This window comes from Castor canadensis, chromosome 1 (assembly GCF_047511655.1).
Source record: "Castor canadensis chromosome 1, mCasCan1.hap1v2, whole genome shotgun sequence".
Lineage (NCBI taxonomy): Eukaryota > Metazoa > Chordata > Mammalia > Rodentia > Castoridae > Castor > Castor canadensis.
The window spans coordinates 84,004,067-84,144,676 of NC_133386.1; positions in this window are offsets into that span (position 1 = coordinate 84,004,067).

Here is a 140,610-nt window from a genome sequence, read left to right on the forward strand (position 1 = left end):
TTCAGTACGTATTTCAATGTGTGTGAGTTATGTGTGGGTGTGTGTGACTGATGGGTCTTAGTGGGTTGGCTTATGGGTCAGAGTATGAATTCAAGGGTGTGTGTGTGTTTGTGTGTGTGAGTGTGAAAGCATGTGAATGCGTTTGGTGTGAGGGTGGGTGTGTGAGTGTTGGTGTTCATGGGTTTGTATGGGTGTGCATGAGTGTGTGTTGTCATCTGTGCATGTGGGCATTTGTGTTTGTATGTGTATATGCTTGTGAGTGGGTATTTGTGTGTGTGTAGGTGTTTGAATCTATTTTTGAGTGTGAGTGAGTATAAATGTTTGAGTGACTGAAAGGGGGTACATATGTGATGTTGTATGTACCTGTTTGTGAGTGTGTATTTTTGTGTGTGTATAGATGTGAGTCTACTTTTGAGTAAGTGGGTATGAGTGTGTGAGTCGGAGTAAGAGTGGGGACATAGGTGTGACTGTATGTGCGTATATTTGTGAGTATGTATTTCTGTGTGTGGGTGTGGGTGTGTGAGTCTGTTTTTGAGTGTGAGTGAGTATGGATGTGTGAGTGAATGACGGGGTACATAGGTGTGATTGTACGGGCCTATGTTTGTGAGTCCGTATTTCTGTGTGTGTGGGTGTGTAAGAGGGTGCATAAATGTGTGTTTCAGTGAATGCGAGAGCGTATTCCCGTGTGTGTTTGTGTTTCTGTGTGTGTGTGATTGCATGTGGTGTTGAGTGTGTGAGTGTGAGTGACAGAGTCAATGTGAGAATTTTGTTTTTGTGAGTTGGCTTGTGTGTTTGTGTGTGTTTGAAAGTGTATGTGAGCGGTGAGTGTGTGTATTTGTGTGATGTGTCTTAGTGGGTTGGCATGTGTGTCTGAGTATGGATTCAAATGCTTTGGAGGGTGTTTGTGTGTGAGTGCGAGACAGAGTAAATGTGTAAACGTGTAGGTGTATGAGCGTGTGAGTTTTGAATGTGTGTGTAAGTGACTGTGCGGGAGTGTAAATGTGAGTGTGCGAGCGTCTGGAATTTTTTCTCTGTAGGTGTGCATGTGATTGCAAGGGAGTCATGTGTGGGTGAGTGTGAGTTTTGGGGTGTTGGTGGGTGTATGTGAGTGAATGTGTGACTGCATCTGTGTGTACATGTGTATTTGAACATGAATTTCTTTGTACATGGGTGCGAGAGTTAGTGTGAATGAGTTAGTGTGTGACATTGTGTTTTGGTGTGGGGAGGTGTGTGAGAATGTGCAGGCGTTTGCAAGTGAGTGTGTCAGTGAGTTTGGGATTGAGTGTGCATTGGTGCTTGGGTGCGGGAGTGTGAATGATTGTGTGAGGTTGGTTCTTGTGTGCATTGGTGTGAGTGTGTGCGTGTGTGTGTATGTGTGTGAGTGCATGCAGTGGGAGATATGTGGGTGAGTATGAGAGTCAGTGAATGAGTGCATTTGTATGTTACTGTGTTGGCTTGGGTGTATTCACATGTCTGCGTATGCACGTGTGTTTTTTAAGTGTGATTGTGTTTTTCTGTGAGTGTGTGAATGTGAGGGTAGGGGTGTGTGTGTTGTCTCCTGTGTGTGTTCGCATGTGTGTTAGTGTTTGTTTATATCTGTGTGTGTTTCTGTGTTTGTACGTGTCTGATTACATTTGAGTGTGAATTTGTAAATATGTGCCTGAATGAGCGTGTGCATCTATGTTTGTGATTGTGGACGTTTGGGTGTGTGTCCGTGTACATATCTGAGTGTGTATGGCTGTGAGTGTTTGTGAATGAGTCAGTGTGTGTGTGTATGGGTGTGTACGTGTGTGTGTGTGAGATGGGAACGGGTGTGCATTTGTGATGTGTGTCAGTGTGTTGGCTCGGGTTTGAGTATCGATTCAATATTGTGGGTGAGTTTGTGGGTGAGTGTGTGTGTGAGAGAGTGTGAATGTCTGCATGTGTATGTTCATATGTGTGTAAGTGTGTGTGAGGGTGAGTGTGTGACTTGTGTGGTTATAAGTGTGTAAGGGTGTGTGTGACTGTGTGTTGGCATCTGTGTATGTGTGTTTGTGTTTTCATGTGTATATGCTTGTGAGTGTGTAATTTTGTGTGTGTATAGGTGCGAGTCCATTTTTGAGTACGTATGAATATGTGAGTGAGAGCGAGAGTAGGTACATATGTGTGATTGTATGTGCGTATAGTGTTGAGTGTGTATTTCTGTGTGTGTGTAGGTGTGTGAGCCTATTTTTGAGTGTGAGTGTTTGTGACTTACTGTGTAAGTGTGTATGTTGGTGTGTGAGTGCTTGTGTCCAAGGGTGTATGTATATGAATGTTTTTGTGTAAGGGTTTTTGTGTGTGCTGGTGTGTGATGTGTACAATATTGTGTTTTGCGTTATGTGTCTGTGTGTTGTGTTTGTGTTTGTACTCGTGCATTTGTGTGTACGTGTAGGTTCATATGTGTGTGAGGGTGAATGTGTGTGTGCTTTTGAGTGTGTGTATGGGTGTGTGCAGGTGTGTTGGCATCTGTGTATGTGTGTGTTTACGTTTGTATGTTGTGCATAGGCTTGTGAGTGCGTATTTGTGTGTGTAGGTGTTTGAGATTATTTTTGAGTGTGAGTGAGTATAAATGTGTGAGTGACTGAAAGGGGGTACATATGTGATATGGCATGTACATAGGTTTGTGAGGTGAGTGTGTGACTTCTGTGTTTCTAAGTGTGTAAAGGTGTGTGTGACTGTTGGCATCGGTGCATGTGTGTTTGTGTTTGCATGTGTATATGCCTGGGAGTGTATATTCTTGTGTGTGTGTAGGTGTGAGTCTATGTTTGAGTGAGTGAGTATGACTGTGTGAGTCAGAGTTAGAGTGGGTAAATTGTGTGATTGTATGTGTGTATATTTGTGAGTGTGTATTTCTGTGTGTGTGTAGGTGTGTGAGTCTATTTTTGAGTGTGAGTGAGTACGAATGTGTGAGTGAGTGACAGGTGTGCATAATGTGTGATTGTAGGAGCGTATATATGTGAGTGTGTATTTCTATACGTGTGTAATGTGTGACTGTGTGTTGGCATGTGTGTTTGTGTTTTGACGTGTATATGCTTGTGAGTGTGCCTTTTTGTGTGTGTATAGGTGTGAGTCTATTTTTAAGTAAGTGAGTATGACTGTGTGAGTGAGAGTGAGAGTGGGTACCTATGTGTGATTGTATGTGTGTTTACTTGTGAGTGTGTACTTCTGTGTGTGTGAGTGTGTAAGTGTGGGTGTTTGTATCTGAGTTTGAGGGAATGTGTGAGAGTGTGTGTGTTTGTGTGTGTACGTTTGATAGCATGTGTCGGTGAGTGTGTGTCACTGACAGTCTGCGTGAGAGTTTTATTCGTGGGAGTTGGCTTCTGTGTTTCAGTACGTATTTCAATGTGTGTGAGTTTTGTGTGGGTGTGTGTGACTGATGGGTCTTAGTGGGTTGGCTTATGGGTCAGAGTATGAATTCAAGGGTGTGTGTGTGTGAGTGTGAAAGCATGTGAATGCGTTTGGTGTGAGGGTGGGTGTGTGAGTGTTTGTGTTCATGGGTTTGTATGGGTGTGCGTGAGTGTGTGTTGTCATCTGTGCATGTGGGCATTTGTGTTTGTAGGTGTATATGCTTGTGAGTGGGTATTTGTGTGTGGGTAGGTGTTTGAATCTCTTTTTGAGTGTGAGTGAGTATAAATGTTTGAGTGATTGAAAGGGGGTACATATGTGATATTGTATGTACCTGTTTGTGAGTGTGTATTTTTGTGTGTGTAGAGGTGTGAGTCTATTTTTGAGTAAGGGGGTATGAGTGTGTGAGTCGGAGTAAGAGTGGGGACATAGGTGTGACTGTATGTGCGTATATTTGTGAGTATGTATTTCTGTGTGTGTGTGTGTGTGAGTCTGTTTTTGAGTGTGAGTGAGTATGAATGTGTGAGTGAATGACGGGGTGCATATGTGTGATTGTATGGGCACATGTTTGTGAGTCTGTATTTCTGTGTGTGTGGGTGTGTAAGAGGGTGTATAAATGTGTGTTTCAGTGAATGCGAGAGAGCGTATTCCCGTGTGTGTTTGTGTTTCTGTGTGTGTGTGATTGCATGTGGTGTTGAGTGTGTGAGTGTGAGTGACAGAGTCAATGTGAGAATTTTGTTTTTGTGAGTTGGCTTGTGTGTCTATGTGTGTTTGAATGTGTATGTGAGGGGTGAGTGTGTGTATTTGTGTGATGTGTCTTAGTGGGTTGGCATGTGTGTCTGAGTATGGATTCAAATGCTTTGGAGGGTGTTTGTGTGTGAGTGCGAGACAGAGTAAATGTGTAAACGTGTAGGTGTATGAGCGTGTGAGTTTTGAATGTGTGTGTAAGTGACTGTGCGGGAGTGTAAATGTGAGTGTGCGAGCGTCTGGAATTTTTTTCTCTGTAGGTGTGCATGTGATTGCAAGGGAGTCATGTGTGGGTGAGTGTGAGTGTGAGTTTTGGGGTGTTGGTGGGTGTATGTGAGTGAATGTGTGACTGCATCTGTGTGTACATGTGTATTTGAACATGAATTACTTTGTTCATGGGTGCGAGAGTTAGTGTGAATGAGTTAGTGTGTGACATTGTGTTTTGGTGTGGGGAGGTGTGTGAGAATGGGCAGGCGTTTGCAAGTGAGTGTGTCAGTGAGTTTGGGATTGAGTGTGCATTGGTGCTTGGGTGCGGGAGTGTGAATGATTGTGTGAGGTTGGTTCTTGTGTGCGTTGGTGTGAGTGTGTGCGTGTGTGTGTGTATGTGTGTGAGTGCATGCAGTGGGAGATATGTGGGTGAGTATGAGAGTCAGTGAATGAGTGCATTTGTATGTTACTGTGTTGGCTTGGGTGTATTCACATGTCTGCGTATGCACGTGTGTTTTTTAAGTGTGATTGTGTTTTTCTGTGAGTGTGTGAATGTGAGGGTAGGGGTGTGTGTGTTGTCTCCTGTGTGTGTTCACATGTGTGTTAGTGTTTGTTTATATCTGTGTGTGTTTCTGTGTTTGTACGTGTCTGATTACATTTGATTGTGAATTTGTAAATATGTGCATGAATGAGCGTGTGCATCTATGTTTGTGATTGTGGACGTTTGGGTGTGTGTACGTGTACATATCTGAGTGTGTATGGCAGTGAGTGTTTGTGAATGAGTCAGTGTGTGTGTGTATGGGTGTGTACGTGTGTGTGTGTGAGATGGGAACGGGTGTGCGTTTGTGATGTGTGTCAGTGTGTTGCCTCGGGTTTGAGTATCGATTCAATATTGTGGGTGAGTTTGTGGGTGAGTGTGTGTGTGAGAGAGTGTGAATGTCTGCATGTGTATGTTCATATGTGTGTAAGTGTGTGTGAGGGTGAGTGTGTGACTTGTGTGGTTATAAGTGTGTAAGGGTGTGTGTGACTGTGTGTTGGCATCTGTGTATGTGTGTTTGTGTTTTCATGTGTATATGCTTGTGAGTGTGTAATTTTGTGTGTGTATAGGTGCGAGTCCATTTTTGAGTACGTATGAATATGTGAGTGAGAGCGAGAGTAGGTACATATGTGTGATTGTATGTGCGTATAGTGTTGAGTGTGTATTTCTGTGTGTGTGTAGGTGTGTGAGCCTATTTTTGAGTGTGAGTGTTTGTGACTTACTGTGTAAGTGTGTATGTTGGTGTGTGAGTGTTTGTGTCCAAGGGTGTATGTATATGAATGTTTTTGTGTAAGGGTTTTTGTGTGTGCTGGTGTGTGATGTGTACAATACTGTGTTTTGCGTTATGTGTCTGTGTGTTGTGTTTGTGTTTGTACTCGTGCATTTGTGTGTACGTGTAGGTTCATATGTGTGTGAGGGTGAATGTGTGTGTGCTTTTGAGTGTGTGTATGGGTGTGTGCAGGTGTGTTGGCATCTGTGTATGTGTGTGTTTACGTTTGTATGTTGTGCATAGGCTTGTGAGTGCGTATTTGTGTGTGTAGGTGTTTGAGATTATTTTTGAGTGTGAGTGAGTATAAATGTGTGAGTGACTGAAAGGGGGTACATATGTGATATGGCATGTACATATGTTTGTGAGGTGAGTGTGTGACTTCTGTGTTTCTAAGTGTGTAAAGGTGTGTGTGACTGTGGGCATCGGTGCATGTGTGTTTGTGTTTTCATGTGTATATGCCTGGGAGTGTATATTCTTGTGTGTGTGTATAGGTGTGAGTCTATCTTTGAGTGAGTATGACTGTGTGAGTCAGAGTTAGAGTGGGTAAATTGTGTGATTGTATGTGTGTATATTTGTGAGTGTGTATTTCTGTGTGTGTGTGTAGGTGTGTGAGTCTACTTTTGAGTGCGAGTGAGTACGAAGGTGTGAGTGAGTGACAGGTGTGCATAATGTGTGATTGTATGTGCGTATATATGTGAGTGTGTATTTCTGTACGTGTGTAATGTGTGACTGTGTGTTGGCATGTGTGCTTGTGTTTTTACGTGTATATGCTTGTGAGTGTGCCTTTTTGTGTGTGTATAGGTGTGAGTCAATTTTTAAGTAAGTGCGTATGACTGTGTGAGTGAGAGTGAGAGTGGGTACCTATGTGTGATTGTATGTGTGTTTACTTGTGAGTGCGTATTTCTGCGTGTGTGAGTGTGTAAGTGTGGGTGTTTGTATCTGAGTTTGAGGGAATGTGAGAGAGTGTGTCTGTGTTTGTGTGTGTACGTTTGATAGCATGTGTCGGTGAGTGTGTGTCAGTGACAGTCTGCGTGAGAGTTTTATTCGTGGGAGTTGGCTTCTGTGTTTCAGTACGTATTTCAATGTGTGTGAGTTATGTGTGGGTGTGTGTGACTGATGGGTCTTAGTGGGTTGGCTTATGGGTCAGAGTATGAATTCAAGGGTGTGTGTGTGTTTGTGTGTGTGAGTGTGAAAGCATGTGAATGCGTTTGGTGTGAGGGTGGGTGTGTGAGTGTTGGTGTTCATGGGTTTGTATGGGTGTGCATGAGTGTGTGTTGTCATCTGTGCATGTGGGCATTTGTGTTTGTATGTGTATATGCTTGTGAGTGGGTATTTGTGTGTGTGTAGGTGTTTGAATCTATTTTTGAGTGTGAGTGAGTATAAATGTTTGAGTGACTGAAAGGGGGTACATATGTGATGTTGTATGTACCTGTTTGTGAGTGTGTATTTTTGTGTGTGTATAGGTGTGAGTCTACTTTTGAGTAAGTGGGTATGAGTGTGTGAGTCGGAGTAAGAGTGGGGACATAGGTGTGACTGTATGTGCGTATATTTGTGAGTATGTATTTCTGTGTGTGGGTGTGGGTGTGTGAGTCTGTTTTTGAGTGTGAGTGAGTATGGATGTGTGAGTGAATGACGGGGTACATAGGTGTGATTGTACGGGCCTGGTTTGTGAGTCCGTATTTCTGTGTGTGTGGGTGTGTAAGAGGGTGCATAAATGTGTGTTTCAGTGAATGCGAGAGCGTATTCCCGTGTGTGTTTGTGTTTCTGTGTGTGTGTGATTGCATGTGGTGTTGAGTGTGTGAGTGTGAGTGACAGAGTCAATGTGAGAATTTTGTTTTTGTGAGTTGGCTTGTGTGTTTGTGTGTGTTTGAAAGTGTATGTGAGCGGTGAGTGTGTGTATTTGTGTGATGTGTCTTAGTGGGTTGGCATGTGTGTCTGAGTATGGATTCAAATGCTTTGGAGGGTGTTTGTGTGTGAGTGCGAGACAGAGTAAATGTGTAAACGTGTAGGTGTATGAGCGTGTGAGTTTTGAATGTGTGTGTAAGTGACTGTGCGGGAGTGTAAATGTGAGTGTGCGAGCGTCTGGAATTTTTTCTCTGTAGGTGTGCATGTGATTGCAAGGGAGTCTTGTGTGGGTGAGTGTGAGTTTTGGGGTGTTGGTGGGTGTATGTGAGTGAATGTGTGACTGCATCTGTGTGTACATGTGTATTTGAACATGAATTTCTTTGTTCATGGGTGCGAGAGTTAGTGTGAATGAGTTAGTGTGTGACATTGTGTTTTGGTGTGGGGAGGTGTGTGAGAATGTGCAGGCGTTTGCAAGTGAGCGTGTCAGTGAGTTTGGGATTGAGTGTGCATTGGTACTTGGGTGCGGGAGTGTGAATGATTGTGTGAGGTTGGTTATTGTGTGCGTTGGTGTGAGTGTGTGCGTGTGTGTGTATGTGTGTGAGTGCATGCAGTGGGAGATATGTGGGTGAGTATGAGAGTCAGTGAATGAGTGCATTTGTATGTTACTGTGTTGGCTTGGGTGTATTCACATGTCTCCGTATGCACGTGTGTTTTTTAAGTGTGATTGTGTTTTTCTGTGAGTGTGTGAATGTGAGGGTAGGGGTGTGTGTGTTGTCTCCTGTGTGTGTTCGCATGTGTGTTAGTGTTTGTTTATATCTGTGTGTGTTTCTGTGTTTGTACGTGTCTGATTACATTTGAGTGTGAATTTGTAAATATGTGCCTGAATGAGCGTGTGCATCTATGTTTGTGATTGTGGACGTTTGGGTGTGTGTACGTGTACATATCTGAGTGTGTATGGCTGTGAGTGTTTGTGAATGAGTCAGTGTGTGTGTGTATGGGTGTGTACGTGTGTGTGTGTGAGATGGGAACGGGTGTGCGTTTGTGATGTGTGTCAGTGTGTTGGCTCGGGTTTGAGTATCGATTCAATATTGTGGGTGAGTTTGTGGGTGAGTGTGTGTGTGAGAGAGTGTGAATGTCTGCATGTGTATGTTCATATGTGTGTAAGTGTGTGTGAGGGTGAGTGTGTGACTTGTGTGGTTATAAGTGTGTAAGGGTGTGTGTGACTGTGTGTTGGCATCTGTGTATGTGTGTTTGTGTTTTCATGTGTATATGCTTGTGAGTGTGTAATTTTGTGTGTGTATAGGTGCGAGTCCATTTTTGAGTACGTATGAATATGTGAGTGAGAGCGAGAGTAGGTACATATGTGTGATTGTATGTGCGTATAGTGTTGAGTGTGTATTTCTGTGTGTGTGTAGGTGTGTGAGCCTATTTTTGAGTGTGAGTGTTTGTGACTTACTGTGTAAGTGTGTATGTTGGTGTGTGAGTGCTTGTGTCCAAGGGTGTATGTATATGAATGTTTTTGTGTAAGGGTTTTTGTGTGTGCTGGTGTGTGATGTGTACAATATTGTGTTTTGCGTTATGTGTCTGTGTGTTGTGTTTGTGTTTGTACTCGTGCATTTGTGTGTACGTGTAGGTTCATATGTGTGTGAGGGTGAATGTGTGTGTGCTTTTGAGTGTGTGTATGGGTGTGTGCAGGTGTGTTGGCATCTGTGTATGTGTGTGTTTACGTTTGTATGTTGTGCATAGGCTTGTGAGTGCGTATTTGTGTGTGTAGGTGTTTGAGATTAATTTTGAGTGTGAGTGAGTATAAATGTGTGAGTGACTGAAAGGGGGTACATATGTGATATGGCATGTACATATGTTTGTGAGGTGAGTGTGTGACTTCTGTGTTTCTAAGTGTGTAAAGGTGTGTGTGACTGTGGGCATCGGTGCATGTGTGTTTGTGTTTTCATGTGTATATGCCTGGGAGTGTATATTCTTGTGTGTGTGTATAGGTGTGAGTCTATCTTTGAGTGAGTATGACTGTGTGAGTCAGAGTTAGAGTGGGTAAATTGTGTGATTGTATGTGTGTATATTTGTGAGTGTGTATTTCTGTGTGTGTGTAGGTGTGTGAGTCTACTTTTGAGTGCGAGTGAGTACGAAGGTGTGAGTGAGTGACAGGTGTGCATAATGTGTGATTGTATGTGCGTATATATGTGAGTGTGTATTTCTGTACGTGTGTAATGTGTGACTGTGTGTTGGCATGTGTGCTTGTGTTTTTACGTGTATATGCTTGTGAGTGTGCCTTTTTGTGTGTGTATAGGTGTGAGTCAATTTTTAAGTAAGTGCGTATGACTGTGTGAGTGAGAGTGAGAGTGGGTACCTATGTGTGATTGTATGTGTGTTTACTTGTGAGTGCGTATTTCTGCGTGTGTGAGTGTGTAAGTGTGGGTGTTTGTATCTGAGTTTGAGGGAATGTGAGAGAGTGTGTCTGTGTTTGTGTGTGTACGTTTGATAGCATGTGTCGGTGAGTGTGTGTCAGTGACAGTCTGTGTGAGAGTTTTATTCGTGGGAGTTGGCTTCTGTGTTTCAGTACGTATTTCAATGTGTGTGAGTTATGTGTGGGTGTGTGTGACTGATGGGTCTTAGTGGGTTGGCTTATGGGTCAGAGTATGAATTCAAGAGTGTGTGTGTGTTTGTGTGTGTGAGTGTGAAAGCATGTGAATGCGTTTGGTGTGAGGGTGGGTGTGTGAGTGTTGGTGTTCATGGGTTTGTATGGGTGTGCATGAGTGTGTGTTGTCATCTGTGCATGTGGGCATTTGTGTTTGTATGTGTATATGCTTGTGAGTGGGTATTTGTGTGTGTGTAGGTGTTTGAATCTATTTTTGAGTGTGAGTGAGTATAAATGTTTGAGTGACTGAAAGGGGGTACATATGTGATGTTGTATGTACCTGTTTGTGAGTGTGTATTTTTGTGTGTGTATAGGTGTGAGTCTACTTTTGAGTAAGTGGGTATGAGTGTGTGAGTCGGAGTAAGAGTGGGGACATAGGTGTGACTGTATGTGCGTATATTTGTGAGTATGTATTTCTGTGTGTGGGTGTGGGTGTGTGAGTCTGTTTTTGAGTGTGAGTGAGTATGGATGTGTGAGTGAATGACGGGGTACATAGGTGTGATTGTACGGGCCTGGTTTGTGAGTCCGTATTTCTGTGTGTGTGGGTGTGTAAGAGGGTGCATAAATGTGTGTTTCAGTGAATGCGAGGGAGCGTATTCCCGTGTGTGTTTGTGTTTCTGTGTGTGTGTGATTGCATGTGGTGTTGAGTGTGTGAGTGTGAGTGACAGAGTCAATGTGAGAATTTTGTTTTTGTGAGTTGGCTTGTGTGTTTGTGTGTGTTTGAAAGTGTATGTGAGCGGTGAGTGTGTGTATTTGTGTGATGTGTCTTAGTGGGTTGGCATGTGTGTCTGAGTATGGATTCAAATGCTTTGGAGGGTGTTTGTGTGTGAGTGCGAGACAGAGTAAATGTGTAAACGTGTAGGTGTATGAGCGTGTGAGTTTTGAATGTGTGTGTAAGTGACTGTGCGGGAGTGTAAATGTGAGTGTGCGAGCGTCTGGAATTTTTTCTCTGTAGGTGTGCATGTGATTGCAAGGGAGTCTTGTGTGGGTGAGTGTGAGTTTTGGGGTGTTGGTGGGTGTATGTGAGTGAATGTGTGACTGCATCTGTGTGTACATGTGTATTTGAACATGAATTTCTTTGTTCATGGGTGCGAGAGTTAGTGTGAATGAGTTAGTGTGTGACATTGTGTTTTGGTGTGGGGAGGTGTGTGAGAATGTGCAGGCGTTTGCAAGTGAGTGTGTCAGTGAGTTTGGGATTGAGTGTGCATTGGTACTTGGGTGCGGGAGTGTGAATGATTGTGTGAGGTTGGTTATTGTGTGCGTTGGTGTGAGTGTGTGCGTGTGTGTGTATGTGTGTGAGTGCATGCAGTGGGAGATATGTGGGTGAGTATGAGAGTCAGTGAATGAGTGCATTTGTATGTTACTGTGTTGGCTTGGGTGTATTCACATGTCTCCGTATGCACGTGTGTTTTTTAAGTGTGATTGTGTTTTTCTGTGAGTGTGTGAATGTGAGGGTAGGGGTGTGTGTGTTGTCTCCTGTGTGTGTTCGCATGTGTGTTAGTGTTTGTTTATATCTGTGTGTGTTTCTGTGTTTGTACGTGTCTGATTACATTTGAGTGTGAATTTGTAAATATGTGCCTGAATGAGCGTGTGCATCTATGTTTGTGATTGTGGACGTTTGGGTGTGTGTACGTGTACATATCTGAGTGTGTATGGCTGTGAGTGTTTGTGAATGAGTCAGTGTGTGTGTGTATGGGTGTGTACGTGTGTGTGTGTGAGATGGGAACGGGTGTGCGTTTGTGATGTGTGTCAGTGTGTTGGCTCGGGTTTGAGTATCGATTCAATATTGTGGGTGAGTTTGTGGGTGAGTGTGTGTGTGAGAGAGTGTGAATGTCTGCATGTGTATGTTCATATGTGTGTAAGTGTGTGTGAGGGTGAGTGTGTGACTTGTGTGGTTATAAGTGTGTAAGGGTGTGTGTGACTGTGTGTTGGCATCTGTGTATGTGTGTTTGTGTTTTCATGTGTATATGCTTGTGAGTGTGTAATTTTGTGTGTGTATAGGTGCGAGTCCATTTTTGAGTACGTATGAATATGTGAGTGAGAGCGAGAGTAGGTACATATGTGTGATTGTATGTGCGTATAGTGTTGAGTGTGTATTTCTGTGTGTGTGTAGGTGTGTGAGCCTATTTTTGAGTGTGAGTGTTTGTGACTTACTGTGTAAGTGTGTATGTTGGTGTGTGAGTGCTTGTGTCCAAGGGTGTATGTATATGAATGTTTTTGTGTAAGGGTTTTTGTGTGTGCTGGTGTGTGATGTGTACAATATTGTGTTTTGCGTTATGTGTCTGTGTGTTGTGTTTGTGTTTGTACTCGTGCATTTGTGTGTACGTGTAGGTTCATATGTGTGTGAGGGTGAATGTGTGTGTGCTTTTGAGTGTGTGTATGGGTGTGTGCAGGTGTGTTGGCATCTGTGTATGTGTGTGTTTACGTTTGTATGTTGTGCATAGGCTTGTGAGTGCGTATTTGTGTGTGTAGGTGTTTGAGATTATTTTTGAGTGTGAGTGAGTATAAATGTGTGAGTGACTGAAAGGGGGTACATATGTGATATGGCATGTACATATGTTTGTGAGGTGAGTGTGTGACTTCTGTGTTTATAAGTGTGTAAAGGTGTGTGTGACTGTGGGCATCGGTGCATGTGTGTTTGTATTTTCATGTGTATATGCCTGGGAGTGTATATTCTTGTGTGTGTATAGGTGTGAGTCTATCTTTGAGTGAGTATGACTGTGTGAGTCAGAGTTAGAGTGGGTAAATTGTGTGATTGTATGTGTGTATATTTGTGAGTGTGTATTTCTGTGTGTGTGTAGGTGTGTGAGTCTACTTTTGAGTGCGAGTGAGTACGAAGGTGTGAGTGAGTGACAGGTGTGCATAATGTGTGATTGTATGTGCGTATATATGTGAGTGTGTATTTCTGTACGTGTGTAATGTGTGACTGTGTGTTGGCATGTGTGCTTGTGTTTTTACGTGTATATGCTTGTGAGTGTGCCTTTTTGTGTGTGTATAGGTGTGAGTCAATTTTTAAGTAAGTGCGTATGACTGTGTGAGTGAGAGTGAGAGTGGGTACCTATGTGTGATTGTATGTGTGTTTACTTGTGAGTGCGTATTTCTGCGTGTGTGAGTGTGTAAGTGTGGGTGTTTGTATCTGAGTTTGAGGGAATGTGAGAGAGTGTGTCTGTGTTTGTGTGTGTACGTTTGATAGCATGTGTCGGTGAGTGTGTGTCAGTGACAGTCTGCGTGAGAGTTTTATTCGTGGGAGTTGGCTTCTGTGTTTCAGTACGTATTTCAATGTGTGTGAGTTATGTGTGGGTGTGTGTGACTGATGGGTCTTAGTGGGTTGGCTTATGGGTCAGAGTATGAATTCAAGGGTGTGTGTGTGTTTGTGTGTGTGAGTGTGAAAGCATGTGAATGCGTTTGGTGTGAGGGTGGGTGTGTGAGTGTTGGTGTTCATGGGTTTGTATGGGTGTGCATGAGTGTGTGTTGTCATCTGTGCATGTGGGCATTTGTGTTTGTATGTGTATATGCTTGTGAGTGGGTATTTGTGTGTGTGTAGGTGTTTGAATCTATTTTTGAGTGTGAGTGAGTATAAATGTTTGAGTGACTGAAAGGGGGTACATATGTGATGTTGTATGTACCTGTTTGTGAGTGTGTATTTTTGTGTGTGTATAGGTGTGAGTCTACTTTTGAGTAAGTGGGTATGAGTGTGTGAGTCGGAGTAAGAGTGGGGACATAGGTGTGACTGTATGTGCGTATATTTGTGAGTATGTATTTCTGTGTGTGGGTGTGGGTGTGTGAGTCTGTTTTTGAGTGTGAGTGAGTATGGATGTGTGAGTGAATGACGGGGTACATAGGTGTGATTGTACGGGCCTATGTTTGTGAGTCCGTATTTCTGTGTGTGTGGGTGTGTAAGAGGGTGCATAAATGTGTGTTTCAGTGAATGCGAGAGAGCGTATTCCCGTGTGTGTTTGTGTTTCTGTGTGTGTGTGATTGCATGTGGTGTTGAGTGTGTGAGTGTGAGTGACAGAGTCAATGTGAGAATTTTGTTTTTGTGAGTTGGCTTGTGTGTTTGTGTGTGTTTGAAAGTGTATGTGAGCGGTGAGTGTGTGTATTTGTGTGATGTGTCTTAGTGGGTTGGCATGTGTGTCTGAGTATGGATTCAAATGCTTTGGAGGGTGTTTGTGTGTGAGTGCGAGACAGAGTAAATGTGTAAACGTGTAGGTGTATGAGCGTGTGAGTTTTGAATGTGTGTGTAAGTGACTGTGCGGGAGTGTAAATGTGAGTGTGCGAGCGTCTGGAATTTTTTCTCTATAGGTGTGCATGTGATTGCAAGGGAGTCATGTGTGGGTGAGTGTGAGTTTTTGGGTGTTGGTGGGTGTATGTGAGTGAATGTGTGACTGCATCTGTGTGTACATGTGTATTTGAACATGAATTTCTTTGTTCATGGGTGCGAGAGTTAGTGTGAATGAGTTAGTGTGTGACATTGTGTTTTGGTGTGGGGAGGTGTGTGAGAATGTGCAGGCGTTTGCAAGTGAGTGTGTCAGTGAGTTTGGGATTGAGTGGGCGTTGGTGCTTGGGTGCGGGAGTGTGAATGATTGTGTGAGGTTGGTTCTTGTGTGCGTTGGTGTGAGTGTGTGCGTGTGTGTGTGTATGAGTGTGAGTGCATGCAGTGGGAGATATGTGGGTGAGTATGAGAGTCAGTGAATGAGTGCATTTGTATGTTACTGTGTTGGCTTGGGTGTATTCACATGTCTGCGTATGCACGTGTGTTTTCTAAGTGTGATTGTGTTTTTCTGTGAGTGTGTGAATGTGAGGGTAGGGTTTGTGTGTGTTGTCTCCTTTGTGTGTTCACATGTGTGTTAGTGTTTGTTTATATCTGTGTGTGTTTCTGTGTTTGTATGTGTCTGATTACATTTGAGCGTGAATTTGTAAATATGTGCATGAATGAGCGTGTGCATATATGTTTGTGATTGTGGACGTTTGGGTGTGTGTCCGTGTACATATCTGAGTGTGTATGGCTGTGAGTGTTTGTGAATGAGTCAGTGTGTGTGTGTATGGGTGTGTACGTGTGTGTGTGTGAGATGGGAACGGGTGTGCGTTTGTGATGTGTGTCAGTGTGTTGGCTCGGGTTTGAGTATCGATTCAATATTGTGGGTGAGTTTGTGGGTGAGTGTGTGTGTGAGAGAGTGTGAATGTCTGCATTTGTATGTTCATAGGTGTGGAAGTGTGTGTGAGGGTGAGTGTGTGACTTGTGTGGTTATAAGTGTGTAAGGGTGTGTGTGACTGTGTGTTGGCATCTGTGTATGTGTGTTTGTGTTTTCATGTGTATATGCTTGTGAGTGTGTATTTTTGTGTGTGTATAGGTGTGAGTCCACTTTTGAGTACGTATGAGTATGTGAGTGAGAGCGAGAGTAGGTACATATGTGTGATTGTATGTGCGTATAGTGTTGAGTGTGTATTTCTGTGTGTGTAGGTGTGTGAGCCTATTTATGAGTGTGAGTGTTTGTGACTTACTGTGTAAGTGTGTATGCAGGTGTGTGAGTGCTTGTGTCCAAGGGTGTATGTATATGAATGATTTTGTGTAAGGGTTTTTGTGTGTGCTGGTGTGTGATGTGTACAATACTGTGTTTTGCGTTATGTGTCGGTGTGTTGTGTTTGTACGCGTGCATTTGTGTGTACGTGTATGTTCATATGTGTGTGAGGGTGAATGTGTGTGTGCTTTTGAGTGTGTGCATGGGTGTGTGCAGGTGTGTTGGCATCTGCGTATGTGTGTGTTTATGTTTGTATGTGTATAGGCTTGTGAGTGCGTATTTGTGTGTGTAGGTGTTTGAGATTATTTTTGAGTGTGAGTGAGTATAAATGTGTGAGTGACTGAAAGGGGGTACATATGTGATATGGCATGTACATAGGTTTGTGAGGTGAGTGTGTGACTTCTGTGTTTCTAAGTGTGTAAAGGTGTGTGTGACTGTTGGCATCGGTGCATGTGTGTTTGTGTTTGCATGTGTATATGCCTGGGAGTGTATATTCTTGTGTGTGTGTAGGTGTGAGTCTATGTTTGAGTGAGTGAGTATGACTGTGTGAGTCAGAGTTAGAGTGGGTAAATTGTGTGATTGTATGTGTGTATATTTGTGAGTGTGTATTTCTGTGTGTGTGTAGGTGTGTGAGTCTATTTTTGAGTGTGAGTGAGTACGAATGTGTGAGTGAGTGACAGGTGTGCATAATGTGTGATTGTAGGAGCGTATATATGTGAGTGTGTATTTCTATACGTGTGTAATGTGTGACTGTGTGTTGGCATGTGTGTTTGTGTTTTGACGTGTATATGCTTGTGAGTGTGCCTTTTTGTGTGTGTATAGGTGTGAGTCTATTTTTAAGTAAGTGAGTATGACTGTGTGAGTGAGAGTGAGAGTGGGTACCTATGTGTGATTGTATGTGTGTTTACTTGTGAGTGTGTACTTCTGTGTGTGTGAGTGTGTAAGTGTGGGTGTTTGTATCTGAGTTTGAGGGAATGTGTGAGAGTGTGTGTGTTTGTGTGTGTACGTTTGATAGCATGTGTCGGTGAGTGTGTGTCACTGACAGTCTGCGTGAGAGTTTTATTCGTGGGAGTTGGCTTCTGTGTTTCAGTACGTATTTCAATGTGTGTGAGTTTTGTGTGGGTGTGTGTGACTGATGGGTCTTAGTGGGTTGGCTTATGGGTCAGAGTATGAATTCAAGGGTGTGTGTGTGTGAGTGTGAAAGCATGTGAATGCGTTTGGTGTGAGGGTGGGTGTGTGAGTGTTTGTGTTCATGGGTTTGTATGGGTGTGCGTGAGTGTGTGTTGTCATCTGTGCATGTGGGCATTTGTGTTTGTAGGTGTATATGCTTGTGAGTGGGTATTTGTGTGTGGGTAGGTGTTTGAATCTCTTTTTGAGTGTGAGTGAGTATAAATGTTTGAGTGATTGAAAGGGGGTACATATGTGATATTGTATGTACCTGTTTGTGAGTGTGTATTTTTGTGTGTGTAGAGGTGTGAGTCTATTTTTGAGTAAGGGGGTATGAGTGTGTGAGTCGGAGTAAGAGTGGGGACATAGGTGTGACTGTATGTGCGTATATTTGTGAGTATGTATTTCTGTGTGTGTGTGTGTGTGTGTGAGTCTGTTTTTGAGTGTGAGTGAGTATGAATGTGTGAGTGAATGACGGGGTGCATATGTGTGATTGTATGGGCACATGTTTGTGAGTCTGTATTTCTGTGTGTGTGGGTGTGTAAGAGGGTGTATAAATGTGTGTTTCAGTGAATGCGAGAGAGCGTATTCCCGTGTGTGTTTGTGTTTCTGTGTGTGTGTGATTGCATGTGGTGTTGAGTGTGTGAGTGTGAGTGACAGAGTCAATGTGAGAATTTTGTTTTTGTGAGTTGGCTTGTGTGTCTATGTGTGTTTGAATGTGTATGTGAGGGGTGAGTGTGTGTATTTGTGTGATGTGTCTTAGTGGGTTGGCATGTGTGTCTGAGTATGGATTCAAATGCTTTGGAGGGTGTTTGTGTGTGAGTGCGAGACAGAGTAAATGTGTAAACGTGTAGGTGTATGAGCGTGTGAGTTTTGAATGTGTGTGTAAGTGACTGTGCGGGAGTGTAAATGTGAGTGTGCGAGCGTCTGGAATTTTTTTCTCTGTAGGTGTGCATGTGATTGCAAGGGAGTCATGTGTGGGTGAGTGTGAGTGTGAGTTTTGGGGTGTTGGTGGGTGTATGTGAGTGAATGTGTGACGGCATCTGTGTGTACATGTGTATTTGAACATGAATTACTTTGTTCATGGGTGCGAGAGTTAGTGTGAATGAGTTAGTGTGTGACATTGTGTTTTGGTGTGGGGAGGTGTGTGAGAATGGGCAGGCGTTTGCAAGTGAGTGTGTCAGTGAGTTTGGGATTGAGTGGGCGTTGGTGCTTGGGTGCGGGAGTGTGAATGATTGTGTGAGGTTGGTTCTTGTGTGCGTTGGTGTGAGTGTGTGCGTGTGTGTGTGTATGTGTGTGAGTGCATGCAGTGGGAGATATGTGGGTGAGTATGAGAGTCAGTGAATGAGTGCATTTGTATGTTACTGTGTTGGCTTGGGTGTATTCACATGTCTGCGTATGCACGTGTGTTTTTTAAGTGTGATTGTGTTTTTCTGTGAGTGTGTGAATGTGAGGGTAGGGGTGTGTGTGTTGTCTCCTGTGTGTGTTCACATGTGTGTTAGTGTTTGTTTATATCTGTGTGTGTTTCTGTGTTTGTACGTGTCTGATTACATTTGATTGTGAATTTGTAAATATGTGCATGAATGAGCGTGTGCATCTATGTTTGTGATTGTGGACGTTTGGGTGTGTGTACGTGTACATATCTGAGTGTGTATGGCAGTGAGTGTTTGTGAATGAGTCAGTGTGTGTGTGTATGGGTGTGTACGTGTGTGTGTGTGAGATGGGAATGGGTGTGCGTTTGTGATGTGTGTCAGTGTGTTGCCTCGGGTTTGAGTATCGATTCAATATTGTGGGTGAGTTTGTGGGTGAGTGTGTGTGTGAGAGAGTGTGAATGTCTGCATGTGTATGTTCATATGTGTGTAAGTGTGTGTGAGGGTGAGTGTGTGACTTGTGTGGTTATAAGTGTGTAAGGGTGTGTGTGACTGTGTGTTGGCATCTGTGTATGTGTGTTTGTGTTTTCATGTGTATATGATTGTGAGTGTGTAATTTTGTGTGTGTATAGGTGCGAGTCCATTTTTGAGTACGTATGAATATGTGAGTGAGAGCGAGAGTAGGTACATATGTGTGATTGTATGTGCGTATAGTGTTGAGTGTGTATTTCTGTGTGTGTAGGTGTGTGAGCCTATTTATGAGTGTGAGTGTTTGTGACTTACTGTGTAAGTGTGTATGCAGGTGTGTGAGTGCTTGTGTCCAAGGGTGTATGTATATGAATGATTTTGTGTAAGGGTTTTTGTGTGTGCTGGTGTGTGATGTGTACAATACTGTGTTTTGCGTTATGTGTCGGTGTGTTGTGTTTGTACGCGTGCATTTGTGTGTACGTGTATGTTCATATGTGTGTGAGGGTGAATGTGTGTGTGCTTTTGAGTGTGTGTATGGGTGTGTGCAGGTGTGTTGGCATCTGCGTATGTGTGTGTTTATGTTTGTATGTGTATAGGCTTGTGAGTGCGTATTTGTGTGTGTAGGTGTTTGAGATTATTTTTGAGTGTGAGTGAGTATAAATGTGTGAGTGACTGAAAGGGGGTACATATGTGATATGGCATGTACATAGGTTTGTGAGGTGAGTGTGTGACTTCTGTGTTTCTAAGTGTGTAAAGGTGTGTGTGACTGTTGGCATCGGTGCATGTGTGTTTGTGTTTGCATGTGTATATGCCTGGGAGTGTATATTCTTGTGTGTGTGTAGGTGTGAGTCTATGTTTGAGTGAGTGAGTATGACTGTGTGAGTCAGAGTTAGAGTGGGTAAATTGTGTGATTGTATGTGTGTATATTTGTGAGTGTGTATTTCTGTGTGTGTGTAGGTGTGTGAGTCTATTTTTGAGTGTGAGTGAGTACGAATGTGTGAGTGAGTGACAGGTGTGCATAATGTGTGATTGTAGGAGCGTATATATGTGAGTGTGTATTTCTATACGTGTGTAATGTGTGACTGTGTGTTGGCATGTGTGTTTGTGTTTTGACGTGTATATGCTTGTGAGTGTGCCTTTTTGTGTGTGTATAGGTGTGAGTCTATTTTTAAGTAAGTGAGTATGACTGTGTGAGTGAGAGTGAGAGTGGGTACCTATGTGTGATTGTATGTGTGTTTACTTGTGAGTGTGTACTTCTGTGTGTGTGAGTGTGTAAGTGTGGGTGTTTGTATCTGAGTTTGAGGGAATGTGTGAGAGTGTGTGTGTTTGTGTGTGTACGTTTGATAGCATGTGTCGGTGAGTGTGTGTCACTGACAGTCTGCGTGAGAGTTTTATTCGTGGGAGTTGGCTTCTGTGTTTCAGTACGTATTTCAATGTGTGTGAGTTTTGTGTGGGTGTGTGTGACTGATGGGTCTTAGTGGGTTGGCTTATGGGTCAGAGTATGAATTCAAGGGTGTGTGTGTGTGAGTGTGAAAGCATGTGAATGCGTTTGGTGTGAGGGTGGGTGTGTGAGTGTTTGTGTTCATGGGTTTGTATGGGTGTGCGTGAGTGTGTGTTGTCATCTGTGCATGTGGGCATTTGTGTTTGTAGGTGTATATGCTTGTGAGTGGGTATTTGTGTGTGGGTAGGTGTTTGAATCTCTTTTTGAGTGTGAGTGAGTATAAATGTTTGAGTGATTGAAAGGGGGTACATATGTGATATTGTATGTACCTGTTTGTGAGTGTGTATTTTTGTGTGTGTAGAGGTGTGAGTCTATTTTTGAGTAAGGGGGTATGAGTGTGTGAGTCGGAGTAAGAGTGGGGACATAGGTGTGACTGTATGTGCGTATATTTGTGAGTATGTATTTCTGTGTGTGTGTGTGTGTGTGTGTGAGTCTGTTTTTGAGTGTGAGTGAGTATGAATGTGTGAGTGAATGACGGGGTGCATATGTGTGATTGTATGGGCACATGTTTGTGAGTCTGTATTTCTGTGTGTGTGGGTGTGTAAGAGGGTGTATAAATGTGTGTTTCAGTGAATGCGAGAGAGCGTATTCCCGTGTGTGTTTGTGTTTCTGTGTGTGTGTGATTGCATGTGGTGTTGAGTGTGTGAGTGTGAGTGACAGAGTCAATGTGAGAATTTTGTTTTTGTGAGTTGGCTTGTGTGTCTATGTGTGTTTGAATGTGTATGTGAGGGGTGAGTGTGTGTATTTGTGTGATGTGTCTTAGTGGGTTGGCATGTGTGTCTGAGTATGGATTCAAATGCTTTGGAGGGTGTTTGTGTGTGAGTGCGAGACAGAGTAAATGTGTAAACGTGTAGGTGTATGAGCGTGTGAGTTTTGAATGTGTGTGTAAGTGACTGTGCGGGAGTGTAAATGTGAGTGTGCGAGCGTCTGGAATTTTTTTCTCTGTAGGTGTGCATGTGATTGCAAGGGAGTCATGTGGGGGTGAGTGTGAGTGTGAGTTTTGGGGTGTTGGTGGGTGTATGTGAGTGAATGTGTGACTGCATCTGTGTGTACATGTGTATTTGAACATGAATTTCTTTGTTCATGGGTGCGAGAGTTAGTGTGAATGAGTTAGTGTGTGACATTGTGTTTTGGTGTGGGGAGGTGTGTGAGAATGGGCAGGCGTTTGCAAGTGAGTGTGTCAGTGAGTTTGGGATTGAGTGGGCGTTGGTGCTTGGGTGCGGGAGTGTGAATGATTGTGTGAGGTTGGTTCTTGTGTGCGTTGGTGTGAGTGTGTGCGTGTGTGTGTGTATGTGTGTGAGTGCATGCAGTGGGAGATATGTGGGTGAGTATGAGAGTCAGTGAATGAGTGCATTTGTATGTTACTGTGTTGGCTTGGGTGTATTCACATGTCTGCGTATGCACGTGTGTTTTTTAAGTGTGATTGTGTTTTTCTGTGAGTGTGTGAATGTGAGGGTAGGGGTGTGTGTGTTGTCTCCTGTGTGTGTTCACATGTGTGTTAGTGTTTGTTTATATCTGTGTGTGTTTCTGTGTTTGTACGTGTCTGATTACATTTGAGTGTGAATTTGTAAATATGTGCATGAATGAGCGTGTGCATCTATGTTTGTGATTGTGGACGTTTGGGTGTGTGTACGTGTACATATCTGAGTGTGTATGGCAGTGAGTGTTTGTGAATGAGTCAGTGTGTGTGTGTATGGGTGTGTACGTGTGTGTGTGTGAGATGGGAATGGGTGTGCGTTTGTGATGTGTGTCAGTGTGTTGCCTCGGGTTTGAGTATCGATTCAATATTGTGGGTGAGTTTGTGGGTGAGTGTGTGTGTGAGAGAGTGTGAATGTCTGCATGTGTATGTTCATATGTGTGTAAGTGTGTGTGAGGGTGAGTGTGTGACTTGTGTGGTTATAAGTGTGTAAGGGTGTGTGTGACTGTGTGTTGGCATCTGTGTATGTGTGTTTGTGTTTTCATGTGTATATGCTTGTGAGTGTGTAATTTTGTGTGTGTATAGGTGCGAGTCCATTTTTGAGTACGTATGAATATGTGAGTGAGAGCGAGAGTAGGTACATATGTGTGATTGTATGTGCGTATAGTGTTGAGTGTGTATTTCTGTGTGTGTGTAGGTGTGTGAGCCTATTTTTGAGTGTGAGTGTTTGTGACTTACTGTGTAAGTGTGTATGTTGGTGTGTGAGTGCTTGTGTCCAAGGGTGTATGTATATGAATGTTTTTGTGTAAGGGTTTTTGTGTGTGCTGGTGTGTGATGTGTACAATACTGTGTTTTGCGTTATGTGTCTGTGTGTTGTGTTTGTGTTTGTACTCGTGCATTTGTGTGTACGTGTAGGTTCATATGTGTGTGAGGGTGAATGTGTGTGTGCTTTTGAGTGTGTGTATGGGTGTGTGCAGGTGTGTTGGCATCTGTGTATGTGTGTGATTACGTTTGTATGTGCATAGGCTTCTGAGTGCGTATTTGTGTGTGTAGCTGTTTGAGATTATTTTTGAGTGTGAGTGAGTATAAATGTGTGAGTGACTGAAAGGGGGTACATATGTGATATGGCATGTACATATGTTTGTGAGGTGAGTGTGTGACTTCTGTGTTTCTAAGTGTGTAAAGGTGTGTGTGACTGTGGGCATCGGTGCATGTGTGTTTGTGTTTTCATGTGTATATGCCTGGGAGTGTATATTCTTGTGTGTGTGTATAGGTGTGAGTCTATCTTTGAGTGAGTATGACTGTGTGAGTCAGAGTTAGAGTGGGTAAATTGTGTGATTGTATGTGTGTATATTTGTGAGTGTGTATTTCTGTGTGTGTGTAGGTGTGTGAGTCTACTTTTGAGTGCGAGTGAGTACGAAGGTGTGAGTGAGTGACAGGTGTGCATAATGTGTGATTGTATGTGCGTATATATGTGAGTGTGTATTTCTGTACGTGTGTAATGTGTGACTGTGTGTTGGCATGTGTGCTTGTGTTTTTACGTGTATATGCTTGTGAGTGTGCCTTTTTGTGTGTGTATAGGTGTGAGTCAATTTTTAAGTAAGTGCGTATGACTGTGTGAGTGAGAGTGAGAGTGGGTACCTATGTGTGATTGTATGTGTGTATACTTGTGAGTGCATATTTCTGCGTGTGTGAGTGTGTAAGTGTGGGTGTTTGTATCTGAGTTTGAGGGAATGTGAGAGAGTGTGTCTGTGTTTGTGTGTGTACGTTTGATAGCATGTGTCGGTGAGTGTGTGTCAGTGACAGTCTGCGTGAGAGTTTTATTCGTGGGAGTTGGCTTCTGTGTTTCAGTACGTATTTCAATGTGTGTGAGTTATGTGTGGGTGTGTGTGACTGATGGGTCTTAGTGGGTTGGCTTATGGGTCAGAGTATGAATTCAAGGGTGTGTGTGTGTTTGTGTGTGTGAGTGTGAAAGCATGTGAATGTGTTTGGTGTGAGGGTGGGTGTGTGAGTGTTGGTGTTCATGGGTTTGTATGGGTGTGCATGAGTGTGTGTTGTCATCTGTGCATGTGGGCATTTGTGTTTGTATGTGTATATGCTTGTGAGTGGGTATTTGTGTGTGTGTAGGTGTTTGAATCTATTTTTGAGTGTGAGTGAGTATAAATGTTTGAGTGACTGAAAGGGGGTACATATGTGATGTTGTATGTACCTGTTTGTGAGTGTGTATTTTTGTGTGTGTATAGGTGTGAGTCTACTTTTGAGTAAGTGGGTATGAGTGTGTGAGTCGGAGTAAGAGTGGGGACATAGGTGTGACTGTATGTGCGTATATTTGTGAGTATGTATTTCTGTGTGTGGGTGTGGGTGTGTGAGTCTGTTTTTGAGTGTGAGTGAGTATGGATGTGTGAGTGAATGACGGGGTACATAGGTGTGATTGTACGGGCCTATGTTTGTGAGTCCGTATTTCTGTGTGTGTGGGTGTGTAAGAGGGTGCATAAATGTGTGTTTCAGTGAATGCGAGAGAGCGTATTCCCGTGTGTGTTTGTGTTTCTGTGTGTGTGTGATTGCATGTGGTGTTGAGTGTGTGAGTGTGAGTGACAGAGTCAATGTGAGAATTTTGTTTTTGTGAGTTGGCTTGTGTGTTTGTGTGTGTTTGAAAGTGTATGTGAGCGGTGAGTGTGTGTATTTGTGTGATGTGTCTTAGTGGGTTGGCATGTGTGTCTGAGTATGGATTCAAATGCTTTGGAGGGTGTTTGTGTGTGAGTGCGAGACAGAGTAAATGTGTAAACGTGTAGGTGTATGAGCGTGTGAGTTTTGAATGTGTGTGTAAGTGACTGTGCGGGAGTGTAAATGTGAGTGTGCGAGCGTCTGGAATTTTTTCTCTATAGGTGTGCATGTGATTGCAAGGGAGTCATGTGTGGGTGAGTGTGAGTTTTTGGGTGTTGGTGGGTGTATGTGAGTGAATGTGTGACTGCATCTGTGTGTACATGTGTATTTGAACATGAATTTCTTTGTTCATGGGTGCGAGAGTTAGTGTGAATGAGTTAGTGTGTGACATTGTGTTTTGGTGTGGGGAGGTGTGTGAGAATGGGCAGGCGTTTGCAAGTGAGTGTGTCAGTGAGTTTGGGATTGAGTGGGCGTTGGTGCTTGGGTGCGGGAGTGTGAATGATTGTGTGAGGTTGGTTCTTGTGTGCGTTGGTGTGAGTGTGTGCGTGTGTGTGTGTATGTGTGTGAGTGCATGCAGTGGGAGATATGTGGGTGAGTATGAGAGTCAGTGAATGAGTGCATTTGTATGTTACTGTGTTGGCTTGGGTGTATTCACAGGTCTGCGTATGCACGTGTGTTTTCTAAGTGTGATTGTGTTTTTCTGTGAGTGTGTGAATGTGAGGGTAGGGTTTGTGTGTGTTGTCTCCTTTGTGTGTTCACATGTGTGTTAGTGTTTGTTTATATCTGTGTGTGTTTCTGTGTTTGTATGTGTCTGATTACATTTGAGCGTGAATTTGTAAATATGTGCATGAATGAGCGTGTGCATATATGTTTGTGATTGTGGACGTTTGGGTGTGTGTCCGTGTACATATCTGAGTGTGTATGGCTGTGAGTGTTTGTGAATGAGTCAGTGTGTGTGTGTATGGGTGTGTACGTGTGTGTGTGTGAGATGGGAACGGGTGTGCGTTTGTGATGTGTGTCAGTGTGTTGGCTCGGGTTTGAGTATCGATTCAATATTGTGGGTGAGTTTGTGGGTGAGTGTGTGTGTGAGAGAGTGTGAATGTCTGCATTTGTATGTTCATAGGTGTGGAAGTGTGTGTGAGGGTGAGTGTGTGACTTGTGTGGTTATAAGTGTGTAAGGGTGTGTGTGACTGTGTGTTGGCATCTGTGTATGTGTGTTTGTGTTTTCATGTGTATATGCTTGTGAGTGTGTATTTTTGTGTGTGTATAGGTGTGAGTCCACTTTTGAGTACGTATGAGTATGTGAGTGAGAGCGAGAGTAGGTACATATGTGTGATTGTATGTGCGTATAGTGTTGAGTGTGTATTTCTGTGTGTGTAGGTGTGTGAGCCTATTTATGAGTGTGAGTGTTTGTGACTTACTGTGTAAGTGTGTATGCAGGTGTGTGAGTGCTTATGTCCAAGGGTGTATGTATATGAATGATTTTGTGCAAGGGTTTTTGTGTGTGCTGGTGTGTGATGTGTACAATACTGTGTTTTGCGTTATGTGTCGGTGTGTTGTGTTTGTACGCGTGCATTTGTGTGTACGTGTATGTTCATATGTGTGTGAGGGTGAATGTGTGTGTGCTTTTGAGTGTGTGTATGGGTGTGTGCAGGTGTGTTGGCATCTGCGTATGTGTGTGTTTATGTTTGTATGTGTATAGGCTTGTGAGTGCGTATTTGTGTGTGTAGGTGTTTGAGATTATTTTTGAGTGTGAGTGAGTATAAATGTGTGAGTGACTGAAAGGGGGTACATATGTGATATGGCATGTACATAGGTTTGTGAGGTGAGTGTGTGACTTCTGTGTTTCTAAGTGTGTAAAGGTGTGTGTGACTGTTGGCATCGGTGCATGTGTGTTTGTGTTTGCATGTGTATATGCCTGGGAGTGTATATTCTTGTGTGTGTGTAGGTGTGAGTCTATGTTTGAGTGAGTGAGTATGACTGTGTGAGTCAGAGTTAGAGTGGGTAAATTGTGTGATTGTATGTGTGTATATTTGTGAGTGTGTATTTCTGTGTGTGTGTAGGTGTGTGAGTCTATTTTTGAGTGTGAGTGAGTACGAATGTGTGAGTGAGTGACAGGTGTGCATAATGTGTGATTGTAGGAGCGTATATATGTGAGTGTGTATTTCTATACGTGTGTAATGTGTGACTGTGTGTTGGCATGTGTGTTTGTGTTTTGACGTGTATATGCTTGTGAGTGTGCCTTTTTGTGTGTGTATAGGTGTGAGTCTATTTTTAAGTAAGTGAGTATGACTGTGTGAGTGAGAGTGAGAGTGGGTACCTATGTGTGATTGTATGTGTGTTTACTTGTGAGTGTGTACTTCTGTGTGTGTGAGTGTGTAAGTGTGGGTGTTTGTATCTGAGTTTGAGGGAATGTGTGAGAGTGTGTGTGTTTGTGTGTGTACGTTTGATAGCATGTGTCGGTGAGTGTGTGTCACTGACAGTCTGCGTGAGAGTTTTATTCGTGGGAGTTGGCTTCTGTGTTTCAGTACGTATTTCAATGTGTGTGAGTTTTGTGTGGGTGTGTGTGACTGATGGGTCTTAGTGGGTTGGCTTATGGGTCAGAGTATGAATTCAAGGGTGTGTGTGTGTGAGTGTGAAAGCATGTGAATGCGTTTGGTGTGAGGGTGGGTGTGTGAGTGTTTGTGTTCATGGGTTTGTATGGGTGTGCGTGAGTGTGTGTTGTCATCTGTGCATGTGGGCATTTGTGTTTGTAGGTGTATATGCTTGTGAGTGGGTATTTGTGTGTGGGTAGGTGTTTGAATCTCTTTTTGAGTGTCAGTGAGTATAAATGTTTGAGTGATTGAAAGGGGGTACATATGTGATATTGTATGTACCTGTTTGTGAGTGTGTATTTTTGTGTGTGTAGAGGTGTGAGTCTATTTTTGAGTAAGGGGGTATGAGTGTGTGAGTCGGAGTAAGAGTGGGGACATAGGTGTGACTGTATGTGCGTATATTTGTGAGTATGTATTTCTGTGTGTGTGTGTGTGTGTGTGTGAGTCTGTTTTTGAGTGTGAGTGAGTATGAATGTGTGAGTGAATGACGGGGTGCATATGTGTGATTGTATGGGCACATGTTTGTGAGTCTGTATTTCTGTGTGTGTGGGTGTGTAAGAGGGTGTATAAATGTGTGTTTCAGTGAATGCGAGAGAGCGTATTCCCGTGTGTGTTTGTGTTTCTGTGTGTGTGTGATTGCATGTGGTGTTGAGTGTGTGAGTGTGAGTGACAGAGTCAATGTGAGAATTTTGTTTTTGTGAGTTGGCTTGTGTGTCTATGTGTGTTTGAATGTGTATGTGAGGGGTGAGTGTGTGTATTTGTGTGATGTGTCTTAGTGGGTTGGCATGTGTGTCTGAGTATGGATTCAAATGCTTTGGAGGGTGTTTGTGTGTGAGTGCGAGACAGAGTAAATGTGTAAACGTGTAGGTGTATGAGCGTGTGAGTTTTGAATGTGTGTGTAAGTGACTGTGCGGGAGTGTAAATGTGAGTGTGCGAGCGTCTGGAATTTTTTTCTCTGTAGGTGTGCATGTGATTGCAAGGGAGTCATGTGTGGGTGAGTGTGAGTGTGAGTTTTGGGGTGTTGGTGGGTGTATGTGAGTGAATGTGTGACGGCATCTGTGTGTACATGTGTATTTGAACATGAATTACTTTGTTCATGGGTGCGAGAGTTAGTGTGAATGAGTTAGTGTGTGACATTGTGTTTTGGTGTGGGGAGGTGTGTGAGAATGGGCAGGCGTTTGCAAGTGAGTGTGTCAGTGAGTTTGGGATTGAGTGGGCGTTGGTGCTTGGGTGCGGGAGTGTGAATGATTGTGTGAGGTTGGTTCTTGTGTGCGTTGGTGTGAGTGTGTGCGTGTGTGTGTGTATGTGTGTGAGTGCATGCAGTGGGAGATATGTGGGTGAGTATGAGAGTCAGTGAATGAGTGCATTTGTATGTTACTGTGTTGGCTTGGGTGTATTCACATGTCTGCGTATGCACGTGTGTTTTTTAAGTGTGATTGTGTTTTTCTGTGAGTGTGTGAATGTGAGGGTAGGGGTGTGTGTGTTGTCTCCTGTGTGTGTTCACATGTGTGTTAGTGTTTGTTTATATCTGTGTGTGTTTCTGTGTTTGTACGTGTCTGATTACATTTGATTGTGAATTTGTAAATATGTGCATGAATGAGCGTGTGCATCTATGTTTGTGATTGTGGACGTTTGGGTGTGTGTACGTGTACATATCTGAGTGTGTATGGCAGTGAGTGTTTGTGAATGAGTCAGTGTGTGTGTGTATGGGTGTGTACGTGTGTGTGTGTGAGATGGGAATGGGTGTGCGTTTGTGATGTGTGTCAGTGTGTTGCCTCGGGTTTGAGTATCGATTCAATATTGTGGGTGAGTTTGTGGGTGAGTGTGTGTGTGAGAGAGTGTGAATGTCTGCATGTGTATGTTCATATGTGTGTAAGTGTGTGTGAGGGTGAGTGTGTGACTTGTGTGGTTATAAGTGTGTAAGGGTGTGTGTGACTGTGTGTTGGCATCTGTGTATGTGTGTTTGTGTTTTCATGTGTATATGATTGTGAGTGTGTAATTTTGTGTGTGTATAGGTGCGAGTCCATTTTTGAGTACGTATGAATATGTGAGTGAGAGCGAGAGTAGGTACATATGTGTGATTGTATGTGCGTATAGTGTTGAGTGTGTATTTCTGTGTGTGTAGGTGTGTGAGCCTATTTATGAGTGTGAGTGTTTGTGACTTACTGTGTAAGTGTGTATGCAGGTGTGTGAGTGCTTGTGTCCAAGGGTGTATGTATATGAATGATTTTGTGTAAGGGTTTTTGTGTGTGCTGGTGTGTGATGTGTACAATACTGTGTTTTGCGTTATGTGTCGGTGTGTTGTGTTTGTACGCGTGCATTTGTGTGTACGTGTATGTTCATATGTGTGTGAGGGTGAATGTGTGTGTGCTTTTGAGTGTGTGTATGGGTGTGTGCAGGTGTGTTGGCATCTGCGTATGTGTGTGTTTATGTTTGTATGTGTATAGGCTTGTGAGTGCGTATTTGTGTGTGTAGGTGTTTGAGATTATTTTTGAGTGTGAGTGAGTATAAATGTGTGAGTGACTGAAAGGGGGTACATATGTGATATGGCATGTACATAGGTTTGTGAGGTGAGTGTGTGACTTCTGTGTTTCTAAGTGTGTAAAGGTGTGTGTGACTGTTGGCATCGGTGCATGTGTGTTTATGTTTGCATGTGTATATGCCTGGGAGTGTATATTCTTGTGTGTGTGTAGGTGTGAGTCTATGTTTGAGTGAGTGAGTATGACTGTGTGAGTCAGAGTTAGAGTGGGTAAATTGTGTGATTGTATGTGTGTATATTTGTGAGTGTGTATTTCTGTGTGTGTGTAGGTGTGTGAGTCTATTTTTGAGTGTGAGTGAGTACGAATGTGTGAGTGAGTGACAGGTGTGCATAATGTGTGATTGTAGGAGCGTATATATGTGAGTGTGTATTTCTATACGTGTGTAATGTGTGACTGTGTGTTGGCATGTGTGTTTGTGTTTTGACGTGTATATGCTTGTGAGTGTGCCTTTTTGTGTGTGTATAGGTGTGAGTCTATTTTTAAGTAAGTGAGTATGACTGTGTGAGTGAGAGTGAGAGTGGGTACCTATGTGTGATTGTATGTGTGTTTACTTGTGAGTGTGTACTTCTGTGTGTGTGAGTGTGTAAGTGTGGGTGTTTGTATCTGAGTTTGAGGGAATGTGTGAGAGTGTGTGTGTTTGTGTGTGTACGTTTGATAGCATGTGTCGGTGAGTGTGTGTCACTGACAGTCTGCGTGAGAGTTTTATTCGTGGGAGTTGGCTTCTGTGTTTCAGTACGTATTTCAATGTGTGTGAGTTTTGTGTGGGTGTGTGTGACTGATGGGTCTTAGTGGGTTGGCTTATGGGTCAGAGTATGAATTCAAGGGTGTGTGTGTGTGAGTGTGAAAGCATGTGAATGCGTTTGGTGTGAGGGTGGGTGTGTGAGTGTTTGTGTTCATGGGTTTGTATGGGTGTGCGTGAGTGTGTGTTGTCATCTGTGCATGTGGGCATTTGTGTTTGTAGGTGTATATGCTTGTGAGTGGGTATTTGTGTGTGGGTAGGTGTTTGAATCTCTTTTTGAGTGTGAGTGAGTATAAATGTTTGAGTGATTGAAAGGGGGTACATATGTGATATTGTATGTACCTGTTTGTGAGTGTGTATTTTTGTGTGTGTAGAGGTGTGAGTCTATTTTTGAGTAAGGGGGTATGAGTGTGTGAGTCGGAGTAAGAGTGGGGACATAGGTGTGACTGTATGTGCGTATATTTGTGAGTATGTATTTCTGTGTGTGTGTGTGTGTGTGTGAGTCTGTTTTTGAGTGTGAGTGAGTATGAATGTGTGAGTGAATGACGGGGTGCATATGTGTGATTGTATGGGCACATGTTTGTGAGTCTGTATTTCTGTGTGTGTGGGTGTGTAAGAGGGTGTATAAATGTGTGTTTCAGTGAATGCGAGAGAGCGTATTCCCGTGTGTGTTTGTGTTTCTGTGTGTGTGTGATTGCATGTGGTGTTGAGTGTGTGAGTGTGAGTGACAGAGTCAATGTGAGAATTTTGTTTTTGTGAGTTGGCTTGTGTGTCTATGTGTGTTTGAATGTGTATGTGAGGGGTGAGTGTGTGTATTTGTGTGATGTGTCTTAGTGGGTTGGCATGTGTGTCTGAGTATGGATTCAAATGCTTTGGAGGGTGTTTGTGTGTGAGTGCGAGACAGAGTAAATGTGTAAACGTGTAGGTGTATGAGCGTGTGAGTTTTGAATGTGTGTGTAAGTGACTGTGCGGGAGTGTAAATGTGAGTGTGCGAGCGTCTGGAATTTTTTTCTCTGTAGGTGTGCATGTGATTGCAAGGGAGTCATGTGTGGGTGAGTGTGAGTGTGAGTTTTGGGGTGTTGGTGGGTGTATGTGAGTGAATGTGTGACGGCATCTGTGTGTACATGTGTATTTGAACATGAATTACTTTGTTCATGGGTGCGAGAGTTAGTGTGAATGAGTTAGTGTGTGACATTGTGTTTTGGTGTGGGGAGGTGTGTGAGAATGGGCAGGCGTTTGCAAGTGAGTGTGTCAGTGAGTTTGGGATTGAGTGGGCGTTGGTGCTTGGGTGCGGGAGTGTGAATGATTGTGTGAGGTTGGTTCTTGTGTGCGTTGGTGTGAGTGTGTGCGTGTGTGTGTGTATGTGTGTGAGTGCATGCAGTGGGAGATATGTGGGTGAGTATGAGAGTCAGTGAATGAGTGCATTTGTATGTTACTGTGTTGGCTTGGGTGTATTCACATGTCTGCGTATGCACGTGTGTTTTTTAAGTGTGATTGTGTTTTTCTGTGAGTGTGTGAATGTGAGGGTAGGGGTGTGTGTGTTGTCTCCTGTGTGTGTTCACATGTGTGTTAGTGTTTGTTTATATCTGTGTGTGTTTCTGTGTTTGTACGTGTCTGATTACATTTGATTGTGAATTTGTAAATATGTGCATGAATGAGCGTGTGCATCTATGTTTGTGATTGTGGACGTTTGGGTGTGTGTACGTGTACATATCTGAGTGTGTATGGCAGTGAGTGTTTGTGAATGAGTCAGTGTGTGTGTGTATGGGTGTGTACGTGTGTGTGTGTGAGATGGGAATGGGTGTGCGTTTGTGATGTGTGTCAGTGTGTTGCCTCGGGTTTGAGTATCGATTCAATATTGTGGGTGAGTTTGTGGGTGAGTGTGTGTGTGAGAGAGTGTGAATGTCTGCATGTGTATGTTCATATGTGTGTAAGTGTGTGTGAGGGTGAGTGTGTGACTTGTGTGGTTATAAGTGTGTAAGGGTGTGTGTGACTGTGTGTTGGCATCTGTGTATGTGTGTTTGTGTTTTCATGTGTATATGATTGTGAGTGTGTAATTTTGTGTGTGTATAGGTGCGAGTCCATTTTTGAGTACGTATGAATATGTGAGTGAGAGCGAGAGTAGGTACATATGTGTGATTGTATGTGCGTATAGTGTTGAGTGTGTATTTCTGTGTGTGTAGGTGTGTGAGCCTATTTATGAGTGTGAGTGTTTGTGACTTACTGTGTAAGTGTGTATGCAGGTGTGTGAGTGCTTGTGTCCAAGGGTGTATGTATATGAATGATTTTGTGTAAGGGTTTTTGTGTGTGCTGGTGTGTGATGTGTACAATACTGTGTTTTGCGTTATGTGTCGGTGTGTTGTGTTTGTACGCGTGCATTTGTGTGTACGTGTATGTTCATATGTGTGTGAGGGTGAATGTGTGTGTGCTTTTGAGTGTGTGTATGGGTGTGTGCAGGTGTGTTGGCATCTGCGTATGTGTGTGTTTATGTTTGTATGTGTATAGGCTTGTGAGTGCGTATTTGTGTGTGTAGGTGTTTGAGATTATTTTTGAGTGTGAGTGAGTATAAATGTGTGAGTGACTGAAAGGGGGTACATATGTGATATGGCATGTACATAGGTTTGTGAGGTGAGTGTGTGACTTCTGTGTTTCTAAGTGTGTAAAGGTGTGTGTGACTGTTGGCATCGGTGCATGTGTGTTTGTGTTTGCATGTGTATATGCCTGGGAGTGTATATTCTTGTGTGTGTGTAGGTGTGAGTCTATGTTTGAGTGAGTGAGTATGACTGTGTGAGTCAGAGTTAGAGTGGGTAAATTGTGTGATTGTATGTGTGTATATTTGTGAGTGTGTATTTCTGTGTGTGTGTAGGTGTGTGAGTCTATTTTTGAGTGTGAGTGAGTACGAATGTGTGAGTGAGTGACAGGTGTGCATAATGTGTGATTGTAGGAGCGTATATATGTGAGTGTGTATTTCTATACGTGTGTAATGTGTGACTGTGTGTTGGCATGTGTGTTTGTGTTTTGACGTGTATATGCTTGTGAGTGTGCCTTTTTGTGTGTGTATAGGTGTGAGTCTATTTTTAAGTAAGTGAGTATGACTGTGTGAGTGAGAGTGAGAGTGGGTACCTATGTGTGATTGTATGTGTGTTTACTTGTGAGTGTGTACTTCTGTGTGTGTGAGTGTGTAAGTGTGGGTGTTTGTATCTGAGTTTGAGGGAATGTGTGAGAGTGTGTGTGTTTGTGTGTGTACGTTTGATAGCATGTGTCGGTGAGTGTGTGTCACTGACAGTCTGCGTGAGAGTTTTATTCGTGGGAGTTGGCTTCTGTGTTTCAGTACGTATTTCAATGTGTGTGAGTTTTGTGTGGGTGTGTGTGACTGATGGGTCTTAGTGGGTTGGCTTATGGGTCAGAGTATGAATTCAAGGGTGTGTGTGTGTGAGTGTGAAAGCATGTGAATGCGTTTGGTGTGAGGGTGGGTGTGTGAGTGTTTGTGTTCATGGGTTTGTATGGGTGTGCGTGAGTGTGTGTTGTCATCTGTGCATGTGGGCATTTGTGTTTGTAGGTGTATATGCTTGTGAGTGGGTATTTGTGTGTGGGTAGGTGTTTGAATCTCTTTTTGAGTGTGAGTGAGTATAAATGTTTGAGTGATTGAAAGGGGGTACATATGTGATATTGTATGTACCTGTTTGTGAGTGTGTATTTTTGTGTGTGTAGAGGTGTGAGTCTATTTTTGAGTAAGGGGGTATGAGTGTGTGAGTCGGAGTAAGAGTGGGGACATAGGTGTGACTGTATGTGCGTATATTTGTGAGTATGTATTTCTGTGTGTGTGTGTGTGTGTGTGTGAGTCTGTTTTTGAGTGTGAGTGAGTATGAATGTGTGAGTGAATGACGGGGTGCATATGTGTGATTGTATGGGCACATGTTTGTGAGTCTGTATTTCTGTGTGTGTGGGTGTGTAAGAGGGTGTATAAATGTGTGTTTCAGTGAATGCGAGAGAGCGTATTCCCGTGTGTGTTTGTGTTTCTGTGTGTGTGTGATTGCATGTGGTGTTGAGTGTGTGAGTGTGAGTGACAGAGTCAATGTGAGAATTTTGTTTTTGTGAGTTGGCTTGTGTGTCTATGTGTGTTTGAATGTGTATGTGAGGGGTGAGTGTGTGTATTTGTGTGATGTGTCTTAGTGGGTTGGCATGTGTGTCTGAGTATGGATTCAAATGCTTTGGAGGGTGTTTGTGTGTGAGTGCGAGACAGAGTAAATGTGTAAACGTGTAGGTGTATGAGCGTGTGAGTTTTGAATGTGTGTGTAAGTGACTGTGCGGGAGTGTAAATGTGAGTGTGCGAGCGTCTGGAATTTTTTTCTCTGTAGGTGTGCATGTGATTGCAAGGGAGTCATGTGGGGGTGAGTGTGAGTGTGAGTTTTGGGGTGTTGGTGGGTGTATGTGAGTGAATGTGTGACTGCATCTGTGTGTACATGTGTATTTGAACATGAATTTCTTTGTTCATGGGTGCGAGAGTTAGTGTGAATGAGTTAGTGTGTGACATTGTGTTTTGGTGTGGGGAGGTGTGTGAGAATGGGCAGGCGTTTGCAAGTGAGTGTGTCAGTGAGTTTGGGATTGAGTGGGCGTTGGTGCTTGGGTGCGGGAGTGTGAATGATTGTGTGAGGTTGGTTCTTGTGTGCGTTGGTGTGAGTGTGTGCGTGTGTGTGTGTATGTGTGTGAGTGCATGCAGTGGGAGATATGTGGGTGAGTATGAGAGTCAGTGAATGAGTGCATTTGTATGTTACTGTGTTGGCTTGGGTGTATTCACATGTCTGCGTATGCACGTGTGTTTTTTAAGTGTGATTGTGTTTTTCTGTGAGTGTGTGAATGTGAGGGTAGGGGTGTGTGTGTTGTCTCCTGTGTGTGTTCACATGTGTGTTAGTGTTTGTTTATATCTGTGTGTGTTTCTGTGTTTGTACGTGTCTGATTACATTTGAGTGTGAATTTGTAAATATGTGCATGAATGAGCGTGTGCATCTATGTTTGTGATTGTGGACGTTTGGGTGTGTGTACGTGTACATATCTGAGTGTGTATGGCAGTGAGTGTTTGTGAATGAGTCAGTGTGTGTGTGTATGGGTGTGTACGTGTGTGTGTGTGAGATGGGAATGGGTGTGCGTTTGTGATGTGTGTCAGTGTGTTGCCTCGGGTTTGAGTATCGATTCAATATTGTGGGTGAGTTTGTGGGTGAGTGTGTGTGTGAGAGAGTGTGAATGTCTGCATGTGTATGTTCATATGTGTGTAAGTGTGTGTGAGGGTGAGTGTGTGACTTGTGTGGTTATAAGTGTGTAAGGGTGTGTGTGACTGTGTGTTGGCATCTGTGTATGTGTGTTTGTGTTTTCATGTGTATATGCTTGTGAGTGTGTAATTTTGTGTGTGTATAGGTGCGAGTCCATTTTTGAGTACGTATGAATATGTGAGTGAGAGCGAGAGTAGGTACATATGTGTGATTGTATGTGCGTATAGTGTTGAGTGTGTATTTCTGTGTGTGTGTAGGTGTGTGAGCCTATTTTTGAGTGTGAGTGTTTGTGACTTACTGTGTAAGTGTGTATGTTGGTGTGTGAGTGCTTGTGTCCAAGGGTGTATGTATATGAATGTTTTTGTGTAAGGGTTTTTGTGTGTGCTGGTGTGTGATGTGTACAATACTGTGTTTTGCGTTATGTGTCTGTGTGTTGTGTTTGTGTTTGTACTCGTGCATTTGTGTGTACGTGTAGGTTCATATGTGTGTGAGGGTGAATGTGTGTGTGCTTTTGAGTGTGTGTATGGGTGTGTGCAGGTGTGTTGGCATCTGTGTATGTGTGTGATTACGTTTGTATGTGCATAGGCTTCTGAGTGCGTATTTGTGTGTGTAGCTGTTTGAGATTATTTTTGAGTGTGAGTGAGTATAAATGTGTGAGTGACTGAAAGGGGGTACATATGTGATATGGCATGTACATATGTTTGTGAGGTGAGTGTGTGACTTCTGTGTTTCTAAGTGTGTAAAGGTGTGTGTGACTGTGGGCATCGGTGCATGTGTGTTTGTGTTTTCATGTGTATATGCCTGGGAGTGTATATTCTTGTGTGTGTGTATAGGTGTGAGTCTATCTTTGAGTGAGTATGACTGTGTGAGTCAGAGTTAGAGTGGGTAAATTGTGTGATTGTATGTGTGTATATTTGTGAGTGTGTATTTCTGTGTGTGTGTAGGTGTGTGAGTCTACTTTTGAGTGCGAGTGAGTACGAAGGTGTGAGTGAGTGACAGGTGTGCATAATGTGTGATTGTATGTGCGTATATATGTGAGTGTGTATTTCTGTACGTGTGTAATGTGTGACTGTGTGTTGGCATGTGTGCTTGTGTTTTTACGTGTATATGCTTGTGAGTGTGCCTTTTTGTGTGTGTATAGGTGTGAGTCAATTTTTAAGTAAGTGCGTATGACTGTGTGAGTGAGAGTGAGAGTGGGTACCTATGTGTGATTGTATGTGTGTATACTTGTGAGTGCATATTTCTGCGTGTGTGAGTGTGTAAGTGTGGGTGTTTGTATCTGAGTTTGAGGGAATGTGAGAGAGTGTGTCTGTGTTTGTGTGTGTACGTTTGATAGCATGTGTCGGTGAGTGTGTGTCAGTGACAGTCTGCGTGAGAGTTTTATTCGTGGGAGTTGGCTTCTGTGTTTCAGTACGTATTTCAATGTGTGTGAGTTATGTGTGGGTGTGTGTGACTGATGGGTCTTAGTGGGTTGGCTTATGGGTCAGAGTATGAATTCAAGGGTGTGTGTGTGTTTGTGTGTGTGAGTGTGAAAGCATGTGAATGCGTTTGGTGTGAGGGTGGGTGTGTGAGTGTTGGTGTTCATGGGTTTGTATGGGTGTGCATGAGTGTGTGTTGTCATCTGTGCATGTGGGCATTTGTGTTTGTATGTGTATATGCTTGTGAGTGGGTATTTGTGTGTGTGTAGGTGTTTGAATCTATTTTTGAGTGTGAGTGAGTATAAATGTTTGAGTGACTGAAAGGGGGTACATATGTGATGTTGTATGTACCTGTTTGTGAGTGTGTATTTTTGTGTGTGTATAGGTGTGAGTCTACTTTTGAGTAAGTGGGTATGAGTGTGTGAGTCGGAGTAAGAGTGGGGACATAGGTGTGACTGTATGTGCGTATATTTGTGAGTATGTATTTCTGTGTGTGGGTGTGGGTGTGTGAGTCTGTTTTTGAGTGTGAGTGAGTATGGATGTGTGAGTGAATGACGGGGTACATAGGTGTGATTGTACGGGCCTATGTTTGTGAGTCCGTATTTCTGTGTGTGTGGGTGTGTAAGAGGGTGCATAAATGTGTGTTTCAGTGAATGCGAGAGAGCGTATTCCCGTGTGTGTTTGTGTTTCTGTGTGTGTGTGATTGCATGTGGTGTTGAGTGTGTGAGTGTGAGTGACAGAGTCAATGTGAGAATTTTGTTTTTGTGAGTTGGCTTGTGTGTTTGTGTGTGTTTGAAAGTGTATGTGAGCGGTGAGTGTGTGTATTTGTGTGATGTGTCTTAGTGGGTTGGCATGTGTGTCTGAGTATGGATTCAAATGCTTTGGAGGGTGTTTGTGTGTGAGTGCGAGACAGAGTAAATGTGTAAACGTGTAGGTGTATGAGCGTGTGAGTTTTGAATGTGTGTGTAAGTGACTGTGCGGGAGTGTAAATGTGAGTGTGCGAGCGTCTGGAATTTTTTCTCTATAGGTGTGCATGTGATTGCAAGGGAGTCATGTGTGGGTGAGTGTGAGTTTTTGGGTGTTGGTGGGTGTATGTGAGTGAATGTGTGACTGCATCTGTGTGTACATGTGTATTTGAACATGAATTTCTTTGTTCATGGGTGCGAGAGTTAGTGTGAATGAGTTAGTGTGTGACATTGTGTTTTGGTGTGGGGAGGTGTGTGAGAATGGGCAGGCGTTTGCAAGTGAGTGTGTCAGTGAGTTTGGGATTGAGTGGGCGTTGGTGCTTGGGTGCGGGAGTGTGAATGATTGTGTGAGGTTGGTTCTTGTGTGCGTTGGTGTGAGTGTGTGCGTGTGTGTGTGTATGTGTGTGAGTGCATGCAGTGGGAGATATGTGGGTGAGTATGAGAGTCAGTGAATGAGTGCATTTGTATGTTACTGTGTTGGCTTGGGTGTATTCACATGTCTGCGTATGCACGTGTGTTTTCTAAGTGTGATTGTGTTTTTCTGTGAGTGTGTGAATGTGAGGGTAGGGTTTGTGTGTGTTGTCTCCTTTGTGTGTTCACATGTGTGTTAGTGTTTGTTTATATCTGTGTGTGTTTCTGTGTTTGTATGTGTCTGATTACATTTGAGCGTGAATTTGTAAATATGTGCATGAATGAGCGTGTGCATATATGTTTGTGATTGTGGACGTTTGGGTGTGTGTCCGTGTACATATCTGAGTGTGTATGGCTGTGAGTGTTTGTGAATGAGTCAGTGTGTGTGTGTATGGGTGTGTACGTGTGTGTGTGTGAGATGGGAACGGGTGTGCGTTTGTGATGTGTGTCAGTGTGTTGGCTCGGGTTTGAGTATCGATTCAATATTGTGGGTGAGTTTGTGGGTGAGTGTGTGTGTGAGAGAGTGTGAATGTCTGCATTTGTATGTTCATAGGTGTGGAAGTGTGTGTGAGGGTGAGTGTGTGACTTGTGTGGTTATAAGTGTGTAAGGGTGTGTGTGACTGTGTGTTGGCATCTGTGTATGTGTGTTTGTGTTTTCATGTGTATATGATTGTGAGTGTGTAATTTTGTGTGTGTATAGGTGCGAGTCCATTTTTGAGTACGTATGAATATGTGAGTGAGAGCGAGAGTAGGTACATATGTGTGATTGTATGTGCGTATAGTGTTGAGTGTGTATTTCTGTGTGTGTAGGTGTGTGAGCCTATTTATGAGTGTGAGTGTTTGTGACTTACTGTGTAAGTGTGTATGCAGGTGTGTGAGTGCTTGTGTCCAAGGGTGTATGTATATGAATGATTTTGTGTAAGGGTTTTTGTGTGTGCTGGTGTGTGATGTGTACAATACTGTGTTTTGCGTTATGTGTCGGTGTGTTGTGTTTGTACGCGTGCATTTGTGTGTACGTGTATGTTCATATGTGTGTGAGGGTGAATGTGTGTGTGCTTTTGAGTGTGTGTATGGGTGTGTGCAGGTGTGTTGGCATCTGCGTATGTGTGTGTTTATGTTTGTATGTGTATAGGCTTGTGAGTGCGTATTTGTGTGTGTAGGTGTTTGAGATTATTTTTGAGTGTGAGTGAGTATAAATGTGTGAGTGACTGAAAGGGGGTACATATGTGATATGGCATGTACATAGGTTTGTGAGGTGAGTGTGTGACTTCTGTGTTTCTAAGTGTGTAAAGGTGTGTGTGACTGTTGGCATCGGTGCATGTGTGTTTGTGTTTGCATGTGTATATGCCTGGGAGTGTATATTCTTGTGTGTGTGTAGGTGTGAGTCTATGTTTGAGTGAGTGAGTATGACTGTGTGAGTCAGAGTTAGAGTGGGTAAATTGTGTGATTGTATGTGTGTATATTTGTGAGTGTGTATTTCTGTGTGTGTGTAGGTGTGTGAGTCTATTTTTGAGTGTGAGTGAGTACGAATGTGTGAGTGAGTGACAGGTGTGCATAATGTGTGATTGTAGGAGCGTATATATGTGAGTGTGTATTTCTATACGTGTGTAATGTGTGACTGTGTGTTGGCATGTGTGTTTGTGTTTTGACGTGTATATGCTTGTGAGTGTGCCTTTTTGTGTGTGTATAGGTGTGAGTCTATTTTTAAGTAAGTGAGTATGACTGTGTGAGTGAGAGTGAGAGTGGGTACCTATGTGTGATTGTATGTGTGTTTACTTGTGAGTGTGTACTTCTGTGTGTGTGAGTGTGTAAGTGTGGGTGTTTGTATCTGAGTTTGAGGGAATGTGTGAGAGTGTGTGTGTTTGTGTGTGTACGTTTGATAGCATGTGTCGGTGAGTGTGTGTCACTGACAGTCTGCGTGAGAGTTTTATTCGTGGGAGTTGGCTTCTGTGTTTCAGTACGTATTTCAATGTGTGTGAGTTTTGTGTGGGTGTGTGTGACTGATGGGTCTTAGTGGGTTGGCTTATGGGTCAGAGTATGAATTCAAGGGTGTGTGTGTGTGAGTGTGAAAGCATGTGAATGCGTTTGGTGTGAGGGTGGGTGTGTGAGTGTTTGTGTTCATGGGTTTGTATGGGTGTGCGTGAGTGTGTGTTGTCATCTGTGCATGTGGGCATTTGTGTTTGTAGGTGTATATGCTTGTGAGTGGGTATTTGTGTGTGGGTAGGTGTTTGAATCTCTTTTTGAGTGTGAGTGAGTATAAATGTTTGAGTGATTGAAAGGGGGTACATATGTGATATTGTATGTACCTGTTTGTGAGTGTGTATTTTTGTGTGTGTAGAGGTGTGAGTCTATTTTTGAGTAAGGGGGTATGAGTGTGTGAGTCGGAGTAAGAGTGGGGACATAGGTGTGACTGTATGTGCGTATATTTGTGAGTATGTATTTCTGTGTGTGTGTGTGTGTGTGTGTGAGTCTGTTTTTGAGTGTGAGTGAGTATGAATGTGTGAGTGAATGACGGGGTGCATATGTGTGATTGTATGGGCACATGTTTGTGAGTCTGTATTTCTGTGTGTGTGGGTGTGTAAGAGGGTGTATAAATGTGTGTTTCAGTGAATGCGAGAGAGCGTATTCCCGTGTGTGTTTGTGTTTCTGTGTGTGTGTGATTGCATGTGGTGTTGAGTGTGTGAGTGTGAGTGACAGAGTCAATGTGAGAATTTTGTTTTTGTGAGTTGGCTTGTGTGTCTATGTGTGTTTGAATGTGTATGTGAGGGGTGAGTGTGTGTATTTGTGTGATGTGTCTTAGTGGGTTGGCATGTGTGTCTGAGTATGGATTCAAATGCTTTGGAGGGTGTTTGTGTGTGAGTGCGAGACAGAGTAAATGTGTAAACGTGTAGGTGTATGAGCGTGTGAGTTTTGAATGTGTGTGTAAGTGACTGTGCGGGAGTGTAAATGTGAGTGTGCGAGCGTCTGGAATTTTTTTCTCTGTAGGTGTGCATGTGATTGCAAGGGAGTCATGTGGGGGTGAGTGTGAGTGTGAGTTTTGGGGTGTTGGTGGGTGTATGTGAGTGAATGTGTGACTGCATCTGTGTGTACATGTGTATTTGAACATGAATTTCTTTGTTCATGGGTGCGAGAGTTAGTGTGAATGAGTTAGTGTGTGACATTGTGTTTTGGTGTGGGGAGGTGTGTGAGAATGGGCAGGCGTTTGCAAGTGAGTGTGTCAGTGAGTTTGGGATTGAGTGGGCGTTGGTGCTTGGGTGCGGGAGTGTGAATGATTGTGTGAGGTTGGTTCTTGTGTGCGTTGGTGTGAGTGTGTGCGTGTGTGTGTGTATGTGTGTGAGTGCATGCAGTGGGAGATATGTGGGTGAGTATGAGAGTCAGTGAATGAGTGCATTTGTATGTTACTGTGTTGGCTTGGGTGTATTCACATGTCTGCGTATGCACGTGTGTTTTTTAAGTGTGATTGTGTTTTTCTGTGAGTGTGTGAATGTGAGGGTAGGGGTGTGTGTGTTGTCTCCTGTGTGTGTTCACATGTGTGTTAGTGTTTGTTTATATCTGTGTGTGTTTCTGTGTTTGTACGTGTCTGATTACATTTGAGTGTGAATTTGTAAATATGTGCATGAATGAGCGTGTGCATCTATGTTTGTGATTGTGGACGTTTGGGTGTGTGTACGTGTACATATCTGAGTGTGTATGGCAGTGAGTGTTTGTGAATGAGTCAGTGTGTGTGTGTATGGGTGTGTACGTGTGTGTGTGTGAGATGGGAATGGGTGTGCGTTTGTGATGTGTGTCAGTGTGTTGCCTCGGGTTTGAGTATCGATTCAATATTGTGGGTGAGTTTGTGGGTGAGTGTGTGTGTGAGAGAGTGTGAATGTCTGCATGTGTATGTTCATATGTGTGTAAGTGTGTGTGAGGGTGAGTGTGTGACTTGTGTGGTTATAAGTGTGTAAGGGTGTGTGTGACTGTGTGTTGGCATCTGTGTATGTGTGTTTGTGTTTTCATGTGTATATGCTTGTGAGTGTGTAATTTTGTGTGTGTATAGGTGCGAGTCCATTTTTGAGTACGTATGAATATGTGAGTGAGAGCGAGAGTAGGTACATATGTGTGATTGTATGTGCGTATAGTGTTGAGTGTGTATTTCTGTGTGTGTGTAGGTGTGTGAGCCTATTTTTGAGTGTGAGTGTTTGTGACTTACTGTGTAAGTGTGTATGTTGGTGTGTGAGTGCTTGTGTCCAAGGGTGTATGTATATGAATGTTTTTGTGTAAGGGTTTTTGTGTGTGCTGGTGTGTGATGTGTACAATACTGTGTTTTGCGTTATGTGTCTGTGTGTTGTGTTTGTGTTTGTACTCGTGCATTTGTGTGTACGTGTAGGTTCATATGTGTGTGAGGGTGAATGTGTGTGTGCTTTTGAGTGTGTGTATGGGTGTGTGCAGGTGTGTTGGCATCTGTGTATGTGTGTGATTACGTTTGTATGTGCATAGGCTTCTGAGTGCGTATTTGTGTGTGTAGCTGTTTGAGATTATTTTTGAGTGTGAGTGAGTATAAATGTGTGAGTGACTGAAAGGGGGTACATATGTGATATGGCATGTACATATGTTTGTGAGGTGAGTGTGTGACTTCTGTGTTTCTAAGTGTGTAAAGGTGTGTGTGACTGTGGGCATCGGTGCATGTGTGTTTGTGTTTTCATGTGTATATGCCTGGGAGTGTATATTCTTGTGTGTGTGTATAGGTGTGAGTCTATCTTTGAGTGAGTATGACTGTGTGAGTCAGAGTTAGAGTGGGTAAATTGTGTGATTGTATGTGTGTATATTTGTGAGTGTGTATTTCTGTGTGTGTGTAGGTGTGTGAGTCTACTTTTGAGTGCGAGTGAGTACGAAGGTGTGAGTGAGTGACAGGTGTGCATAATGTGTGATTGTATGTGCGTATATATGTGAGTGTGTATTTCTGTACGTGTGTAATGTGTGACTGTGTGTTGGCATGTGTGCTTGTGTTTTTACGTGTATATGCTTGTGAGTGTGCCTTTTTGTGTGTGTATAGGTGTGAGTCAATTTTTAAGTAAGTGCGTATGACTGTGTGAGTGAGAGTGAGAGTGGGTACCTATGTGTGATTGTATGTGTGTATACTTGTGAGTGCATATTTCTGCGTGTGTGAGTGTGTAAGTGTGGGTGTTTGTATCTGAGTTTGAGGGAATGTGAGAGAGTGTGTCTGTGTTTGTGTGTGTACGTTTGATAGCATGTGTCGGTGAGTGTGTGTCAGTGACAGTCTGCGTGAGAGTTTTATTCGTGGGAGTTGGCTTCTGTGTTTCAGTACGTATTTCAATGTGTGTGAGTTATGTGTGGGTGTGTGTGACTGATGGGTCTTAGTGGGTTGGCTTATGGGTCAGAGTATGAATTCAAGGGTGTGTGTGTGTTTGTGTGTGTGAGTGTGAAAGCATGTGAATGCGTTTGGTGTGAGGGTGGGTGTGTGAGTGTTGGTGTTCATGGGTTTGTATGGGTGTGCATGAGTGTGTGTTGTCATCTGTGCATGTGGGCATTTGTGTTTGTATGTGTATATGCTTGTGAGTGGGTATTTGTGTGTGTGTAGGTGTTTGAATCTATTTTTGAGTGTGAGTGAGTATAAATGTTTGAGTGACTGAAAGGGGGTACATATGTGATGTTGTATGTACCTGTTTGTGAGTGTGTATTTTTGTGTGTGTATAGGTGTGAGTCTACTTTTGAGTAAGTGGGTATGAGTGTGTGAGTCGGAGTAAGAGTGGGGACATAGGTGTGACTGTATGTGCGTATATTTGTGAGTATGTATTTCTGTGTGTGGGTGTGGGTGTGTGAGTCTGTTTTTGAGTGTGAGTGAGTATGGATGTGTGAGTGAATGACGGGGTACATAGGTGTGATTGTACGGGCCTATGTTTGTGAGTCCGTATTTCTGTGTGTGTGGGTGTGTAAGAGGGTGCATAAATGTGTGTTTCAGTGAATGCGAGAGAGCGTATTCCCGTGTGTGTTTGTGTTTCTGTGTGTGTGTGATTGCATGTGGTGTTGAGTGTGTGAGTGTGAGTGACAGAGTCAATGTGAGAATTTTGTTTTTGTGAGTTGGCTTGTGTGTTTGTGTGTGTTTGAAAGTGTATGTGAGCGGTGAGTGTGTGTATTTGTGTGATGTGTCTTAGTGGGTTGGCATGTGTGTCTGAGTATGGATTCAAATGCTTTGGAGGGTGTTTGTGTGTGAGTGCGAGACAGAGTAAATGTGTAAACGTGTAGGTGTATGAGCGTGTGAGTTTTGAATGTGTGTGTAAGTGACTGTGCGGGAGTGTAAATGTGAGTGTGCGAGCGTCTGGAATTTTTTCTCTATAGGTGTGCATGTGATTGCAAGGGAGTCATGTGTGGGTGAGTGTGAGTTTTTGGGTGTTGGTGGGTGTATGTGAGTGAATGTGTGACTGCATCTGTGTGTACATGTGTATTTGAACATGAATTTCTTTGTTCATGGGTGCGAGAGTTAGTGTGAATGAGTTAGTGTGTGACATTGTGTTTTGGTGTGGGGAGGTGTGTGAGAATGGGCAGGCGTTTGCAAGTGAGTGTGTCAGTGAGTTTGGGATTGAGTGGGCGTTGGTGCTTGGGTGCGGGAGTGTGAATGATTGTGTGAGGTTGGTTCTTGTGTGCGTTGGTGTGAGTGTGTGCGTGTGTGTGTGTATGTGTGTGAGTGCATGCAGTGGGAGATATGTGGGTGAGTATGAGAGTCAGTGAATGAGTGCATTTGTATGTTACTGTGTTGGCTTGGGTGTATTCACATGTCTGCGTATGCACGTGTGTTTTCTAAGTGTGATTGTGTTTTTCTGTGAGTGTGTGAATGTGAGGGTAGGGTTTGTGTGTGTTGTCTCCTTTGTGTGTTCACATGTGTGTTAGTGTTTGTTTATATCTGTGTGTGTTTCTGTGTTTGTATGTGTCTGATTACATTTGAGCGTGAATTTGTAAATATGTGCATGAATGAGCGTGTGCATATATGTTTGTGATTGTGGACGTTTGGGTGTGTGTCCGTGTACATATCTGAGTGTGTATGGCTGTGAGTGTTTGTGAATGAGTCAGTGTGTGTGTGTATGGGTGTGTACGTGTGTGTGTGTGAGATGGGAACGGGTGTGCGTTTGTGATGTGTGTCAGTGTGTTGGCTCGGGTTTGAGTATCGATTCAATATTGTGGGTGAGTTTGTGGGTGAGTGTGTGTGTGAGAGAGTGTGAATGTCTGCATTTGTATGTTCATAGGTGTGGAAGTGTGTGTGAGGGTGAGTGTGTGACTTGTGTGGTTATAAGTGTGTAAGGGTGTGTGTGACTGTGTGTTGGCATCTGTGTATGTGTGTTTGTGTTTTCATGTGTATATGCTTGTGAGTGTGTATTTTTGTGTGTGTATAGGTGTGAGTCCACTTTTGAGTACGTATGAGTATGTGAGTGAGAGCGAGAGTAGGTACATATGTGTGATTGTATGTGCGTATAGTGTTGAGTGTGTATTTCTGTGTGTGTAGGTGTGTGAGCCTATTTATGAGTGTGAGTGTTTGTGACTTACTGTGTAAGTGTGTATGCAGGTGTGTGAGTGCTTATGTCCAAGGGTGTATGTATATGAATGATTTTGTGCAAGGGTTTTTGTGTGTGCTGGTGTGTGATGTGTACAATACTGTGTTTTGCGTTATGTGTCGGTGTGTTGTGTTTGTACGCGTGCATTTGTGTGTACGTGTATGTTCATATGTGTGTGAGGGTGAATGTGTGTGTGCTTTTGAGTGTGTGTATGGGTGTGTGCAGGTGTGTTGGCATCTGCGTATGTGTGTGTTTATGTTTGTATGTGTATAGGCTTGTGAGTGCGTATTTGTGTGTGTAGGTGTTTGAGATTATTTTTGAGTGTGAGTGAGTATAAATGTGTGAGTGACTGAAAGGGGGTACATATGTGATATGGCATGTACATAGGTTTGTGAGGTGAGTGTGTGACTTCTGTGTTTCTAAGTGTGTAAAGGTGTGTGTGACTGTTGGCATCGGTGCATGTGTGTTTGTGTTTGCATGTGTATATGCCTGGGAGTGTATATTCTTGTGTGTGTGTAGGTGTGAGTCTATGTTTGAGTGAGTGAGTATGACTGTGTGAGTCAGAGTTAGAGTGGGTAAATTGTGTGATTGTATGTGTGTATATTTGTGAGTGTGTATTTCTGTGTGTGTGTAGGTGTGTGAGTCTATTTTTGAGTGTGAGTGAGTACGAATGTGTGAGTGAGTGACAGGTGTGCATAATGTGTGATTGTAGGAGCGTATATATGTGAGTGTGTATTTCTATACGTGTGTAATGTGTGACTGTGTGTTGGCATGTGTGTTTGTGTTTTGACGTGTATATGCTTGTGAGTGTGCCTTTTTGTGTGTGTATAGGTGTGAGTCTATTTTTAAGTAAGTGAGTATGACTGTGTGAGTGAGAGTGAGAGTGGGTACCTATGTGTGATTGTATGTGTGTTTACTTGTGAGTGTGTACTTCTGTGTGTGTGAGTGTGTAAGTGTGGGTGTTTGTATCTGAGTTTGAGGGAATGTGTGAGAGTGTGTGTGTTTGTGTGTGTACGTTTGATAGCATGTGTCGGTGAGTGTGTGTCACTGACAGTCTGCGTGAGAGTTTTATTCGTGGGAGTTGGCTTCTGTGTTTCAGTACGTATTTCAATGTGTGTGAGTTTTGTGTGGGTGTGTGTGACTGATGGGTCTTAGTGGGTTGGCTTATGGGTCAGAGTATGAATTCAAGGGTGTGTGTGTGTGAGTGTGAAAGCATGTGAATGCGTTTGGTGTGAGGGTGGGTGTGTGAGTGTTTGTGTTCATGGGTTTGTATGGGTGTGCGTGAGTGTGTGTTGTCATCTGTGCATGTGGGCATTTGTGTTTGTAGGTGTATATGCTTGTGAGTGGGTATTTGTGTGTGGGTAGGTGTTTGAATCTCTTTTTGAGTGTGAGTGAGTATAAATGTTTGAGTGATTGAAAGGGGGTACATATGTGATATTGTATGTACCTGTTTGTGAGTGTGTATTTTTGTGTGTGTAGAGGTGTGAGTCTATTTTTGAGTAAGGGGGTATGAGTGTGTGAGTCGGAGTAAGAGTGGGGACATAGGTGTGACTGTATGTGCGTATATTTGTGAGTATGTATTTCTGTGTGTGTGTGTGTGTGTGTGAGTCTGTTTTTGAGTGTGAGTGAGTATGAATGTGTGAGTGAATGACGGGGTGCATATGTGTGATTGTATGGGCACATGTTTGTGAGTCTGTATTTCTGTGTGTGTGGGTGTGTAAGAGGGTGTATAAATGTGTGTTTCAGTGAATGCGAGAGAGCGTATTCCCGTGTGTGTTTGTGTTTCTGTGTGTGTGTGATTGCATGTGGTGTTGAGTGTGTGAGTGTGAGTGACAGAGTCAATGTGAGAATTTTGTTTTTGTGAGTTGGCTTGTGTGTCTATGTGTGTTTGAATGTGTATGTGAGGGGTGAGTGTGTGTATTTGTGTGATGTGTCTTAGTGGGTTGGCATGTGTGTCTGAGTATGGATTCAAATGCTTTGGAGGGTGTTTGTGTGTGAGTGCGAGACAGAGTAAATGTGTAAACGTGTAGGTGTATGAGCGTGTGAGTTTTGAATGTGTGTGTAAGTGACTGTGCGGGAGTGTAAATGTGAGTGTGCGAGCGTCTGGAATTTTTTTCTCTGTAGGTGTGCATGTGATTGCAAGGGAGTCATGTGTGGGTGAGTGTGAGTGTGAGTTTTGGGGTGTTGGTGGGTGTATGTGAGTGAATGTGTGACGGCATCTGTGTGTACATGTGTATTTGAACATGAATTACTTTGTTCATGGGTGCGAGAGTTAGTGTGAATGAGTTAGTGTGTGACATTGTGTTTTGGTGTGGGGAGGTGTGTGAGAATGGGCAGGCGTTTGCAAGTGAGTGTGTCAGTGAGTTTGGGATTGAGTGGGCGTTGGTGCTTGGGTGCGGGAGTGTGAATGATTGTGTGAGGTTGGTTCTTGTGTGCGTTGGTGTGAGTGTGTGCGTGTGTGTGTGTATGTGTGTGAGTGCATGCAGTGGGAGATATGTGGGTGAGTATGAGAGTCAGTGAATGAGTGCATTTGTATGTTACTGTGTTGGCTTGGGTGTATTCACATGTCTGCGTATGCACGTGTGTTTTTTAAGTGTGATTGTGTTTTTCTGTGAGTGTGTGAATGTGAGGGTAGGGGTGTGTGTGTTGTCTCCTGTGTGTGTTCACATGTGTGTTAGTGTTTGTTTATATCTGTGTGTGTTTCTGTGTTTGTACGTGTCTGATTACATTTGATTGTGAATTTGTAAATATGTGCATGAATGAGCGTGTGCATCTATGTTTGTGATTGTGGACGTTTGGGTGTGTGTACGTGTACATATCTGAGTGTGTATGGCAGTGAGTGTTTGTGAATGAGTCAGTGTGTGTGTGTATGGGTGTGTACGTGTGTGTGTGTGAGATGGGAATGGGTGTGCGTTTGTGATGTGTGTCAGTGTGTTGCCTCGGGTTTGAGTATCGATTCAATATTGTGGGTGAGTTTGTGGGTGAGTGTGTGTGTGAGAGAGTGTGAATGTCTGCATGTGTATGTTCATATGTGTGTAAGTGTGTGTGAGGGTGAGTGTGTGACTTGTGTGGTTATAAGTGTGTAAGGGTGTGTGTGACTGTGTGTTGGCATCTGTGTATGTGTGTTTGTGTTTTCATGTGTATATGATTGTGAGTGTGTAATTTTGTGTGTGTATAGGTGCGAGTCCATTTTTGAGTACGTATGAATATGTGAGTGAGAGCGAGAGTAGGTACATATGTGTGATTGTATGTGCGTATAGTGTTGAGTGTGTATTTCTGTGTGTGTAGGTGTGTGAGCCTATTTATGAGTGTGAGTGTTTGTGACTTACTGTGTAAGTGTGTATGCAGGTGTGTGAGTGCTTGTGTCCAAGGGTGTATGTATATGAATGATTTTGTGTAAGGGTTTTTGTGTGTGCTGGTGTGTGATGTGTACAATACTGTGTTTTGCGTTATGTGTCGGTGTGTTGTGTTTGTACGCGTGCATTTGTGTGTACGTGTATGTTCATATGTGTGTGAGGGTGAATGTGTGTGTGCTTTTGAGTGTGTGTATGGGTGTGTGCAGGTGTGTTGGCATCTGCGTATGTGTGTGTTTATGTTTGTATGTGTATAGGCTTGTGAGTGCGTATTTGTGTGTGTAGGTGTTTGAGATTATTTTTGAGTGTGAGTGAGTATAAATGTGTGAGTGACTGAAAGGGGGTACATATGTGATATGGCATGTACATAGGTTTGTGAGGTGAGTGTGTGACTTCTGTGTTTCTAAGTGTGTAAAGGTGTGTGTGACTGTTGGCATCGGTGCATGTGTGTTTATGTTTGCATGTGTATATGCCTGGGAGTGTATATTCTTGTGTGTGTGTAGGTGTGAGTCTATGTTTGAGTGAGTGAGTATGACTGTGTGAGTCAGAGTTAGAGTGGGTAAATTGTGTGATTGTATGTGTGTATATTTGTGAGTGTGTATTTCTGTGTGTGTGTAGGTGTGTGAGTCTATTTTTGAGTGTGAGTGAGTACGAATGTGTGAGTGAGTGACAGGTGTGCATAATGTGTGATTGTAGGAGCGTATATATGTGAGTGTGTATTTCTATACGTGTGTAATGTGTGACTGTGTGTTGGCATGTGTGTTTGTGTTTTGACGTGTATATGCTTGTGAGTGTGCCTTTTTGTGTGTGTATAGGTGTGAGTCTATTTTTAAGTAAGTGAGTATGACTGTGTGAGTGAGAGTGAGAGTGGGTACCTATGTGTGATTGTATGTGTGTTTACTTGTGAGTGTGTACTTCTGTGTGTGTGAGTGTGTAAGTGTGGGTGTTTGTATCTGAGTTTGAGGGAATGTGTGAGAGTGTGTGTGTTTGTGTGTGTACGTTTGATAGCATGTGTCGGTGAGTGTGTGTCACTGACAGTCTGCGTGAGAGTTTTATTCGTGGGAGTTGGCTTCTGTGTTTCAGTACGTATTTCAATGTGTGTGAGTTTTGTGTGGGTGTGTGTGACTGATGGGTCTTAGTGGGTTGGCTTATGGGTCAGAGTATGAATTCAAGGGTGTGTGTGTGTGAGTGTGAAAGCATGTGAATGCGTTTGGTGTGAGGGTGGGTGTGTGAGTGTTTGTGTTCATGGGTTTGTATGGGTGTGCGTGAGTGTGTGTTGTCATCTGTGCATGTGGGCATTTGTGTTTGTAGGTGTATATGCTTGTGAGTGGGTATTTGTGTGTGGGTAGGTGTTTGAATCTCTTTTTGAGTGTGAGTGAGTATAAATGTTTGAGTGATTGAAAGGGGGTACATATGTGATATTGTATGTACCTGTTTGTGAGTGTGTATTTTTGTGTGTGTAGAGGTGTGAGTCTATTTTTGAGTAAGGGGGTATGAGTGTGTGAGTCGGAGTAAGAGTGGGGACATAGGTGTGACTGTATGTGCGTATATTTGTGAGTATGTATTTCTGTGTGTGTGTGTGTGTGTGTGTGAGTCTGTTTTTGAGTGTGAGTGAGTATGAATGTGTGAGTGAATGACGGGGTGCATATGTGTGATTGTATGGGCACATGTTTGTGAGTCTGTATTTCTGTGTGTGTGGGTGTGTAAGAGGGTGTATAAATGTGTGTTTCAGTGAATGCGAGAGAGCGTATTCCCGTGTGTGTTTGTGTTTCTGTGTGTGTGTGATTGCATGTGGTGTTGAGTGTGTGAGTGTGAGTGACAGAGTCAATGTGAGAATTTTGTTTTTGTGAGTTGGCTTGTGTGTCTATGTGTGTTTGAATGTGTATGTGAGGGGTGAGTGTGTGTATTTGTGTGATGTGTCTTAGTGGGTTGGCATGTGTGTCTGAGTATGGATTCAAATGCTTTGGAGGGTGTTTGTGTGTGAGTGCGAGACAGAGTAAATGTGTAAACGTGTAGGTGTATGAGCGTGTGAGTTTTGAATGTGTGTGTAAGTGACTGTGCGGGAGTGTAAATGTGAGTGTGCGAGCGTCTGGAATTTTTTTCTCTGTAGGTGTGCATGTGATTGCAAGGGAGTCATGTGTGGGTGAGTGTGAGTGTGAGTTTTGGGGTGTTGGTGGGTGTATGTGAGTGAATGTGTGACTGCATCTGTGTGTACATGTGTATTTGAACATGAATTTCTTTGTTCATGGGTGCGAGAGTTAGTGTGAATGAGTTAGTGTGTGACATTGTGTTTTGGTGTGGGGAGGTGTGTGAGAATGGGCAGGCGTTTGCAAGTGAGTGTGTCAGTGAGTTTGGGATTGAGTGGGCGTTGGTGCTTGGGTGCGGGAGTGTGAATGATTGTGTGAGGTTGGTTCTTGTGTGCGTTGGTGTGAGTGTGTGCGTGTGTGTGTGTATGTGTGTGAGTGCATGCAGTGGGAGATATGTGGGTGAGTATGAGAGTCAGTGAATGAGTGCATTTGTATGTTACTGTGTTGGCTTGGGTGTATTCACATGTCTGCGTATGCACGTGTGTTTTTTAAGTGTGATTGTGTTTTTCTGTGAGTGTGTGAATGTGAGGGTAGGGGTGTGTGTGTTGTCTCCTGTGTGTGTTCACATGTGTGTTAGTGTTTGTTTATATCTGTGTGTGTTTCTGTGTTTGTACGTGTCTGATTACATTTGAGTGTGAATTTGTAAATATGTGCATGAATGAGCGTGTGCATCTATGTTTGTGATTGTGGACGTTTGGGTGTGTGTACGTGTACATATCTGAGTGTGTATGGCAGTGAGTGTTTGTGAATGAGTCAGTGTGTGTGTGTATGGGTGTGTACGTGTGTGTGTGTGAGATGGGAATGGGTGTGCGTTTGTGATGTGTGTCAGTGTGTTGCCTCGGGTTTGAGTATCGATTCAATATTGTGGGTGAGTTTGTGGGTGAGTGTGTGTGTGAGAGAGTGTGAATGTCTGCATGTGTATGTTCATATGTGTGTAAGTGTGTGTGAGGGTGAGTGTGTGACTTGTGTGGTTATAAGTGTGTAAGGGTGTGTGTGACTGTGTGTTGGCATCTGTGTATGTGTGTTTGTGTTTTCATGTGTATATGCTTGTGAGTGTGTAATTTTGTGTGTGTATAGGTGCGAGTCCATTTTTGAGTACGTATGAATATGTGAGTGAGAGCGAGAGTAGGTACATATGTGTGATTGTATGTGCGTATAGTGTTGAGTGTGTATTTCTGTGTGTGTGTAGGTGTGTGAGCCTATTTTTGAGTGTGAGTGTTTGTGACTTACTGTGTAAGTGTGTATGTTGGTGTGTGAGTGCTTGTGTCCAAGGGTGTATGTATATGAATGTTTTTGTGTAAGGGTTTTTGTGTGTGCTGGTGTGTGATGTGTACAATACTGTGTTTTGCGTTATGTGTCTGTGTGTTGTGTTTGTGTTTGTACTCGTGCATTTGTGTGTACGTGTAGGTTCATATGTGTGTGAGGGTGAATGTGTGTGTGCTTTTGAGTGTGTGTATGGGTGTGTGCAGGTGTGTTGGCATCTGTGTATGTGTGTGATTATGTTTGTATGTGCATAGGCTTCTGAGTGCGTATTTGTGTGTGTAGCTGTTTGAGATTATTTTTGAGTGTGAGTGAGTATAAATGTGTGAGTGACTGAAAGGGGGTACATATGTGATATGGCATGTACATATGTTTGTGAGGTGAGTGTGTGACTTCTGTGTTTCTAAGTGTGTAAAGGTGTGTGTGACTGTGGGCATCGGTGCATGTGTGTTTGTGTTTTCATGTGTATATGCCTGGGAGTGTATATTCTTGTGTGTGTGTATAGGTGTGAGTCTATCTTTGAGTGAGTATGACTGTGTGAGTCAGAGTTAGAGTGGGTAAATTGTGTGATTGTATGTGTGTATATTTGTGAGTGTGTATTTCTGTGTGTGTGTAGGTGTGTGAGTCTACTTTTGAGTGCGAGTGAGTACGAAGGTGTGAGTGAGTGACAGGTGTGCATAATGTGTGATTGTATGTGCGTATATATGTGAGTGTGTATTTCTGTACGTGTGTAATGTGTGACTGTGTGTTGGCATGTGTGCTTGTGTTTTTACGTGTATATGCTTGTGAGTGTGCCTTTTTGTGTGTGTATAGGTGTGAGTCAATTTTTAAGTAAGTGCGTATGACTGTGTGAGTGAGAGTGAGAGTGGGTACCTATGTGTGATTGTATGTGTGTATACTTGTGAGTGCATATTTCTGCGTGTGTGAGTGTGTAAGTGTGGGTGTTTGTATCTGAGTTTGAGGGAATGTGAGAGAGTGTGTCTGTGTTTGTGTGTGTACGTTTGATAGCATGTGTCGGTGAGTGTGTGTCAGTGACAGTCTGCGTGAGAGTTTTATTCGTGGGAGTTGGCTTCTGTGTTTCAGTACGTATTTCAATGTGTGTGAGTTATGTGTGGGTGTGTGTGACTGATGGGTCTTAGTGGGTTGGCTTATGGGTCAGAGTATGAATTCAAGGGTGTGTGTGTGTTTGTGTGTGTGAGTGTGAAAGCATGTGAATGCGTTTGGTGTGAGGGTGGGTGTGTGAGTGTTGGTGTTCATGGGTTTGTATGGGTGTGCATGAGTGTGTGTTGTCATCTGTGCATGTGGGCATTTGTGTTTGTATGTGTATATGCTTGTGAGTGGGTATTTGTGTGTGTGTAGGTGTTTGAATCTATTTTTGAGTGTGAGTGAGTATAAATGTTTGAGTGACTGAAAGGGGGTACATATGTGATGTTGTATGTACCTGTTTGTGAGTGTGTATTTTTGTGTGTGTATAGGTGTGAGTCTACTTTTGAGTAAGTGGGTATGAGTGTGTGAGTCGGAGTAAGAGTGGGGACATAGGTGTGACTGTATGTGCGTATATTTGTGAGTATGTATTTCTGTGTGTGGGTGTGGGTGTGTGAGTCTGTTTTTGAGTGTGAGTGAGTATGGATGTGTGAGTGAATGACGGGGTACATAGGTGTGATTGTACGGGCCTATGTTTGTGAGTCCGTATTTCTGTGTGTGTGGGTGTGTAAGAGGGTGCATAAATGTGTGTTTCAGTGAATGCGAGAGAGCGTATTCCCGTGTGTGTTTGTGTTTCTGTGTGTGTGTGATTGCATGTGGTGTTGAGTGTGTGAGTGTGAGTGACAGAGTCAATGTGAGAATTTTGTTTTTGTGAGTTGGCTTGTGTGTTTGTGTGTGTTTGAAAGTGTATGTGAGCGGTGAGTGTGTGTATTTGTGTGATGTGTCTTAGTGGGTTGGCATGTGTGTCTGAGTATGGATTCAAATGCTTTGGAGGGTGTTTGTGTGTGAGTGCGAGACAGAGTAAATGTGTAAACGTGTAGGTGTATGAGCGTGTGAGTTTTGAATGTGTGTGTAAGTGACTGTGCGGGAGTGTAAATGTGAGTGTGCGAGCGTCTGGAATTTTTTCTCTATAGGTGTGCATGTGATTGCAAGGGAGTCATGTGTGGGTGAGTGTGAGTTTTTGGGTGTTGGTGGGTGTATGTGAGTGAATGTGTGACTGCATCTGTGTGTACATGTGTATTTGAACATGAATTTCTTTGTTCATGGGTGCGAGAGTTAGTGTGAATGAGTTAGTGTGTGACATTGTGTTTTGGTGTGGGGAGGTGTGTGAGAATGGGCAGGCGTTTGCAAGTGAGTGTGTCAGTGAGTTTGGGATTGAGTGGGCGTTGGTGCTTGGGTGCGGGAGTGTGAATGATTGTGTGAGGTTGGTTCTTGTGTGCGTTGGTGTGAGTGTGTGCGTGTGTGTGTGTATGTGTGTGAGTGCATGCAGTGGGAGATATGTGGGTGAGTATGAGAGTCAGTGAATGAGTGCATTTGTATGTTACTGTGTTGGCTTGGGTGTATTCACATGTCTGCGTATGCACGTGTGTTTTCTAAGTGTGATTGTGTTTTTCTGTGAGTGTGTGAATGTGAGGGTAGGGTTTGTGTGTGTTGTCTCCTTTGTGTGTTCACATGTGTGTTAGTGTTTGTTTATATCTGTGTGTGTTTCTGTGTTTGTACGTGTCTGATTACATTTGAGCGTGAATTTGTAAATATGTGCATGAATGAGCGTGTGCATATATGTTTGTGATTGTGGACGTTTGGGTGTGTGTCCGTGTACATATCTGAGTGTGTATGGCTGTGAGTGTTTGTGAATGAGTCAGTGTGTGTGTGTATGGGTGTGTACGTGTGTGTGTGTGAGATGGGAACGGGTGTGCGTTTGTGATGTGTGTCAGTGTGTTGGCTCGGGTTTGAGTATCGATTCAATATTGTGGGTGAGTTTGTGGGTGAGTGTGTGTGTGAGAGAGTGTGAATGTCTGCATTTGTATGTTCATAGGTGTGGAAGTGTGTGTGAGGGTGAGTGTGTGACTTGTGTGGTTATAAGTGTGTAAGGGTGTGTGTGACTGTGTGTTGGCATCTGTGTATGTGTGTTTGTGTTTTCATGTGTATATGCTTGTGAGTGTGTATTTTTGTGTGTGTATAGGTGTGAGTCCACTTTTGAGTACGTATGAGTATGTGAGTGAGAGCGAGAGTAGGTACATATGTGTGATTGTATGTGCGTATAGTGTTGAGTGTGTATTTCTGTGTGTGTAGGTGTGTGAGCCTATTTATGAGTGTGAGTGTTTGTGACTTACTGTGTAAGTGTGTATGCAGGTGTGTGAGTGCTTGTGTCCAAGGGTGTATGTATATGAATGATTTTGTGTAAGGGTTTTTGTGTGTGCTGGTGTGTGATGTGTACAATACTGTGTTTTGCGTTATGTGTCGGTGTGTTGTGTTTGTACGCGTGCATTTGTGTGTACGTGTATGTTCATATGTGTGTGAGGGTGAATGTGTGTGTGCTTTTGAGTGTGTGTATGGGTGTGTGCAGGTGTGTTGGCATCTGCGTATGTGTGTGTTTATGTTTGTATGTGTATAGGCTTGTGAGTGCGTATTTGTGTGTGTAGGTGTTTGAGATTATTTTTGAGTGTGAGTGAGTATAAATGTGTGAGTGACTGAAAGGGGGTACATATGTGATATGGCATGTACATAGGTTTGTGAGGTGAGTGTGTGACTTCTGTGTTTCTAAGTGTGTAAAGGTGTGTGTGACTGTTGGCATCGGTGCATGTGTGTTTGTGTTTGCATGTGTATATGCCTGGGAGTGTATATTCTTGTGTGTGTGTAGGTGTGAGTCTATGTTTGAGTGAGTGAGTATGACTGTGTGAGTCAGAGTTAGAGTGGGTAAATTGTGTGATTGTATGTGTGTATATTTGTGAGTGTGTATTTCTGTGTGTGTGTAGGTGTGTGAGTCTATTTTTGAGTGTGAGTGAGTACGAATGTGTGAGTGAGTGACAGGTGTGCATAATGTGTGATTGTAGGAGCGTATATATGTGAGTGTGTATTTCTATACGTGTGTAATGTGTGACTGTGTGTTGGCATGTGTGTTTGTGTTTTGACGTGTATATGCTTGTGAGTGTGCCTTTTTGTGTGTGTATAGGTGTGAGTCTATTTTTAAGTAAGTGAGTATGACTGTGTGAGTGAGAGTGAGAGTGGGTAGCTATGTGTGATTGTATGTGTGTTTACTTGTGAGTGTGTACTTCTGTGTGTGTGAGTGTGTAAGTGTGGGTGTTTGTATCTGAGTTTGAGGGAATGTGTGAGAGTGTGTGTGTTTGTGTGTGTACGTTTGATAGCATGTGTCGGTGAGTGTGTGTCACTGACAGTCTGCGTGAGAGTTTTATTCGTGGGAGTTGGCTTCTGTGTTTCAGTACGTATTTCAATGTGTGTGAGTTTTGTGTGGGTGTGTGTGACTGATGGGTCTTAGTGGGTTGGCTTATGGGTCAGAGTATGAATTCAAGGGTGTGTGTGTGTGAGTGTGAAAGCATGTGAATGCGTTTGGTGTGAGGGTGGGTGTGTGAGTGTTTGTGTTCATGGGTTTGTATGGGTGTGCGTGAGTGTGTGTTGTCATCTGTGCATGTGGGCATTTGTGTTTGTAGGTGTATATGCTTGTGAGTGGGTATTTGTGTGTGGGTAGGTGTTTGAATCTCTTTTTGAGTGTGAGTGAGTATAAATGTTTGAGTGATTGAAAGGGGGTACATATGTGATATTGTATGTACCTGTTTGTGAGTGTGTATTTTTGTGTGTGTAGAGGTGTGAGTCTATTTTTGAGTAAGGGGGTATGAGTGTGTGAGTCGGAGTAAGAGTGGGGACATAGGTGTGACTGTATGTGCGTATATTTGTGAGTATGTATTTCTGTGTGTGTGTGTGTGTGTGTGAGTCTGTTTTTGAGTGTGAGTGAGTATGAATGTGTGAGTGAATGACGGGGTGCATATGTGTGATTGTATGGGCACATGTTTGTGAGTCTGTATTTCTGTGTGTGTGGGTGTGTAAGAGGGTGTATAAATGTGTGTTTCAGTGAATGCGAGAGAGCGTATTCCCGTGTGTGTTTGTGTTTCTGTGTGTGTGTGATTGCATGTGGTGTTGAGTGTGTGAGTGTGAGTGACAGAGTCAATGTGAGAATTTTGTTTTTGTGAGTTGGCTTGTGTGTCTATGTGTGTTTGAATGTGTATGTGAGGGGTGAGTGTGTGTATTTGTGTGATGTGTCTTAGTGGGTTGGCATGTGTGTCTGAGTATGGATTCAAATGCTTTGGAGGGTGTTTGTGTGTGAGTGCGAGACAGAGTAAATGTGTAAACGTGTAGGTGTATGAGCGTGTGAGTTTTGAATGTGTGTGTAAGTGACTGTGCGGGAGTGTAAATGTGAGTGTGCGAGCGTCTGGAATTTTTTTCTCTGTAGGTGTGCATGTGATTGCAAGGGAGTCATGTGTGGGTGAGTGTGAGTTTTTGGGTGTTGGTGGGTGTATGTGAGTGAATGTGTGACTGCATCTGTGTGTACATGTGTATTTGAACATGAATTTCTTTGTTCATGGGTGCGAGAGTTAGTGTGAATGAGTTAGTGTGTGACATTGTGTTTTGGTGTGGGGAGGTGTGTGAGAATGTGCAGGCGTTTGCAAGTGAGTGTGTCAGTGAGTTTGGGATTGAGTGGGCGTTGGTGCTTGGGTGCGGGAGTGTGAATGATTGTGTGAGGTTGGTTCTTGTGTGCGTTGGTGTGAGTGTGTGCGTGTGTGTGTGTATGTGTGTGAGTGCATGCAGTGGGAGATATGTGGGTGAGTATGAGAGTCAGTGAATGAGTGCATTTGTATGTTACTGTGTTGGCTTGGGTGTATTCACATGTCTGCGTATGCACGTGTGTTTTCTAAGTGTGATTGTGTTTTTCTGTGAGTGTGTGAATGTGAGGGTAGGGTTTGTGTGTGTTGTCTCCTTTGTGTGTTCACATGTGTGTTAGTGTTTGTTTATATCTGTGTGTGTTTCTGTGTTTGTATGTGTCTGATTACATTTGAGCGTGAATTTGTAAATATGTGCATGAATGAGCGTGTGCATATATGTTTGTGATTGTGGACGTTTGGGTGTGTGTCCGTGTACATATCTGAGTGTGTATGGCTGTGAGTGTTTGTGAATGAGTCAGTGTGTGTGTGTATGGGTGTGTACGTGTGTGTGTGTGAGATGGGAACGGGTGTGCGTTTGTGATGTGTGTCAGTGTGTTGGCTCGGGTTTGAGTATCGATTCAATATTGTGGGTGAGTTTGTGGGTGAGTGTGTGTGTGAGAGAGTGTGAATGTCTGCATTTGTATGTTCATATGTGTGGAAGTGTGTGTGAGGGTGAGTGTGTGACTTGTGTGGTTATAAGTGTGTAAGGGTGTGTGTGACTGTGTGTTGGCATCTGTGTATGTGTGTTTGTGTTTTCATGTGTATATGCTTGTGAGTGTGTATTTTTGTGTGTGTATAGGTGTGAGTCCACTTTTGAGTACGTATGAGTATGTGAGTGAGAGCGAGAGTAGGTACATATGTGTGATTGTATGTGCGTATAGTGTTGAGTGTGTATTTCTGTGTGTGTAGGTGTGTGAGCCTATTTATGAGTGTGAGTGTTTGTGACTTACTGTGTAAGTGTGTATGCAGGTGTGTGAGTGCTTGTGTCCAAGGGTGTATGTATATGAATGATTTTGTGCAAGGGTTTTTGTGTGTGCTGGTGTGTGATGTGTACAATACTGTGTTTTGCGTTATGTGTCGGTGTGTTGTGTTTGTACGCGTGCATTTGTGTGTACGTGTATGTTCATATGTGTGTGAGGGTGAATGTGTGTGTGCTTTTGAGTGTGTGTATGGGTGTGTGCAGGTGTGTTGGCATCTGCGTATGTGTGTGTTTATGTTTGTATGTGTATAGGCTTGTGAGTGCGTATTTGTGTGTGTAGGTGTTTGAGATTATTTTTGAGTGTGAGTGAGTATAAATGTGTGAGTGACTGAAAGGGGGTACATATGTGATATGGCATGTACATAGGTTTGTGAGGTGAGTGTGTGACTTCTGTGTTTCTAAGTGTGTAAAGGTGTGTGTGACTGTTGGCATCGGTGCATGTGTGTTTGTGTTTGCATGTGTATATGCCTGGGAGTGTATATTCTTGTGTGTGTGTAGGTGTGAGTCTATGTTTGAGTGAGTGAGTATGACTGTGTGAGTCAGAGTTAGAGTGGGTAAATTGTGTGATTGTATGTGTGTATATTTGTGAGTGTGTATTTCTGTGTGTGTGTAGGTGTGTGAGTCTATTTTTGAGTGTGAGTGAGTACGAATGTGTGAGTGAGTGACAGGTGTGCATAATGTGTGATTGTAGGAGCGTATATATGTGAGTGTGTATTTCTATACGTGTGTAATGTGTGACTGTGTGTTGGCATGTGTGTTTGTGTTTTGACGTGTATATGCTTGTGAGTGTGCCTTTTTGTGTGTGTATAGGTGTGAGTCTATTTTTAAGTAAGTGAGTATGACTGTGTGAGTGAGAGTGAGAGTGGGTACCTATGTGTGATTGTATGTGTGTTTACTTGTGAGTGTGTACTTCTGTGTGTGTGAGTGTGTAAGTGTGGGTGTTTGTATCTGAGTTTGAGGGAATGTGTGAGAGTGTGTGTGTTTGTGTGTGTACGTTTGATAGCATGTGTCGGTGAGTGTGTGTCACTGACAGTCTGCGTGAGAGTTTTATTCGTGGGAGTTGGCTTCTGTGTTTCAGTACGTATTTCAATGTGTGTGAGTTTTGTGTGGGTGTGTGTGACTGATGGGTCTTAGTGGGTTGGCTTATGGGTCAGAGTATGAATTCAAGGGTGTGTGTGTGTGAGTGTGAAAGCATGTGAATGCGTTTGGTGTGAGGGTGGGTGTGTGAGTGTTTGTGTTCATGGGTTTGTATGGGTGTGCGTGAGTGTGTGTTGTCATCTGTGCATGTGGGCATTTGTGTTTGTAGGTGTATATGCTTGTGAGTGGGTATTTGTGTGTGGGTAGGTGTTTGAATCTCTTTTTGAGTGTGAGTGAGTATAAATGTTTGAGTGATTGAAAGGGGGTACATATGTGATATTGTATGTACCTGTTTGTGAGTGTGTATTTTTGTGTGTGTAGAGGTGTGAGTCTATTTTTGAGTAAGGGGGTATGAGTGTGTGAGTCGGAGTAAGAGTGGGGACATAGGTGTGACTGTATGTGCGTATATTTGTGAGTATGTATTTCTGTGTGTGTGTGTGTGTGTGTGTGAGTCTGTTTTTGAGTGTGAGTGAGTATGAATGTGTGAGTGAATGACGGGGTGCATATGTGTGATTGTATGGGCACATGTTTGTGAGTCTGTATTTCTGTGTGTGTGGGTGTGTAAGAGGGTGTATAAATGTGTGTTTCAGTGAATGCGAGAGAGCGTATTCCCGTGTGTGTTTGTGTTTCTGTGTGTGTGTGATTGCATGTGGTGTTGAGTGTGTGAGTGTGAGTGACAGAGTCAATGTGAGAATTTTGTTTTTGTGAGTTGGCTTGTGTGTCTATGTGTGTTTGAATGTGTATGTGAGGGGTGAGTGTGTGTATTTGTGTGATGTGTCTTAGTGGGTTGGCATGTGTGTCTGAGTATGGATTCAAATGCTTTGGAGGGTGTTTGTGTGTGAGTGCGAGACAGAGTAAATGTGTAAACGTGTAGGTGTATGAGCGTGTGAGTTTTGAATGTGTGTGTAAGTGACTGTGCGGGAGTGTAAATGTGAGTGTGCGAGCGTCTGGAATTTTTTTCTCTGTAGGTGTGCATGTGATTGCAAGGGAGTCATGTGTGGGTGAGTGTGAGTGTGAGTTTTGGGGTGTTGGTGGGTGTATGTGAGTGAATGTGTGACTGCATCTGTGTGTACATGTGTATTTGAACATGAATTACTTTGTTCATGGGTGCGAGAGTTAGTGTGAATGAGTTAGTGTGTGACATTGTGTTTTGGTGTGGGGAGGTGTGTGAGAATGGGCAGGCGTTTGCAAGTGAGTGTGTCAGTGAGTTTGGGATTGAGTGTGCATTGGTGCTTGGGTGCGGGAGTGTGAATGATTGTGTGAGGTTGGTTCTTGTGTGCGTTGGTGTGAGTGTGTGCGTGTGTGTGTGTATGTGTGTGAGTGCATGCAGTGGGAGATATGTGGGTGAGTATGAGAGTCAGTGAATGAGTGCATTTGTATGTTACTGTGTTGGCTTGGGTGTATTCACATGTCTGCGTATGCACGTGTGTTTTTTAAGTGTGATTGTGTTTTTCTGTGAGTGTGTGAATGTGAGGGTAGGGGTGTGTGTGTTGTCTCCTGTGTGTGTTCACATGTGTGTTAGTGTTTGTTTATATCTGTGTGTGTTTCTGTGTTTGTACGTGTCTGATTACATTTGATTGTGAATTTGTAAATATGTGCATGAATGAGCGTGTGCATCTATGTTTGTGATTGTGGACGTTTGGGTGTGTGTACGTGTACATATCTGAGTGTGTATGGCAGTGAGTGTTTGTGAATGAGTCAGTGTGTGTGTGTATGGGTGTGTACGTGTGTGTGTGTGAGATGGGAACGGGTGTGCGTTTGTGATGTGTGTCAGTGTGTTGCCTCGGGTTTGAGTATCGATTCAATATTGTGGGTGAGTTTGTGGGTGAGTGTGTGTGTGAGAGAGTGTGAATGTCTGCATGTGTATGTTCATATGTGTGTAAGTGTGTGTGAGGGTGAGTGTGTGACTTGTGTGGTTATAAGTGTGTAAGGGTGTGTGTGACTGTGTGTTGGCATCTGTGTATGTGTGTTTGTGTTTTCATGTGTATATGCTTGTGAGTGTGTAATTTTGTGTGTGTATAGGTGCGAGTCCATTTTTGAGTACGTATGAATATGTGAGTGAGAGCGAGAGTAGGTACATATGTGTGATTGTATGTGCGTATAGTGTTGAGTGTGTATTTCTGTGTGTGTGTAGGTGTGTGAGCCTATTTTTGAGTGTGAGTGTTTGTGACTTACTGTGTAAGTGTGTATGTTGGTGTGTGAGTGTTTGTGTCCAAGGGTGTATGTATATGAATGTTTTTGTGTAAGGGTTTTTGTGTGTGCTGGTGTGTGATGTGTACAATACTGTGTTTTGCGTTATGTGTCTGTGTGTTGTGTTTGTGTTTGTACTCGTGCATTTGTGTGTACGTGTAGGTTCATATGTGTGTGAGGGTGAATGTGTGTGTGCTTTTGAGTGTGTGTATGGGTGTGTGCAGGTGTGTTGGCATCTGTGTATCTGTGTGTTTACGTTTGTATGTTGTGCATAGGCTTGTGAGTGCGTATTTGTGTGTGTAGGTGTTTGAGATTATTTTTGAGTGTGAGTGAGTATAAATGTGTGAGTGACTGAAAGGGGGTACATATGTGATATGGCATGTACATATGTTTGTGAGGTGAGTGTGTGACTTCTGTGTTTCTAAGTGTGTAAAGGTGTGTGTGACTGTGGGCATCGGTGCATGTGTGTTTGTGTTTTCATGTGTATATGCCTGGGAGTGTATATTCTTGTGTGTGTGTATAGGTGTGAGTCTATCTTTGAGTGAGTATGACTGTGTGAGTCAGAGTTAGAGTGGGTAAATTGTGTGATTGTATGTGTGTATATTTGTGAGTGTGTATTTCTGTGTGTGTGTAGGTGTGTGAGTCTACTTTTGAGTGCGAGTGAGTACGAAGGTGTGAGTGAGTGACAGGTGTGCATAATGTGTGATTGTATGTGCGTATATATGTGAGTGTGTATTTCTGTACGTGTGTAATGTGTGACTGTGTGTTGGCATGTGTGCTTGTGTTTTTACGTGTATATGCTTGTGAGTGTGCCTTTTTGTGTGTGTATAGGTGTGAGTCAATTTTTAAGTAAGTGCGTATGACTGTGTGAGTGAGAGTGAGAGTGGGTACCTATGTGTGATTGTATGTGTGTTTACTTGTGAGTGCGTATTTCTGCGTGTGTGAGTGTGTAAGTGTGGGTGTTTGTATCTGAGTTTGAGGGAATGTGAGAGAGTGTGTCTGTGTTTGTGTGTGTACGTTTGATAGCATGTGTCGGTGAGTGTGTGTCAGTGACAGTCTGCGTGAGAGTTTTATTCGTGGGAGTTGGCTTCTGTGTTTCAGTACGTATTTCAATGTGTGTGAGTTATGTGTGGGTGTGTGTGACTGATGGGTCTTAGTGGGTTGGCTTATGGGTCAGAGTATGAATTCAAGGGTGTGTGTGTGTTTGTGTGTGTGAGTGTGAAAGCATGTGAATGCGTTTGGTGTGAGGGTGGGTGTGTGAGTGTTGGTGTTCATGGGTTTGTATGGGTGTGCATGAGTGTGTGTTGTCATCTGTGCATGTGGGCATTTGTGTTTGTATGTGTATATGCTTGTGAGTGGGTATTTGTGTGTGTGTAGGTGTTTGAATCTATTTTTGAGTGTGAGTGAGTATAAATGTTTGAGTGACTGAAAGGGGGTACATATGTGATGTTGTATGTACCTGTTTGTGAGTGTGTATTTTTGTGTGTGTATAGATGTGAGTCTACTTTTGAGTAAGTGGGTATGAGTGTGTGAGTCGGAGTAAGAGTGGGGACATAGGTGTGACTGTATGTGCGTATATTTGTGAGTATGTATTTCTGTGTGTGGGTGTGGGTGTGTGAGTCTGTTTTTGAGTGTGAGTGAGTATGGATGTGTGAGTGAATGACGGGGTACATAGGTGTGATTGTACGGGCCTATGTTTGTGAGTCCGTATTTCTGTGTGTGTGGGTGTGTAAGAGGGTGCATAAATGTGTGTTTCAGTGAATGCGAGAGCGTATTCCCGTGTGTGTTTGTGTTTCTGTGTGTGTGTGATTGCATGTGGTGTTGAGTGTGTGAGTGTGAGTGACAGAGTCAATGTGAGAATTTTGTTTTTGTGAGTTGGCTTGTGTGTTTGTGTGTGTTTGAAAGTGTATGTGAGCGGTGAGTGTGTGTATTTGTGTGATGTGTCTTAGTGGGTTGGCATGTGTGTCTGAGTATGGATTCAAATGCTTTGGAGGGTGTTTGTGTGTGAGTGCGAGACAGAGTAAATGTGTAAACGTGTAGGTGTATGAGCGTGTGAGTTTTGAATGTGTGTGTAAGTGACTGTGCGGGAGTGTAAATGTGAGTGTGCGAGCGTCTGGAATTTTTTCTCTGTAGGTGTGCATGTGATTGCAAGGGAGTCTTGTGTGGGTGAGTGTGAGTTTTGGGGTGTTGGTGGGTGTATGTGAGTGAATGTGTGACTGCATCTGTGTGTACATGTGTATTTGAACATGAATTTCTTTGTTCATGGGTGCGAGAGTTAGTGTGAATGAGTTAGTGTGTGACATTGTGTTTTGGTGTGGGGAGGTGTGTGAGAATGTGCAGGCGTTTGCAAGTGAGCGTGTCAGTGAGTTTGGGATTGAGTGTGCATTGGTACTTGGGTGCGGGAGTGTGAATGATTGTGTGAGGTTGGTTATTGTGTGCGTTGGTGTGAGTGTGTGCGTGTGTGTGTATGTGTGTGAGTGCATGCAGTGGGAGATATGTGGGTGAGTATGAGAGTCAGTGAATGAGTGCATTTGTATGTTACTGTGTTGGCTTGGGTGTATTCACATGTCTCCGTATGCACGTGTGTTTTTTAAGTGTGATTGTGTTTTTCTGTGAGTGTGTGAATGTGAGGGTAGGGGTGTGTGTGTTGTCTCCTGTGTGTGTTCGCATGTGTGTTAGTGTTTGTTTATATCTGTGTGTGTTTCTGTGTTTGTACGTGTCTGATTACATTTGAGTGTGAATTTGTAAATATGTGCCTGAATGAGCGTGTGCATCTATGTTTGTGATTGTGGACGTTTGGGTGTGTGTACGTGTACATATCTGAGTGTGTATGGCTGTGAGTGTTTGTGAATGAGTCAGTGTGTGTGTGTATGGGTGTGTACGTGTGTGTGTGTGAGATGGGAACGGGTGTGCGTTTGTGATGTGTGTCAGTGTGTTGGCTCGGGTTTGAGTATCGATTCAATATTGTGGGTGAGTTTGTGGGTGAGTGTGTGTGTGAGAGAGTGTGAATGTCTGCATGTGTATGTTCATATGTGTGTAAGTGTGTGTGAGGGTGAGTGTGTGACTTGTGTGGTTATAAGTGTGTAAGGGTGTGTGTGACTGTGTGTTGGCATCTGTGTATGTGTGTTTGTGTTTTCATGTGTATATGCTTGTGAGTGTGTAATTTTGTGTGTGTATAGGTGCGAGTCCATTTTTGAGTACGTATGAATATGTGAGTGAGAGCGAGAGTAGGTACATATGTGTGATTGTATGTGCGTATAGTGTTGAGTGTGTATTTCTGTGTGTGTGTAGGTGTGTGAGCCTATTTTTGAGTGTGAGTGTTTGTGACTTACTGTGTAAGTGTGTATGTTGGTGTGTGAGTGCTTGTGTCCAAGGGTGTATGTATATGAATGTTTTTGTGTAAGGGTTTTTGTGTGTGCTGGTGTGTGATGTGTACAATATTGTGTTTTGCGTTATGTGTCTGTGTGTTGTGTTTGTGTTTGTACTCGTGCATTTGTGTGTACGTGTAGGTTCATATGTGTGTGAGGGTGAATGTGTGTGTGCTTTTGAGTGTGTGTATGGGTGTGTGCAGGTGTGTTGGCATCTGTGTATGTGTGTGTTTACGTTTGTATGTTGTGCATAGGCTTGTGAGTGCGTATTTGTGTGTGTAGGTGTTTGAGATTAATTTTGAGTGTGAGTGAGTATAAATGTGTGAGTGACTGAAAGGGGGTACATATGTGATATGGCATGTACATATGTTTGTGAGGTGAGTGTGTGACTTCTGTGTTTATAAGTGTGTAAAGGTGTGTGTGACTGTGGGCATCGGTGCATGTGTGTTTGTGTTTTCATGTGTATATGCCTGGGAGTGTATATTCTTGTGTGTGTGTATAGGTGTGAGTCTATCTTTGAGTGAGTATGACTGTGTGAGTCAGAGTTAGAGTGGGTAAATTGTGTGATTGTATGTGTGTATATTTGTGAGTGTGTATTTCTGTGTGTGTGTAGGTGTGTGAGTCTACTTTTGAGTGCGAGTGAGTACGAAGGTGTGAGTGAGTGACAGGTGTGCATAATGTGTGATTGTATGTGCGTATATATGTGAGTGTGTATTTCTGTACGTGTGTAATGTGTGACTGTGTGTTGGCATGTGTGCTTGTGTTTTTACGTGTATATGCTTGTGAGTGTGCCTTTTTGTGTGTGTATAGGTGTGAGTCAATTTTTAAGTAAGTGCGTATGACTGTGTGAGTGAGAGTGAGAGTGGGTACCTATGTGTGATTGTATGTGTGTTTACTTGTGAGTGCGTATTTCTGCGTGTGTGAGTGTGTAAGTGTGGGTGTTTGTATCTGAGTTTGAGGGAATGTGAGAGAGTGTGTCTGTGTTTGTGTGTGTACGTTTGATAGCATGTGTCGGTGAGTGTGTGTCAGTGACAGTCTGCGTGAGAGTTTTATTCGTGGGAGTTGGCTTCTGTGTTTCAGTACGTATTTCAATGTGTGTGAGTTATGTGTGGGTGTGTGTGACTGATGGGTCTTAGTGGGTTGGCTTATGGGTCAGAGTATGAATTCAAGAGTGTGTGTGTGTTTGTGTGTGTGAGTGTGAAAGCATGTGAATGCGTTTGGTGTGAGGGTGGGTGTGTGAGTGTTGGTGTTCATGGGTTTGTATGGGTGTGCATGAGTGTGTGTTGTCATCTGTGCATGTGGGCATTTGTGTTTGTATGTGTATATGCTTGTGAGTGGGTATTTGTGTGTGTGTAGGTGTTTGAATCTATTTTTGAGTGTGAGTGAGTATAAATGTTTGAGTGACTGAAAGGGGGTACATATGTGATGTTGTATGTACCTGTTTGTGAGTGTGTATTTTTGTGTGTGTATAGGTGTGAGTCTACTTTTGAGTAAGTGGGTATGAGTGTGTGAGTCGGAGTAAGAGTGGGGACATAGGTGTGACTGTATGTGCGTATATTTGTGAGTATGTATTTCTGTGTGTGGGTGTGGGTGTGTGAGTCTGTTTTTGAGTGTGAGTGAGTATGGATGTGTGAGTGAATGACGGGGTACATAGGTGTGATTGTACGGGCCTGGTTTGTGAGTCCGTATTTCTGTGTGTGTGGGTGTGTAAGAGGGTGCATAAATGTGTGTTTCAGTGAATGCGAGGGAGCGTATTCCCGTGTGTGTTTGTGTTTCTGTGTGTGTGTGATTGCATGTGGTGTTGAGTGTGTGAGTGTGAGTGACAGAGTCAATGTGAGAATTTTGTTTTTGTGAGTTGGCTTGTGTGTTTGTGTGTGTTTGAAAGTGTATGTGAGCGGTGAGTGTGTGTATTTGTGTGATGTGTCTTAGTGGGTTGGCATGTGTGTCTGAGTATGGATTCAAATGCTTTGGAGGGTGTTTGTGTGTGAGTGCGAGACAGAGTAAATGTGTAAACGTGTAGGTGTATGAGCGTGTGAGTTTTGAATGTGTGTGTAAGTGACTGTGCGGGAGTGTAAATGTGAGTGTGCGAGCGTCTGGAATTTTTTCTCTGTAGGTGTGCATGTGATTGCAAGGGAGTCTTGTGTGGGTGAGTGTGAGTTTTGGGGTGTTGGTGGGTGTATGTGAGTGAATGTGTGACTGCATCTGTGTGTACATGTGTATTTGAACATGAATTTCTTTGTTCATGGGTGCGAGAGTTAGTGTGAATGAGTTAGTGTGTGACATTGTGTTTTGGTGTGGGGAGGTGTGTGAGAATGTGCAGGCGTTTGCAAGTGAGTGTGTCAGTGAGTTTGGGATTGAGTGTGCATTGGTACTTGGGTGCGGGAGTGTGAATGATTGTGTGAGGTTGGTTATTGTGTGCGTTGGTGTGAGTGTGTGCGTGTGTGTGTATGTGTGTGAGTGCATGCAGTGGGAGATATGTGGGTGAGTATGAGAGTCAGTGAATGAGTGCATTTGTATGTTACTGTGTTGGCTTGGGTGTATTCACATGTCTCCGTATGCACGTGTGTTTTTTAAGTGTGATTGTGTTTTTCTGTGAGTGTGTGAATGTGAGGGTAGGGGTGTGTGTGTTGTCTCCTGTGTGTGTTCGCATGTGTGTTAGTGTTTGTTTATATCTGTGTGTGTTTCTGTGTTTGTACGTGTCTGATTACATTTGAGTGTGAATTTGTAAATATGTGCCTGAATGAGCGTGTGCATCTATGTTTGTGATTGTGGACGTTTGGGTGTGTGTACGTGTACATATCTGAGTGTGTATGGCTGTGAGTGTTTGTGAATGAGTCAGTGTGTGTGTGTATGGGTGTGTACGTGTGTGTGTGTGAGATGGGAACGGGTGTGCGTTTGTGATGTGTGTCAGTGTGTTGGCTCGGGTTTGAGTATCGATTCAATATTGTGGGTGAGTTTGTGGGTGAGTGTGTGTGTGAGAGAGTGTGAATGTCTGCATGTGTATGTTCATATGTGTGTAAGTGTGTGTGAGGGTGAGTGTGTGACTTGTGTGGTTATAAGTGTGTAAGGGTGTGTGTGACTGTGTGTTGGCATCTGTGTATGTGTGTTTGTGTTTTCATGTGTATATGCTTGTGAGTGTGTAATTTTGTGTGTGTATAGGTGCGAGTCCATTTTTGAGTACGTATGAATATGTGAGTGAGAGCGAGAGTAGGTACATATGTGTGATTGTATGTGCGTATAGTGTTGAGTGTGTATTTCTGTGTGTGTGTAGGTGTGTGAGCCTATTTTTGAGTGTGAGTGTTTGTGACTTACTGTGTAAGTGTGTATGTTGGTGTGTGAGTGCTTGTGTCCAAGGGTGTATGTATATGAATGTTTTTGTGTAAGGGTTTTTGTGTGTGCTGGTGTGTGATGTGTACAATATTGTGTTTTGCGTTATGTGTCTGTGTGTTGTGTTTGTGTTTGTACTCGTGCATTTGTGTGTACGTGTAGGTTCATATGTGTGTGAGGGTGAATGTGTGTGTGCTTTTGAGTGTGTGTATGGGTGTGTGCAGGTGTGTTGGCATCTGTGTATGTGTGTGTTTACGTTTGTATGTTGTGCATAGGCTTGTGAGTGCGTATTTGTGTGTGTAGGTGTTTGAGATTATTTTTGAGTGTGAGTGAGTATAAATGTGTGAGTGACTGAAAGGGGGTACATATGTGATATGGCATGTACATATGTTTGTGAGGTGAGTGTGTGACTTCTGTGTTTATAAGTGTGTAAAGGTGTGTGTGACTGTGGGCATCGGTGCATGTGTGTTTGTGTTTTCATGTGTATATGCCTGGGAGTGTATATTCTTGTGTGTGTATAGGTGTGAGTCTATCTTTGAGTGAGTATGACTGTGTGAGTCAGAGTTAGAGTGGGTAAATTGTGTGATTGTATGTGTGTATATTTGTGAGTGTGTATTTCTGTGTGTGTGTAGGTGTGTGAGTCTACTTTTGAGTGCGAGTGAGTACGAAGGTGTGAGTGAGTGACAGGTGTGCATAATGTGTGATTGTATGTGCGTATATATGTGAGTGTGTATTTCTGTACGTGTGTAATGTGTGACTGTGTGTTGGCATGTGTGCTTGTGTTTTTACGTGTATATGCTTGTGAGTGTGCCTTTTTGTGTGTGTATAGGTGTGAGTCAATTTTTAAGTAAGTGCGTATGACTGTGTGAGTGAGAGTGAGAGTGGGTACCTATGTGTGATTGTATGTGTGTTTACTTGTGAGTGCGTATTTCTGCGTGTGTGAGTGTGTAAGTGTGGGTGTTTGTATCTGAGTTTGAGGGAATGTGAGAGAGTGTGTCTGTGTTTGTGTGTGTACGTTTGATAGCATGTGTCGGTGAGTGTGTGTCAGTGACAGTCTGCGTGAGAGTTTTATTCGTGGGAGTTGGCTTCTGTGTTTCAGTACGTATTTCAATGTGTGTGAGTTATGTGTGGGTGTGTGTGACTGATGGGTCTTAGTGGGTTGGCTTATGGGTCAGAGTATGAATTCAAGGGTGTGTGTGTGTTTGTGTGTGTGAGTGTGAAAGCATGTGAATGCGTTTGGTGTGAGGGTGGGTGTGTGAGTGTTGGTGTTCATGGGTTTGTATGGGTGTGCATGAGTGTGTGTTGTCATCTGTGCATGTGGGCATTTGTGTTTGTATGTGTATATGCTTGTGAGTGGGTATTTGTGTGTGTGTAGGTGTTTGAATCTATTTTTGAGTGTGAGTGAGTATAAATGTTTGAGTGACTGAAAGGGGGTACATATGTGATGTTGTATGTACCTGTTTGTGAGTGTGTATTTTTGTGTGTGTATAGGTGTGAGTCTACTTTTGAGTAAGTGGGTATGAGTGTGTGAGTCGGAGTAAGAGTGGGGACATAGGTGTGACTGTATGTGCGTATATTTGTGAGTATGTATTTCTGTGTGTGGGTGTGGGTGTGTGAGTCTGTTTTTGAGTGTGAGTGAGTATGGATGTGTGAGTGAATGACGGGGTACATAGGTGTGATTGTACGGGCCTATGTTTGTGAGTCCGTATTTCTGTGTGTGTGGGTGTGTAAGAGGGTGCATAAATGTGTGTTTCAGTGAATGCGAGAGAGCGTATTCCCGTGTGTGTTTGTGTTTCTGTGTGTGTGTGATTGCATGTGGTGTTGAGTGTGTGAGTGTGAGTGACAGAGTCAATGTGAGAATTTTGTTTTTGTGAGTTGGCTTGTGTGTTTGTGTGTGTTTGAAAGTGTATGTGAGCGGTGAGTGTGTGTATTTGTGTGATGTGTCTTAGTGGGTTGGCATGTGTGTCTGAGTATGGATTCAAATGCTTTGGAGGGTGTTTGTGTGTGAGTGCGAGACAGAGTAAATGTGTAAACGTGTAGGTGTATGAGCGTGTGAGTTTTGAATGTGTGTGTAAGTGACTGTGCGGGAGTGTAAATGTGAGTGTGCGAGCGTCTGGAATTTTTTCTCTATAGGTGTGCATGTGATTGCAAGGGAGTCATGTGTGGGTGAGTGTGAGTTTTTGGGTGTTGGTGGGTGTATGTGAGTGAATGTGTGACTGCATCTGTGTGTACATGTGTATTTGAACATGAATTTCTTTGTTCATGGGTGCGAGAGTTAGTGTGAATGAGTTAGTGTGTGACATTGTGTTTTGGTGTGGGGAGGTGTGTGAGAATGTGCAGGCGTTTGCAAGTGAGTGTGTCAGTGAGTTTGGGATTGAGTGGGCGTTGGTGCTTGGGTGCGGGAGTGTGAATGATTGTGTGAGGTTGGTTCTTGTGTGCGTTGGTGTGAGTGTGTGCGTGTGTGTGTGTATGAGTGTGAGTGCATGCAGTGGGAGATATGTGGGTGAGTATGAGAGTCAGTGAATGAGTGCATTTGTATGTTACTGTGTTGGCTTGGGTGTATTCACATGTCTGCGTATGCACGTGTGTTTTCTAAGTGTGATTGTGTTTTTCTGTGAGTGTGTGAATGTGAGGGTAGGGTTTGTGTGTGTTGTCTCCTTTGTGTGTTCACATGTGTGTTAGTGTTTGTTTATATCTGTGTGTGTTTCTGTGTTTGTATGTGTCTGATTACATTTGAGCGTGAATTTGTAAATATGTGCATGAATGAGCGTGTGCATATATGTTTGTGATTGTGGACGTTTGGGTGTGTGTCCGTGTACATATCTGAGTGTGTATGGCTGTGAGTGTTTGTGAATGAGTCAGTGTGTGTGTGTATGGGTGTGTACGTGTGTGTGTGTGAGATGGGAACGGGTGTGCGTTTGTGATGTGTGTCAGTGTGTTGGCTCGGGTTTGAGTATCGATTCAATATTGTGGGTGAGTTTGTGGGTGAGTGTGTGTGTGAGAGAGTGTGAATGTCTGCATTTGTATGTTCATAGGTGTGGAAGTGTGTGTGAGGGTGAGTGTGTGACTTGTGTGGTTATAAGTGTGTAAGGGTGTGTGTGACTGTGTGTTGGCATCTGTGTATGTGTGTTTGTGTTTTCATGTGTATATGCTTGTGAGTGTGTATTTTTGTGTGTGTATAGGTGTGAGTCCACTTTTGAGTACGTATGAGTATGTGAGTGAGAGCGAGAGTAGGTACATATGTGTGATTGTATGTGCGTATAGTGTTGAGTGTGTATTTCTGTGTGTGTAGGTGTGTGAGCCTATTTATGAGTGTGAGTGTTTGTGACTTACTGTGTAAGTGTGTATGCAGGTGTGTGAGTGCTTGTGTCCAAGGGTGTATGTATATGAATGATTTTGTGTAAGGGTTTTTGTGTGTGCTGGTGTGTGATGTGTACAATACTGTGTTTTGCGTTATGTGTCGGTGTGTTGTGTTTGTACGCGTGCATTTGTGTGTACGTGTATGTTCATATGTGTGTGAGGGTGAATGTGTGTGTGCTTTTGAGTGTGTGTATGGGTGTGTGCAGGTGTGTTGGCATCTGCGTATGTGTGTGTTTATGTTTGTATGTGTATAGGCTTGTGAGTGCGTATTTGTGTGTGTAGGTGTTTGAGATTATTTTTGAGTGTGAGTGAGTATAAATGTGTGAGTGACTGAAAGGGGGTACATATGTGATATGGCATGTACATAGGTTTGTGAGGTGAGTGTGTGACTTCTGTGTTTCTAAGTGTGTAAAGGTGTGTGTGACTGTTGGCATCGGTGCATGTGTGTTTGTGTTTGCATGTGTATATGCCTGGGAGTGTATATTCTTGTGTGTGTGTAGGTGTGAGTCTATGTTTGAGTGAGTGAGTATGACTGTGTGAGTCAGAGTTAGAGTGGGTAAATTGTGTGATTGTATGTGTGTATATTTGTGAGTGTGTATTTCTGTGTGTGTGTAGGTGTGTGAGTCTATTTTTGAGTGTGAGTGAGTACGAATGTGTGAGTGAGTGACAGGTGTGCATAATGTGTGATTGTAGGAGCGTATATATGTGAGTGTGTATTTCTATACGTGTGTAATGTGTGACTGTGTGTTGGCATGTGTGTTTGTGTTTTGACGTGTATATGCTTGTGAGTGTGCCTTTTTGTGTGTGTATAGGTGTGAGTCTATTTTTAAGTAAGTGAGTATGACTGTGTGAGTGAGAGTGAGAGTGGGTACCTATGTGTGATTGTATGTGTGTTTACTTGTGAGTGTGTACTTCTGTGTGTGTGAGTGTGTAAGTGTGGGTGTTTGTATCTGAGTTTGAGGGAATGTGTGAGAGTGTGTGTGTTTGTGTGTGTACGTTTGATAGCATGTGTCGGTGAGTGTGTGTCACTGACAGTCTGCGTGAGAGTTTTATTCGTGGGAGTTGGCTTCTGTGTTTCAGTACGTATTTCAATGTGTGTGAGTTTTGTGTGGGTGTGTGTGACTGATGGGTCTTAGTGGGTTGGCTTATGGGTCAGAGTATGAATTCAAGGGTGTGTGTGTGTGAGTGTGAAAGCATGTGAATGCGTTTGGTGTGAGGGTGGGTGTGTGAGTGTTTGTGTTCATGGGTTTGTATGGGTGTGCGTGAGTGTGTGTTGTCATCTGTGCATGTGGGCATTTGTGTTTGTAGGTGTATATGCTTGTGAGTGGGTATTTGTGTGTGGGTAGGTGTTTGAATCTCTTTTTGAGTGTGAGTGAGTATAAATGTTTGAGTGATTGAAAGGGGGTACATATGTGATATTGTATGTACCTGTTTGTGAGTGTGTATTTTTGTGTGTGTAGAGGTGTGAGTCTATTTTTGAGTAAGGGGGTATGAGTGTGTGAGTCGGAGTAAGAGTGGGGACATAGGTGTGACTGTATGTGCGTATATTTGTGAGTATGTATTTCTGTGTGTGTGTGTGTGTGTGTGAGTCTGTTTTTGAGTGTGAGTGAGTATGAATGTGTGAGTGAATGACGGGGTGCATATGTGTGATTGTATGGGCACATGTTTGTGAGTCTGTATTTCTGTGTGTGTGGGTGTGTAAGAGGGTGTATAAATGTGTGTTTCAGTGAATGCGAGAGAGCGTATTCCCGTGTGTGTTTGTGTTTCTGTGTGTGTGTGATTGCATGTGGTGTTGAGTGTGTGAGTGTGAGTGACAGAGTCAATGTGAGAATTTTGTTTTTGTGAGTTGGCTTGTGTGTCTATGTGTGTTTGAATGTGTATGTGAGGGGTGAGTGTGTGTATTTGTGTGATGTGTCTTAGTGGGTTGGCATGTGTGTCTGAGTATGGATTCAAATGCTTTGGAGGGTGTTTGTGTGTGAGTGCGAGACAGAGTAAATGTGTAAACGTGTAGGTGTATGAGCGTGTGAGTTTTGAATGTGTGTGTAAGTGACTGTGCGGGAGTGTAAATGTGAGTGTGCGAGCGTCTGGAATTTTTTTCTCTGTAGGTGTGCATGTGATTGCAAGGGAGTCATGTGTGGGTGAGTGTGAGTGTGAGTTTTGGGGTGTTGGTGGGTGTATGTGAGTGAATGTGTGACGGCATCTGTGTGTACATGTGTATTTGAACATGAATTACTTTGTTCATGGGTGCGAGAGTTAGTGTGAATGAGTTAGTGTGTGACATTGTGTTTTGGTGTGGGGAGGTGTGTGAGAATGGGCAGGCGTTTGCAAGTGAGTGTGTCAGTGAGTTTGGGATTGAGTGGGCGTTGGTGCTTGGGTGCGGGAGTGTGAATGATTGTGTGAGGTTGGTTCTTGTGTGCGTTGGTGTGAGTGTGTGCGTGTGTGTGTGTATGTGTGTGAGTGCATGCAGTGGGAGATATGTGGGTGAGTATGAGAGTCAGTGAATGAGTGCATTTGTATGTTACTGTGTTGGCTTGGGTGTATTCACATGTCTGCGTATGCACGTGTGTTTTTTAAGTGTGATTGTGTTTTTCTGTGAGTGTGTGAATGTGAGGGTAGGGGTGTGTGTGTTGTCTCCTGTGTGTGTTCACATGTGTGTTAGTGTTTGTTTATATCTGTGTGTGTTTCTGTGTTTGTACGTGTCTGATTACATTTGATTGTGAATTTGTAAATATGTGCATGAATGAGCGTGTGCATCTATGTTTGTGATTGTGGACGTTTGGGTGTGTGTACGTGTACATATCTGAGTGTGTATGGCAGTGAGTGTTTGTGAATGAGTCAGTGTGTGTGTGTATGGGTGTGTACGTGTGTGTGTGTGAGATGGGAATGGGTGTGCGTTTGTGATGTGTGTCAGTGTGTTGCCTCGGGTTTGAGTATCGATTCAATATTGTGGGTGAGTTTGTGGGTGAGTGTGTGTGTGAGAGAGTGTGAATGTCTGCATGTGTATGTTCATATGTGTGTAAGTGTGTGTGAGGGTGAGTGTGTGACTTGTGTGGTTATAAGTGTGTAAGGGTGTGTGTGACTGTGTGTTGGCATCTGTGTATGTGTGTTTGTGTTTTCATGTGTATATGATTGTGAGTGTGTAATTTTGTGTGTGTATAGGTGCGAGTCCATTTTTGAGTACGTATGAATATGTGAGTGAGAGCGAGAGTAGGTACATATGTGTGATTGTATGTGCGTATAGTGTTGAGTGTGTATTTCTGTGTGTGTAGGTGTGTGAGCCTATTTATGAGTGTGAGTGTTTGTGACTTACTGTGTAAGTGTGTATGCAGGTGTGTGAGTGCTTGTGTCCAAGGGTGTATGTATATGAATGATTTTGTGTAAGGGTTTTTGTGTGTGCTGGTGTGTGATGTGTACAATACTGTGTTTTGCGTTATGTGTCGGTGTGTTGTGTTTGTACGCGTGCATTTGTGTGTACGTGTATGTTCATATGTGTGTGAGGGTGAATGTGTGTGTGCTTTTGAGTGTGTGTATGGGTGTGTGCAGGTGTGTTGGCATCTGCGTATGTGTGTGTTTATGTTTGTATGTGTATAGGCTTGTGAGTGCGTATTTGTGTGTGTAGGTGTTTGAGATTATTTTTGAGTGTGAGTGAGTATAAATGTGTGAGTGACTGAAAGGGGGTACATATGTGATATGGCATGTACATAGGTTTGTGAGGTGAGTGTGTGACTTCTGTGTTTCTAAGTGTGTAAAGGTGTGTGTGACTGTTGGCATCGGTGCATGTGTGTTTGTGTTTGCATGTGTATATGCCTGGGAGTGTATATTCTTGTGTGTGTGTAGGTGTGAGTCTATGTTTGAGTGAGTGAGTATGACTGTGTGAGTCAGAGTTAGAGTGGGTAAATTGTGTGATTGTATGTGTGTATATTTGTGAGTGTGTATTTCTGTGTGTGTGTAGGTGTGTGAGTCTATTTTTGAGTGTGAGTGAGTACGAATGTGTGAGTGAGTGACAGGTGTGCATAATGTGTGATTGTAGGAGCGTATATATGTGAGTGTGTATTTCTATACGTGTGTAATGTGTGACTGTGTGTTGGCATGTGTGTTTGTGTTTTGACGTGTATATGCTTGTGAGTGTGCCTTTTTGTGTGTGTATAGGTGTGAGTCTATTTTTAAGTAAGTGAGTATGACTGTGTGAGTGAGAGTGAGAGTGGGTACCTATGTGTGATTGTATGTGTGTTTACTTGTGAGTGTGTACTTCTGTGTGTGTGAGTGTGTAAGTGTGGGTGTTTGTATCTGAGTTTGAGGGAATGTGTGAGAGTGTGTGTGTTTGTGTGTGTACGTTTGATAGCATGTGTCGGTGAGTGTGTGTCACTGACAGTCTGCGTGAGAGTTTTATTCGTGGGAGTTGGCTTCTGTGTTTCAGTACGTATTTCAATGTGTGTGAGTTTTGTGTGGGTGTGTGTGACTGATGGGTCTTAGTGGGTTGGCTTATGGGTCAGAGTATGAATTCAAGGGTGTGTGTGTGTGAGTGTGAAAGCATGTGAATGCGTTTGGTGTGAGGGTGGGTGTGTGAGTGTTTGTGTTCATGGGTTTGTATGGGTGTGCGTGAGTGTGTGTTGTCATCTGTGCATGTGGGCATTTGTGTTTGTAGGTGTATATGCTTGTGAGTGGGTATTTGTGTGTGGGTAGGTGTTTGAATCTCTTTTTGAGTGTGAGTGAGTATAAATGTTTGAGTGATTGAAAGGGGGTACATATGTGATATTGTATGTACCTGTTTGTGAGTGTGTATTTTTGTGTGTGTAGAGGTGTGAGTCTATTTTTGAGTAAGGGGGTATGAGTGTGTGAGTCGGAGTAAGAGTGGGGACATAGGTGTGACTGTATGTGCGTATATTTGTGAGTATGTATTTCTGTGTGTGTGTGTGTGTGTGTGTGAGTCTGTTTTTGAGTGTGAGTGAGTATGAATGTGTGAGTGAATGACGGGGTGCATATGTGTGATTGTATGGGCACATGTTTGTGAGTCTGTATTTCTGTGTGTGTGGGTGTGTAAGAGGGTGTATAAATGTGTGTTTCAGTGAATGCGAGAGAGCGTATTCCCGTGTGTGTTTGTGTTTCTGTGTGTGTGTGATTGCATGTGGTGTTGAGTGTGTGAGTGTGAGTGACAGAGTCAATGTGAGAATTTTGTTTTTGTGAGTTGGCTTGTGTGTCTATGTGTGTTTGAATGTGTATGTGAGGGGTGAGTGTGTGTATTTGTGTGATGTGTCTTAGTGGGTTGGCATGTGTGTCTGAGTATGGATTCAAATGCTTTGGAGGGTGTTTGTGTGTGAGTGCGAGACAGAGTAAATGTGTAAACGTGTAGGTGTATGAGCGTGTGAGTTTTGAATGTGTGTGTAAGTGACTGTGCGGGAGTGTAAATGTGAGTGTGCGAGCGTCTGGAATTTTTTTCTCTGTAGGTGTGCATGTGATTGCAAGGGAGTCATGTGGGGGTGAGTGTGAGTGTGAGTTTTGGGGTGTTGGTGGGTGTATGTGAGTGAATGTGTGACTGCATCTGTGTGTACATGTGTATTTGAACATGAATTTCTTTGTTCATGGGTGCGAGAGTTAGTGTGAATGAGTTAGTGTGTGACATTGTGTTTTGGTGTGGGGAGGTGTGTGAGAATGGGCAGGCGTTTGCAAGTGAGTGTGTCAGTGAGTTTGGGATTGAGTGGGCGTTGGTGCTTGGGTGCGGGAGTGTGAATGATTGTGTGAGGTTGGTTCTTGTGTGCGTTGGTGTGAGTGTGTGCGTGTGTGTGTGTATGTGTGTGAGTGCATGCAGTGGGAGATATGTGGGTGAGTATGAGAGTCAGTGAATGAGTGCATTTGTATGTTACTGTGTTGGCTTGGGTGTATTCACATGTCTGCGTATGCACGTGTGTTTTTTAAGTGTGATTGTGTTTTTCTGTGAGTGTGTGAATGTGAGGGTAGGGGTGTGTGTGTTGTCTCCTGTGTGTGTTCACATGTGTGTTAGTGTTTGTTTATATCTGTGTGTGTTTCTGTGTTTGTACGTGTCTGATTACATTTGAGTGTGAATTTGTAAATATGTGCATGAATGAGCGTGTGCATCTATGTTTGTGATTGTGGACGTTTGGGTGTGTGTACGTGTACATATCTGAGTGTGTATGGCAGTGAGTGTTTGTGAATGAGTCAGTGTGTGTGTGTATGGGTGTGTACGTGTGTGTGTGTGAGATGGGAATGGGTGTGCGTTTGTGATGTGTGTCAGTGTGTTGCCTCGGGTTTGAGTATCGATTCAATATTGTGGGTGAGTTTGTGGGTGAGTGTGTGTGTGAGAGAGTGTGAATGTCTGCATGTGTATGTTCATATGTGTGTAAGTGTGTGTGAGGGTGAGTGTGTGACTTGTGTGGTTATAAGTGTGTAAGGGTGTGTGTGACTGTGTGTTGGCATCTGTGTATGTGTGTTTGTGTTTTCATGTGTATATGCTTGTGAGTGTGTAATTTTGTGTGTGTATAGGTGCGAGTCCATTTTTGAGTACGTATGAATATGTGAGTGAGAGCGAGAGTAGGTACATATGTGTGATTGTATGTGCGTATAGTGTTGAGTGTGTATTTCTGTGTGTGTGTAGGTGTGTGAGCCTATTTTTGAGTGTGAGTGTTTGTGACTTACTGTGTAAGTGTGTATGTTGGTGTGTGAGTGCTTGTGTCCAAGGGTGTATGTATATGAATGTTTTTGTGTAAGGGTTTTTGTGTGTGCTGGTGTGTGATGTGTACAATACTGTGTTTTGCGTTATGTGTCTGTGTGTTGTGTTTGTGTTTGTACTCGTGCATTTGTGTGTACGTGTAGGTTCATATGTGTGTGAGGGTGAATGTGTGTGTGCTTTTGAGTGTGTGTATGGGTGTGTGCAGGTGTGTTGGCATCTGTGTATGTGTGTGATTACGTTTGTATGTGCATAGGCTTCTGAGTGCGTATTTGTGTGTGTAGCTGTTTGAGATTATTTTTGAGTGTGAGTGAGTATAAATGTGTGAGTGACTGAAAGGGGGTACATATGTGATATGGCATGTACATATGTTTGTGAGGTGAGTGTGTGACTTCTGTGTTTCTAAGTGTGTAAAGGTGTGTGTGACTGTGGGCATCGGTGCATGTGTGTTTGTGTTTTCATGTGTATATGCCTGGGAGTGTATATTCTTGTGTGTGTGTATAGGTGTGAGTCTATCTTTGAGTGAGTATGACTGTGTGAGTCAGAGTTAGAGTGGGTAAATTGTGTGATTGTATGTGTGTATATTTGTGAGTGTGTATTTCTGTGTGTGTGTAGGTGTGTGAGTCTACTTTTGAGTGCGAGTGAGTACGAAGGTGTGAGTGAGTGACAGGTGTGCATAATGTGTGATTGTATGTGCGTATATATGTGAGTGTGTATTTCTGTACGTGTGTAATGTGTGACTGTGTGTTGGCATGTGTGCTTGTGTTTTTACGTGTATATGCTTGTGAGTGTGCCTTTTTGTGTGTGTATAGGTGTGAGTCAATTTTTAAGTAAGTGCGTATGACTGTGTGAGTGAGAGTGAGAGTGGGTACCTATGTGTGATTGTATGTGTGTATACTTGTGAGTGCATATTTCTGCGTGTGTGAGTGTGTAAGTGTGGGTGTTTGTATCTGAGTTTGAGGGAATGTGAGAGAGTGTGTCTGTGTTTGTGTGTGTACGTTTGATAGCATGTGTCGGTGAGTGTGTGTCAGTGACAGTCTGCGTGAGAGTTTTATTCGTGGGAGTTGGCTTCTGTGTTTCAGTACGTATTTCAATGTGTGTGAGTTATGTGTGGGTGTGTGTGACTGATGGGTCTTAGTGGGTTGGCTTATGGGTCAGAGTATGAATTCAAGGGTGTGTGTGTGTTTGTGTGTGTGAGTGTGAAAGCATGTGAATGTGTTTGGTGTGAGGGTGGGTGTGTGAGTGTTGGTGTTCATGGGTTTGTATGGGTGTGCATGAGTGTGTGTTGTCATCTGTGCATGTGGGCATTTGTGTTTGTATGTGTATATGCTTGTGAGTGGGTATTTGTGTGTGTGTAGGTGTTTGAATCTATTTTTGAGTGTGAGTGAGTATAAATGTTTGAGTGACTGAAAGGGGGTACATATGTGATGTTGTATGTACCTGTTTGTGAGTGTGTATTTTTGTGTGTGTATAGGTGTGAGTCTACTTTTGAGTAAGTGGGTATGAGTGTGTGAGTCGGAGTAAGAGTGGGGACATAGGTGTGACTGTATGTGCGTATATTTGTGAGTATGTATTTCTGTGTGTGGGTGTGGGTGTGTGAGTCTGTTTTTGAGTGTGAGTGAGTATGGATGTGTGAGTGAATGACGGGGTACATAGGTGTGATTGTACGGGCCTATGTTTGTGAGTCCGTATTTCTGTGTGTGTGGGTGTGTAAGAGGGTGCATAAATGTGTGTTTCAGTGAATGCGAGAGAGCGTATTCCCGTGTGTGTTTGTGTTTCTGTGTGTGTGTGATTGCATGTGGTGTTGAGTGTGTGAGTGTGAGTGACAGAGTCAATGTGAGAATTTTGTTTTTGTGAGTTGGCTTGTGTGTTTGTGTGTGTTTGAAAGTGTATGTGAGCGGTGAGTGTGTGTATTTGTGTGATGTGTCTTAGTGGGTTGGCATGTGTGTCTGAGTATGGATTCAAATGCTTTGGAGGGTGTTTGTGTGTGAGTGCGAGACAGAGTAAATGTGTAAACGTGTAGGTGTATGAGCGTGTGAGTTTTGAATGTGTGTGTAAGTGACTGTGCGGGAGTGTAAATGTGAGTGTGCGAGCGTCTGGAATTTTTTCTCTATAGGTGTGCATGTGATTGCAAGGGAGTCATGTGTGGGTGAGTGTGAGTTTTTGGGTGTTGGTGGGTGTATGTGAGTGAATGTGTGACTGCATCTGTGTGTACATGTGTATTTGAACATGAATTTCTTTGTTCATGGGTGCGAGAGTTAGTGTGAATGAGTTAGTGTGTGACATTGTGTTTTGGTGTGGGGAGGTGTGTGAGAATGGGCAGGCGTTTGCAAGTGAGTGTGTCAGTGAGTTTGGGATTGAGTGGGCGTTGGTGCTTGGGTGCGGGAGTGTGAATGATTGTGTGAGGTTGGTTCTTGTGTGCGTTGGTGTGAGTGTGTGCGTGTGTGTGTGTATGTGTGTGAGTGCATGCAGTGGGAGATATGTGGGTGAGTATGAGAGTCAGTGAATGAGTGCATTTGTATGTTACTGTGTTGGCTTGGGTGTATTCACAGGTCTGCGTATGCACGTGTGTTTTCTAAGTGTGATTGTGTTTTTCTGTGAGTGTGTGAATGTGAGGGTAGGGTTTGTGTGTGTTGTCTCCTTTGTGTGTTCACATGTGTGTTAGTGTTTGTTTATATCTGTGTGTGTTTCTGTGTTTGTATGTGTCTGATTACATTTGAGCGTGAATTTGTAAATATGTGCATGAATGAGCGTGTGCATATATGTTTGTGATTGTGGACGTTTGGGTGTGTGTCCGTGTACATATCTGAGTGTGTATGGCTGTGAGTGTTTGTGAATGAGTCAGTGTGTGTGTGTATGGGTGTGTACGTGTGTGTGTGTGAGATGGGAACGGGTGTGCGTTTGTGATGTGTGTCAGTGTGTTGGCTCGGGTTTGAGTATCGATTCAATATTGTGGGTGAGTTTGTGGGTGAGTGTGTGTGTGAGAGAGTGTGAATGTCTGCATTTGTATGTTCATAGGTGTGGAAGTGTGTGTGAGGGTGAGTGTGTGACTTGTGTGGTTATAAGTGTGTAAGGGTGTGTGTGACTGTGTGTTGGCATCTGTGTATGTGTGTTTGTGTTTTCATGTGTATATGCTTGTGAGTGTGTATTTTTGTGTGTGTATAGGTGTGAGTCCACTTTTGAGTACGTATGAGTATGTGAGTGAGAGCGAGAGTAGGTACATATGTGTGATTGTATGTGCGTATAGTGTTGAGTGTGTATTTCTGTGTGTGTAGGTGTGTGAGCCTATTTATGAGTGTGAGTGTTTGTGACTTACTGTGTAAGTGTGTATGCAGGTGTGTGAGTGCTTATGTCCAAGGGTGTATGTATATGAATGATTTTGTGCAAGGGTTTTTGTGTGTGCTGGTGTGTGATGTGTACAATACTGTGTTTTGCGTTATGTGTCGGTGTGTTGTGTTTGTACGCGTGCATTTGTGTGTACGTGTATGTTCATATGTGTGTGAGGGTGAATGTGTGTGTGCTTTTGAGTGTGTGTATGGGTGTGTGCAGGTGTGTTGGCATCTGCGTATGTGTGTGTTTATGTTTGTATGTGTATAGGCTTGTGAGTGCGTATTTGTGTGTGTAGGTGTTTGAGATTATTTTTGAGTGTGAGTGAGTATAAATGTGTGAGTGACTGAAAGGGGGTACATATGTGATATGGCATGTACATAGGTTTGTGAGGTGAGTGTGTGACTTCTGTGTTTCTAAGTGTGTAAAGGTGTGTGTGACTGTTGGCATCGGTGCATGTGTGTTTGTGTTTGCATGTGTATATGCCTGGGAGTGTATATTCTTGTGTGTGTGTAGGTGTGAGTCTATGTTTGAGTGAGTGAGTATGACTGTGTGAGTCAGAGTTAGAGTGGGTAAATTGTGTGATTGTATGTGTGTATATTTGTGAGTGTGTATTTCTGTGTGTGTGTAGGTGTGTGAGTCTATTTTTGAGTGTGAGTGAGTACGAATGTGTGAGTGAGTGACAGGTGTGCATAATGTGTGATTGTAGGAGCGTATATATGTGAGTGTGTATTTCTATACGTGTGTAATGTGTGACTGTGTGTTGGCATGTGTGTTTGTGTTTTGACGTGTATATGCTTGTGAGTGTGCCTTTTTGTGTGTGTATAGGTGTGAGTCTATTTTTAAGTAAGTGAGTATGACTGTGTGAGTGAGAGTGAGAGTGGGTACCTATGTGTGATTGTATGTGTGTTTACTTGTGAGTGTGTACTTCTGTGTGTGTGAGTGTGTAAGTGTGGGTGTTTGTATCTGAGTTTGAGGGAATGTGTGAGAGTGTGTGTGTTTGTGTGTGTACGTTTGATAGCATGTGTCGGTGAGTGTGTGTCACTGACAGTCTGCGTGAGAGTTTTATTCGTGGGAGTTGGCTTCTGTGTTTCAGTACGTATTTCAATGTGTGTGAGTTTTGTGTGGGTGTGTGTGACTGATGGGTCTTAGTGGGTTGGCTTATGGGTCAGAGTATGAATTCAAGGGTGTGTGTGTGTGAGTGTGAAAGCATGTGAATGCGTTTGGTGTGAGGGTGGGTGTGTGAGTGTTTGTGTTCATGGGTTTGTATGGGTGTGCGTGAGTGTGTGTTGTCATCTGTGCATGTGGGCATTTGTGTTTGTAGGTGTATATGCTTGTGAGTGGGTATTTGTGTGTGGGTAGGTGTTTGAATCTCTTTTTGAGTGTCAGTGAGTATAAATGTTTGAGTGATTGAAAGGGGGTACATATGTGATATTGTATGTACCTGTTTGTGAGTGTGTATTTTTGTGTGTGTAGAGGTGTGAGTCTATTTTTGAGTAAGGGGGTATGAGTGTGTGAGTCGGAGTAAGAGTGGGGACATAGGTGTGACTGTATGTGCGTATATTTGTGAGTATGTATTTCTGTGTGTGTGTGTGTGTGTGTGTGAGTCTGTTTTTGAGTGTGAGTGAGTATGAATGTGTGAGTGAATGACGGGGTGCATATGTGTGATTGTATGGGCACATGTTTGTGAGTCTGTATTTCTGTGTGTGTGGGTGTGTAAGAGGGTGTATAAATGTGTGTTTCAGTGAATGCGAGAGAGCGTATTCCCGTGTGTGTTTGTGTTTCTGTGTGTGTGTGATTGCATGTGGTGTTGAGTGTGTGAGTGTGAGTGACAGAGTCAATGTGAGAATTTTGTTTTTGTGAGTTGGCTTGTGTGTCTATGTGTGTTTGAATGTGTATGTGAGGGGTGAGTGTGTGTATTTGTGTGATGTGTCTTAGTGGGTTGGCATGTGTGTCTGAGTATGGATTCAAATGCTTTGGAGGGTGTTTGTGTGTGAGTGCGAGACAGAGTAAATGTGTAAACGTGTAGGTGTATGAGCGTGTGAGTTTTGAATGTGTGTGTAAGTGACTGTGCGGGAGTGTAAATGTGAGTGTGCGAGCGTCTGGAATTTTTTTCTCTGTAGGTGTGCATGTGATTGCAAGGGAGTCATGTGTGGGTGAGTGTGAGTGTGAGTTTTGGGGTGTTGGTGGGTGTATGTGAGTGAATGTGTGACGGCATCTGTGTGTACATGTGTATTTGAACATGAATTACTTTGTTCATGGGTGCGAGAGTTAGTGTGAATGAGTTAGTGTGTGACATTGTGTTTTGGTGTGGGGAGGTGTGTGAGAATGGGCAGGCGTTTGCAAGTGAGTGTGTCAGTGAGTTTGGGATTGAGTGGGCGTTGGTGCTTGGGTGCGGGAGTGTGAATGATTGTGTGAGGTTGGTTCTTGTGTGCGTTGGTGTGAGTGTGTGCGTGTGTGTGTGTATGTGTGTGAGTGCATGCAGTGGGAGATATGTGGGTGAGTATGAGAGTCAGTGAATGAGTGCATTTGTATGTTACTGTGTTGGCTTGGGTGTATTCACATGTCTGCGTATGCACGTGTGTTTTTTAAGTGTGATTGTGTTTTTCTGTGAGTGTGTGAATGTGAGGGTAGGGGTGTGTGTGTTGTCTCCTGTGTGTGTTCACATGTGTGTTAGTGTTTGTTTATATCTGTGTGTGTTTCTGTGTTTGTACGTGTCTGATTACATTTGATTGTGAATTTGTAAATATGTGCATGAATGAGCGTGTGCATCTATGTTTGTGATTGTGGACGTTTGGGTGTGTGTACGTGTACATATCTGAGTGTGTATGGCAGTGAGTGTTTGTGAATGAGTCAGTGTGTGTGTGTATGGGTGTGTACGTGTGTGTGTGTGAGATGGGAATGGGTGTGCGTTTGTGATGTGTGTCAGTGTGTTGCCTCGGGTTTGAGTATCGATTCAATATTGTGGGTGAGTTTGTGGGTGAGTGTGTGTGTGAGAGAGTGTGAATGTCTGCATGTGTATGTTCATATGTGTGTAAGTGTGTGTGAGGGTGAGTGTGTGACTTGTGTGGTTATAAGTGTGTAAGGGTGTGTGTGACTGTGTGTTGGCATCTGTGTATGTGTGTTTGTGTTTTCATGTGTATATGATTGTGAGTGTGTAATTTTGTGTGTGTATAGGTGCGAGTCCATTTTTGAGTACGTATGAATATGTGAGTGAGAGCGAGAGTAGGTACATATGTGTGATTGTATGTGCGTATAGTGTTGAGTGTGTATTTCTGTGTGTGTAGGTGTGTGAGCCTATTTATGAGTGTGAGTGTTTGTGACTTACTGTGTAAGTGTGTATGCAGGTGTGTGAGTGCTTGTGTCCAAGGGTGTATGTATATGAATGATTTTGTGTAAGGGTTTTTGTGTGTGCTGGTGTGTGATGTGTACAATACTGTGTTTTGCGTTATGTGTCGGTGTGTTGTGTTTGTACGCGTGCATTTGTGTGTACGTGTATGTTCATATGTGTGTGAGGGTGAATGTGTGTGTGCTTTTGAGTGTGTGTATGGGTGTGTGCAGGTGTGTTGGCATCTGCGTATGTGTGTGTTTATGTTTGTATGTGTATAGGCTTGTGAGTGCGTATTTGTGTGTGTAGGTGTTTGAGATTATTTTTGAGTGTGAGTGAGTATAAATGTGTGAGTGACTGAAAGGGGGTACATATGTGATATGGCATGTACATAGGTTTGTGAGGTGAGTGTGTGACTTCTGTGTTTCTAAGTGTGTAAAGGTGTGTGTGACTGTTGGCATCGGTGCATGTGTGTTTATGTTTGCATGTGTATATGCCTGGGAGTGTATATTCTTGTGTGTGTGTAGGTGTGAGTCTATGTTTGAGTGAGTGAGTATGACTGTGTGAGTCAGAGTTAGAGTGGGTAAATTGTGTGATTGTATGTGTGTATATTTGTGAGTGTGTATTTCTGTGTGTGTGTAGGTGTGTGAGTCTATTTTTGAGTGTGAGTGAGTACGAATGTGTGAGTGAGTGACAGGTGTGCATAATGTGTGGTTGTAGGAGCGTATATATGTGAGTGTGTATTTCTATACGTGTGTAATGTGTGACTGTGTGTTGGCATGTGTGTTTGTGTTTTGACGTGTATATGCTTGTGAGTGTGCCTTTTTGTGTGTGTATAGGTGTGAGTCTATTTTTAAGTAAGTGAGTATGACTGTGTGAGTGAGAGTGAGAGTGGGTACCTATGTGTGATTGTATGTGTGTTTACTTGTGAGTGTGTACTTCTGTGTGTGTGAGTGTGTAAGTGTGGGTGTTTGTATCTGAGTTTGAGGGAATGTGTGAGAGTGTGTGTGTTTGTGTGTGTACGTTTGATAGCATGTGTCGGTGAGTGTGTGTCACTGACAGTCTGCGTGAGAGTTTTATTCGTGGGAGTTGGCTTCTGTGTTTCAGTACGTATTTCAATGTGTGTGAGTTTTGTGTGGGTGTGTGTGACTGATGGGTCTTAGTGGGTTGGCTTATGGGTCAGAGTATGAATTCAAGGGTGTGTGTGTGTGAGTGTGAAAGCATGTGAATGCGTTTGGTGTGAGGGTGGGTGTGTGAGTGTTTGTGTTCATGGGTTTGTATGGGTGTGCGTGAGTGTGTGTTGTCATCTGTGCATGTGGGCATTTGTGTTTGTAGGTGTATATGCTTGTGAGTGGGTATTTGTGTGTGGGTAGGTGTTTGAATCTCTTTTTGAGTGTGAGTGAGTATAAATGTTTGAGTGATTGAAAGGGGGTACATATGTGATATTGTATGTACCTGTTTGTGAGTGTGTATTTTTGTGTGTGTAGAGGTGTGAGTCTATTTTTGAGTAAGGGGGTATGAGTGTGTGAGTCGGAGTAAGAGTGGGGACATAGGTGTGACTGTATGTGCGTATATTTGTGAGTATGTATTTCTGTGTGTGTGTGTGTGTGTGTGAGTCTGTTTTTGAGTGTGAGTGAGTATGAATGTGTGAGTGAATGACGGGGTGCATATGTGTGATTGTATGGGCACATGTTTGTGAGTCTGTATTTCTGTGTGTGTGGGTGTGTAAGAGGGTGTATAAATGTGTGTTTCAGTGAATGCGAGAGAGCGTATTCCCGTGTGTGTTTGTGTTTCTGTGTGTGTGTGATTGCATGTGGTGTTGAGTGTGTGAGTGTGAGTGACAGAGTCAATGTGAGAATTTTGTTTTTGTGAGTTGGCTTGTGTGTCTATGTGTGTTTGAATGTGTATGTGAGGGGTGAGTGTGTGTATTTGTGTGATGTGTCTTAGTGGGTTGGCATGTGTGTCTGAGTATGGATTCAAATGCTTTGGAGGGTGTTTGTGTGTGAGTGCGAGACAGAGTAAATGTGTAAACGTGTAGGTGTATGAGCGTGTGAGTTTTGAATGTGTGTGTAAGTGACTGTGCGGGAGTGTAAATGTGAGTGTGCGAGCGTCTGGAATTTTTTTCTCTGTAGGTGTGCATGTGATTGCAAGGGAGTCATGTGTGGGTGAGTGTGAGTGTGAGTTTTGGGGTGTTGGTGGGTGTATGTGAGTGAATGTGTGACGGCATCTGTGTGTACATGTGTATTTGAACATGAATTACTTTGTTCATGGGTGCGAGAGTTAGTGTGAATGAGTTAGTGTGTGACATTGTGTTTTGGTGTGGGGAGGTGTGTGAGAATGGGCAGGCGTTTGCAAGTGAGTGTGTCAGTGAGTTTGGGATTGAGTGGGCGTTGGTGCTTGGGTGCGGGAGTGTGAATGATTGTGTGAGGTTGGTTCTTGTGTGCGTTGGTGTGAGTGTGTGCGTGTGTGTGTGTATGTGTGTGAGTGCATGCAGTGGGAGATATGTGGGTGAGTATGAGAGTCAGTGAATGAGTGCATTTGTATGTTACTGTGTTGGCTTGGGTGTATTCACATGTCTGCGTATGCACGTGTGTTTTTTAAGTGTGATTGTGTTTTTCTGTGAGTGTGTGAATGTGAGGGTAGGGGTGTGTGTGTTGTCTCCTGTGTGTGTTCACATGTGTGTTAGTGTTTGTTTATATCTGTGTGTGTTTCTGTGTTTGTACGTGTCTGATTACATTTGATTGTGAATTTGTAAATATGTGCATGAATGAGCGTGTGCATCTATGTTTGTGATTGTGGACGTTTGGGTGTGTGTACGTGTACATATCTGAGTGTGTATGGCAGTGAGTGTTTGTGAATGAGTCAGTGTGTGTGTGTATGGGTGTGTACGTGTGTGTGTGTGAGATGGGAATGGGTGTGCGTTTGTGATGTGTGTCAGTGTGTTGCCTCGGGTTTGAGTATCGATTCAATATTGTGGGTGAGTTTGTGGGTGAGTGTGTGTGTGAGAGAGTGTGAATGTCTGCATGTGTATGTTCATATGTGTGTAAGTGTGTGTGAGGGTGAGTGTGTGACTTGTGTGGTTATAAGTGTGTAAGGGTGTGTGTGACTGTGTGTTGGCATCTGTGTATGTGTGTTTGTGTTTTCATGTGTATATGATTGTGAGTGTGTAATTTTGTGTGTGTATAGGTGCGAGTCCATTTTTGAGTACGTATGAATATGTGAGTGAGAGCGAGAGTAGGTACATATGTGTGATTGTATGTGCGTATAGTGTTGAGTGTGTATTTCTGTGTGTGTAGGTGTGTGAGCCTATTTATGAGTGTGAGTGTTTGTGACTTACTGTGTAAGTGTGTATGCAGGTGTGTGAGTGCTTGTGTCCAAGGGTGTATGTATATGAATGATTTTGTGTAAGGGTTTTTGTGTGTGCTGGTGTGTGATGTGTACAATACTGTGTTTTGCGTTATGTGTCGGTGTGTTGTGTTTGTACGCGTGCATTTGTGTGTACGTGTATGTTCATATGTGTGTGAGGGTGAATGTGTGTGTGCTTTTGAGTGTGTGTATGGGTGTGTGCAGGTGTGTTGGCATCTGCGTATGTGTGTGTTTATGTTTGTATGTGTATAGGCTTGTGAGTGCGTATTTGTGTGTGTAGGTGTTTGAGATTATTTTTGAGTGTGAGTGAGTATAAATGTGTGAGTGACTGAAAGGGGGTACATATGTGATATGGCATGTACATAGGTTTGTGAGGTGAGTGTGTGACTTCTGTGTTTCTAAGTGTGTAAAGGTGTGTGTGACTGTTGGCATCGGTGCATGTGTGTTTGTGTTTGCATGTGTATATGCCTGGGAGTGTATATTCTTGTGTGTGTGTAGGTGTGAGTCTATGTTTGAGTGAGTGAGTATGACTGTGTGAGTCAGAGTTAGAGTGGGTAAATTGTGTGATTGTATGTGTGTATATTTGTGAGTGTGTATTTCTGTGTGTGTGTAGGTGTGTGAGTCTATTTTTGAGTGTGAGTGAGTACGAATGTGTGAGTGAGTGACAGGTGTGCATAATGTGTGATTGTAGGAGCGTATATATGTGAGTGTGTATTTCTATACGTGTGTAATGTGTGACTGTGTGTTGGCATGTGTGTTTGTGTTTTGACGTGTATATGCTTGTGAGTGTGCCTTTTTGTGTGTGTATAGGTGTGAGTCTATTTTTAAGTAAGTGAGTATGACTGTGTGAGTGAGAGTGAGAGTGGGTACCTATGTGTGATTGTATGTGTGTTTACTTGTGAGTGTGTACTTCTGTGTGTGTGAGTGTGTAAGTGTGGGTGTTTGTATCTGAGTTTGAGGGAATGTGTGAGAGTGTGTGTGTTTGTGTGTGTACGTTTGATAGCATGTGTCGGTGAGTGTGTGTCACTGACAGTCTGCGTGAGAGTTTTATTCGTGGGAGTTGGCTTCTGTGTTTCAGTACGTATTTCAATGTGTGTGAGTTTTGTGTGGGTGTGTGTGACTGATGGGTCTTAGTGGGTTGGCTTATGGGTCAGAGTATGAATTCAAGGGTGTGTGTGTGTGAGTGTGAAAGCATGTGAATGCGTTTGGTGTGAGGGTGGGTGTGTGAGTGTTTGTGTTCATGGGTTTGTATGGGTGTGCGTGAGTGTGTGTTGTCATCTGTGCATGTGGGCATTTGTGTTTGTAGGTGTATATGCTTGTGAGTGGGTATTTGTGTGTGGGTAGGTGTTTGAATCTCTTTTTGAGTGTGAGTGAGTATAAATGTTTGAGTGATTGAAAGGGGGTACATATGTGATATTGTATGTACCTGTTTGTGAGTGTGTATTTTTGTGTGTGTAGAGGTGTGAGTCTATTTTTGAGTAAGGGGGTATGAGTGTGTGAGTCGGAGTAAGAGTGGGGACATAGGTGTGACTGTATGTGCGTATATTTGTGAGTATGTATTTCTGTGTGTGTGTGTGTGTGTGTGTGAGTCTGTTTTTGAGTGTGAGTGAGTATGAATGTGTGAGTGAATGACGGGGTGCATATGTGTGATTGTATGGGCACATGTTTGTGAGTCTGTATTTCTGTGTGTGTGGGTGTGTAAGAGGGTGTATAAATGTGTGTTTCAGTGAATGCGAGAGAGCGTATTCCCGTGTGTGTTTGTGTTTCTGTGTGTGTGTGATTGCATGTGGTGTTGAGTGTGTGAGTGTGAGTGACAGAGTCAATGTGAGAATTTTGTTTTTGTGAGTTGGCTTGTGTGTCTATGTGTGTTTGAATGTGTATGTGAGGGGTGAGTGTGTGTATTTGTGTGATGTGTCTTAGTGGGTTGGCATGTGTGTCTGAGTATGGATTCAAATGCTTTGGAGGGTGTTTGTGTGTGAGTGCGAGACAGAGTAAATGTGTAAACGTGTAGGTGTATGAGCGTGTGAGTTTTGAATGTGTGTGTAAGTGACTGTGCGGGAGTGTAAATGTGAGTGTGCGAGCGTCTGGAATTTTTTTCTCTGTAGGTGTGCATGTGATTGCAAGGGAGTCATGTGGGGGTGAGTGTGAGTGTGAGTTTTGGGGTGTTGGTGGGTGTATGTGAGTGAATGTGTGACTGCATCTGTGTGTACATGTGTATTTGAACATGAATTTCTTTGTTCATGGGTGCGAGAGTTAGTGTGAATGAGTTAGTGTGTGACATTGTGTTTTGGTGTGGGGAGGTGTGTGAGAATGGGCAGGCGTTTGCAAGTGAGTGTGTCAGTGAGTTTGGGATTGAGTGGGCGTTGGTGCTTGGGTGCGGGAGTGTGAATGATTGTGTGAGGTTGGTTCTTGTGTGCGTTGGTGTGAGTGTGTGCGTGTGTGTGTGTATGTGTGTGAGTGCATGCAGTGGGAGATATGTGGGTGAGTATGAGAGTCAGTGAATGAGTGCATTTGTATGTTACTGTGTTGGCTTGGGTGTATTCACATGTCTGCGTATGCACGTGTGTTTTTTAAGTGTGATTGTGTTTTTCTGTGAGTGTGTGAATGTGAGGGTAGGGGTGTGTGTGTTGTCTCCTGTGTGTGTTCACATGTGTGTTAGTGTTTGTTTATATCTGTGTGTGTTTCTGTGTTTGTACGTGTCTGATTACATTTGAGTGTGAATTTGTAAATATGTGCATGAATGAGCGTGTGCATCTATGTTTGTGATTGTGGACGTTTGGGTGTGTGTACGTGTACATATCTGAGTGTGTATGGCAGTGAGTGTTTGTGAATGAGTCAGTGTGTGTGTGTATGGGTGTGTACGTGTGTGTGTGTGAGATGGGAATGGGTGTGCGTTTGTGATGTGTGTCAGTGTGTTGCCTCGGGTTTGAGTATCGATTCAATATTGTGGGTGAGTTTGTGGGTGAGTGTGTGTGTGAGAGAGTGTGAATGTCTGCATGTGTATGTTCATATGTGTGTAAGTGTGTGTGAGGGTGAGTGTGTGACTTGTGTGGTTATAAGTGTGTAAGGGTGTGTGTGACTGTGTGTTGGCATCTGTGTATGTGTGTTTGTGTTTTCATGTGTATATGCTTGTGAGTGTGTAATTTTGTGTGTGTATAGGTGCGAGTCCATTTTTGAGTACGTATGAATATGTGAGTGAGAGCGAGAGTAGGTACATATGTGTGATTGTATGTGCGTATAGTGTTGAGTGTGTATTTCTGTGTGTGTGTAGGTGTGTGAGCCTATTTTTGAGTGTGAGTGTTTGTGACTTACTGTGTAAGTGTGTATGTTGGTGTGTGAGTGCTTGTGTCCAAGGGTGTATGTATATGAATGTTTTTGTGTAAGGGTTTTTGTGTGTGCTGGTGTGTGATGTGTACAATACTGTGTTTTGCGTTATGTGTCTGTGTGTTGTGTTTGTGTTTGTACTCGTGCATTTGTGTGTACGTGTAGGTTCATATGTGTGTGAGGGTGAATGTGTGTGTGCTTTTGAGTGTGTGTATGGGTGTGTGCAGGTGTGTTGGCATCTGTGTATGTGTGTGATTACGTTTGTATGTGCATAGGCTTCTGAGTGCGTATTTGTGTGTGTAGCTGTTTGAGATTATTTTTGAGTGTGAGTGAGTATAAATGTGTGAGTGACTGAAAGGGGGTACATATGTGATATGGCATGTACATATGTTTGTGAGGTGAGTGTGTGACTTCTGTGTTTCTAAGTGTGTAAAGGTGTGTGTGACTGTGGGCATCGGTGCATGTGTGTTTGTGTTTTCATGTGTATATGCCTGGGAGTGTATATTCTTGTGTGTGTGTATAGGTGTGAGTCTATCTTTGAGTGAGTATGACTGTGTGAGTCAGAGTTAGAGTGGGTAAATTGTGTGATTGTATGTGTGTATATTTGTGAGTGTGTATTTCTGTGTGTGTGTAGGTGTGTGAGTCTACTTTTGAGTGCGAGTGAGTACGAAGGTGTGAGTGAGTGACAGGTGTGCATAATGTGTGATTGTATGTGCGTATATATGTGAGTGTGTATTTCTGTACGTGTGTAATGTGTGACTGTGTGTTGGCATGTGTGCTTGTGTTTTTACGTGTATATGCTTGTGAGTGTGCCTTTTTGTGTGTGTATAGGTGTGAGTCAATTTTTAAGTAAGTGCGTATGACTGTGTGAGTGAGAGTGAGAGTGGGTACCTATGTGTGATTGTATGTGTGTATACTTGTGAGTGCATATTTCTGCGTGTGTGAGTGTGTAAGTGTGGGTGTTTGTATCTGAGTTTGAGGGAATGTGAGAGAGTGTGTCTGTGTTTGTGTGTGTACGTTTGATAGCATGTGTCGGTGAGTGTGTGTCAGTGACAGTCTGCGTGAGAGTTTTATTCGTGGGAGTTGGCTTCTGTGTTTCAGTACGTATTTCAATGTGTGTGAGTTATGTGTGGGTGTGTGTGACTGATGGGTCTTAGTGGGTTGGCTTATGGGTCAGAGTATGAATTCAAGGGTGTGTGTGTGTTTGTGTGTGTGAGTGTGAAAGCATGTGAATGCGTTTGGTGTGAGGGTGGGTGTGTGAGTGTTGGTGTTCATGGGTTTGTATGGGTGTGCATGAGTGTGTGTTGTCATCTGTGCATGTGGGCATTTGTGTTTGTATGTGTATATGCTTGTGAGTGGGTATTTGTGTGTGTGTAGGTGTTTGAATCTATTTTTGAGTGTGAGTGAGTATAAATGTTTGAGTGACTGAAAGGGGGTACATATGTGATGTTGTATGTACCTGTTTGTGAGTGTGTATTTTTGTGTGTGTATAGGTGTGAGTCTACTTTTGAGTAAGTGGGTATGAGTGTGTGAGTCGGAGTAAGAGTGGGGACATAGGTGTGACTGTATGTGCGTATATTTGTGAGTATGTATTTCTGTGTGTGGGTGTGGGTGTGTGAGTCTGTTTTTGAGTGTGAGTGAGTATGGATGTGTGAGTGAATGACGGGGTACATAGGTGTGATTGTACGGGCCTATGTTTGTGAGTCCGTATTTCTGTGTGTGTGGGTGTGTAAGAGGGTGCATAAATGTGTGTTTCAGTGAATGCGAGAGAGCGTATTCCCGTGTGTGTTTGTGTTTCTGTGTGTGTGTGATTGCATGTGGTGTTGAGTGTGTGAGTGTGAGTGACAGAGTCAATGTGAGAATTTTGTTTTTGTGAGTTGGCTTGTGTGTTTGTGTGTGTTTGAAAGTGTATGTGAGCGGTGAGTGTGTGTATTTGTGTGATGTGTCTTAGTGGGTTGGCATGTGTGTCTGAGTATGGATTCAAATGCTTTGGAGGGTGTTTGTGTGTGAGTGCGAGACAGAGTAAATGTGTAAACGTGTAGGTGTATGAGCGTGTGAGTTTTGAATGTGTGTGTAAGTGACTGTGCGGGAGTGTAAATGTGAGTGTGCGAGCGTCTGGAATTTTTTCTCTATAGGTGTGCATGTGATTGCAAGGGAGTCATGTGTGGGTGAGTGTGAGTTTTTGGGTGTTGGTGGGTGTATGTGAGTGAATGTGTGACTGCATCTGTGTGTACATGTGTATTTGAACATGAATTTCTTTGTTCATGGGTGCGAGAGTTAGTGTGAATGAGTTAGTGTGTGACATTGTGTTTTGGTGTGGGGAGGTGTGTGAGAATGGGCAGGCGTTTGCAAGTGAGTGTGTCAGTGAGTTTGGGATTGAGTGGGCGTTGGTGCTTGGGTGCGGGAGTGTGAATGATTGTGTGAGGTTGGTTCTTGTGTGCGTTGGTGTGAGTGTGTGCGTGTGTGTGTGTATGTGTGTGAGTGCATGCAGTGGGAGATATGTGGGTGAGTATGAGAGTCAGTGAATGAGTGCATTTGTATGTTACTGTGTTGGCTTGGGTGTATTCACATGTCTGCGTATGCACGTGTGTTTTCTAAGTGTGATTGTGTTTTTCTGTGAGTGTGTGAATGTGAGGGTAGGGTTTGTGTGTGTTGTCTCCTTTGTGTGTTCACATGTGTGTTAGTGTTTGTTTATATCTGTGTGTGTTTCTGTGTTTGTATGTGTCTGATTACATTTGAGCGTGAATTTGTAAATATGTGCATGAATGAGCGTGTGCATATATGTTTGTGATTGTGGACGTTTGGGTGTGTGTCCGTGTACATATCTGAGTGTGTATGGCTGTGAGTGTTTGTGAATGAGTCAGTGTGTGTGTGTATGGGTGTGTACGTGTGTGTGTGTGAGATGGGAACGGGTGTGCGTTTGTGATGTGTGTCAGTGTGTTGGCTCGGGTTTGAGTATCGATTCAATATTGTGGGTGAGTTTGTGGGTGAGTGTGTGTGTGAGAGAGTGTGAATGTCTGCATTTGTATGTTCATAGGTGTGGAAGTGTGTGTGAGGGTGAGTGTGTGACTTGTGTGGTTATAAGTGTGTAAGGGTGTGTGTGACTGTGTGTTGGCATCTGTGTATGTGTGTTTGTGTTTTCATGTGTATATGATTGTGAGTGTGTAATTTTGTGTGTGTATAGGTGCGAGTCCATTTTTGAGTACGTATGAATATGTGAGTGAGAGCGAGAGTAGGTACATATGTGTGATTGTATGTGCGTATAGTGTTGAGTGTGTATTTCTGTGTGTGTAGGTGTGTGAGCCTATTTATGAGTGTGAGTGTTTGTGACTTACTGTGTAAGTGTGTATGCAGGTGTGTGAGTGCTTGTGTCCAAGGGTGTATGTATATGAATGATTTTGTGTAAGGGTTTTTGTGTGTGCTGGTGTGTGATGTGTACAATACTGTGTTTTGCGTTATGTGTCGGTGTGTTGTGTTTGTACGCGTGCATTTGTGTGTACGTGTATGTTCATATGTGTGTGAGGGTGAATGTGTGTGTGCTTTTGAGTGTGTGTATGGGTGTGTGCAGGTGTGTTGGCATCTGCGTATGTGTGTGTTTATGTTTGTATGTGTATAGGCTTGTGAGTGCGTATTTGTGTGTGTAGGTGTTTGAGATTATTTTTGAGTGTGAGTGAGTATAAATGTGTGAGTGACTGAAAGGGGGTACATATGTGATATGGCATGTACATAGGTTTGTGAGGTGAGTGTGTGACTTCTGTGTTTCTAAGTGTGTAAAGGTGTGTGTGACTGTTGGCATCGGTGCATGTGTGTTTGTGTTTGCATGTGTATATGCCTGGGAGTGTATATTCTTGTGTGTGTGTAGGTGTGAGTCTATGTTTGAGTGAGTGAGTATGACTGTGTGAGTCAGAGTTAGAGTGGGTAAATTGTGTGATTGTATGTGTGTATATTTGTGAGTGTGTATTTCTGTGTGTGTGTAGGTGTGTGAGTCTATTTTTGAGTGTGAGTGAGTACGAATGTGTGAGTGAGTGACAGGTGTGCATAATGTGTGATTGTAGGAGCGTATATATGTGAGTGTGTATTTCTATACGTGTGTAATGTGTGACTGTGTGTTGGCATGTGTGTTTGTGTTTTGACGTGTATATGCTTGTGAGTGTGCCTTTTTGTGTGTGTATAGGTGTGAGTCTATTTTTAAGTAAGTGAGTATGACTGTGTGAGTGAGAGTGAGAGTGGGTACCTATGTGTGATTGTATGTGTGTTTACTTGTGAGTGTGTACTTCTGTGTGTGTGAGTGTGTAAGTGTGGGTGTTTGTATCTGAGTTTGAGGGAATGTGTGAGAGTGTGTGTGTTTGTGTGTGTACGTTTGATAGCATGTGTCGGTGAGTGTGTGTCACTGACAGTCTGCGTGAGAGTTTTATTCGTGGGAGTTGGCTTCTGTGTTTCAGTACGTATTTCAATGTGTGTGAGTTTTGTGTGGGTGTGTGTGACTGATGGGTCTTAGTGGGTTGGCTTATGGGTCAGAGTATGAATTCAAGGGTGTGTGTGTGTGAGTGTGAAAGCATGTGAATGCGTTTGGTGTGAGGGTGGGTGTGTGAGTGTTTGTGTTCATGGGTTTGTATGGGTGTGCGTGAGTGTGTGTTGTCATCTGTGCATGTGGGCATTTGTGTTTGTAGGTGTATATGCTTGTGAGTGGGTATTTGTGTGTGGGTAGGTGTTTGAATCTCTTTTTGAGTGTGAGTGAGTATAAATGTTTGAGTGATTGAAAGGGGGTACATATGTGATATTGTATGTACCTGTTTGTGAGTGTGTATTTTTGTGTGTGTAGAGGTGTGAGTCTATTTTTGAGTAAGGGGGTATGAGTGTGTGAGTCGGAGTAAGAGTGGGGACATAGGTGTGACTGTATGTGCGTATATTTGTGAGTATGTATTTCTGTGTGTGTGTGTGTGTGTGTGTGAGTCTGTTTTTGAGTGTGAGTGAGTATGAATGTGTGAGTGAATGACGGGGTGCATATGTGTGATTGTATGGGCACATGTTTGTGAGTCTGTATTTCTGTGTGTGTGGGTGTGTAAGAGGGTGTATAAATGTGTGTTTCAGTGAATGCGAGAGAGCGTATTCCCGTGTGTGTTTGTGTTTCTGTGTGTGTGTGATTGCATGTGGTGTTGAGTGTGTGAGTGTGAGTGACAGAGTCAATGTGAGAATTTTGTTTTTGTGAGTTGGCTTGTGTGTCTATGTGTGTTTGAATGTGTATGTGAGGGGTGAGTGTGTGTATTTGTGTGATGTGTCTTAGTGGGTTGGCATGTGTGTCTGAGTATGGATTCAAATGCTTTGGAGGGTGTTTGTGTGTGAGTGCGAGACAGAGTAAATGTGTAAACGTGTAGGTGTATGAGCGTGTGAGTTTTGAATGTGTGTGTAAGTGACTGTGCGGGAGTGTAAATGTGAGTGTGCGAGCGTCTGGAATTTTTTTCTCTGTAGGTGTGCATGTGATTGCAAGGGAGTCATGTGGGGGTGAGTGTGAGTGTGAGTTTTGGGGTGTTGGTGGGTGTATGTGAGTGAATGTGTGACTGCATCTGTGTGTACATGTGTATTTGAACATGAATTTCTTTGTTCATGGGTGCGAGAGTTAGTGTGAATGAGTTAGTGTGTGACATTGTGTTTTGGTGTGGGGAGGTGTGTGAGAATGGGCAGGCGTTTGCAAGTGAGTGTGTCAGTGAGTTTGGGATTGAGTGGGCGTTGGTGCTTGGGTGCGGGAGTGTGAATGATTGTGTGAGGTTGGTTCTTGTGTGCGTTGGTGTGAGTGTGTGCGTGTGTGTGTGTATGTGTGTGAGTGCATGCAGTGGGAGATATGTGGGTGAGTATGAGAGTCAGTGAATGAGTGCATTTGTATGTTACTGTGTTGGCTTGGGTGTATTCACATGTCTGCGTATGCACGTGTGTTTTTTAAGTGTGATTGTGTTTTTCTGTGAGTGTGTGAATGTGAGGGTAGGGGTGTGTGTGTTGTCTCCTGTGTGTGTTCACATGTGTGTTAGTGTTTGTTTATATCTGTGTGTGTTTCTGTGTTTGTACGTGTCTGATTACATTTGAGTGTGAATTTGTAAATATGTGCATGAATGAGCGTGTGCATCTATGTTTGTGATTGTGGACGTTTGGGTGTGTGTACGTGTACATATCTGAGTGTGTATGGCAGTGAGTGTTTGTGAATGAGTCAGTGTGTGTGTGTATGGGTGTGTACGTGTGTGTGTGTGAGATGGGAATGGGTGTGCGTTTGTGATGTGTGTCAGTGTGTTGCCTCGGGTTTGAGTATCGATTCAATATTGTGGGTGAGTTTGTGGGTGAGTGTGTGTGTGAGAGAGTGTGAATGTCTGCATGTGTATGTTCATATGTGTGTAAGTGTGTGTGAGGGTGAGTGTGTGACTTGTGTGGTTATAAGTGTGTAAGGGTGTGTGTGACTGTGTGTTGGCATCTGTGTATGTGTGTTTGTGTTTTCATGTGTATATGCTTGTGAGTGTGTAATTTTGTGTGTGTATAGGTGCGAGTCCATTTTTGAGTACGTATGAATATGTGAGTGAGAGCGAGAGTAGGTACATATGTGTGATTGTATGTGCGTATAGTGTTGAGTGTGTATTTCTGTGTGTGTGTAGGTGTGTGAGCCTATTTTTGAGTGTGAGTGTTTGTGACTTACTGTGTAAGTGTGTATGTTGGTGTGTGAGTGCTTGTGTCCAAGGGTGTATGTATATGAATGTTTTTGTGTAAGGGTTTTTGTGTGTGCTGGTGTGTGATGTGTACAATACTGTGTTTTGCGTTATGTGTCTGTGTGTTGTGTTTGTGTTTGTACTCGTGCATTTGTGTGTACGTGTAGGTTCATATGTGTGTGAGGGTGAATGTGTGTGTGCTTTTGAGTGTGTGTATGGGTGTGTGCAGGTGTGTTGGCATCTGTGTATGTGTGTGATTACGTTTGTATGTGCATAGGCTTCTGAGTGCGTATTTGTGTGTGTAGCTGTTTGAGATTATTTTTGAGTGTGAGTGAGTATAAATGTGTGAGTGACTGAAAGGGGGTACATATGTGATATGGCATGTACATATGTTTGTGAGGTGAGTGTGTGACTTCTGTGTTTCTAAGTGTGTAAAGGTGTGTGTGACTGTGGGCATCGGTGCATGTGTGTTTGTGTTTTCATGTGTATATGCCTGGGAGTGTATATTCTTGTGTGTGTGTATAGGTGTGAGTCTATCTTTGAGTGAGTATGACTGTGTGAGTCAGAGTTAGAGTGGGTAAATTGTGTGATTGTATGTGTGTATATTTGTGAGTGTGTATTTCTGTGTGTGTGTAGGTGTGTGAGTCTACTTTTGAGTGCGAGTGAGTACGAAGGTGTGAGTGAGTGACAGGTGTGCATAATGTGTGATTGTATGTGCGTATATATGTGAGTGTGTATTTCTGTACGTGTGTAATGTGTGACTGTGTGTTGGCATGTGTGCTTGTGTTTTTACGTGTATATGCTTGTGAGTGTGCCTTTTTGTGTGTGTATAGGTGTGAGTCAATTTTTAAGTAAGTGCGTATGACTGTGTGAGTGAGAGTGAGAGTGGGTACCTATGTGTGATTGTATGTGTGTATACTTGTGAGTGCATATTTCTGCGTGTGTGAGTGTGTAAGTGTGGGTGTTTGTATCTGAGTTTGAGGGAATGTGAGAGAGTGTGTCTGTGTTTGTGTGTGTACGTTTGATAGCATGTGTCGGTGAGTGTGTGTCAGTGACAGTCTGCGTGAGAGTTTTATTCGTGGGAGTTGGCTTCTGTGTTTCAGTACGTATTTCAATGTGTGTGAGTTATGTGTGGGTGTGTGTGACTGATGGGTCTTAGTGGGTTGGCTTATGGGTCAGAGTATGAATTCAAGGGTGTGTGTGTGTTTGTGTGTGTGAGTGTGAAAGCATGTGAATGCGTTTGGTGTGAGGGTGGGTGTGTGAGTGTTGGTGTTCATGGGTTTGTATGGGTGTGCATGAGTGTGTGTTGTCATCTGTGCATGTGGGCATTTGTGTTTGTATGTGTATATGCTTGTGAGTGGGTATTTGTGTGTGTGTAGGTGTTTGAATCTATTTTTGAGTGTGAGTGAGTATAAATGTTTGAGTGACTGAAAGGGGGTACATATGTGATGTTGTATGTACCTGTTTGTGAGTGTGTATTTTTGTGTGTGTATAGGTGTGAGTCTACTTTTGAGTAAGTGGGTATGAGTGTGTGAGTCGGAGTAAGAGTGGGGACATAGGTGTGACTGTATGTGCGTATATTTGTGAGTATGTATTTCTGTGTGTGGGTGTGGGTGTGTGAGTCTGTTTTTGAGTGTGAGTGAGTATGGATGTGTGAGTGAATGACGGGGTACATAGGTGTGATTGTACGGGCCTATGTTTGTGAGTCCGTATTTCTGTGTGTGTGGGTGTGTAAGAGGGTGCATAAATGTGTGTTTCAGTGAATGCGAGAGAGCGTATTCCCGTGTGTGTTTGTGTTTCTGTGTGTGTGTGATTGCATGTGGTGTTGAGTGTGTGAGTGTGAGTGACAGAGTCAATGTGAGAATTTTGTTTTTGTGAGTTGGCTTGTGTGTTTGTGTGTGTTTGAAAGTGTATGTGAGCGGTGAGTGTGTGTATTTGTGTGATGTGTCTTAGTGGGTTGGCATGTGTGTCTGAGTATGGATTCAAATGCTTTGGAGGGTGTTTGTGTGTGAGTGCGAGACAGAGTAAATGTGTAAACGTGTAGGTGTATGAGCGTGTGAGTTTTGAATGTGTGTGTAAGTGACTGTGCGGGAGTGTAAATGTGAGTGTGCGAGCGTCTGGAATTTTTTCTCTATAGGTGTGCATGTGATTGCAAGGGAGTCATGTGTGGGTGAGTGTGAGTTTTTGGGTGTTGGTGGGTGTATGTGAGTGAATGTGTGACTGCATCTGTGTGTACATGTGTATTTGAACATGAATTTCTTTGTTCATGGGTGCGAGAGTTAGTGTGAATGAGTTAGTGTGTGACATTGTGTTTTGGTGTGGGGAGGTGTGTGAGAATGGGCAGGCGTTTGCAAGTGAGTGTGTCAGTGAGTTTGGGATTGAGTGGGCGTTGGTGCTTGGGTGCGGGAGTGTGAATGATTGTGTGAGGTTGGTTCTTGTGTGCGTTGGTGTGAGTGTGTGCGTGTGTGTGTGTATGTGTGTGAGTGCATGCAGTGGGAGATATGTGGGTGAGTATGAGAGTCAGTGAATGAGTGCATTTGTATGTTACTGTGTTGGCTTGGGTGTATTCACATGTCTGCGTATGCACGTGTGTTTTCTAAGTGTGATTGTGTTTTTCTGTGAGTGTGTGAATGTGAGGGTAGGGTTTGTGTGTGTTGTCTCCTTTGTGTGTTCACATGTGTGTTAGTGTTTGTTTATATCTGTGTGTGTTTCTGTGTTTGTATGTGTCTGATTACATTTGAGCGTGAATTTGTAAATATGTGCATGAATGAGCGTGTGCATATATGTTTGTGATTGTGGACGTTTGGGTGTGTGTCCGTGTACATATCTGAGTGTGTATGGCTGTGAGTGTTTGTGAATGAGTCAGTGTGTGTGTGTATGGGTGTGTACGTGTGTGTGTGTGAGATGGGAACGGGTGTGCGTTTGTGATGTGTGTCAGTGTGTTGGCTCGGGTTTGAGTATCGATTCAATATTGTGGGTGAGTTTGTGGGTGAGTGTGTGTGTGAGAGAGTGTGAATGTCTGCATTTGTATGTTCATAGGTGTGGAAGTGTGTGTGAGGGTGAGTGTGTGACTTGTGTGGTTATAAGTGTGTAAGGGTGTGTGTGACTGTGTGTTGGCATCTGTGTATGTGTGTTTGTGTTTTCATGTGTATATGCTTGTGAGTGTGTATTTTTGTGTGTGTATAGGTGTGAGTCCACTTTTGAGTACGTATGAGTATGTGAGTGAGAGCGAGAGTAGGTACATATGTGTGATTGTATGTGCGTATAGTGTTGAGTGTGTATTTCTGTGTGTGTAGGTGTGTGAGCCTATTTATGAGTGTGAGTGTTTGTGACTTACTGTGTAAGTGTGTATGCAGGTGTGTGAGTGCTTATGTCCAAGGGTGTATGTATATGAATGATTTTGTGCAAGGGTTTTTGTGTGTGCTGGTGTGTGATGTGTACAATACTGTGTTTTGCGTTATGTGTCGGTGTGTTGTGTTTGTACGCGTGCATTTGTGTGTACGTGTATGTTCATATGTGTGTGAGGGTGAATGTGTGTGTGCTTTTGAGTGTGTGTATGGGTGTGTGCAGGTGTGTTGGCATCTGCGTATGTGTGTGTTTATGTTTGTATGTGTATAGGCTTGTGAGTGCGTATTTGTGTGTGTAGGTGTTTGAGATTATTTTTGAGTGTGAGTGAGTATAAATGTGTGAGTGACTGAAAGGGGGTACATATGTGATATGGCATGTACATAGGTTTGTGAGGTGAGTGTGTGACTTCTGTGTTTCTAAGTGTGTAAAGGTGTGTGTGACTGTTGGCATCGGTGCATGTGTGTTTGTGTTTGCATGTGTATATGCCTGGGAGTGTATATTCTTGTGTGTGTGTAGGTGTGAGTCTATGTTTGAGTGAGTGAGTATGACTGTGTGAGTCAGAGTTAGAGTGGGTAAATTGTGTGATTGTATGTGTGTATATTTGTGAGTGTGTATTTCTGTGTGTGTGTAGGTGTGTGAGTCTATTTTTGAGTGTGAGTGAGTACGAATGTGTGAGTGAGTGACAGGTGTGCATAATGTGTGATTGTAGGAGCGTATATATGTGAGTGTGTATTTCTATACGTGTGTAATGTGTGACTGTGTGTTGGCATGTGTGTTTGTGTTTTGACGTGTATATGCTTGTGAGTGTGCCTTTTTGTGTGTGTATAGGTGTGAGTCTATTTTTAAGTAAGTGAGTATGACTGTGTGAGTGAGAGTGAGAGTGGGTACCTATGTGTGATTGTATGTGTGTTTACTTGTGAGTGTGTACTTCTGTGTGTGTGAGTGTGTAAGTGTGGGTGTTTGTATCTGAGTTTGAGGGAATGTGTGAGAGTGTGTGTGTTTGTGTGTGTACGTTTGATAGCATGTGTCGGTGAGTGTGTGTCACTGACAGTCTGCGTGAGAGTTTTATTCGTGGGAGTTGGCTTCTGTGTTTCAGTACGTATTTCAATGTGTGTGAGTTTTGTGTGGGTGTGTGTGACTGATGGGTCTTAGTGGGTTGGCTTATGGGTCAGAGTATGAATTCAAGGGTGTGTGTGTGTGAGTGTGAAAGCATGTGAATGCGTTTGGTGTGAGGGTGGGTGTGTGAGTGTTTGTGTTCATGGGTTTGTATGGGTGTGCGTGAGTGTGTGTTGTCATCTGTGCATGTGGGCATTTGTGTTTGTAGGTGTATATGCTTGTGAGTGGGTATTTGTGTGTGGGTAGGTGTTTGAATCTCTTTTTGAGTGTGAGTGAGTATAAATGTTTGAGTGATTGAAAGGGGGTACATATGTGATATTGTATGTACCTGTTTGTGAGTGTGTATTTTTGTGTGTGTAGAGGTGTGAGTCTATTTTTGAGTAAGGGGGTATGAGTGTGTGAGTCGGAGTAAGAGTGGGGACATAGGTGTGACTGTATGTGCGTATATTTGTGAGTATGTATTTCTGTGTGTGTGTGTGTGTGTGTGAGTCTGTTTTTGAGTGTGAGTGAGTATGAATGTGTGAGTGAATGACGGGGTGCATATGTGTGATTGTATGGGCACATGTTTGTGAGTCTGTATTTCTGTGTGTGTGGGTGTGTAAGAGGGTGTATAAATGTGTGTTTCAGTGAATGCGAGAGAGCGTATTCCCGTGTGTGTTTGTGTTTCTGTGTGTGTGTGATTGCATGTGGTGTTGAGTGTGTGAGTGTGAGTGACAGAGTCAATGTGAGAATTTTGTTTTTGTGAGTTGGCTTGTGTGTCTATGTGTGTTTGAATGTGTATGTGAGGGGTGAGTGTGTGTATTTGTGTGATGTGTCTTAGTGGGTTGGCATGTGTGTCTGAGTATGGATTCAAATGCTTTGGAGGGTGTTTGTGTGTGAGTGCGAGACAGAGTAAATGTGTAAACGTGTAGGTGTATGAGCGTGTGAGTTTTGAATGTGTGTGTAAGTGACTGTGCGGGAGTGTAAATGTGAGTGTGCGAGCGTCTGGAATTTTTTTCTCTGTAGGTGTGCATGTGATTGCAAGGGAGTCATGTGTGGGTGAGTGTGAGTGTGAGTTTTGGGGTGTTGGTGGGTGTATGTGAGTGAATGTGTGACGGCATCTGTGTGTACATGTGTATTTGAACATGAATTACTTTGTTCATGGGTGCGAGAGTTAGTGTGAATGAGTTAGTGTGTGACATTGTGTTTTGGTGTGGGGAGGTGTGTGAGAATGGGCAGGCGTTTGCAAGTGAGTGTGTCAGTGAGTTTGGGATTGAGTGGGCGTTGGTGCTTGGGTGCGGGAGTGTGAATGATTGTGTGAGGTTGGTTCTTGTGTGCGTTGGTGTGAGTGTGTGCGTGTGTGTGTGTATGTGTGTGAGTGCATGCAGTGGGAGATATGTGGGTGAGTATGAGAGTCAGTGAATGAGTGCATTTGTATGTTACTGTGTTGGCTTGGGTGTATTCACATGTCTGCGTATGCACGTGTGTTTTTTAAGTGTGATTGTGTTTTTCTGTGAGTGTGTGAATGTGAGGGTAGGGGTGTGTGTGTTGTCTCCTGTGTGTGTTCACATGTGTGTTAGTGTTTGTTTATATCTGTGTGTGTTTCTGTGTTTGTACGTGTCTGATTACATTTGATTGTGAATTTGTAAATATGTGCATGAATGAGCGTGTGCATCTATGTTTGTGATTGTGGACGTTTGGGTGTGTGTACGTGTACATATCTGAGTGTGTATGGCAGTGAGTGTTTGTGAATGAGTCAGTGTGTGTGTGTATGGGTGTGTACGTGTGTGTGTGTGAGATGGGAATGGGTGTGCGTTTGTGATGTGTGTCAGTGTGTTGCCTCGGGTTTGAGTATCGATTCAATATTGTGGGTGAGTTTGTGGGTGAGTGTGTGTGTGAGAGAGTGTGAATGTCTGCATGTGTATGTTCATATGTGTGTAAGTGTGTGTGAGGGTGAGTGTGTGACTTGTGTGGTTATAAGTGTGTAAGGGTGTGTGTGACTGTGTGTTGGCATCTGTGTATGTGTGTTTGTGTTTTCATGTGTATATGATTGTGAGTGTGTAATTTTGTGTGTGTATAGGTGCGAGTCCATTTTTGAGTACGTATGAATATGTGAGTGAGAGCGAGAGTAGGTACATATGTGTGATTGTATGTGCGTATAGTGTTGAGTGTGTATTTCTGTGTGTGTAGGTGTGTGAGCCTATTTATGAGTGTGAGTGTTTGTGACTTACTGTGTAAGTGTGTATGCAGGTGTGTGAGTGCTTGTGTCCAAGGGTGTATGTATATGAATGATTTTGTGTAAGGGTTTTTGTGTGTGCTGGTGTGTGATGTGTACAATACTGTGTTTTGCGTTATGTGTCGGTGTGTTGTGTTTGTACGCGTGCATTTGTGTGTACGTGTATGTTCATATGTGTGTGAGGGTGAATGTGTGTGTGCTTTTGAGTGTGTGTATGGGTGTGTGCAGGTGTGTTGGCATCTGCGTATGTGTGTGTTTATGTTTGTATGTGTATAGGCTTGTGAGTGCGTATTTGTGTGTGTAGGTGTTTGAGATTATTTTTGAGTGTGAGTGAGTATAAATGTGTGAGTGACTGAAAGGGGGTACATATGTGATATGGCATGTACATAGGTTTGTGAGGTGAGTGTGTGACTTCTGTGTTTCTAAGTGTGTAAAGGTGTGTGTGACTGTTGGCATCGGTGCATGTGTGTTTATGTTTGCATGTGTATATGCCTGGGAGTGTATATTCTTGTGTGTGTGTAGGTGTGAGTCTATGTTTGAGTGAGTGAGTATGACTGTGTGAGTCAGAGTTAGAGTGGGTAAATTGTGTGATTGTATGTGTGTATATTTGTGAGTGTGTATTTCTGTGTGTGTGTAGGTGTGTGAGTCTATTTTTGAGTGTGAGTGAGTACGAATGTGTGAGTGAGTGACAGGTGTGCATAATGTGTGATTGTAGGAGCGTATATATGTGAGTGTGTATTTCTATACGTGTGTAATGTGTGACTGTGTGTTGGCATGTGTGTTTGTGTTTTGACGTGTATATGCTTGTGAGTGTGCCTTTTTGTGTGTGTATAGGTGTGAGTCTATTTTTAAGTAAGTGAGTATGACTGTGTGAGTGAGAGTGAGAGTGGGTACCTATGTGTGATTGTATGTGTGTTTACTTGTGAGTGTGTACTTCTGTGTGTGTGAGTGTGTAAGTGTGGGTGTTTGTATCTGAGTTTGAGGGAATGTGTGAGAGTGTGTGTGTTTGTGTGTGTACGTTTGATAGCATGTGTCGGTGAGTGTGTGTCACTGACAGTCTGCGTGAGAGTTTTATTCGTGGGAGTTGGCTTCTGTGTTTCAGTACGTATTTCAATGTGTGTGAGTTTTGTGTGGGTGTGTGTGACTGATGGGTCTTAGTGGGTTGGCTTATGGGTCAGAGTATGAATTCAAGGGTGTGTGTGTGTGAGTGTGAAAGCATGTGAATGCGTTTGGTGTGAGGGTGGGTGTGTGAGTGTTTGTGTTCATGGGTTTGTATGGGTGTGCGTGAGTGTGTGTTGTCATCTGTGCATGTGGGCATTTGTGTTTGTAGGTGTATATGCTTGTGAGTGGGTATTTGTGTGTGGGTAGGTGTTTGAATCTCTTTTTGAGTGTGAGTGAGTATAAATGTTTGAGTGATTGAAAGGGGGTACATATGTGATATTGTATGTACCTGTTTGTGAGTGTGTATTTTTGTGTGTGTAGAGGTGTGAGTCTATTTTTGAGTAAGGGGGTATGAGTGTGTGAGTCGGAGTAAGAGTGGGGACATAGGTGTGACTGTATGTGCGTATATTTGTGAGTATGTATTTCTGTGTGTGTGTGTGTGTGTGTGTGAGTCTGTTTTTGAGTGTGAGTGAGTATGAATGTGTGAGTGAATGACGGGGTGCATATGTGTGATTGTATGGGCACATGTTTGTGAGTCTGTATTTCTGTGTGTGTGGGTGTGTAAGAGGGTGTATAAATGTGTGTTTCAGTGAATGCGAGAGAGCGTATTCCCGTGTGTGTTTGTGTTTCTGTGTGTGTGTGATTGCATGTGGTGTTGAGTGTGTGAGTGTGAGTGACAGAGTCAATGTGAGAATTTTGTTTTTGTGAGTTGGCTTGTGTGTCTATGTGTGTTTGAATGTGTATGTGAGGGGTGAGTGTGTGTATTTGTGTGATGTGTCTTAGTGGGTTGGCATGTGTGTCTGAGTATGGATTCAAATGCTTTGGAGGGTGTTTGTGTGTGAGTGCGAGACAGAGTAAATGTGTAAACGTGTAGGTGTATGAGCGTGTGAGTTTTGAATGTGTGTGTAAGTGACTGTGCGGGAGTGTAAATGTGAGTGTGCGAGCGTCTGGAATTTTTTTCTCTGTAGGTGTGCATGTGATTGCAAGGGAGTCATGTGTGGGTGAGTGTGAGTGTGAGTTTTGGGGTGTTGGTGGGTGTATGTGAGTGAATGTGTGACTGCATCTGTGTGTACATGTGTATTTGAACATGAATTTCTTTGTTCATGGGTGCGAGAGTTAGTGTGAATGAGTTAGTGTGTGACATTGTGTTTTGGTGTGGGGAGGTGTGTGAGAATGGGCAGGCGTTTGCAAGTGAGTGTGTCAGTGAGTTTGGGATTGAGTGGGCGTTGGTGCTTGGGTGCGGGAGTGTGAATGATTGTGTGAGGTTGGTTCTTGTGTGCGTTGGTGTGAGTGTGTGCGTGTGTGTGTGTATGTGTGTGAGTGCATGCAGTGGGAGATATGTGGGTGAGTATGAGAGTCAGTGAATGAGTGCATTTGTATGTTACTGTGTTGGCTTGGGTGTATTCACATGTCTGCGTATGCACGTGTGTTTTTTAAGTGTGATTGTGTTTTTCTGTGAGTGTGTGAATGTGAGGGTAGGGGTGTGTGTGTTGTCTCCTGTGTGTGTTCACATGTGTGTTAGTGTTTGTTTATATCTGTGTGTGTTTCTGTGTTTGTACGTGTCTGATTACATTTGAGTGTGAATTTGTAAATATGTGCATGAATGAGCGTGTGCATCTATGTTTGTGATTGTGGACGTTTGGGTGTGTGTACGTGTACATATCTGAGTGTGTATGGCAGTGAGTGTTTGTGAATGAGTCAGTGTGTGTGTGTATGGGTGTGTACGTGTGTGTGTGTGAGATGGGAATGGGTGTGCGTTTGTGATGTGTGTCAGTGTGTTGCCTCGGGTTTGAGTATCGATTCAATATTGTGGGTGAGTTTGTGGGTGAGTGTGTGTGTGAGAGAGTGTGAATGTCTGCATGTGTATGTTCATATGTGTGTAAGTGTGTGTGAGGGTGAGTGTGTGACTTGTGTGGTTATAAGTGTGTAAGGGTGTGTGTGACTGTGTGTTGGCATCTGTGTATGTGTGTTTGTGTTTTCATGTGTATATGCTTGTGAGTGTGTAATTTTGTGTGTGTATAGGTGCGAGTCCATTTTTGAGTACGTATGAATATGTGAGTGAGAGCGAGAGTAGGTACATATGTGTGATTGTATGTGCGTATAGTGTTGAGTGTGTATTTCTGTGTGTGTGTAGGTGTGTGAGCCTATTTTTGAGTGTGAGTGTTTGTGACTTACTGTGTAAGTGTGTATGTTGGTGTGTGAGTGCTTGTGTCCAAGGGTGTATGTATATGAATGTTTTTGTGTAAGGGTTTTTGTGTGTGCTGGTGTGTGATGTGTACAATACTGTGTTTTGCGTTATGTGTCTGTGTGTTGTGTTTGTGTTTGTACTCGTGCATTTGTGTGTACGTGTAGGTTCATATGTGTGTGAGGGTGAATGTGTGTGTGCTTTTGAGTGTGTGTATGGGTGTGTGCAGGTGTGTTGGCATCTGTGTATGTGTGTGATTATGTTTGTATGTGCATAGGCTTCTGAGTGCGTATTTGTGTGTGTAGCTGTTTGAGATTATTTTTGAGTGTGAGTGAGTATAAATGTGTGAGTGACTGAAAGGGGGTACATATGTGATATGGCATGTACATATGTTTGTGAGGTGAGTGTGTGACTTCTGTGTTTCTAAGTGTGTAAAGGTGTGTGTGACTGTGGGCATCGGTGCATGTGTGTTTGTGTTTTCATGTGTATATGCCTGGGAGTGTATATTCTTGTGTGTGTGTATAGGTGTGAGTCTATCTTTGAGTGAGTATGACTGTGTGAGTCAGAGTTAGAGTGGGTAAATTGTGTGATTGTATGTGTGTATATTTGTGAGTGTGTATTTCTGTGTGTGTGTAGGTGTGTGAGTCTACTTTTGAGTGCGAGTGAGTACGAAGGTGTGAGTGAGTGACAGGTGTGCATAATGTGTGATTGTATGTGCGTATATATGTGAGTGTGTATTTCTGTACGTGTGTAATGTGTGACTGTGTGTTGGCATGTGTGCTTGTGTTTTTACGTGTATATGCTTGTGAGTGTGCCTTTTTGTGTGTGTATAGGTGTGAGTCAATTTTTAAGTAAGTGCGTATGACTGTGTGAGTGAGAGTGAGAGTGGGTACCTATGTGTGATTGTATGTGTGTATACTTGTGAGTGCATATTTCTGCGTGTGTGAGTGTGTAAGTGTGGGTGTTTGTATCTGAGTTTGAGGGAATGTGAGAGAGTGTGTCTGTGTTTGTGTGTGTACGTTTGATAGCATGTGTCGGTGAGTGTGTGTCAGTGACAGTCTGCGTGAGAGTTTTATTCGTGGGAGTTGGCTTCTGTGTTTCAGTACGTATTTCAATGTGTGTGAGTTATGTGTGGGTGTGTGTGACTGATGGGTCTTAGTGGGTTGGCTTATGGGTCAGAGTATGAATTCAAGGGTGTGTGTGTGTTTGTGTGTGTGAGTGTGAAAGCATGTGAATGCGTTTGGTGTGAGGGTGGGTGTGTGAGTGTTGGTGTTCATGGGTTTGTATGGGTGTGCATGAGTGTGTGTTGTCATCTGTGCATGTGGGCATTTGTGTTTGTATGTGTATATGCTTGTGAGTGGGTATTTGTGTGTGTGTAGGTGTTTGAATCTATTTTTGAGTGTGAGTGAGTATAAATGTTTGAGTGACTGAAAGGGGGTACATATGTGATGTTGTATGTACCTGTTTGTGAGTGTGTATTTTTGTGTGTGTATAGGTGTGAGTCTACTTTTGAGTAAGTGGGTATGAGTGTGTGAGTCGGAGTAAGAGTGGGGACATAGGTGTGACTGTATGTGCGTATATTTGTGAGTATGTATTTCTGTGTGTGGGTGTGGGTGTGTGAGTCTGTTTTTGAGTGTGAGTGAGTATGGATGTGTGAGTGAATGACGGGGTACATAGGTGTGATTGTACGGGCCTATGTTTGTGAGTCCGTATTTCTGTGTGTGTGGGTGTGTAAGAGGGTGCATAAATGTGTGTTTCAGTGAATGCGAGAGAGCGTATTCCCGTGTGTGTTTGTGTTTCTGTGTGTGTGTGATTGCATGTGGTGTTGAGTGTGTGAGTGTGAGTGACAGAGTCAATGTGAGAATTTTGTTTTTGTGAGTTGGCTTGTGTGTTTGTGTGTGTTTGAAAGTGTATGTGAGCGGTGAGTGTGTGTATTTGTGTGATGTGTCTTAGTGGGTTGGCATGTGTGTCTGAGTATGGATTCAAATGCTTTGGAGGGTGTTTGTGTGTGAGTGCGAGACAGAGTAAATGTGTAAACGTGTAGGTGTATGAGCGTGTGAGTTTTGAATGTGTGTGTAAGTGACTGTGCGGGAGTGTAAATGTGAGTGTGCGAGCGTCTGGAATTTTTTCTCTATAGGTGTGCATGTGATTGCAAGGGAGTCATGTGTGGGTGAGTGTGAGTTTTTGGGTGTTGGTGGGTGTATGTGAGTGAATGTGTGACTGCATCTGTGTGTACATGTGTATTTGAACATGAATTTCTTTGTTCATGGGTGCGAGAGTTAGTGTGAATGAGTTAGTGTGTGACATTGTGTTTTGGTGTGGGGAGGTGTGTGAGAATGGGCAGGCGTTTGCAAGTGAGTGTGTCAGTGAGTTTGGGATTGAGTGGGCGTTGGTGCTTGGGTGCGGGAGTGTGAATGATTGTGTGAGGTTGGTTCTTGTGTGCGTTGGTGTGAGTGTGTGCGTGTGTGTGTGTATGTGTGTGAGTGCATGCAGTGGGAGATATGTGGGTGAGTATGAGAGTCAGTGAATGAGTGCATTTGTATGTTACTGTGTTGGCTTGGGTGTATTCACATGTCTGCGTATGCACGTGTGTTTTCTAAGTGTGATTGTGTTTTTCTGTGAGTGTGTGAATGTGAGGGTAGGGTTTGTGTGTGTTGTCTCCTTTGTGTGTTCACATGTGTGTTAGTGTTTGTTTATATCTGTGTGTGTTTCTGTGTTTGTACGTGTCTGATTACATTTGAGCGTGAATTTGTAAATATGTGCATGAATGAGCGTGTGCATATATGTTTGTGATTGTGGACGTTTGGGTGTGTGTCCGTGTACATATCTGAGTGTGTATGGCTGTGAGTGTTTGTGAATGAGTCAGTGTGTGTGTGTATGGGTGTGTACGTGTGTGTGTGTGAGATGGGAACGGGTGTGCGTTTGTGATGTGTGTCAGTGTGTTGGCTCGGGTTTGAGTATCGATTCAATATTGTGGGTGAGTTTGTGGGTGAGTGTGTGTGTGAGAGAGTGTGAATGTCTGCATTTGTATGTTCATAGGTGTGGAAGTGTGTGTGAGGGTGAGTGTGTGACTTGTGTGGTTATAAGTGTGTAAGGGTGTGTGTGACTGTGTGTTGGCATCTGTGTATGTGTGTTTGTGTTTTCATGTGTATATGCTTGTGAGTGTGTATTTTTGTGTGTGTATAGGTGTGAGTCCACTTTTGAGTACGTATGAGTATGTGAGTGAGAGCGAGAGTAGGTACATATGTGTGATTGTATGTGCGTATAGTGTTGAGTGTGTATTTCTGTGTGTGTAGGTGTGTGAGCCTATTTATGAGTGTGAGTGTTTGTGACTTACTGTGTAAGTGTGTATGCAGGTGTGTGAGTGCTTGTGTCCAAGGGTGTATGTATATGAATGATTTTGTGTAAGGGTTTTTGTGTGTGCTGGTGTGTGATGTGTACAATACTGTGTTTTGCGTTATGTGTCGGTGTGTTGTGTTTGTACGCGTGCATTTGTGTGTACGTGTATGTTCATATGTGTGTGAGGGTGAATGTGTGTGTGCTTTTGAGTGTGTGTATGGGTGTGTGCAGGTGTGTTGGCATCTGCGTATGTGTGTGTTTATGTTTGTATGTGTATAGGCTTGTGAGTGCGTATTTGTGTGTGTAGGTGTTTGAGATTATTTTTGAGTGTGAGTGAGTATAAATGTGTGAGTGACTGAAAGGGGGTACATATGTGATATGGCATGTACATAGGTTTGTGAGGTGAGTGTGTGACTTCTGTGTTTCTAAGTGTGTAAAGGTGTGTGTGACTGTTGGCATCGGTGCATGTGTGTTTGTGTTTGCATGTGTATATGCCTGGGAGTGTATATTCTTGTGTGTGTGTAGGTGTGAGTCTATGTTTGAGTGAGTGAGTATGACTGTGTGAGTCAGAGTTAGAGTGGGTAAATTGTGTGATTGTATGTGTGTATATTTGTGAGTGTGTATTTCTGTGTGTGTGTAGGTGTGTGAGTCTATTTTTGAGTGTGAGTGAGTACGAATGTGTGAGTGAGTGACAGGTGTGCATAATGTGTGATTGTAGGAGCGTATATATGTGAGTGTGTATTTCTATACGTGTGTAATGTGTGACTGTGTGTTGGCATGTGTGTTTGTGTTTTGACGTGTATATGCTTGTGAGTGTGCCTTTTTGTGTGTGTATAGGTGTGAGTCTATTTTTAAGTAAGTGAGTATGACTGTGTGAGTGAGAGTGAGAGTGGGTAGCTATGTGTGATTGTATGTGTGTTTACTTGTGAGTGTGTACTTCTGTGTGTGTGAGTGTGTAAGTGTGGGTGTTTGTATCTGAGTTTGAGGGAATGTGTGAGAGTGTGTGTGTTTGTGTGTGTACGTTTGATAGCATGTGTCGGTGAGTGTGTGTCACTGACAGTCTGCGTGAGAGTTTTATTCGTGGGAGTTGGCTTCTGTGTTTCAGTACGTATTTCAATGTGTGTGAGTTTTGTGTGGGTGTGTGTGACTGATGGGTCTTAGTGGGTTGGCTTATGGGTCAGAGTATGAATTCAAGGGTGTGTGTGTGTGAGTGTGAAAGCATGTGAATGCGTTTGGTGTGAGGGTGGGTGTGTGAGTGTTTGTGTTCATGGGTTTGTATGGGTGTGCGTGAGTGTGTGTTGTCATCTGTGCATGTGGGCATTTGTGTTTGTAGGTGTATATGCTTGTGAGTGGGTATTTGTGTGTGGGTAGGTGTTTGAATCTCTTTTTGAGTGTGAGTGAGTATAAATGTTTGAGTGATTGAAAGGGGGTACATATGTGATATTGTATGTACCTGTTTGTGAGTGTGTATTTTTGTGTGTGTAGAGGTGTGAGTCTATTTTTGAGTAAGGGGGTATGAGTGTGTGAGTCGGAGTAAGAGTGGGGACATAGGTGTGACTGTATGTGCGTATATTTGTGAGTATGTATTTCTGTGTGTGTGTGTGTGTGTGTGAGTCTGTTTTTGAGTGTGAGTGAGTATGAATGTGTGAGTGAATGACGGGGTGCATATGTGTGATTGTATGGGCACATGTTTGTGAGTCTGTATTTCTGTGTGTGTGGGTGTGTAAGAGGGTGTATAAATGTGTGTTTCAGTGAATGCGAGAGAGCGTATTCCCGTGTGTGTTTGTGTTTCTGTGTGTGTGTGATTGCATGTGGTGTTGAGTGTGTGAGTGTGAGTGACAGAGTCAATGTGAGAATTTTGTTTTTGTGAGTTGGCTTGTGTGTCTATGTGTGTTTGAATGTGTATGTGAGGGGTGAGTGTGTGTATTTGTGTGATGTGTCTTAGTGGGTTGGCATGTGTGTCTGAGTATGGATTCAAATGCTTTGGAGGGTGTTTGTGTGTGAGTGCGAGACAGAGTAAATGTGTAAACGTGTAGGTGTATGAGCGTGTGAGTTTTGAATGTGTGTGTAAGTGACTGTGCGGGAGTGTAAATGTGAGTGTGCGAGCGTCTGGAATTTTTTTCTCTGTAGGTGTGCATGTGATTGCAAGGGAGTCATGTGTGGGTGAGTGTGAGTTTTTGGGTGTTGGTGGGTGTATGTGAGTGAATGTGTGACTGCATCTGTGTGTACATGTGTATTTGAACATGAATTTCTTTGTTCATGGGTGCGAGAGTTAGTGTGAATGAGTTAGTGTGTGACATTGTGTTTTGGTGTGGGGAGGTGTGTGAGAATGTGCAGGCGTTTGCAAGTGAGTGTGTCAGTGAGTTTGGGATTGAGTGGGCGTTGGTGCTTGGGTGCGGGAGTGTGAATGATTGTGTGAGGTTGGTTCTTGTGTGCGTTGGTGTGAGTGTGTGCGTGTGTGTGTGTATGTGTGTGAGTGCATGCAGTGGGAGATATGTGGGTGAGTATGAGAGTCAGTGAATGAGTGCATTTGTATGTTACTGTGTTGGCTTGGGTGTATTCACATGTCTGCGTATGCACGTGTGTTTTCTAAGTGTGATTGTGTTTTTCTGTGAGTGTGTGAATGTGAGGGTAGGGTTTGTGTGTGTTGTCTCCTTTGTGTGTTCACATGTGTGTTAGTGTTTGTTTATATCTGTGTGTGTTTCTGTGTTTGTATGTGTCTGATTACATTTGAGCGTGAATTTGTAAATATGTGCATGAATGAGCGTGTGCATATATGTTTGTGATTGTGGACGTTTGGGTGTGTGTCCGTGTACATATCTGAGTGTGTATGGCTGTGAGTGTTTGTGAATGAGTCAGTGTGTGTGTGTATGGGTGTGTACGTGTGTGTGTGTGAGATGGGAACGGGTGTGCGTTTGTGATGTGTGTCAGTGTGTTGGCTCGGGTTTGAGTATCGATTCAATATTGTGGGTGAGTTTGTGGGTGAGTGTGTGTGTGAGAGAGTGTGAATGTCTGCATTTGTATGTTCATATGTGTGGAAGTGTGTGTGAGGGTGAGTGTGTGACTTGTGTGGTTATAAGTGTGTAAGGGTGTGTGTGACTGTGTGTTGGCATCTGTGTATGTGTGTTTGTGTTTTCATGTGTATATGCTTGTGAGTGTGTATTTTTGTGTGTGTATAGGTGTGAGTCCACTTTTGAGTACGTATGAGTATGTGAGTGAGAGCGAGAGTAGGTACATATGTGTGATTGTATGTGCGTATAGTGTTGAGTGTGTATTTCTGTGTGTGTAGGTGTGTGAGCCTATTTATGAGTGTGAGTGTTTGTGACTTACTGTGTAAGTGTGTATGCAGGTGTGTGAGTGCTTGTGTCCAAGGGTGTATGTATATGAATGATTTTGTGCAAGGGTTTTTGTGTGTGCTGGTGTGTGATGTGTACAATACTGTGTTTTGCGTTATGTGTCGGTGTGTTGTGTTTGTACGCGTGCATTTGTGTGTACGTGTATGTTCATATGTGTGTGAGGGTGAATGTGTGTGTGCTTTTGAGTGTGTGTATGGGTGTGTGCAGGTGTGTTGGCATCTGCGTATGTGTGTGTTTATGTTTGTATGTGTATAGGCTTGTGAGTGCGTATTTGTGTGTGTAGGTGTTTGAGATTATTTTTGAGTGTGAGTGAGTATAAATGTGTGAGTGACTGAAAGGGGGTACATATGTGATATGGCATGTACATAGGTTTGTGAGGTGAGTGTGTGACTTCTGTGTTTCTAAGTGTGTAAAGGTGTGTGTGACTGTTGGCATCGGTGCATGTGTGTTTGTGTTTGCATGTGTATATGCCTGGGAGTGTATATTCTTGTGTGTGTGTAGGTGTGAGTCTATGTTTGAGTGAGTGAGTATGACTGTGTGAGTCAGAGTTAGAGTGGGTAAATTGTGTGATTGTATGTGTGTATATTTGTGAGTGTGTATTTCTGTGTGTGTGTAGGTGTGTGAGTCTATTTTTGAGTGTGAGTGAGTACGAATGTGTGAGTGAGTGACAGGTGTGCATAATGTGTGATTGTAGGAGCGTATATATGTGAGTGTGTATTTCTATACGTGTGTAATGTGTGACTGTGTGTTGGCATGTGTGTTTGTGTTTTGACGTGTATATGCTTGTGAGTGTGCCTTTTTGTGTGTGTATAGGTGTGAGTCTATTTTTAAGTAAGTGAGTATGACTGTGTGAGTGAGAGTGAGAGTGGGTACCTATGTGTGATTGTATGTGTGTTTACTTGTGAGTGTGTACTTCTGTGTGTGTGAGTGTGTAAGTGTGGGTGTTTGTATCTGAGTTTGAGGGAATGTGTGAGAGTGTGTGTGTTTGTGTGTGTACGTTTGATAGCATGTGTCGGTGAGTGTGTGTCACTGACAGTCTGCGTGAGAGTTTTATTCGTGGGAGTTGGCTTCTGTGTTTCAGTACGTATTTCAATGTGTGTGAGTTTTGTGTGGGTGTGTGTGACTGATGGGTCTTAGTGGGTTGGCTTATGGGTCAGAGTATGAATTCAAGGGTGTGTGTGTGTGAGTGTGAAAGCATGTGAATGCGTTTGGTGTGAGGGTGGGTGTGTGAGTGTTTGTGTTCATGGGTTTGTATGGGTGTGCGTGAGTGTGTGTTGTCATCTGTGCATGTGGGCATTTGTGTTTGTAGGTGTATATGCTTGTGAGTGGGTATTTGTGTGTGGGTAGGTGTTTGAATCTCTTTTTGAGTGTGAGTGAGTATAAATGTTTGAGTGATTGAAAGGGGGTACATATGTGATATTGTATGTACCTGTTTGTGAGTGTGTATTTTTGTGTGTGTAGAGGTGTGAGTCTATTTTTGAGTAAGGGGGTATGAGTGTGTGAGTCGGAGTAAGAGTGGGGACATAGGTGTGACTGTATGTGCGTATATTTGTGAGTATGTATTTCTGTGTGTGTGTGTGTGTGTGTGTGAGTCTGTTTTTGAGTGTGAGTGAGTATGAATGTGTGAGTGAATGACGGGGTGCATATGTGTGATTGTATGGGCACATGTTTGTGAGTCTGTATTTCTGTGTGTGTGGGTGTGTAAGAGGGTGTATAAATGTGTGTTTCAGTGAATGCGAGAGAGCGTATTCCCGTGTGTGTTTGTGTTTCTGTGTGTGTGTGATTGCATGTGGTGTTGAGTGTGTGAGTGTGAGTGACAGAGTCAATGTGAGAATTTTGTTTTTGTGAGTTGGCTTGTGTGTCTATGTGTGTTTGAATGTGTATGTGAGGGGTGAGTGTGTGTATTTGTGTGATGTGTCTTAGTGGGTTGGCATGTGTGTCTGAGTATGGATTCAAATGCTTTGGAGGGTGTTTGTGTGTGAGTGCGAGACAGAGTAAATGTGTAAACGTGTAGGTGTATGAGCGTGTGAGTTTTGAATGTGTGTGTAAGTGACTGTGCGGGAGTGTAAATGTGAGTGTGCGAGCGTCTGGAATTTTTTTCTCTGTAGGTGTGCATGTGATTGCAAGGGAGTCATGTGTGGGTGAGTGTGAGTGTGAGTTTTGGGGTGTTGGTGGGTGTATGTGAGTGAATGTGTGACTGCATCTGTGTGTACATGTGTATTTGAACATGAATTACTTTGTTCATGGGTGCGAGAGTTAGTGTGAATGAGTTAGTGTGTGACATTGTGTTTTGGTGTGGGGAGGTGTGTGAGAATGGGCAGGCGTTTGCAAGTGAGTGTGTCAGTGAGTTTGGGATTGAGTGTGCATTGGTGCTTGGGTGCGGGAGTGTGAATGATTGTGTGAGGTTGGTTCTTGTGTGCGTTGGTGTGAGTGTGTGCGTGTGTGTGTGTATGTGTGTGAGTGCATGCAGTGGGAGATATGTGGGTGAGTATGAGAGTCAGTGAATGAGTGCATTTGTATGTTACTGTGTTGGCTTGGGTGTATTCACATGTCTGCGTATGCACGTGTGTTTTTTAAGTGTGATTGTGTTTTTCTGTGAGTGTGTGAATGTGAGGGTAGGGGTGTGTGTGTTGTCTCCTGTGTGTGTTCACATGTGTGTTAGTGTTTGTTTATATCTGTGTGTGTTTCTGTGTTTGTACGTGTCTGATTACATTTGATTGTGAATTTGTAAATATGTGCATGAATGAGCGTGTGCATCTATGTTTGTGATTGTGGACGTTTGGGTGTGTGTACGTGTACATATCTGAGTGTGTATGGCAGTGAGTGTTTGTGAATGAGTCAGTGTGTGTGTGTATGGGTGTGTACGTGTGTGTGTGTGAGATGGGAACGGGTGTGCGTTTGTGATGTGTGTCAGTGTGTTGCCTCGGGTTTGAGTATCGATTCAATATTGTGGGTGAGTTTGTGGGTGAGTGTGTGTGTGAGAGAGTGTGAATGTCTGCATGTGTATGTTCATATGTGTGTAAGTGTGTGTGAGGGTGAGTGTGTGACTTGTGTGGTTATAAGTGTGTAAGGGTGTGTGTGACTGTGTGTTGGCATCTGTGTATGTGTGTTTGTGTTTTCATGTGTATATGCTTGTGAGTGTGTAATTTTGTGTGTGTATAGGTGCGAGTCCATTTTTGAGTACGTATGAATATGTGAGTGAGAGCGAGAGTAGGTACATATGTGTGATTGTATGTGCGTATAGTGTTGAGTGTGTATTTCTGTGTGTGTGTAGGTGTGTGAGCCTATTTTTGAGTGTGAGTGTTTGTGACTTACTGTGTAAGTGTGTATGTTGGTGTGTGAGTGTTTGTGTCCAAGGGTGTATGTATATGAATGTTTTTGTGTAAGGGTTTTTGTGTGTGCTGGTGTGTGATGTGTACAATACTGTGTTTTGCGTTATGTGTCTGTGTGTTGTGTTTGTGTTTGTACTCGTGCATTTGTGTGTACGTGTAGGTTCATATGTGTGTGAGGGTGAATGTGTGTGTGCTTTTGAGTGTGTGTATGGGTGTGTGCAGGTGTGTTGGCATCTGTGTATCTGTGTGTTTACGTTTGTATGTTGTGCATAGGCTTGTGAGTGCGTATTTGTGTGTGTAGGTGTTTGAGATTATTTTTGAGTGTGAGTGAGTATAAATGTGTGAGTGACTGAAAGGGGGTACATATGTGATATGGCATGTACATATGTTTGTGAGGTGAGTGTGTGACTTCTGTGTTTCTAAGTGTGTAAAGGTGTGTGTGACTGTGGGCATCGGTGCATGTGTGTTTGTGTTTTCATGTGTATATGCCTGGGAGTGTATATTCTTGTGTGTGTGTATAGGTGTGAGTCTATCTTTGAGTGAGTATGACTGTGTGAGTCAGAGTTAGAGTGGGTAAATTGTGTGATTGTATGTGTGTATATTTGTGAGTGTGTATTTCTGTGTGTGTGTAGGTGTGTGAGTCTACTTTTGAGTGCGAGTGAGTACGAAGGTGTGAGTGAGTGACAGGTGTGCATAATGTGTGATTGTATGTGCGTATATATGTGAGTGTGTATTTCTGTACGTGTGTAATGTGTGACTGTGTGTTGGCATGTGTGCTTGTGTTTTTACGTGTATATGCTTGTGAGTGTGCCTTTTTGTGTGTGTATAGGTGTGAGTCAATTTTTAAGTAAGTGCGTATGACTGTGTGAGTGAGAGTGAGAGTGGGTACCTATGTGTGATTGTATGTGTGTTTACTTGTGAGTGCGTATTTCTGCGTGTGTGAGTGTGTAAGTGTGGGTGTTTGTATCTGAGTTTGAGGGAATGTGAGAGAGTGTGTCTGTGTTTGTGTGTGTACGTTTGATAGCATGTGTCGGTGAGTGTGTGTCAGTGACAGTCTGCGTGAGAGTTTTATTCGTGGGAGTTGGCTTCTGTGTTTCAGTACGTATTTCAATGTGTGTGAGTTATGTGTGGGTGTGTGTGACTGATGGGTCTTAGTGGGTTGGCTTATGGGTCAGAGTATGAATTCAAGGGTGTGTGTGTGTTTGTGTGTGTGAGTGTGAAAGCATGTGAATGCGTTTGGTGTGAGGGTGGGTGTGTGAGTGTTGGTGTTCATGGGTTTGTATGGGTGTGCATGAGTGTGTGTTGTCATCTGTGCATGTGGGCATTTGTGTTTGTATGTGTATATGCTTGTGAGTGGGTATTTGTGTGTGTGTAGGTGTTTGAATCTATTTTTGAGTGTGAGTGAGTATAAATGTTTGAGTGACTGAAAGGGGGTACATATGTGATGTTGTATGTACCTGTTTGTGAGTGTGTATTTTTGTGTGTGTATAGATGTGAGTCTACTTTTGAGTAAGTGGGTATGAGTGTGTGAGTCGGAGTAAGAGTGGGGACATAGGTGTGACTGTATGTGCGTATATTTGTGAGTATGTATTTCTGTGTGTGGGTGTGGGTGTGTGAGTCTGTTTTTGAGTGTGAGTGAGTATGGATGTGTGAGTGAATGACGGGGTACATAGGTGTGATTGTACGGGCCTATGTTTGTGAGTCCGTATTTCTGTGTGTGTGGGTGTGTAAGAGGGTGCATAAATGTGTGTTTCAGTGAATGCGAGAGCGTATTCCCGTGTGTGTTTGTGTTTCTGTGTGTGTGTGATTGCATGTGGTGTTGAGTGTGTGAGTGTGAGTGACAGAGTCAATGTGAGAATTTTGTTTTTGTGAGTTGGCTTGTGTGTTTGTGTGTGTTTGAAAGTGTATGTGAGCGGTGAGTGTGTGTATTTGTGTGATGTGTCTTAGTGGGTTGGCATGTGTGTCTGAGTATGGATTCAAATGCTTTGGAGGGTGTTTGTGTGTGAGTGCGAGACAGAGTAAATGTGTAAACGTGTAGGTGTATGAGCGTGTGAGTTTTGAATGTGTGTGTAAGTGACTGTGCGGGAGTGTAAATGTGAGTGTGCGAGCGTCTGGAATTTTTTCTCTGTAGGTGTGCATGTGATTGCAAGGGAGTCTTGTGTGGGTGAGTGTGAGTTTTGGGGTGTTGGTGGGTGTATGTGAGTGAATGTGTGACTGCATCTGTGTGTACATGTGTATTTGAACATGAATTTCTTTGTTCATGGGTGCGAGAGTTAGTGTGAATGAGTTAGTGTGTGACATTGTGTTTTGGTGTGGGGAGGTGTGTGAGAATGTGCAGGCGTTTGCAAGTGAGCGTGTCAGTGAGTTTGGGATTGAGTGTGCATTGGTACTTGGGTGCGGGAGTGTGAATGATTGTGTGAGGTTGGTTATTGTGTGCGTTGGTGTGAGTGTGTGCGTGTGTGTGTATGTGTGTGAGTGCATGCAGTGGGAGATATGTGGGTGAGTATGAGAGTCAGTGAATGAGTGCATTTGTATGTTACTGTGTTGGCTTGGGTGTATTCACATGTCTCCGTATGCACGTGTGTTTTTTAAGTGTGATTGTGTTTTTCTGTGAGTGTGTGAATGTGAGGGTAGGGGTGTGTGTGTTGTCTCCTGTGTGTGTTCGCATGTGTGTTAGTGTTTGTTTATATCTGTGTGTGTTTCTGTGTTTGTACGTGTCTGATTACATTTGAGTGTGAATTTGTAAATATGTGCCTGAATGAGCGTGTGCATCTATGTTTGTGATTGTGGACGTTTGGGTGTGTGTACGTGTACATATCTGAGTGTGTATGGCTGTGAGTGTTTGTGAATGAGTCAGTGTGTGTGTGTATGGGTGTGTACGTGTGTGTGTGTGAGATGGGAACGGGTGTGCGTTTGTGATGTGTGTCAGTGTGTTGGCTCGGGTTTGAGTATCGATTCAATATTGTGGGTGAGTTTGTGGGTGAGTGTGTGTGTGAGAGAGTGTGAATGTCTGCATGTGTATGTTCATATGTGTGTAAGTGTGTGTGAGGGTGAGTGTGTGACTTGTGTGGTTATAAGTGTGTAAGGGTGTGTGTGACTGTGTGTTGGCATCTGTGTATGTGTGTTTGTGTTTTCATGTGTATATGCTTGTGAGTGTGTAATTTTGTGTGTGTATAGGTGCGAGTCCATTTTTGAGTACGTATGAATATGTGAGTGAGAGCGAGAGTAGGTACATATGTGTGATTGTATGTGCGTATAGTGTTGAGTGTGTATTTCTGTGTGTGTGTAGGTGTGTGAGCCTATTTTTGAGTGTGAGTGTTTGTGACTTACTGTGTAAGTGTGTATGTTGGTGTGTGAGTGCTTGTGTCCAAGGGTGTATGTATATGAATGTTTTTGTGTAAGGGTTTTTGTGTGTGCTGGTGTGTGATGTGTACAATATTGTGTTTTGCGTTATGTGTCTGTGTGTTGTGTTTGTGTTTGTACTCGTGCATTTGTGTGTACGTGTAGGTTCATATGTGTGTGAGGGTGAATGTGTGTGTGCTTTTGAGTGTGTGTATGGGTGTGTGCAGGTGTGTTGGCATCTGTGTATGTGTGTGTTTACGTTTGTATGTTGTGCATAGGCTTGTGAGTGCGTATTTGTGTGTGTAGGTGTTTGAGATTAATTTTGAGTGTGAGTGAGTATAAATGTGTGAGTGACTGAAAGGGGGTACATATGTGATATGGCATGTACATATGTTTGTGAGGTGAGTGTGTGACTTCTGTGTTTATAAGTGTGTAAAGGTGTGTGTGACTGTGGGCATCGGTGCATGTGTGTTTGTGTTTTCATGTGTATATGCCTGGGAGTGTATATTCTTGTGTGTGTGTATAGGTGTGAGTCTATCTTTGAGTGAGTATGACTGTGTGAGTCAGAGTTAGAGTGGGTAAATTGTGTGATTGTATGTGTGTATATTTGTGAGTGTGTATTTCTGTGTGTGTGTAGGTGTGTGAGTCTACTTTTGAGTGCGAGTGAGTACGAAGGTGTGAGTGAGTGACAGGTGTGCATAATGTGTGATTGTATGTGCGTATATATGTGAGTGTGTATTTCTGTACGTGTGTAATGTGTGACTGTGTGTTGGCATGTGTGCTTGTGTTTTTACGTGTATATGCTTGTGAGTGTGCCTTTTTGTGTGTGTATAGGTGTGAGTCAATTTTTAAGTAAGTGCGTATGACTGTGTGAGTGAGAGTGAGAGTGGGTACCTATGTGTGATTGTATGTGTGTTTACTTGTGAGTGCGTATTTCTGCGTGTGTGAGTGTGTAAGTGTGGGTGTTTGTATCTGAGTTTGAGGGAATGTGAGAGAGTGTGTCTGTGTTTGTGTGTGTACGTTTGATAGCATGTGTCGGTGAGTGTGTGTCAGTGACAGTCTGCGTGAGAGTTTTATTCGTGGGAGTTGGCTTCTGTGTTTCAGTACGTATTTCAATGTGTGTGAGTTATGTGTGGGTGTGTGTGACTGATGGGTCTTAGTGGGTTGGCTTATGGGTCAGAGTATGAATTCAAGAGTGTGTGTGTGTTTGTGTGTGTGAGTGTGAAAGCATGTGAATGCGTTTGGTGTGAGGGTGGGTGTGTGAGTGTTGGTGTTCATGGGTTTGTATGGGTGTGCATGAGTGTGTGTTGTCATCTGTGCATGTGGGCATTTGTGTTTGTATGTGTATATGCTTGTGAGTGGGTATTTGTGTGTGTGTAGGTGTTTGAATCTATTTTTGAGTGTGAGTGAGTATAAATGTTTGAGTGACTGAAAGGGGGTACATATGTGATGTTGTATGTACCTGTTTGTGAGTGTGTATTTTTGTGTGTGTATAGGTGTGAGTCTACTTTTGAGTAAGTGGGTATGAGTGTGTGAGTCGGAGTAAGAGTGGGGACATAGGTGTGACTGTATGTGCGTATATTTGTGAGTATGTATTTCTGTGTGTGGGTGTGGGTGTGTGAGTCTGTTTTTGAGTGTGAGTGAGTATGGATGTGTGAGTGAATGACGGGGTACATAGGTGTGATTGTACGGGCCTGGTTTGTGAGTCCGTATTTCTGTGTGTGTGGGTGTGTAAGAGGGTGCATAAATGTGTGTTTCAGTGAATGCGAGGGAGCGTATTCCCGTGTGTGTTTGTGTTTCTGTGTGTGTGTGATTGCATGTGGTGTTGAGTGTGTGAGTGTGAGTGACAGAGTCAATGTGAGAATTTTGTTTTTGTGAGTTGGCTTGTGTGTTTGTGTGTGTTTGAAAGTGTATGTGAGCGGTGAGTGTGTGTATTTGTGTGATGTGTCTTAGTGGGTTGGCATGTGTGTCTGAGTATGGATTCAAATGCTTTGGAGGGTGTTTGTGTGTGAGTGCGAGACAGAGTAAATGTGTAAACGTGTAGGTGTATGAGCGTGTGAGTTTTGAATGTGTGTGTAAGTGACTGTGCGGGAGTGTAAATGTGAGTGTGCGAGCGTCTGGAATTTTTTCTCTGTAGGTGTGCATGTGATTGCAAGGGAGTCTTGTGTGGGTGAGTGTGAGTTTTGGGGTGTTGGTGGGTGTATGTGAGTGAATGTGTGACTGCATCTGTGTGTACATGTGTATTTGAACATGAATTTCTTTGTTCATGGGTGCGAGAGTTAGTGTGAATGAGTTAGTGTGTGACATTGTGTTTTGGTGTGGGGAGGTGTGTGAGAATGTGCAGGCGTTTGCAAGTGAGTGTGTCAGTGAGTTTGGGATTGAGTGTGCATTGGTACTTGGGTGCGGGAGTGTGAATGATTGTGTGAGGTTGGTTATTGTGTGCGTTGGTGTGAGTGTGTGCGTGTGTGTGTATGTGTGTGAGTGCATGCAGTGGGAGATATGTGGGTGAGTATGAGAGTCAGTGAATGAGTGCATTTGTATGTTACTGTGTTGGCTTGGGTGTATTCACATGTCTCCGTATGCACGTGTGTTTTTTAAGTGTGATTGTGTTTTTCTGTGAGTGTGTGAATGTGAGGGTAGGGGTGTGTGTGTTGTCTCCTGTGTGTGTTCGCATGTGTGTTAGTGTTTGTTTATATCTGTGTGTGTTTCTGTGTTTGTACGTGTCTGATTACATTTGAGTGTGAATTTGTAAATATGTGCCTGAATGAGCGTGTGCATCTATGTTTGTGATTGTGGACGTTTGGGTGTGTGTACGTGTACATATCTGAGTGTGTATGGCTGTGAGTGTTTGTGAATGAGTCAGTGTGTGTGTGTATGGGTGTGTACGTGTGTGTGTGTGAGATGGGAACGGGTGTGCGTTTGTGATGTGTGTCAGTGTGTTGGCTCGGGTTTGAGTATCGATTCAATATTGTGGGTGAGTTTGTGGGTGAGTGTGTGTGTGAGAGAGTGTGAATGTCTGCATGTGTATGTTCATATGTGTGTAAGTGTGTGTGAGGGTGAGTGTGTGACTTGTGTGGTTATAAGTGTGTAAGGGTGTGTGTGACTGTGTGTTGGCATCTGTGTATGTGTGTTTGTGTTTTCATGTGTATATGCTTGTGAGTGTGTAATTTTGTGTGTGTATAGGTGCGAGTCCATTTTTGAGTACGTATGAATATGTGAGTGAGAGCGAGAGTAGGTACATATGTGTGATTGTATGTGCGTATAGTGTTGAGTGTGTATTTCTGTGTGTGTGTAGGTGTGTGAGCCTATTTTTGAGTGTGAGTGTTTGTGACTTACTGTGTAAGTGTGTATGTTGGTGTGTGAGTGCTTGTGTCCAAGGGTGTATGTATATGAATGTTTTTGTGTAAGGGTTTTTGTGTGTGCTGGTGTGTGATGTGTACAATATTGTGTTTTGCGTTATGTGTCTGTGTGTTGTGTTTGTGTTTGTACTCGTGCATTTGTGTGTACGTGTAGGTTCATATGTGTGTGAGGGTGAATGTGTGTGTGCTTTTGAGTGTGTGTATGGGTGTGTGCAGGTGTGTTGGCATCTGTGTATGTGTGTGTTTACGTTTGTATGTTGTGCATAGGCTTGTGAGTGCGTATTTGTGTGTGTAGGTGTTTGAGATTATTTTTGAGTGTGAGTGAGTATAAATGTGTGAGTGACTGAAAGGGGGTACATATGTGATATGGCATGTACATATGTTTGTGAGGTGAGTGTGTGACTTCTGTGTTTCTAAGTGTGTAAAGGTGTGTGTGACTGTGGGCATCGGTGCATGTGTGTTTGTGTTTTCATGTGTATATGCCTGGGAGTGTATATTCTTGTGTGTGTATAGGTGTGAGTCTATCTTTGAGTGAGTATGACTGTGTGAGTCAGAGTTAGAGTGGGTAAATTGTGTGATTGTATGTGTGTATATTTGTGAGTGTGTATTTCTGTGTGTGTGTAGGTGTGTGAGTCTACTTTTGAGTGCGAGTGAGTACGAAGGTGTGAGTGAGTGACAGGTGTGCATAATGTGTGATTGTATGTGCGTATATATGTGAGTGTGTATTTCTGTACGTGTGTAATGTGTGACTGTGTGTTGGCATGTGTGCTTGTGTTTTTACGTGTATATGCTTGTGAGTGTGCCTTTTTGTGTGTGTATAGGTGTGAGTCAATTTTTAAGTAAGTGCGTATGACTGTGTGAGTGAGAGTGAGAGTGGGTACCTATGTGTGATTGTATGTGTGTTTACTTGTGAGTGCGTATTTCTGCGTGTGTGAGTGTGTAAGTGTGGGTGTTTGTATCTGAGTTTGAGGGAATGTGAGAGAGTGTGTCTGTGTTTGTGTGTGTACGTTTGATAGCATGTGTCGGTGAGTGTGTGTCAGTGACAGTCTGCGTGAGAGTTTTATTCGTGGGAGTTGGCTTCTGTGTTTCAGTACGTATTTCAATGTGTGTGAGTTATGTGTGGGTGTGTGTGACTGATGGGTCTTAGTGGGTTGGCTTATGGGTCAGAGTATGAATTCAAGGGTGTGTGTGTGTTTGTGTGTGTGAGTGTGAAAGCATGTGAATGCGTTTGGTGTGAGGGTGGGTGTGTGAGTGTTGGTGTTCATGGGTTTGTATGGGTGTGCATGAGTGTGTGTTGTCATCTGTGCATGTGGGCATTTGTGTTTGTATGTGTATATGCTTGTGAGTGGGTATTTGTGTGTGTGTAGGTGTTTGAATCTATTTTTGAGTGTGAGTGAGTATAAATGTTTGAGTGACTGAAAGGGGGTACATATGTGATGTTGTATGTACCTGTTTGTGAGTGTGTATTTTTGTGTGTGTATAGGTGTGAGTCTACTTTTGAGTAAGTGGGTATGAGTGTGTGAGTCGGAGTAAGAGTGGGGACATAGGTGTGACTGTATGTGCGTATATTTGTGAGTATGTATTTCTGTGTGTGGGTGTGGGTGTGTGAGTCTGTTTTTGAGTGTGAGTGAGTATGGATGTGTGAGTGAATGACGGGGTACATAGGTGTGATTGTACGGGCCTATGTTTGTGAGTCCGTATTTCTGTGTGTGTGGGTGTGTAAGAGGGTGCATAAATGTGTGTTTCAGTGAATGCGAGAGAGCGTATTCCCGTGTGTGTTTGTGTTTCTGTGTGTGTGTGATTGCATGTGGTGTTGAGTGTGTGAGTGTGAGTGACAGAGTCAATGTGAGAATTTTGTTTTTGTGAGTTGGCTTGTGTGTTTGTGTGTGTTTGAAAGTGTATGTGAGCGGTGAGTGTGTGTATTTGTGTGATGTGTCTTAGTGGGTTGGCATGTGTGTCTGAGTATGGATTCAAATGCTTTGGAGGGTGTTTGTGTGTGAGTGCGAGACAGAGTAAATGTGTAAACGTGTAGGTGTATGAGCGTGTGAGTTTTGAATGTGTGTGTAAGTGACTGTGCGGGAGTGTAAATGTGAGTGTGCGAGCGTCTGGAATTTTTTCTCTATAGGTGTGCATGTGATTGCAAGGGAGTCATGTGTGGGTGAGTGTGAGTTTTTGGGTGTTGGTGGGTGTATGTGAGTGAATGTGTGACTGCATCTGTGTGTACATGTGTATTTGAACATGAATTTCTTTGTTCATGGGTGCGAGAGTTAGTGTGAATGAGTTAGTGTGTGACATTGTGTTTTGGTGTGGGGAGGTGTGTGAGAATGTGCAGGCGTTTGCAAGTGAGTGTGTCAGTGAGTTTGGGATTGAGTGGGCGTTGGTGCTTGGGTGCGGGAGTGTGAATGATTGTGTGAGGTTGGTTCTTGTGTGCGTTGGTGTGAGTGTGTGCGTGTGTGTGTGTATGAGTGTGAGTGCATGCAGTGGGAGATATGTGGGTGAGTATGAGAGTCAGTGAATGAGTGCATTTGTATGTTACTGTGTTGGCTTGGGTGTATTCACATGTCTGCGTATGCACGTGTGTTTTCTAAGTGTGATTGTGTTTTTCTGTGAGTGTGTGAATGTGAGGGTAGGGTTTGTGTGTGTTGTCTCCTTTGTGTGTTCACATGTGTGTTAGTGTTTGTTTATATCTGTGTGTGTTTCTGTGTTTGTATGTGTCTGATTACATTTGAGCGTGAATTTGTAAATATGTGCATGAATGAGCGTGTGCATATATGTTTGTGATTGTGGACGTTTGGGTGTGTGTCCGTGTACATATCTGAGTGTGTATGGCTGTGAGTGTTTGTGAATGAGTCAGTGTGTGTGTGTATGGGTGTGTACGTGTGTGTGTGTGAGATGGGAACGGGTGTGCGTTTGTGATGTGTGTCAGTGTGTTGGCTCGGGTTTGAGTATCGATTCAATATTGTGGGTGAGTTTGTGGGTGAGTGTGTGTGTGAGAGAGTGTGAATGTCTGCATTTGTATGTTCATAGGTGTGGAAGTGTGTGTGAGGGTGAGTGTGTGACTTGTGTGGTTATAAGTGTGTAAGGGTGTGTGTGACTGTGTGTTGGCATCTGTGTATGTGTGTTTGTGTTTTCATGTGTATATGCTTGTGAGTGTGTATTTTTGTGTGTGTATAGGTGTGAGTCCACTTTTGAGTACGTATGAGTATGTGAGTGAGAGCGAGAGTAGGTACATATGTGTGATTGTATGTGCGTATAGTGTTGAGTGTGTATTTCTGTGTGTGTAGGTGTGTGAGCCTATTTATGAGTGTGAGTGTTTGTGACTTACTGTGTAAGTGTGTATGCAGGTGTGTGAGTGCTTGTGTCCAAGGGTGTATGTATATGAATGATTTTGTGTAAGGGTTTTTGTGTGTGCTGGTGTGTGATGTGTACAATACTGTGTTTTGCGTTATGTGTCGGTGTGTTGTGTTTGTACGCGTGCATTTGTGTGTACGTGTATGTTCATATGTGTGTGAGGGTGAATGTGTGTGTGCTTTTGAGTGTGTGTATGGGTGTGTGCAGGTGTGTTGGCATCTGCGTATGTGTGTGTTTATGTTTGTATGTGTATAGGCTTGTGAGTGCGTATTTGTGTGTGTAGGTGTTTGAGATTATTTTTGAGTGTGAGTGAGTATAAATGTGTGAGTGACTGAAAGGGGGTACATATGTGATATGGCATGTACATAGGTTTGTGAGGTGAGTGTGTGACTTCTGTGTTTCTAAGTGTGTAAAGGTGTGTGTGACTGTTGGCATCGGTGCATGTGTGTTTGTGTTTGCATGTGTATATGCCTGGGAGTGTATATTCTTGTGTGTGTGTAGGTGTGAGTCTATGTTTGAGTGAGTGAGTATGACTGTGTGAGTCAGAGTTAGAGTGGGTAAATTGTGTGATTGTATGTGTGTATATTTGTGAGTGTGTATTTCTGTGTGTGTGTAGGTGTGTGAGTCTATTTTTGAGTGTGAGTGAGTACGAATGTGTGAGTGAGTGACAGGTGTGCATAATGTGTGATTGTAGGAGCGTATATATGTGAGTGTGTATTTCTATACGTGTGTAATGTGTGACTGTGTGTTGGCATGTGTGTTTGTGTTTTGACGTGTATATGCTTGTGAGTGTGCCTTTTTGTGTGTGTATAGGTGTGAGTCTATTTTTAAGTAAGTGAGTATGACTGTGTGAGTGAGAGTGAGAGTGGGTACCTATGTGTGATTGTATGTGTGTTTACTTGTGAGTGTGTACTTCTGTGTGTGTGAGTGTGTAAGTGTGGGTGTTTGTATCTGAGTTTGAGGGAATGTGTGAGAGTGTGTGTGTTTGTGTGTGTACGTTTGATAGCATGTGTCGGTGAGTGTGTGTCACTGACAGTCTGCGTGAGAGTTTTATTCGTGGGAGTTGGCTTCTGTGTTTCAGTACGTATTTCAATGTGTGTGAGTTTTGTGTGGGTGTGTGTGACTGATGGGTCTTAGTGGGTTGGCTTATGGGTCAGAGTATGAATTCAAGGGTGTGTGTGTGTGAGTGTGAAAGCATGTGAATGCGTTTGGTGTGAGGGTGGGTGTGTGAGTGTTTGTGTTCATGGGTTTGTATGGGTGTGCGTGAGTGTGTGTTGTCATCTGTGCATGTGGGCATTTGTGTTTGTAGGTGTATATGCTTGTGAGTGGGTATTTGTGTGTGGGTAGGTGTTTGAATCTCTTTTTGAGTGTGAGTGAGTATAAATGTTTGAGTGATTGAAAGGGGGTACATATGTGATATTGTATGTACCTGTTTGTGAGTGTGTATTTTTGTGTGTGTAGAGGTGTGAGTCTATTTTTGAGTAAGGGGGTATGAGTGTGTGAGTCGGAGTAAGAGTGGGGACATAGGTGTGACTGTATGTGCGTATATTTGTGAGTATGTATTTCTGTGTGTGTGTGTGTGTGTGTGAGTCTGTTTTTGAGTGTGAGTGAGTATGAATGTGTGAGTGAATGACGGGGTGCATATGTGTGATTGTATGGGCACATGTTTGTGAGTCTGTATTTCTGTGTGTGTGGGTGTGTAAGAGGGTGTATAAATGTGTGTTTCAGTGAATGCGAGAGAGCGTATTCCCGTGTGTGTTTGTGTTTCTGTGTGTGTGTGATTGCATGTGGTGTTGAGTGTGTGAGTGTGAGTGACAGAGTCAATGTGAGAATTTTGTTTTTGTGAGTTGGCTTGTGTGTCTATGTGTGTTTGAATGTGTATGTGAGGGGTGAGTGTGTGTATTTGTGTGATGTGTCTTAGTGGGTTGGCATGTGTGTCTGAGTATGGATTCAAATGCTTTGGAGGGTGTTTGTGTGTGAGTGCGAGACAGAGTAAATGTGTAAACGTGTAGGTGTATGAGCGTGTGAGTTTTGAATGTGTGTGTAAGTGACTGTGCGGGAGTGTAAATGTGAGTGTGCGAGCGTCTGGAATTTTTTTCTCTGTAGGTGTGCATGTGATTGCAAGGGAGTCATGTGTGGGTGAGTGTGAGTGTGAGTTTTGGGGTGTTGGTGGGTGTATGTGAGTGAATGTGTGACGGCATCTGTGTGTACATGTGTATTTGAACATGAATTACTTTGTTCATGGGTGCGAGAGTTAGTGTGAATGAGTTAGTGTGTGACATTGTGTTTTGGTGTGGGGAGGTGTGTGAGAATGGGCAGGCGTTTGCAAGTGAGTGTGTCAGTGAGTTTGGGATTGAGTGGGCGTTGGTGCTTGGGTGCGGGAGTGTGAATGATTGTGTGAGGTTGGTTCTTGTGTGCGTTGGTGTGAGTGTGTGCGTGTGTGTGTGTATGTGTGTGAGTGCATGCAGTGGGAGATATGTGGGTGAGTATGAGAGTCAGTGAATGAGTGCATTTGTATGTTACTGTGTTGGCTTGGGTGTATTCACATGTCTGCGTATGCACGTGTGTTTTTTAAGTGTGATTGTGTTTTTCTGTGAGTGTGTGAATGTGAGGGTAGGGGTGTGTGTGTTGTCTCCTGTGTGTGTTCACATGTGTGTTAGTGTTTGTTTATATCTGTGTGTGTTTCTGTGTTTGTACGTGTCTGATTACATTTGAGCGTGAATTTGTAAATATGTGCATGAATGAGCGTGTGCATATATGTTTGTGATTGTGGACGTTTGGGTGTGTGTACGTGTACATATCTGAGTGTGTATGGCAGTGAGTGTTTGTGAATGAGTCAGTGTGTGTGTGTATGGGTGTGTACGTGTGTGTGTGTGAGATGGGAACGGGTGTGCGTTTGTGATGTGTGTCAGTGTGTTGCCTCGGGTTTGAGTATCGATTCAATATTGTGGGTGAGTTTGTGGGTGAGTGTGTGTGTGAGAGAGTGTGAATGTCTGCATGTGTATGTTCATAGGTGTGGAAGTGTGTGTGAGGGTGAGTGTGTGACTTGTGTGGTTATAAGTGTGTAAGGGTGTGTGTGACTGTGTGTTGGCATCTGTGTATGTGTGTTTGTGTTTTCATGTGTATATGCTTGTGAGTGTGTATTTTTGTGTGTGTATAGGTGCGAGTCCATTTTTGAGTACGTATGAATATGTGAGTGAGAGCGAGAGTAGGTACATATGTGTGATTGTATGTGCGTATAGTGTTGAGTGTGTATTTCTGTGTGTGTGTAGGTGTGTGAGCCTATTTTTGAGTGTGAGTGTTTGTGACTTACTGTGTAAGTGTGTATGTTGGTGTGTGAGTGTTTGTGTCCAAGGGTGTATGTATATGAATGTTTTTGTGTAAGGGTTTTTGTGTGTGCTGGTGTGTGATGTGTACAATACTGTGTTTTGCGTTATGTGTCTGTGTGTTGTGTTTGTGTTTGTACTCGTGCATTTGTGTGTACGTGTAGGTTCATATGTGTGTGAGGGTGAATGTGTGTGTGCTTTTGAGTGTGTGTATGGGTGTGTGCAGGTGTGTTGGCATCTGTGTATGTGTGTGTTTACGTTTGTATGTTGTGCATAGGCTTGTGAGTGCGTATTTGTGTGTGTAGGTGTTTGAGATTATTTTTGAGTGTGAGTGAGTATAAATGTGTGAGTGACTGAAAGGGGGTACATATGTGATATGGCATGTACATATGTTTGTGAGGTGAGTGTGTGACTTCTGTGTTTCTAAGTGTGTAAAGGTGTGTGTGACTGTGGGCATCGGTGCATGTGTGTTTGTGTTTTCATGTGTATATGCCTGGGAGTGTATATTCTTGTGTGTGTGTATAGGTGTGAGTCTATCTTTGAGTGAGTATGACTGTGTGAGTCAGAGTTAGAGTGGGTAAATTGTGTGATTGTATGTGTGTATATTTGTGAGTGTGTATTTCTGTGTGTGTGTAGGTGTGTGAGTCTACTTTTGAGTGCGAGTGAGTACGAAGGTGTGAGTGAGTGACAGGTGTGCATAATGTGTGATTGTATGTGCGTATATATGTGAGTGTGTATTTCTGTACGTGTGTAATGTGTGACTGTGTGTTGGCATGTGTGCTTGTGTTTTTACGTGTATATGCTTGTGAGTGTGCCTTTTTGTGTGTGTATAGGTGTGAGTCAATTTTTAAGTAAGTGCGTATGACTGTGTGAGTGAGAGTGAGAGTGGGTACCTATGTGTGATTGTATGTGTGTTTACTTGTGAGTGTGTACTTCTGTGTGTGTGAGTGTGTAAGTGTGGGTGTTTGTATCTGAGTTTGAGGGAATGTGTGAGAGTGTGTGTGTTTGTGTGTGTACGTTTGATAGCATGTGTCGGTGAGTGTGTGTCACTGACAGTCTGCGTGAGAGTTTTATTCGTGGGAGTTGGCTTCTGTGTTTCAGTACGTATTTCAATGTGTGTGAGTTTTGTGTGGGTGTGTGTGACTGATGGGTCTTAGTGGGTTGGCTTATGGGTCAGAGTATGAATTCAAGGGTGTGTGTGTGTGAGTGTGAAAGCATGTGAATGCGTTTGGTGTGAGGGTGGGTGTGTGAGTGTTTGTGTTCATGGGTTTGTATGGGTGTGCGTGAGTGTGTGTTGTCATCTGTGCATGTGGGCATTTGTGTTTGTAGGTGTATATGCTTGTGAGTGGGTATTTGTGTGTGGGTAGGTGTTTGAATCTCTTTTTGAGTGTGAGTGAGTATAAATGTTTGAGTGATTGAAAGGGGGTACATATGTGATATTGTATGTACCTGTTTGTGAGTGTGTATTTTTGTGTGTGTAGAGGTGTGAGTCTATTTTTGAGTAAGGGGGTATGAGTGTGTGAGTCGGAGTAAGAGTGGGGACATAGGTGTGACTGTATGTGCGTATATTTGTGAGTATGTATTTCTGTGTGTGTGTGTGTGTGTGTGAGTCTGTTTTTGAGTGTGAGTGAGTATGAATGTGTGAGTGAATGACGGGGTGCATATGTGTGATTGTATGGGCACATGTTTGTGAGTCTGTATTTCTGTGTGTGTGGGTGTGTAAGAGGGTGTATAAATGTGTGTTTCAGTGAATGCGAGAGAGCGTATTCCCGTGTGTGTTTGTGTTTCTGTGTGTGTGTGATTGCATGTGGTGTTGAGTGTGTGAGTGTGAGTGACAGAGTCAATGTGAGAATTTTGTTTTTGTGAGTTGGCTTGTGTGTCTATGTGTGTTTGAATGTGTATGTGAGGGGTGAGTGTGTGTATTTGTGTGATGTGTCTTAGTGGGTTGGCATGTGTGTCTGAGTATGGATTCAAATGCTTTGGAGGGTGTTTGTGTGTGAGTGCGAGACAGAGTAAATGTGTAAACGTGTAGGTGTATGAGCGTGTGAGTTTTGAATGTGTGTGTAAGTGACTGTGCGGGAGTGTAAATGTGAGTGTGCGAGCGTCTGGAATTTTTTTCTCTGTAGGTGTGCATGTGATTGCAAGGGAGTCATGTGTGGGTGAGTGTGAGTTTTTGGGTGTTGGTGGGTGTATGTGAGTGAATGTGTGACTGCATCTTTGTGTACATGTGTATTTGAACATGAATTTCTTTGTTCATGGGTGCGAGAGTTAGTGTGAATGAGTTAGTGTGTGACATTGTGTTTTGGTGTGGGGAGGTGTGTGAGAATGTGCAGGCGTTTACAAGTGAGTGTGTCAGTGAGTTTGGGATTGAGTGTGCGTTGGTGCTTGGGTGCGGGAGTGTGAATGATTGTGTGAGGTTGGTTCTTGTGTGCGTTGGTGTGAGTGTGTGCGTGTGTGTGTGTATGTGTGTGAGTGCATGCAGTGGGAGATATGTGGGTGAGTATGAGAGTCAGTGAATGAGTGCATTTGTATGTTACTGTGTTGGCTTGGGTGTATTCACATGTCTGCGTATGCACGTGTGTTTTCTAAGTGTGATTGTGTTTTTCTGTGAGTGTGTGAATGTGAGGGTAGGGTTTGTGTGTGTTGTCTCCTTTGTGTGTTCACATGTGTGTTAGTGTTTGTTTATATCTGTGTGTGTTTCTGTGTTTGTATGTGTCTGATTACATTTGAGCGTGAATTTGTAAATATGTGCATGAATGAGCGTGTGCATATATGTTTGTGATTGTGGACGTTTGGGTGTGTGTCCGTGTACATATCTGAGTGTGTATGGCTGTGAGTGTTTGTGAATGAGTCAGTGTGTGTGTGTATGGGTGTGTACGTGTGTGTGTGTGAGATGGGAACGGGTGTGCGTTTGTGATGTGTGTCAGTGTGTTGGCTCGGGTTTGAGTATCGATTCAATATTGTGGGTGAGTTTGTGGGTGAGTGTGTGTGTGAGAGAGTGTGAATGTCTGCATTTGTATGTTCATATGTGTGGAAGTGTGTGTGAGGGTGAGTGTGTGACTTGTGTGGTTATAAGTGTGTAAGGGTGTGTGTGACTGTGTGTTGGCATCTGTGTATGTGTGTTTGTGTTTTCATGTGTATATGCTTGTGAGTGTGTATTTTTGTGTGTGTATAGGTGTGAGTCCACTTTTGAGTACGTATGAGTATGTGAGTGAGAGCGAGAGTAGGTACATATGTGTGATTGTATGTGCGTATAGTGTTGAGTGTGTATTTCTGTGTGTGTAGGTGTGTGAGCCTATTTATGAGTGTGAGTGTTTGTGACTTACTGTGTAAGTGTGTATGCAGGTGTGTGAGTGCTTGTGTCCAAGGGTGTATGTATATGAATGATTTTGTGCAAGGGTTTTTGTGTGTGCTGGTGTGTGATGTGTACAATACTGTGTTTTGCGTTATGTGTCGGTGTGTTGTGTTTGTACGCGTGCATTTGTGTGTACGTGTACGTTCATATGTGTGTGAGGGTGAATGTGTGTGTGCTTTTGAGTGTGTGTATGGGTGTGTGCAGGTGTGTTGGCATCTGCGTATGTGTGTGTTTATGTTTGTATGTGTATAGGCTTGTGAGTGCGTATTTGTGTGTGTAGGTGTTTGAGATTATTTTTGAGTGTGAGTGAGTATAAATGTGTGAGTGACTGAAAGGGGGTACATATGTGATATGGCATGTACATAGGTTTGTGAGGTGAGTGTGTGACTTCTGTGTTTCTAAGTGTGTAAAGGTGTGTGTGACTGTTGGCATCGGTGCATGTGTGTTTGTGTTTGCATGTGTATATGCCTGGGAGTGTATATTCTTGTGTGTGTGTAGGTGTGAGTCTATGTTTGAGTGAGTGAGTATGACTGTGTGAGTCAGAGTTAGAGTGGGTAAATTGTGTGATTGTATGTGTGTATATTTGTGAGTGTGTATTTCTGTGTGTGTGTAGGTGTGTGAGTCTATTTTTGAGTGTGAGTGAGTACGAATGTGTGAGTGAGTGACAGGTGTGCATAATGTGTGATTGTAGGAGCGTATATATGTGAGTGTGTATTTCTATACGTGTGTAATGTGTGACTGTGTGTTGGCATGTGTGTTTGTGTTTTGACGTGTATATGCTTGTGAGTGTGCCTTTTTGTGTGTGTATAGGTGTGAGTCTATTTTTAAGTAAGTGAGTATGACTGTGTGAGTGAGAGTGAGAGTGGGTACCTATGTGTGATTGTATGTGTGTTTACTTGTGAGTGTGTACTTCTGTGTGTGTGAGTGTGTAAGTGTGGGTGTTTGTATCTGAGTTTGAGGGAATGTGTGAGAGTGTGTGTGTTTGTGTGTGTACGTTTGATAGCATGTGTCGGTGAGTGTGTGTCACTGACAGTCTGCGTGAGAGTTTTATTCGTGGGAGTTGGCTTCTGTGTTTCAGTACGTATTTCAATGTGTGTGAGTTTTGTGTGGGTGTGTGTGACTGATGGGTCTTAGTGGGTTGGCTTATGGGTCAGAGTATGAATTCAAGGGTGTGTGTGTGTGAGTGTGAAAGCATGTGAATGCGTTTGGTGTGAGGGTGGGTGTGTGAGTGTTTGTGTTCATGGGTTTGTATGGGTGTGCGTGAGTGTGTGTTGTCATCTGTGCATGTGGGCATTTGTGTTTGTAGGTGTATATGCTTGTGAGTGGGTATTTGTGTGTGGGTAGGTGTTTGAATCTCTTTTTGAGTGTGAGTGAGTATAAATGTTTGAGTGATTGAAAGGGGGTACATATGTGATATTGTATGTACCTGTTTGTGAGTGTGTATTTTTGTGTGTGTAGAGGTGTGAGTCTATTTTTGAGTAAGGGGGTATGAGTGTGTGAGTCGGAGTAAGAGTGGGGACATAGGTGTGACTGTATGTGCGTATATTTGTGAGTATGTATTTCTGTGTGTGTGTGTGTGTGTGTGAGTCTGTTTTTGAGTGTGAGTGAGTATGAATGTGTGAGTGAATGACGGGGTGCATATGTGTGATTGTATGGGCACATGTTTGTGAGTCTGTATTTCTGTGTGTGTGGGTGTGTAAGAGGGTGTATAAATGTGTGTTTCAGTGAATGCGAGAGAGCGTATTCCCGTGTGTGTTTGTGTTTCTGTGTGTGTGTGATTGCATGTGGTGTTGAGTGTGTGAGTGTGAGTGACAGAGTCAATGTGAGAATTTTGTTTTTGTGAGTTGGCTTGTGTGTCTATGTGTGTTTGAATGTGTATGTGAGGGGTGAGTGTGTGTATTTGTGTGATGTGTCTTAGTGGGTTGGCATGTGTGTCTGAGTATGGATTCAAATGCTTTGGAGGGTGTTTGTGTGTGAGTGCGAGACAGAGTAAATGTGTAAACGTGTAGGTGTATGAGCGTGTGAGTTTTGAATGTGTGTGTAAGTGACTGTGCGGGAGTGTAAATGTGAGTGTGCGAGCGTCTGGAATTTTTTCTCTGTAGGTGTGCATGTGATTGCAAGGGAGTCTTGTGTGGGTGAGTGTGAGTTTTGGGGTGTTGGTGGGTGTATGTGAGTGAATGTGTGACTGCATCTGTGTGTACATGTGTATTTGAACATGAATTTCTTTGTTCATGGGTGCGAGAGTTAGTGTGAATGAGTTAGTGTGTGACATTGTGTTTTGGTGTGGGGAGGTGTGTGAGAATGTGCAGGCGTTTGCAAGTGAGCGTGTCAGTGAGTTTGGGATTGAGTGTGCATTGGTACTTGGGTGCGGGAGTGTGAATGATTGTGTGAGGTTGGTTATTGTGTGCGTTGGTGTGAGTGTGTGCGTGTGTGTGTATGTGTGTGAGTGCATGCAGTGGGAGATATGTGGGTGAGTATGAGAGTCAGTGAATGAGTGCATTTGTATGTTACTGTGTTGGCTTGGGTGTATTCACATGTCTCCGTATGCACGTGTGTTTTTTAAGTGTGATTGTGTTTTTCTGTGAGTGTGTGAATGTGAGGGTAGGGGTGTGTGTGTTGTCTCCTGTGTGTGTTCGCATGTGTGTTAGTGTTTGTTTATATCTGTGTGTGTTTCTGTGTTTGTACGTGTCTGATTACATTTGAGTGTGAATTTGTAAATATGTGCCTGAATGAGCGTGTGCATCTATGTTTGTGATTGTGGACGTTTGGGTGTGTGTACGTGTACATATCTGAGTGTGTATGGCTGTGAGTGTTTGTGAATGAGTCAGTGTGTGTGTGTATGGGTGTGTACGTGTGTGTGTGTGAGATGGGAACGGGTGTGCGTTTGTGATGTGTGTCAGTGTGTTGGCTCGGGTTTGAGTATCGATTCAATATTGTGGGTGAGTTTGTGGGTGAGTGTGTGTGTGAGAGAGTGTGAATGTCTGCATGTGTATGTTCATATGTGTGTAAGTGTGTGTGAGGGTGAGTGTGTGACTTGTGTGGTTATAAGTGTGTAAGGGTGTGTGTGACTGTGTGTTGGCATCTGTGTATGTGTGTTTGTGTTTTCATGTGTATATGCTTGTGAGTGTGTAATTTTGTGTGTGTATAGGTGCGAGTCCATTTTTGAGTACGTATGAATATGTGAGTGAGAGCGAGAGTAGGTACATATGTGTGATTGTATGTGCGTATAGTGTTGAGTGTGTATTTCTGTGTGTGTGTAGGTGTGTGAGCCTATTTTTGAGTGTGAGTGTTTGTGACTTACTGTGTAAGTGTGTATGTTGGTGTGTGAGTGCTTGTGTCCAAGGGTGTATGTATATGAATGTTTTTGTGTAAGGGTTTTTGTGTGTGCTGGTGTGTGATGTGTACAATATTGTGTTTTGCGTTATGTGTCTGTGTGTTGTGTTTGTGTTTGTACTCGTGCATTTGTGTGTACGTGTAGGTTCATATGTGTGTGAGGGTGAATGTGTGTGTGCTTTTGAGTGTGTGTATGGGTGTGTGCAGGTGTGTTGGCATCTGTGTATGTGTGTGTTTACGTTTGTATGTTGTGCATAGGCTTGTGAGTGCGTATTTGTGTGTGTAGGTGTTTGAGATTAATTTTGAGTGTGAGTGAGTATAAATGTGTGAGTGACTGAAAGGGGGTACATATGTGATATGGCATGTACATATGTTTGTGAGGTGAGTGTGTGACTTCTGTGTTTCTAAGTGTGTAAAGGTGTGTGTGACTGTGGGCATCGGTGCATGTGTGTTTGTGTTTTCATGTGTATATGCCTGGGAGTGTATATTCTTGTGTGTGTGTATAGGTGTGAGTCTATCTTTGAGTGAGTATGACTGTGTGAGTCAGAGTTAGAGTGGGTAAATTGTGTGATTGTATGTGTGTATATTTGTGAGTGTGTATTTCTGTGTGTGTGTAGGTGTGTGAGTCTACTTTTGAGTGCGAGTGAGTACGAAGGTGTGAGTGAGTGACAGGTGTGCATAATGTGTGATTGTATGTGCGTATATATGTGAGTGTGTATTTCTGTACGTGTGTAATGTGTGACTGTGTGTTGGCATGTGTGCTTGTGTTTTTACGTGTATATGCTTGTGAGTGTGCCTTTTTGTGTGTGTATAGGTGTGAGTCAATTTTTAAGTAAGTGCGTATGACTGTGTGAGTGAGAGTGAGAGTGGGTACCTATGTGTGATTGTATGTGTGTTTACTTGTGAGTGCGTATTTCTGCGTGTGTGAGTGTGTAAGTGTGGGTGTTTGTATCTGAGTTTGAGGGAATGTGAGAGAGTGTGTCTGTGTTTGTGTGTGTACGTTTGATAGCATGTGTCGGTGAGTGTGTGTCAGTGACAGTCTGCGTGAGAGTTTTATTCGTGGGAGTTGGCTTCTGTGTTTCAGTACGTATTTCAATGTGTGTGAGTTATGTGTGGGTGTGTGTGACTGATGGGTCTTAGTGGGTTGGCTTATGGGTCAGAGTATGAATTCAAGAGTGTGTGTGTGTTTGTGTGTGTGAGTGTGAAAGCATGTGAATGCGTTTGGTGTGAGGGTGGGTGTGTGAGTGTTGGTGTTCATGGGTTTGTATGGGTGTGCATGAGTGTGTGTTGTCATCTGTGCATGTGGGCAT